This window comes from Oncorhynchus tshawytscha, linkage group LG17 (assembly GCF_018296145.1).
Source record: "Oncorhynchus tshawytscha isolate Ot180627B linkage group LG17, Otsh_v2.0, whole genome shotgun sequence".
Taxonomy (NCBI): domain Eukaryota; kingdom Metazoa; phylum Chordata; class Actinopteri; order Salmoniformes; family Salmonidae; genus Oncorhynchus; species Oncorhynchus tshawytscha.
Genome location: NC_056445.1, coordinates 3,895,105 through 4,017,775, shown reverse-complemented (window position 1 = coordinate 4,017,775; position 122,671 = coordinate 3,895,105). Strand labels below are relative to the sequence as shown.

At 44.8% G+C, this 122,671-nt stretch overlaps 3 protein-coding genes and 1 pseudogene across 6 annotated transcripts in view; 1 reads left to right on the top strand and 3 right to left on the bottom strand.

Moving 5' to 3' along the window:
• Positions 1-3,046: 3,046 nt before the first annotated feature.
• mntb (MAX network transcriptional repressor b) lies at positions 3,047-22,612 on the bottom strand. Of its 2 annotated transcripts, none has more exons than XM_042300032.1 (5): positions 22,281-22,612; positions 15,177-15,786; positions 12,390-12,543; positions 8,490-8,682; positions 3,047-3,892 (listed from the first exon to the last, which is right to left on the bottom strand). In XM_042300032.1, exons 1-5 carry the CDS (start codon positions 22,351-22,353, stop codon positions 3,138-3,140), a joined length of 1,785 nt encoding a protein of 594 aa, XP_042155966.1. In that variant the 5' UTR covers positions 22,354-22,612; the 3' UTR covers positions 3,047-3,137. The 2 variants fall into 2 exon arrangements, with proteins under 2 accessions (XP_042155966.1, XP_024233205.2); XM_024377437.2 differs by having other exon boundaries at positions 3,049-3,895; positions 22,281-22,610.
• A 641-nt stretch (positions 22,613-23,253) lies between these two features.
• On the bottom strand, positions 23,254-24,231 carry LOC112217239 (annotated as a pseudogene).
• A 3,478-nt stretch (positions 24,232-27,709) lies between these two features.
• On the bottom strand, positions 27,710-75,495 carry LOC112216723 (lissencephaly-1 homolog B). 3 transcript variants are annotated; one of them, XM_024376742.2, is made up of 11 exons: positions 75,301-75,495; positions 62,353-62,504; positions 58,978-59,062; positions 58,760-58,834; positions 54,090-54,296; positions 40,507-40,675; positions 32,381-32,483; positions 31,926-32,154; positions 29,574-29,675; positions 28,992-29,148; positions 27,710-28,817 (listed from the first exon to the last, which is right to left on the bottom strand). In XM_024376742.2, exons 2-11 carry the CDS (start codon positions 62,382-62,384, stop codon positions 28,744-28,746), a joined length of 1,233 nt encoding a protein of 410 aa, XP_024232510.1. In that variant the 5' UTR covers positions 62,385-62,504; positions 75,301-75,495; the 3' UTR covers positions 27,710-28,743. The 3 variants fall into 3 exon arrangements, with proteins under 3 accessions (XP_024232510.1, XP_024232512.1, XP_024232513.1); XM_024376744.2 differs by lacking the exon at positions 75,301-75,495 and adding an exon at positions 75,174-75,234; XM_024376745.2 differs by lacking the exon at positions 75,301-75,495 and adding an exon at positions 74,605-74,623.
• Positions 75,496-118,766: 43,271 nt separating this feature from the next.
• LOC112216722 (F-box only protein 40) overlaps positions 118,767-122,671 on the top strand; it is a 5,214-nt gene continuing 1,309 nt past the window's right edge. Inside the window, exons 1-8 of the mRNA XM_024376741.1 lie at positions 118,767-118,822; positions 118,966-119,007; positions 119,377-120,028; positions 120,140-120,678; positions 120,894-121,076; positions 121,458-121,699; positions 121,879-122,010; positions 122,167-122,515. Coding sequence (XP_024232509.1) covers positions 119,005-119,007; positions 119,377-120,028; positions 120,140-120,678; positions 120,894-121,076; positions 121,458-121,699; positions 121,879-122,010; positions 122,167-122,515 — 2,100 coding nt within the window. The 5' untranslated portion in view covers positions 118,767-118,822; positions 118,966-119,004. The remainder of the gene's footprint in view (positions 118,823-118,965; positions 119,008-119,376; positions 120,029-120,139; positions 120,679-120,893; positions 121,077-121,457; positions 121,700-121,878; positions 122,011-122,166; positions 122,516-122,671) is intronic.

The window sequence follows — 122,671 nt, the reverse complement described above, 5'->3', positions numbered from 1 at the left end:
GTACATGGTCCCAGAAAGAAACATACAAAAAAAAACTACATTGAAACGGAACCTAAATCGCAATCTACATGCAAGGTTAAAGAGTAAAATACACACATGTATATGCAAAACAACGTGCATACAATCACACATATACAAAAATACACCCATACGTACCTACACACATATATTAGAAAAGTCAAACATCAGTGTTCTAAAGAGAAAATATTTAGTTCCCCCCCCCCCACGTTTCAGTCGCTCTCCTACCAGACACACACACTTGAACACAAAAGGGACATCACACCCACTGCTTTTCTGCTTGCTCTCAGATCATCTCCGGGTGTAGATCAAGGTTGTCACAGTGCTATGGTTGAAGGAGAATGTTATGACTGATTACACACCGACAGGAGCGCGCTGCATGCACACACACACACACACGTCAAAATGCTACAACAGAAATAGAACCATGCACCAGGAACAGTAGATTTATCCACCATAGTGTAGAATAGAAAACCTACTGAATATAGGCATACGCGCACACACACCTGAAACAACCAGTAGGACCATATGAGATTGCTTACATACATATATGATGGTGACTCGAACGTAGTCAGACATGCATAGGCTGGCAAAGGGGCATATAAATACACTATCTCTCTCACACATACACAGCAGGTATGCTATGTGTCCAGCCCCCAGAGCTGTTCCCTTGTTCTAACACCAGGATAAGGTTTTCAGTGGCTATGATGGGAGACGGGCAGCAGGGGGGGCTATTGAGCAGGAGAAGAGCAGTCCTGGATGAGGCTGCAATGTTGTGGTACGGTTTTATGAATGAATGAGTAGGACCCCTGATGCCTGAGTGAATATTCATCTTACGTTAGTGCGTCTGAGGAGATGAGAGAGGGAATGAGAAAGACTGGCGGCGGGTAGACTGAACCTGTGTCTACAGGTGACTGCTACCCAAAGCAGGCTCTGGCTATAACAGGAGTCAGTGTCCTCGAGAACAATTCATGTATGAGGTCATCCATGGATCTGTCCCAAATGGCATCCTATTTCCTATTCACTTCCTATTTTGACTAGGGCCCATAGTAGTGCACTATATATGGAATCGGGTACAATTTGGGTGCTACCCATAAGTCTTGAGAGTTAATGTTCTGGGGAGGAATGTTCTGGTCACAAATCCTGTAGTCTGAATCAACCTGATCATGTACTCCTTGGTACCTGGGATCAATGAGCACCAACGGCTTCACTCGCTCTTTATCTTCCTGCCCTCTCCGTCAGATTGTGATTTGAGTCCAGGGTTGCATTCAGTACGACAGAACGGTGTGCAACGTTGAATTCAGCGGAAACTGTACTGAACGACCAGTTGATAAGCTTTGTGATTACAGAGGCAAAGAGGGCGATTAATATATGGTGTTGCTGCATGAGTTTTGCGATTTCAAATGGTCACACCCATATTGATCAGGCCACACCTCGCTATACTCACCAAACGTTGAATGGTACAAATGTCACACTGTGTAGCAAATGTTGAAGCGAACTGTCGCACCCTCCCTCTCTCTGTCGCACCCTCCCTCTCTCTCTGTCGCACCCTCCCTCCCTCTCTGTCGCACCCTCCCTCCCTCTCTGTCGCACCCTCTCTTTCTCTCTCCCTCGCTCTCTCTGTCGCACCCACCCTCTCTCTCTCTCTGTCGCACCCACCCTCTCTCTCTCTGTCGCACTCACCCTCTCTCTCTCTCTGTCGCACCCACCCTCTCTCTCTCTCTGTCGCACCCTCCCTCTCTCTGTCGCACCCTCCCTCTCTCTCTCTCTGTCGCACCCTCCCTCTCTCTCTCTCTGTCGCACCACCCTCTCTCTCTCTCTGTCGCACCCACCCTCTCTCTCTCTCTGTCGCACCCACCCTCTCTCTCTCTCTGTCGCACCCACCCTCTCTCTCTCTCTGTCGCACTCTCTCTCTCTCTGTCGCACTCTCTCTCTGTCGCACCCTCCCTCTCTCTGTCGCACCCTCCCTCTCTCTGTCGCACCCTCCCTCTCTCTCTGTCGCACCCACCCTCTCTCTCTCTCTGTCGCACCCTCCCTCTCTCTGTCGCACCCTCTCTCTCTGTCGCACCCACCCTCTCTCTCTCTCTGTCGCACCCTCCCTCTCTCTCTGTCGCACCCACCCTCTCTCTCTCTGTCGCACCCTCCCTCTCTCTGTCGCACCCTCTCTCTCTCTCTCACCCACCCTCCCTCTCTGTCGCACCCTCCCTCCCTCTCTGTCGCACCCTCCCTCCCTCTCTGTCGCACCCTCCCTCCCTCTCTGTCGCACCCTCCCTCTCTCTCTGTCGCACCCTCCCTCTCTCTCTGTCGCACCCTCCCTCTCTCTCTGTCGCACCCTCCCTCTCTCTCTGTCGCACCCTCCCTCTCTCTCTGTCGCACCCTCCCTCCCTCTCTGTCGCACCCTCCCTCTCTGTCGCACCCTCCCTCCCTCTCTGTCGCACCCTCTCTTTCTCTCTCCCTCGCTCTCTCTGTCGCACCCACCCTCTCTCTCTCTCTCTGTCGCACCCACCCTCTCTCTCTCTGTCGCACTCACCCTCTCTCTCTCTCTGTCGCACCTACCCTCTCTCTCTCTCTGCCGCACCCACCCTCTCTCTCTCTGTCGCACCCACCCTTTCTCTGTCGCACACTCTCTCTCTCTGCCGCACCCTCTCTCTCTCTGCCGCACCCTCTCTCTCTCTGCCGCACCCTCTCCCTCACCCTCTCTCTCGCTCCCTCTCACACCCTCTCTCTCTCTGCCGCACCCTCTCTCTCACTGTCGCACCCTCCCTCGCTCTCTGTCACGCCCTCCCTCGTTCTCTGTCGCACCCTCTCTCTTTCTCTCTCTCGCACCCTCTCTCTCCCTCGCTCTCTCTCTCTGTCGCACCCACCCTCTCTCGTGTTGCACCCTCTCTCGCACCCCCCTCTCTCTGTCGCACCCTCTCTCTCCCCTCTCGCACCGTTTCTTTCTGTCGTACCCCCCTTTCTCTGTCGCGCCCTCTCTCTCTGTCGCGCCCTCCCCTCTCTCTCTGTCGCGCCCTCCCCCTCTCTCTCTGTCGTGCCCTCTCTCTCTGTCGCGCCCTCTCTCTCCCTCCCTCCCGCTGTCTCTCGCGCCCTCTCACTCTCTCCCCTCCCTGTCCTGTCTCTCAGGCCAGTTTGAGTGTGCTAACAGGGAAGGGTGGTACAGTCACCATGGTGACTGGGTTGAGGACGGTGGTTTGTCCCACCAGCTGTGGGTGGTGATGGTGGTGGTGGTGGTGGTGGTGGGCCAGCATGGTTGTGGGCTTCCCCAGGGTCGAGCCACACTGGCCAGGCACAGCCGCCCCATTGACCTGGGGCACGTTAGCGGTAGCATGGCTAGCCTGGACGTGGGGAAGAGTGTGGTGGGTGAAGGTGTGGGTGATATGCCCCAACACCGTGGGCTGGGAGACCGTCAATCCCTGGGGGTACATGTGGGGGGGCAGGGGACCCCCCAGGTGGGCCACAGGGTGGACGGTGATGTGTCCGATGGGCTGGGCCGTGATTGTCTGGTGGGCAGCGGCGGCGGCTGCTGTGATTGGCTGCGAGATGGAGGAGGCAGGACTGGGAGAGGGAGCGATGTGCGTAAGGTGTTTGTGATTAGCCGGGAGGACGTGATTGACAGCCTGGATGACGGAAGGGTGGGTGATGACTTTGGGTGAGACTTGGACGGTCGGATGGGGGTGAGGTGGGGGGCGGGGGCGATAGCTTGGGGGTGAGGGGGGCAAGAGGGAGGGGCTGGTCAGAACCCCAGAGGAAAGGTTCTTGTGTGTGATGGAGAGGTGAGGAGTGAGGAATGATTTGGCCTGTATAATGGGGAGGGAGAAGGGTGGAGGAGGAGGGGAGAGGTCTTCATCAATGTCCTGGTCAAAGTTGTCTTCTCCTTCTGAAAGAGAGGGAGAGCGATTACTCATACAGCACATGTCACTATAAGAACACATCACACATATTGACATGTATGTCTTACACCAGGGTTTCTGTGGCGCTGGACAACGTGAACGGGAAGATTTTAATATACCGTCCATCTGACAAATTTACCGGACCCATATGCATTGGGTGCGAAACCCATTAGGGCATCCACTCACAGTGCTCAGAATGACAGAAATCACATATAGATTATGGTCATTCATTTTAGAAGCACATGCAACTCCTGTATTGAAGTAGCCAATAAAACACCATTTTCAAACCAAAATGTAATTTGAGGGAAAAGTCCATTCTAAACAGTGAAACTGAGAAGAGCAGTTTGTGATAGAGATGAAAACGTGTTAAAACCCTTTTGGCTTCTGGACAACGGAAGAAAGTTGATATGAAAACCAATAGAAGAGGAGAGAAATGGCACATGAAGTCTTTCATAGGCGGCGAGTCAAATAGGCTAGGAAGTAGACAAAATTATAAAATAATTCAAATTATAAATAATTACTCCTGTCAATAAATAAGAGATAAGAGAGGTGAATCAACCTGAATTGATCATGTTTTTTTATTTGTCGGTTTTATGTATTTCGACTTAGTTGACAATGGAAGTTCTAGGACTACCGCTGCATTGGCCTATAGGCTATGAGTTCCATGCGCTCGTTTCTTTAACTGCCAAAGGATCACGTGTATCACTGTGACGTGCTCTCGCATAAGTTACATTTTTTACTTTCACATTTTTACGATGAGCCACGTGACCATGACTATGAGAAACCAAAAACGGTATTATTAGATAGTAACTGTTCCAGGAAAATGTGCATGTGAAAATCATGACTGGCACACAGATCGATAGAAATGGGAGGAGAAATTATAAGGTACCCCCAAATTTGAAACTCACGCATCGCCTATGAGGTCTATAAAAGATTTGCCTCCATGTTTCCATGGTCAGATTTGCCTACAGGCTGCTATGAAGCAAGGTAAGATGTCCCTGGTCAGATTTGCCTACAGGCTCCTATGAAGCAAGGTAAGATGTCCCTGGTCAGATTTGCCTACAGGCTCCTATGAAGCAAGGTAAGTCGTCCCTGGTCAGATTTGCCTATAGGCTGCTCTGCTATGAAGCAAGGTAAGTCGTCCCTGGTCAGATTTGCCTACAGGCTGCTATGAAGCAAGGTAAGATGTCCCTGGTCAGATTTGCCTATAGGCTGCTCTGCTATGAAGCAAGGTAAGTCGTCCCTGGTCAGATTTGCCTACAGGCTGCTATGAAGCAAGGTAAGATGTCCCTGGTCAGATTTGCCTACAGGCTCCTACGAAGCAAGGTAAGACGTCCCTGGTCAGATTTGCCTATAGGCTGCTCTGCTATGACGCAAGGTAAGTCGTCCCTGGTCAGATTTGCCTATAGGCTGCTCTGCTATGAAGCAAGGTAAGTCGTCCCTGGTCAGATTTGCCTATAGGCTGCTCTGCTATGACGCAAGGTAAGTCGTCCCTGGTCAGATTTGCCTATAGGCTGCTCTGCTATGAAGCAAGGTAAGTCGTCGCTGGTCAGATTTGCCTATAGGCTGCTCTGCTATGAAGCAAGGTAAGTCGTCCCTGGTCAGATTTGCCTATAGGCTGCTCTGCTATGAAGCAAGGTAAGTCGTCCCTGGTCAGATTTGCCTATAGGCTGCTCTGCTATGAAGCAAGGTAAGTCGTCCCTGGTCAGATTTGCCTATAGGCTGCTCTGCTATGACGCAAGGTAAGTCGTCCCTGGTCAGATTTGCCTATAGGCTGCTCTGCTATGAAGCAAGGTAAGTCGTCCCTGGTCAGATTTGCCTATAGGCTGCTCTGCTATGAAGCAAGGTAAGTCGTCCCTGGTCAGATTTGCCTATAGGCTGCTCTGCTATGAAGCAAGGTAAATCGTCCCTGGTCAGATTTGCCTACAGGCTGCTATGAAGCAAGGTAAGACGTCCCTGGTCAGATTTGCCTATAGGCTGCTCTGCTATGAAGCAAGGTAAATCGTCCCTGGTCAGATTTGCCTACAGGCTGCTATGAAGCAAGGTAAGTCGTTTCTGGTCAGATTTGCCTATAGGCTGCTATGAAGCAAGGTAAGTCGTCCCTGGTCAGATTTGCCTACAGGCTGCTCTGCTATGAAGCAAGGTAAGTCGTCCCTGGTCAGATTTGCCTATAGGCTCCTATGAAGCAAGGTAAAACGTCCCTGGTCAGATTTGCCTATAGGCTGCTCTGCTATGAAGCAAGGTAAGACGTCCCTGGTCAGATTTGCCTATAGGCTGCTATGAAGCAAGGTAAGTTGTCCCTGGTCAGATTTGCCTATAGGCTGCTCTGCTATGAAGCAAGGTAAGTCGTCCCTGGTCAGATTTGCCTACAGGCTGCTATGAAGCAAGGTAAGATGTCCCTGGTCAGATTTGCCTACAGGCTCCTAAAGCAAGGTAAGACGTCCCTGGTCAGATTTGCCTATAGGCTGCTCTGCTATGACGCAAGGTAAGTCGTCCCTGGTCAGATTTGCCTATAGGCTGCTCTGCTATGAAGCAAGGTAAGTCGTCCCTGGTCAGATTTGCCTATAGGCTGCTCTGCTATGACGCAAGGTAAGTCGTCCCTGGTCAGATTTGCCTATAGGCTGCTCTGCTATGAAGCAAGGTAAGTCGTCCCTGGTCAGATTTGCCTATAGGCTGCTCTGCTATGAAGCAAGGTAAGTCGTCCCTGGTCAGATTTGCCTATAGGCTGCTCTGCTATGAAGCAAGGTAAGTCGTCCCTGGTCAGATTTGCCTATAGGCTGCTCTGCTATGAAGCAAGGTAAGTCGTCCCTGGTCAGATTTGCCTATAGGCTGCTCTGCTATGAAGCAAGGTAAGTCGTCCCTGGTCAGATTTGCCTATAGGCTGCTCTGCTATGACGCAAGGTAAGTCGTCCCTGGTCAGATTTGCCTATAGGCTGCTCTGCTATGAAGCAAGGTAAGTCGTCCCTGGTCAGATTTGCCTATAGGCTGCTCTGCTATGAAGCAAGGTAAATCGTCCCTGGTCAGATTTGCCTACAGGCTGCTATGAAGCAAGGTAAGACGTCCCTGGTCAGATTTGCCTATAGGCTGCTCTGCTATGAAGCAAGGTAAGTCGTCCCTGGTCAGATTTGCCTACAGGCTGCTATGAAGCAAGGTAAGATGTCCCTGGTCAGATTTGCCTATAGGCTGCTCTGCTATGAAGCAAGGTAAGTCGTCCCTGGTCAGATTTGCCTATAGGCTGCTCTGCTATGAAGCAAGGTAAGTCGTCCCTGGTCAGATTTGCCTATAGGCTGCTCTGCTATGAAGCAAGGTAAATCGTCCCTGGTCAGATTTGCCTACAGGCTGCTATGAAGCAAGGTAAGTCGTTTCTGGTCAGATTTGCCTATAGGCTGCTCTGCTATGAAGCAAGGTAAGTCGTCCCTGGTCAGATTTGCCTACAGGCTGCTATGAAGCAAGGTAAGATGTCCCTGGTCAGATTTGCCTATAGGCTGCTATGAAGCAAGGTAAGTTGTCCCTGGTCAGATTTGCCTATAGGCTGCTCTGCTATGAAGCAAGGTAAGTCGTCCCTGGTCAGATTTGCCTATAGGCTCCTATGAAGCAAGGTAAAACGTCCCTGGTCAGATTTGCCTATAGGCTCCTATGAAGCAAGGTAGGACGTCCCTGGTCAGATTTGCCTATAGGCTCCTATGAAGCAAGGTAAGACGTCCCTGGTCAGATTTGCCTATAGGCTCCTATGAAGCAAGGTATGACGTCCCTGGTCAGATTTGCCTATAGGCTGCTATGAAGCAAGGTAAAACGTCCCTGGTCAGATTTGCCTATAGGCTCCTATGAAGCAAGGTAAGACATGCCTTTTTAATATGAAGTAAAACAGTCAGGTTTCAAACTATTAAGTAGGCCTGTGTTTTCAGAATGCATACTGCCTCCAGCTCACATTGTAAAGTGGTGGTGACGCACTGATCGGCTGTTGCCTGCACCTTAATGGTGAATGGGAGGCGTGCTTCAATTAGGCTACCAGTTGAGAAATAAAAATAGTAGGCCTAGTTCTTTTTAATTGTTCACCAAAACTTAACACAAGTTTGCATTTCAAATTGTTGCACAATGAACGGGCTTTTACAAAAGCAAGCGTTGTACTTCAGCAGCACCAGCCGAGGAGCTGCAGGAGAAACATCCTGCTCAAAATAGGCTCTGTATGCTGTGTACGTGTGACAGTTGTGTTGGATAAAAAAGATAGTCATCATGTAGCCTAACGAAAATACACACACAGCAATTTAATTCCACTATATTATGCAAATTAACCTGTAGACCAGCATTTCCCAAACTCGGTCCTGGGGACCCCAAAGTGTCCCTGTTTTGGTTTTTGCCCTAACACTATATAGCTGATTTTGAAATAATCAAAGCTTGATGATTAGCTGATTGATTTGAATCAGCTGTGTAGTGCTAGGTGACCCTTTGGGGTCCCCAGGACCAGGTTTGGGAAATGCTGCTATAGACTGATAAGCATGACGGTCAAATGTGTTTCTGACGGAAACCCTGGTATGCACACAGCATGCTTTCTTCTGCAAATGTGTGTGTGTGTGTGTGTACCTGAGGCAGTAGAAGTAGAAGCCTGGTCGTCCTCTGGTTGTACGGTCTGTCTGAGAACCTTGTCTATCTCCATAACGTCCATACACTGACTCAGCTCATTCTTCAGCTCAGCCAGTCTCTGCTGCGTGGAGATCTTCTCTCTCGCCAGACGCTCCATCTCGTGTTCATACTCCTTCTCCTTTCGCTTCAGAGTCTGGGGGACAGGGAGACACACACACACACACATCAGCATATGTAATACCAACACACTTGTTACACATTACCGTAAATTAAACTCATTCTCAAAGTCTGAGAAAAGGACATTAACACACTCCTTGCTCATAACACACATGCAAACACACATTTCACGTAAACCAATAACAGCTGCCCAGAACTGACCCAACCGTGTGCGTGTGTGCACTCCAGACAACATGGAGATGAGAAGAGTAAACTTATGACAGGGAGCGAGGGGAAGACGTGATGGAGGAAAAGGGAGAGAGAGGCGTGCAGTAGTCATGCAGACAAATGGTTCTCGGACCAAGTTACTGAGTGGTCTGAGGGGCTCCTAAACACAGGCACACGCAACTCTGCTGAGAGGAAGAAAGGGGGAGTGAGAGAGGAAGAGAGAGCACAGGGTGGAAAGAAAGAGTTAGAGAACAGAAGATCACAAGATGGCGGCGATAATAGAGATAGGATAGAGGAGAAGACGGATAGCAAACAAACGAAAAAGGGAGAGAGAGGGACATCACATGATCCGACTACAGGGCACTGAGTTCAGTGAGCAAAGCGGTTTACTCTTAGCAGGCACGTGATGGAGTCCACACGCGAGGTCAGTTTCTCTCCCCACCCCTCCAAATACACTACATTCACTGCTAGCCAGGAACACGCCATTCCGGCTCAACATTCAAAGGGCTCCCATTTCTCTCTGCAGAGGTGTTACTGGAGCTTTGTAAGAGAGATATGTGTGTGTGTGTGTAGTCCAGTGATCATGATTAGCCTATACGCTTCTACAGTCTGTGTGGTTTGTTGTACCATTAATCATATTGATAATCCTATATCATGTGAGACATCATTCATTTTTACATTGCATATTCATTCATCAATATCAGCGAAGAAATGAAACAAGTCATTTTGATAGCTATATGTATGATAGCCTTTCCTTCTCTCAGTGCACCACTGACTATTCATTGACCAACTGGCTCGGTGTCTGGTTGCGAGTGTGTTTGTCTAACTGTGTGTATTGGTGTAATTGTGTGTGTTGGTGAACAGACCAGCTCAACACACACACCTTCCCGATGATGACACGCATGGTGGTGCAGGAGAGGAAAACGCAGGTTGGTGTGTGTGTGTGTGCTCATTAGGTCTACTTGCTTCTCCAACACCATGGCAACAGCTGCCACACATAGCCGTTTCCTTGGTAACAACATCCACAAGGGTTTCTGCGGTTGAGCAGGAGAGTGACAGTTTATAAGGAGGAATCTAATTGGAAGATATATAAAGGTGGAATTTCATCTAAAGAGTCATGTAATTGGTTGTTTTCCAGCTTACTGATCCAGCTGACTACTCCCCTCTCTTCCTTAATCTCCCCTTCAATCCCCCTCTCCTTTCCGCCATCCCCCACTTCCATATACACTATAAGGCCAAAAGTATGTGGACTGGTCGTTGAACATCTCATTCCAAAATCATGGACATTAATATGGAGTTGGTCTCCCTTTGCTGTTATAACAGCCTCCACTCTTCTAGGAAGGCTTTCCACTAGATGTAGGAACATTGCTGTCATAACAGCCTCCACTCTTCTGGGAAGGCTTTCCACTAGATGTAGGAACATTGCTGTTATAACAGCCTCCACTCTTCTGGGAAGGCTTTCCACTAGATGTAGGAACATTGCTGTTATAACAGCCTCCACTCTTCTGGGAAGGCTTTCCACTAGATGTAGAAACATTGGAATCAAGTCCCCGCAGCATTCAGGTATGAGCGTTACTGAGGTCAGGCATTGATGTTGGGCGTTTAGGCCTGACTTGCAGTCGGTGTTCCAATTCATCCCAAAGGTGTTTGATGGGGTTGAGGTCAGGGCTCTGTGCAGGCCAGTCAAGTTCTTCCACACCGATCTCAACAAACCCTTTCTGTATGGACCTCGCTTTGTGCATGGGGGCATTGTCATGCTGAAACAGGAAAGGACCTTCCCCAAACTGTTGCCACAAAGTTGGAAGCACAGAATCGTCTAGAATGTCTTTGTATGCTATAATGTTAAGATTTCCCTTCACTAGAACTAAGGGGCCTAGCCTGAACCATGAAAAACAGCCCCAGGCCATTATTCCTCTTCCACCAAACGTTAGTTGGCACTATGCATTTGGGCAGGTAGTGTTCTCCTGGCATCCGTCAAACCCAGATTCGTCCGTGGGACGGCCAGATGGTGAAGTGTGATTCATTACTCCAGAGAATGTGTTTCTATTGCTCCAGAGTCCAATGGTAGCGAGCTTTACACCACTCCAGTCGACACTTGGCATTGCGCATGGTGATCTTAGGCTTGTGTGTGGCTGCTCGGCCATGGAAACCCATTTCATAAAGCTCCCGACGAACAGTTTTTGTACTGACGTTGCTTCCTGAGGCAGGTTAGAACTCGGTAGTAAGTGTTGCAACCGAGGACAGACAATGTTTATGCGCTACACACTTCAGCGGTTCTGTGCTGTGAGGTTGTGTGGCCTACCACTTTGCAGCTGAGCCATTGTTGCTCCTAATAACAGCACGTACAGATGACCGGGGCAGCTCTAGCAGGGCAGATATTTTACAAACTGATCTGTTGGAAAGGTGGCGTCCTATGAAGGTACCACGTTGAAAGTCACTGAGCTCTTCAGTAAAGGCCATTCTACTGCCAATGTTTGTCTATGGAGATTGCATGTGTGTGCTCGATTTTATACACCTGTCCGCAACGAGTGTGGCTGAAATAGACATCCACTAATATGAAGTGGTGTCCACATACTTTTGGCCATGAAGTGTATCTCCTACCACCCTCTAAGGTTCCCTCATCTCTCTTTGCTCCCCCTCTCTCTCTCCATCACTAGGATGGAGATCTCCTGCCGATACCCTCCCAGATATCATTGTATCAGTGACCAGTGTGCTTCCGGAGATATCTTCCTCAAAACAACCACAGCACCTATTTTTGAAAAGCCTTCGTCATCATGATCCTCATCATCAATCAGCATAATATTTTTCATTTTGTGCTGGTGTGAGTACAAACCCTGCAGACTTAACACACAATTCCACAAACACATCCTTATATAAATACACCCGGAACACAAACACACACACACACACACTGAGTAAAGAATTGGACCTCCTGCAGTGTTCTGACCACCTGCCGCCTGTCTCTATGGTTACCAAGTGTTCTAAAGGGCAGAAATTGAGAGAGGGGGAGGAGAGAAAGAGAGAGAAAGGGATGTAATAACTGGAAAGAGAAAGCATGAGAAGGAAAGAGGGATGACAGTGCAAAAAAGAGAGAAACAGAGGTAGACAGAAAGAGAGAGAGGGAGGTAGAGACAAAGAGCTGAGCAGCAGCAGAACAGAGTGTGCTCAGTGTGTCTCTCTCACTCTGCCATGTGGGTGAGGGAGGGGCATAGCCAAGCGGGGCAGAGGGAGGGAGGGGGGGTTGACGTCACTGAGCTCGCTTTAGCCATGTGCTCTCAACTCACGTGGCCAAGGATCCAGGAAAAGAGAGGGAGGGAGGGAATGAGAGAAAAAGGAAATGGTAGCTTAATTAGAATACAGCTCTAATCGCTATGTTTTCTGTGAATTTTGGCTAATAAAGAAACAAACATTTATTTGAATTGGGAGCGAGAATGAGAACAAGAAAAGCAAGATAAAAGGCAGAGGGAAAGAGAAAAGGAGAATGCACCACCCTAACATCACACACATGTAGCCTACCTGTATGTATCGCAGGGCACTGCGTAGAACACTGAGGTTGGAGGTCTTCTTCTCATCTACGTTTGGAACATTCTTCTTCAGTGTATCAAAACAATCCTTCAAGTGAGCTCTTCTGTTCTTCTCCAGTTTGTTGTGCACCTCTCTGGTTCCAGCTCTGCAAAACGCAACATCTGTATAAAAACTGACTTCCACACCAATTGTTGGTGTTTGACTACACTGTTCGTGTTCGATTACATGTCATCATGTTTGACTACACTGTTCGATTACATGACATCATGTTTGACTACACTGTTCGTGTACGATTACATGTCATCATGTTTGACTACACTGTGCGTGTTCGATTACATACCATCATGTTTGACTACACTGTGCGTGTTCGATTACATACCATCATGTTTGACTACACTGTGCGTGTTCGATTACATGATATCATGTTTGACTACACTGTGCGTGTTCGATTACATACCATCATGTTTGACTACACTGTGCGTGTTCGATTACATACCATCATGTTTGACTACACTGTTTGTATTCGATTACATGATATCATGTTTGACTACACTGTGCGTGTTCGATTACATGATATCATGTTTGACTACACTGTGCGTGTTCGATTACATGATATCATGTTTGACTACACTGTGCGTGTTCGATTACATACCATCATGTTTGACTACACTGTTTGTATTCGATTACATACCATCATGTTTGACTACACTGTGCGTGTTCGATTACATGATATCATGTTTGACTACACTGTGCGTGTTCGATTACATGATATCATGTTTGACTACACTGTGCGTGTTCGATTACATGATATCATGTTTGACTACACTGTTTGTATTCGATTACATGACATCATGTTTGACTACACTGTGCGTGTTCGATTACATGATATCATGTTTGACTACACTGTGCGTGTTCGATTACATGATATCATGTTTGACTACACTGTGCGTGTTCGATTACATGACATGTTTGACTACACCGTGCGTGTTCGATTACATGACATCATGTTTGACTACACTGTGCGTGTTCGATTACATGACATCATGTTTGACTACACTGTGCGTGTTCGATTACATGACATCATGTTTGACTACACTGTGCGTGTTCGATTACTTGATATCATGTTTGACTACACTGTGCGTGTTCGATTACATACCATCATGTTTGACTACACTGTTTGTGTTCGATGACACGCCATCATGTTTGACTACACTGTTTGTATTCGATTACATGACATCATGTTTGTGTTCGATTACATGACATCATGTTTGACTACACTGTTTGTATTCGATGACATGCCATCATGTTTGTGTTCGATTACATGACATCATGTTTGACTACACTGTTTGTGTTCGATTACATGACATCATGTTTGACTACACTGTTTGTATTCGATTACATGACATCATGTTTGACTACACTGTTTGTGTTCGATTACATGACATCATGTTTGACTACACTGTGCGTGTTCGATTACTTGACATCATGTTTGACTACACTGTGCGTGTTCGATTACTTGATATCATGTTTGACTACACTGTGCGTGTTCGATTACATGATATCATGTTTGACTACACCGTGCGTGTTCGATTACATGACATCATGTTTGACTACACTGTGCGTGTTTGATTACATGATATCATGTTTGACTACACTGTGCGTGTTCGATTACATGACATCATGTTTGACTACACTGTTTGTGTTCGATTACATGACATCATGTTTGACTACACTGTTTGTATTCGATTACATGACATCATGTTTGACTACACTGTTTGTGTTCGATTACATGACATCATGTTTGACTACACTGTTTGTGTTCGATTACATGACATCATGTTTGACTACACTGTGCGTGTTCGATTACATGTCATCATGTTTGACTACACTGTGCGTGTTCGATTACTTGATATCATGTTTGACTACACTGTGCGTGTTCGATTACTTGACATCATGTTTGACTACACTGTGCGTGTTCGATTACATGATATCATGTTTGACTACACTGTGCGTGTTCGATTACATGACATGTTTGACTACACTGTTTGTGTTCGATGACACGCCATCATGTTTGTGTTCGATTACATGATATCATGTTTGACTACACTGTTTGTGTTCGATTACATGATATCATGTTTGACTACACTGTTTGTGTTCGATGACACGCCATCATGTTTGTGTTCGATTACATGATATCATGTTTGACTACACTGTTTGTATTCGATGACATGCCATCACGTTTGTGTTCGATTACATGACATCATGTTTGACTACACTGTTTGTGTTCGATTACATGACATCATGTTTGACTACACTGTTTGTGTTCGATTACATGACATCATGTTTGACTACACTGTTTGTGTTCGATTACATACCATCATGTTTGACTACACTGTTTGTGTTCGATTACATGACATCATGTTTGACTACACTGTGCGTGTTCGATTACATGTCATCATGTTTGACTACACTGTGCGTGTTCGATTACTTGATATCATGTTTGACTACACTGTGCGTGTTCGATTACATGATATCATGTTTGACTACACTGTGCATATTCGATGACACGCCATCATGTTTGACTACACTGTGCGTGTTCGATGACATTCTAATTTGTTCAACTACACTCGTGGTGTTCCACTGTTGACTGGCTGATCTACAAATCACCTTGCATCCTAAATAACTACTCTATAATAAATGTCGTTTTTATTATCCTTAGTCGGTGATCAGTGAAAATCCATGCAAAATGTATGCCCTCAAAAGCGAGGACTCTCTCACCCTCCAGGTCGTCTCTTCCCGTCCAACCCTCTCAGGTCATCCATGATGGTTCCGTTTGGGCGTGGCTGCGTGGGAATGGCTTGCTGTGGAAGTAGTGCATGTTGGGAAGCGGCTTTGGTGATGATGGAGGTCGGGTACGGAATCTGAATTGGAGGTTGGGATTGGCTAGGGCTTCCGCCCGTCTGTGGTGTCATCGAGTTAGGCTCCGCCTTCACCTGGGCTGCCAGCTGGCGCTGGATTGGCTGCTGCTGAGTAGGGGAGGAGCCTCCCTTCATCACCTGGGTGCCTCCGAGGTGGAGCGAGGTTGCCGCAGCAGCGATCGTCGTGATGACGGGAAGGGGCGGTACAGAGGGCGTAGCTGTGACAACGGGTACCATGGGGATGACAGCGATGGAGATGGGGGGAGGAGGGAGGGAGAGGGGAAGAGGGTGAGAGGAGGGAGAGAGGTGCTGGTGCTGACAATGTTGTGATGACTCAGGCCAATGCTGTGATGGCCCCCAGGTGACATGGTTGAATCTGATTGGCTGGTCCGCACAGGTCACAACCTCTGCTCGTCTGGACTCTGCCTCCCGGCTGTGAAGCTCCGCCTTCTCTCTGCAACGCTCCTCCTCTTTGGGCGAGGAGAAGAATAACATATAGGAGGAAAGAGAGAGGCGGATGATGGTTAGAAATTTAGGCACTTCAAGGCTTCATCTCGTATAGCAGTACAAAAATGTAGTAGAATTCATATCTCACAGACAAAACTGTCTTAGGTGAAGTGGTGAACACCCACCACCCCACACACACACACACATAATGATGTCATCCTAGAGGCAGACCGACCGATGGGACGTGAGGACAGGGTCTCTCTCTGACAGCCCTTGGTCCAGGCCTGTGATAGGCTGGTGGGTTGAATGGGTCTACTCAGCGGTGTCATTGGAGCCGGCAACATGCGCAATGCACACCAAACACGGTGTAGCTGACACGCATATACACATGCACACGTACACACACAGGTCAACACATATGCACATCAATAAACACAGCACACAGCAGACACACTAGACAAAAGGGGTATGTCTTAAATGAGCATGCTCAATGAAACGGCAGTAACAATAGATCCAAGGCAAACTTAGATGCACACGATACGAGGGATCCCACAGGCAAGAACACTAACTAAAAAAGGTGACACCACGGAGTTCACTCATGCTTAAATGTACTACATATCAAATATACACTGTACATACAGTTACAAAACCAACTGTGTGAACATTGCTAGAAGTTTGACAGACACACACACACACACACACACACACATTGAAAAAAGGCACAAGTTTCAGTTTGTTCCACCTGAGCGAGTCTGACCACAAGTCAGAGACCATATTGATGACACACCGAATGGGTTTGATGAATCGCGGGAAAGGGCTTTTGTAGGCTACAGTCCAATGGTGTGACTGCTGTCAGTATCCAAGGATTATCCAGTACATCCAACTGGAGATAAGGACGACAGCAGGGGTGTGGCCTACGGGCGATATGGATATCACTCATTATTGATATGTCTACATAGCCCAATGATGTGAATCACACTGCTGCTCTCTCATTTAGCTAATTGCACCTTACGGATTGTTTTTGTTCAACCTTAATTTAACGAGGCAAGTTAGTTAAGAACAAAATCCTTATTTACAATGAAGGCCTACCCTGGCCAAACCCGGGCCAATTGTGCAACGCCCTATGGGACACCCAATCACAGCCGGAAGTTATTCAGCCTGGATTCAAACCAGAGACTGTAGTGACGCCTCTTGCACCGAGATGCAGTGCCTTAGACCGCTGCGCCATTCAGGAGCACGTTGTTGTGGAAGGCTGTAAACAAATGTAGGCCTATGTCTGTATTTTAACCCAATAATATGGTTTAATTGTAGAAGTTTAAGCTGCCTTTCAAGCATTGTTTTTGCAACCAGTGGACAGCCAGTGAAAAATGTGCTCTTGCAACAGCTGCATCGTGAGTATCCAGTCTGTGTGGAATAAACGTTTGAGGGCGTTCCTCCTTTCTAAACTCCTCCGTGGTATTGTGCTTTACATACGGGCAAAAATGAGTTTCCTATAACACGACCATGACTGGGGCTTTTATTGCTCAATCTAATTTGTCCTGGGATTTTTTTTCATAGGCTAACATGCTAACATGCTCAAACTCACACACTTTTGATAGACTTTAAACAAGCTGCAAATGATCAAGGTATCAAAGTGTCACCAACAAAAACCGTGAACAATAGGCCTATGACAAATGTAGCATATTTCATTCATTTTCACATGCAAATAGGCCGTCATTGGAAATAAGAATTTGTTCTTAACTGACTTGCCTAGTTAAATAAAGGTACAACAAAAAAGTTGGGTAGTGCACAAAGCATGCCATTCCATGATAGCAGTATTTATATTGCAACTCGAAGCAATGAGCCCAATCAGCTCTTCATGACAACAAAATCCTAAACAACAGAGTAGGCTAATAAGTCCTTTGTTTTGGGGTTATGCTCAGGTAAAACTATTTGGCTAATCTATATATTTCTAAGTCCAATTCTTGAAGATCAAGTGGTATTAAATTCATTGGAATGACTTGAAATCTAACAGCCTAAAGATATAGCCTAATCAAATGAATATCTCTATTGAAGTAGAAAGCAATGAGTTAGAAGAATCCTACATAACCCATACATAATTAGGATAAAGGACATATACATATATGTATGTCATTCAATTGGCAATATTCATTTTGGTCTAAAAAGTTGTCTAAAAGTAACTGAAAGTAATTAGATTCCGCTAATTCAATTGGCAATATTCATTTTGGTCTAAAAAGTTGTCTAAAAGTAACTGAAAGTAATTAGATTCCGCTAATCCAAAATTGTTACTGATTACAATTTTGGACAGGTAACTAGTAACTAATGGATTACATTTAGAAAGTAACGGATAAGTAAATGAGAAAACAAGAGGTAGGTTGGGAGGGAGAGATGGATCTCTGCATTGCAACGGGGGGAGATAAGCACACTTTCCAGACTCCCTGACCTTTCTCTTCCGCTCTGAAAAAGTTCTCACACATACATACGTACGTACGTACATACGTACATACGTGGTCGCCTTTTCAAATGACTGGATTTGGCTATTAATTTTTTTTGTTTTTTGTTTTTTTACCCATTTTTCTCCCCAATTTTGTGGAATCCAATTGTTTAGTAGCTACTATCTTGTCTCATCGCTACAACTCCTGTACGGGCTCGGGAGAGACAAAGGTTGAAAGTCATGCGTCCTCCGATACACAGCCCAACCAAGCCGCACTGCTTCTTAACACAGCGCCATCCAACCCGGAAGCCAGCCGCACCAATGTGTCGGAGGAAACACCGTGCACCTGGCAACCTTCTGCTTCTTAACACAGCGCCATCCAACCCGGAAGTCAGCCGCACCAATGTGTCAGAGGAAACACCGTGCACCTGGCAACCTTGGTTAGCGCACACTGCGCCCAGCCCGCCACAGGAGTCACTGGTGCGCGATGAGACAAGGATTTCCCTACCGGCCAAACTCTCCCTAACCCGGACGACACTAGGCCAATTGTGCGTCGCCCCACAGACCTCCCGGTTACGGCCGGTTACGCCAGAGCCTGGGCGCGAACCCAGTGTCTCTTGTGACACAGCTGCCGTTGCAGTACAGCGCCCTTAACCACTGCGCCACCCGGGAGGCTAGGATTTGGCTATTTCAGCCACACCCGTTGCTGACAGGTGTATAAAATTGAACACACAGCCATGCAATCTCCATAGACAAACATTGGCAGTAGAATGGCCTTACTGAAGAGCTCAGTGGCTTTCAACGTAGCACCGTCATAGGATGCCACCTTTCCAACAAGTCAGTCTGTCAAATTTCTACCCTGCTAGAGCTGCCCCGGTCATCTGTAAGTGCTGTTATTGTGAAGTGGAAATGTCTAGGAGCAACAGCGTCTCAGCCACGAAGTGGTAAGCCACACAAGCTCACAGAACGGGACCGCCGAGTGCTGAAGTGCGTAGTGTGTACAAATCGTCTGTCCTCGGTTGCAACACTCACTACCGAGTTCCAAACTGCCTCTGGAAGCAACGTCAGTACAAGAACTGTTCGTCGGGAGCTTCATGATATGGGTTTCCATGCTCGAGCAGCCACTCACAAGCCTAAAGATCACCATGTGCAATGTCAAGCATTGGCTGGAGTGGTGTAAAGCTCGCTGCCATTGGACACTATAGAGCAGTGAAATCGCATTCTCTGGAGTGATGAATCGCGCTTCACCATCTGGCAGTCCAATGGACGAATCTGGGTTTGGCAGATGCCATGAGAACACTACCTGCCCCAATGCATAGTGCCAACTGTAAAGTTTGGTGGAGGAGGAATAATGGTCTGGGGCTGGTTTTTTGTTGTTCTTTTTTTTCCCCTTTTTGAATTGTACAACCGTTTTCTCCCCAATTTGTAGTTGTGATTTTGTCTCATCGCTGCAACTCCCCAACAGGCTCGGGAGAGGCAAAGGTCAAGTCATGCGTCCTCCGAAACATGACCCGCCAAACCACGCTGCATCTTAACACGCTGCTCGCTTAACCGGACGCCAGCCGCACCAATGTGTCGGAGGAAACACCGTTCAACTGACGACCGAAGTCAGCTGGCAGGCACCCGGCCCGTCATCGCTTGAGTGCGATGGGCAAGGAGGACCCCCCCCCAGTCAAACCCTCCCCTAACCCGGACGACGCTGGGCGAATTGTGAGCCGCCCTATAGGGCTCCGGCCGGTGGTGACACAGCCTGGGATCGAACCCCTGGGGCTGTCTTTCATGGTTCGGGCTAGGCCCCTTTAATTCCAGTGAAGGGAGATCTTAACGCTACAGCATACAATGACATTCTAGACAATTCTGTGCTTCCAACTTTTTGGCAACAGTTTGGGGAAGGCCCTTTCCTGTTTCAGCATCACAATACCCCTGTGCACAAAGCCAGGTCCATTCAGAAATGATTTGTTGAGGTTGGTGTGGAAGAACTTGACTTGCCTGCACAGAGCCCTGACCTCAACCCCATCGGACACCTTTGGGATGAATTGGAATGCCGACTGCGAGACAGGCTTAATCGCCCAACATCAGCGCCCGACCTCACTAATGCTCTTGTGGCTGAATGGAAGCAAGTCCCCACAGCAATGTTCCAACATCTAGTGGAAAGCCTTCCCAGAAGAGAGGAGACTGTTATAGCAGCAAAGGGGGGACCAAATCCATATTAATGTCTGTGATTTTGGAACGAGATGTTGGATGAGCAGGTGCCCACATACTTTTGGTCATGTAGTGTACATACATGCAACACACACACACACACACTGTTTCTTTTCAGCCCTGCTCCAGATTTAAAAACATGCTAACATTAATTACATAACTCTTTCATTGAGAGAGGGAGAAAGGTGTCCATATACTTTTAATTTGAAAAAAAAGGAAGAGATAGAGGGAGAGAAAAGGGGGGGTTGCCCTACTTCCCCCCCACTGTGACCTGTGCGCCAGTCATTCTGGCATGCACGTGGTGGTCGGGGGCAGGTCCTCTTAGGCACACGGTATGCATGTGCCACTAGGGGCGTGAGGATGAACTGACACGTCACCAGATGAGTGAAACAAAAAGCCTTCTTCCCAATATGTGGCGATAAATCACCAACCGTCGATGAAATATCCTGTGAATAACTGTGATTCAGTTCACAACCCCGTTAAACGGACACCCATGCTGTGTTTGACGTTTCACACACACAGCTGGACAGGGAGTAAGATTGTGTGTGTGTCCCGCCCCGGAGTGTCATAAGATATCTGAGCAATGTCAGAGCATTATGTAAAAGAGAGAGCCTGCTTGCAGGAGCCTCTCCGGTTGTTCTGCTGCCTGCCACCGCCCTATGCAACCTGGTATCAGATCATTTTGTATTATTCTGTACGTAGAGACACTCCATTTAGTATGATATGTTATGTTTTGTATGGTATGTACTAATTTGTGGATGTCCAGCACCTATTTTCGTACGATATGTTACAAATTACAATTCATAATATATGTTATGAATTTGATAAACGTATGATATGTTACAAATTCTAGTTAGGTGGCTAACGTTAGCTAGGCCAGGGGTTTGGGTACGTTTTTAAGTTAACTAACATGCTAAGTTGTTGCATAGTAGCTCAAATGTAGTAAGTAATTGAAAGTTGCTATTTATCAAAAATGATAAAGTTGTCTGATAAAATTTGAACTGACAACTTTTGGGTTGCTAGACTTCGCATTATACACCCACCCATGTCCACCTCAACCAACCACCCTTCTTTCGTTTTTGCCTTAATATATGTTATGTAACCATACCAAACATAACATATCATGTTAAATAGTGTCTCGGATTTATATAACGAATAATACGAAATGCTTTGAGACCAGATTGCAACATCGACCATCAATAGCCTTGCCAAAATTCTGCAATCATTAGTCTACTACTGCAAAACAAGCTACAAATATAACCCTACTCGACCCACCCTACTTGATCTTTTACGCCCAAAACATGTTAAGAATTTCCAAGAGTATAAAAGACTGAAGACTAATGACGACATAGTACATGTAATGTACTGTTGTAACATAGTAACACGCGTGTGTGTGTGATCCACAGTTGCAACATTGTAGCAAGCAACAACACATGCTTTGGAGCCAACCCGAAACAAATACAGAACGCGCGGCAATATGTCAGTAGATACAGCATAACTAGCCACGCATAGACAGAGTGCGCATATTAGTAGCAGCAAAGCTATATATAGCTGGGATTTAACCCGGAAACCGAGGTAGAAAAATACCTCCTGCTCCCGTATTGATAAATGAAAATAAATGCATTAGTCAAACTATAGAGGGTCAGTCAGGCTATGTTCATGAATGACCGATAAAGGGTCCATGAACAGGCTATTGAGTGAAAACGATGTTTCCCAGCAGGACCTAGGCTGATCGGTGGGAATGCATGACCGTTCGGGGTTAAAGTAGGTGTGGACCCCCCAATATACCGACCAAGCCTAATCCTGCTATTCCAAAGGTTTACCTAGACTGTGAACTCCCGCAGCCCCCCGCCGGTTCCCAACTGAGTACGCCTTTCTTACCATGTGTGATCTGTTGTTGCTGGGCTTGCCATTCCAGATATCTGGCCGCTTCCAGAAGAGTATCGATGCTCATCGTGCGCCCCTCACCGTAGGCTACCCGATCGCCCAGGACAGAAGAAAAAAGGCACAGCCGAGATCCGCCGGGGAGCACTGTCTGGAACGCAGCAGACACGAACGCGCACTTTGTTTATTCCTTTCTTCCTCTCACCGGAAAGAAAAGGAGTAAAAATATATTCCTTGGATAAATGCTTTCTCACACGTAAAAGAGGGATTGCAACAAGATGGCGATGCGATCACGGGAATACATTACAAGGCGAATGCAGTCAGGGCCCGCCCTCCACGTTTCTACCCCTCCCTGTTACTACAGCCTGGGGTAAAAGACGGCAGGGTGAGCGCTACTGTATGTAGAGGACATCAGAACCAAACAGAGGGGTTATACCGCCTGTGGCCTGCTGCCTGCACACACTACAGGCCAGACACCATCGCTCCAAAAGTCCAACGTTTATTGCGTCTATGAATATGAAAGCGTTTGGGTCGCTTTTTGACATTAAACTGCGTGGCATCAACGCCTGGCGGGACTCTGAAGTCCCTGAGAGATTCCGTCCGTGTGATCCACTCGGGACCGCTCTCCAGGGTTTAGCCCTTCCCCTGGCCCGCAGCGCATTAAAACATGTCGATGCGAATTGGCCAATGAGTGCACAGAACAACAAGGCATGGTGCCTGTCCACATGGGCACCCGCTCCGCCCGAGCGCGGCTCATTTACATGCGCTCCCTCGCGCCCGGACCTGTCAGTCACACAGAGGGGGGCGGGGCATCTGCTCGACAACATAAAGATGTCATTTTATATTTGCAATAATGCTAATCTGCTTTTAATGTCTATAGTGCTACTATGGGATAGGCAAAAATAGACGTGTTTTTGTTCGGGAACAAAACATTTCACCTGACAGTGTCCCAAAGTGTCATTTGTTTTTCTTATCTTTTGTGTTTCCCTTTTTGTGTGCGTTTCTTTTCGTTGCCCTTCCTGTCCTGCTTGGCTAGTTTATCCTTTTCATTATGTATCTTGTCTGTTTCTTTCCTCTTATGTAAGTCTTAGCCTGGTCCCTCTGCTGCTTCCTCCTGTTCAGAACCTCCTCCATGTTGGAGTTGTTTAACAGGGATTTATCACCACTGGGGGGGGGGGGCAGCTATTGGCATATTGAGCCAGGATTGCTTCTTTAGTTTATTTCCTCTTTCTGGACTTCTGGTTCACCACAATCTGAGCCTGCTAATCTATTAGACTGGCAATGGTCAATGCGTCAATATCATATTTGTTCTTGGTTGCAAGAGCTCTCTGCCCACATTCTGATGATCTCTCTGCAGACGCCTTCAAGTTTCTTGCCCTTCCGAAAAAAGCGCAGATAGCATTCCAAGCAGTGTGTCGTCCTTCTTTTCGTGACTCTCCTCCTAACCTAACATAGCAGGCGTACAAGAAAACGCTTGAGTGGAGTTCCCACATCCGGTTTTCAGCAAAAAAAAAAGGAAGCTAGGTTGAATTAGCTGTATCCCTGAAAACCCAGAATCATTTGCTTGTTAGCAACTCCGCTAAGACCACACTCCTACTTTTAAAATATAAGCTCCACACACCTCCTGGTCAACTTCTAAGGAGTCTAGTCATTCAGCTACTTCTCCAACTCCTCGGTATCTGCTATGGACCCGGCCATCTTGGCCGTTCCACATCCTACCAGACCACTATGACCAGCAGCAGAAAGCAGCACTAATGGATCTCACTGCCCATTGATTTACTTTGTAAAAAATCAGATGGTCATTGTCTTGATGTTAAGGCATTTTTGTAGTTGTTGCCACTTGCAATACTACCTCAATGGCCAGCCATTCTCTCTCTCTCTCACTCTCTCTCTCTCTCTCTCTCTCTCTCTCTCTCTACCATTTACTTTCTATTTCTCTACCATTTACTTTCTATTTCTCTACCATTTACTTTCTATTTCTCTACCATTTACTTTCTATTTCTCTCTCCCTAACTCTTTTACGTTATGCCGCTCCCAGCTACTCTCTTTCACTCCTTCTTCTACTTCTCTCACCTCCCACACGCTCACCCCTAATGTTGTCATTTTTGAGACTCGGGGGATGGCTCAGAGTTTCAACACAAGCGAGGGAACCAGTGTGTGTGTTGTTGGACTTGCATGTGTGTGTCAATATGAGTTGTTGACTATGCATGTACAGCGTGTGTGTGTGTGGATGTGCTGGTACAGTGTGTGTCCCTGCATGGTAACAGTCTGTGATTGGACAGAGCTCAGTGGAATACCCTCTGCTCTCATCACAGAGTCGGACTGTCTCGACCAATCATAACAACTGCTCAGAAGTGCGTAAGGGCTGCTCTAGCTTTACTGCACGCTCGTTCTCTCTTTCTCTCTCACACACACACATGCGTATGGATAAGCCATTTACCCTCCTCATTAACACTGTACCCAGACATTATCCCCTACCACCAATGTAGGTGTGAAAGAGTATGTGTTTGTGTGTAAGCGTTTGTGTGTGAGACTCAATGAGCACATTGGCCTCAGAAAAAGCCACAAAATGCACACATACCAAAGCCATGCATGATTCACTATGATCAGTTCAGGGAGAAATATTCCACCTCCATGTTGATTACAGACAGAAAAGGTGCTGATCAATCGATGAGTGCAGATATATTTAAGGTTCAGCCATTTACCCTCCTCATTAACACTGAACACCGACACTACTAAAGGGAGGGAAGAGAGCAATATAGATGAGAGCAAGCAAGAAAGAGAATATAGAGACAGAAGGAAAATGCTACAGATTCATGAAGAGACAGGGAAAGAGCACAAGCGAATGAACTGGGGATAGACACAGACAGACACGTACACGCCAAATCTGTTGTTCTCCGTTCGGACAAAATAACAATCAAATCAACTGATAAATACTGTACCAAATTAGCATGTGTATGACAACAAACCAGGACTATCTCTGGGATTAGTCTCACAATGTTGCGGGTGTGGAGAAAGAAGTAGGCTAGAGTTTCTGTTCCTGTGGTTCTCTGGAGAAACAGAGTTCAACTCAGGGCAACCTGGGTCTAGGTAGGTGTCTCTCCTCTAACCTCTTCACACTCCATCCTTCCTCTCATCCCCTTTCTATCTTCTCTCTATCCTTCATTTGAACTCCACCTCCTTTACTCCGTTCTCTCCTCCCATTTCCCCTTTTTGATACAAAATTGTAGGAAGAAAATAGTGTATTTGTATTTATTAAGGATCCCCATTAGCCAAGATGCCAAGGCAGCAGCTACTCTTCCATGTGTACGTGTTTGTAGAGTGTCTTATCATATGTATGCGTGTCAGTGCCTGTGAGTGTCTCTTCACAGTCCCCGCTGTTTCATAAGGTGTATTTTAATGTTTTTTTAAAATCTGATTCTACTGCTCGCATCAGTTACCTGATGTGGAATAGAATAGTACTGTGTGCCTCCCATAGTCTGTTGTTGACTTAGGGATTGACAATCCACCTCTCTCTCTCTTTACAAAGGCTGCAAAAGGTGCTCATGCATTCACCGTCGTGGCAACTGTTGCCAAGATACGGTCCTCCGTGATACAGTAATAGCTCTGTGGGTGAGGGAGGGAGGGAGTGAGCAGGTGTGTTTGAGCAGTGAACGGTGCATTATTAATAAGGTGACCTGACAATTTGGACACACCCACTCATTCAAGGGTTTTTCTTAATTTTTTACTATTTTCTACATTGCAGAATAGTGAAATCATCAAAACTATGAAATAACACATATGGAATCACGTAGTAACCAAAAAAAGTGTTCAACAAATCAAAATATATTTTATATTTGAGATTCTTCAAAGTAGCCACCCTTTGCCTTGATGCCAGCTTTGAACTATCTTGGCATTTTCACAAGCTTCATGAGGCATTTTAGGCCATCATTGTAAATAAGAATTTGTTCTTAACTAAATAAATAAATACAAATATTGAGGTAGTCACCTGGAAAGCATTAGAATTAACGTGTGCCTTGTTCAAAGTGAATTTGTGGAATTTCTTGCCTTCTTAATGCGTTTGAGCCCATCAGTTGTGTTGTGACAAGGTAGGGGTGGTATACAGAAGATAGCCCTATTTGGTAAAAGACCAAGTCCATATTATGGCAAGAAGAGCTCAAATAACAGAGAAATTACAGTTTCTTCAAAGTGCAAGTGCAGTCGCAAAAACCATCAAGCGCTATCATGAAACTGGCTCTCATGAGGACCGCCACCGGAAAGGAAGACCCAGAGTTACCTCTGCTGCAGAGGAGAAGTTCATTAGTTACCAGCCTCAGAAATCGACAATTAACTGCACCTCAGACTGGAGCCTAAATACAGTAAAGGCGTCACAGATTTTAAGTAACAGACACATCTCAACATCAACTGTTCAGAGGAGACTGCGTGAATCAGGCCTTCATGGTCAAATTGCTACAAAGTGGTGGTGTGATGGTGCTTTGCTAGTGACTCTTGTCAGTGATTTATTTAGAATTCAAGGCACACATAACCAGTATGGCTACGGTCATGGAAATTCACAGGAACACTCAAAGTCAATCTTAAATGAATCATCCTTTATTGGTCAGTGCGCTGGAGAGGTTCCAATCAAATCAATGCAGCATGGCACATGTCAATCAGGAGCTCACTTTGGGCAAACCCAGCAGTTGTCTTATATACGGCTATACACAGACAAGTTATATATATGCATGATTTAGCATAATTCCTTAATCATTACCGTTTTGTTTCATAACATGTGACAGACCAATACCGCACAACTTCTTCTCTCCAAGCCGAGAACCTTGAAACTGAGATATTTTTTGTTCTCGTTCTCAAACTAAGGTCTGGGTGTACTGCCAAATTCCAGATACTGATAAGTGAGGATTCGTTAAATCAGTCACTTGCATGAACACATCCATTGGTTATTAGAACACCGAAATGAGTTTTAAGAAAAGCACAAACATTGAAATTCCCATTACACTACCAAAGCATTCTGCAGCGATACGCCATCCCATCTGGTTTGCGCTGAGTGGGACTAAGGAAAAGCAGCCAATAAGTGCTCAGCATATGTGGGAACTCCTTCGAGACTGTTGGAAAAGCATTTCAGGTGAAGCTGGTTGAGAGAATGTCAAGAGTGTGCAAAGCTGTCATCAAGGCAAAGGGTGGCTACTTTGAAGAAACTAAAATATATTTTGATTTGTTTAACACGTTTTTGGTTACTACATGATTCCATGTGTTATTTCATAGTTTTGATGTCTTCAATATTATTCTACAATGTAGAAAATAGTACAAATAAAGAAAAACGCATAAATTAGTAGGTGTCCAAACTTGACCGGTACTGTAGTTTGGCGTCCTGAAGCTGTGCAAAACTTGTAGAACATTGATTTAAAAAAAAATTAAAAACAAGGCCAACGTTATATTTACAGATTTTTATTTTTTAATTATGGTGCAAACAATGACATCCAGATATATTGATACACAATTTTACTGTGCGTGTGTATGTGCATCTGTGTGAGTATGAGTGTATGTGTATATGAAAGAGAGAAATAGCGAGCGAGCGCACAGAACTTAGTGAGCATACTCCTATGAGTAGCTACTAGAAGCCAGTCGGTCAGTCAGAAAGAGAGGGAGTAAAAACAGAGGGAAAGAAGCCTTGCCTCCACACAATTCTCTACATCTGTATAAACAGACGACCACAGAGAGAGAGAGATAATGATAAGAGGTTATCCTATGTACACAGGTACAGTACGCATTGCACGCACGCAGATGAACAAACGCGCACACACTTTGTCACTTCAACTAAAGGACTAAATGTTCATTTCTATTTCCCCCCCCGCTCCCCCCCCACATATTTTATTCTACCCCTTCTCCTCCCCACTTCATCCTCTCTTCCTTCTTTCACACTCCTTCCCTCTCTCCCAGGTAGCGTCAGACTATAACAGCGGAGGCAAGATACTAAATAAAACCCTTAAAGGACATACGTGATTGGGTTGCGTGCACTGTGTCACAATTACCCAGCATCCACTGGGACAGAACACAAACCATTTACCCCCATCAGGACGTCATGACAACGGTATGCAAATTTACAGTATACAAGTTTTGGGTGAATTCACCATGCAAGGAATACTTTTCTCTTTTAGTGTGTGTGTGAGAGAGAATGTGTGTGTTAGTGTGTAACATTTATTAAGCGTACTCTATATCCAGAATAATTTACATAAAAGGACAATATTTATTTGAACAGGGCAGGGCGGAGAGCATGGGTAACCATGGTATGGAGTGCGAGAGGTGGGGCTTAGGTGAGTGTCAAAGAGACAGGGTAGGATAGGGGGAGGGGGGTTATAGGGCTGCTGTTTGGGGGGGATAAAGGAGGAGGCTGCGGTGAGTTTGTGGGAAAAGAGGTGGTTGTGGGGTAGAGTGGAGGATGAGGATAGGGAGGTTGCAGGCAGACTCAGCGACACTCCCACACTTTGACTGTCTGATCAACGCTGCCTGTTACCACGTATGGAGCAGTCCGGTGCATATCTGGAAGACAGAGATACAGATGTAAGAGACAATGGAAGATGGACTGGGTGGAGGCAGAACTGTGGAACTGGCAGAAGGGTGTTGGAGATTACACACAGAAACAGGTGGTTTTGACGAGACCTGCAACAATGTGAGGGAATGCCCACAAACACGTGGATACAAACACACTCTTACCCAGAGAGGTAACAAAGTGTTCGTGGGCACACAGGGTCTTCATGCAGCGCTTGTTCTTGTAGTCCCAGATCCTCAGAGTCTTATCATCAGCACAGCTCACTATGAACCTGCCTCCAGGGTGCACCAACACACCACGCACCCAGTTATCATGACCCACCTAGAGGGAGGATAGAACACGTTACACACACTAGACCAGTGTTTCCCCAACTCCAGTCGTCGTTACACACACTAGACCAGTGTTTCCCCAACTCCAGTCGTCGTTACACACACACTAGACCAGTGTTTCCCCAACTCCAGTCGTCGTTACACACACTAGACCAGTGTTTCCCCAACTCCAGTCGTCGAGTACCCCCAACAGTACATGTTTTATTGTATCCCCAGACAAGCACACCCGAATCAACTTAATCATCAAACCCTTGACTTGAATGAGGTGTGTTTGTCTGGGGCTACAATGAAAATGTGTGCGGTTGGGGGTACTTGAGGACCGGCGTTGGGAAACACTGTACTAGACCAACCTGTGAAAAAAAAAACACTGGAAACCAATCGGGTTACCTGAGGAGGAGGTAACACACACACACTCACCAGAGTCATAAGGCACATGCCAGTGCTGATGTCCCACATCTTGATGGTCTTATCTCTAGAGCCAGAGAGAAGGAACGGACCAGACTTCCCATTCTTCTTACTCTACAGAGAGAGAAAGAGGGGAGAGAGAGCGAGAGACAGGGGGAGAGAGAATATGCTCATAATTTAAAAGCAAGTGTGTATGCACCGTTACATTGTTAACCTACAAAAGTACCCACGGTTTTGAAATTAATATCTAGAAAATTACAGAGGGTTACAGAATGGTTTGACACTAGCTGCCCATTTTCATTTCTCCTGGTTAAAATCCTGCAATCTTGTGGCCTAGTGGTCTTAAACTACTGCCTCTGGATCACATTTACCGCTGTAGCATGGGTTTGAATCCAGCCCACTGCTATTGCACCAAAAATCCTCGTTCTACTGTCTCTTCTCTATCCAATAAAGCATAAAATGACAAAAATATGCCTTTAAAAAAAATCTGCTATCTTATTGGTTGAGCTCTGGTACTATGTTCACTGGTTTTCAAAGATACCACCAGAGAGTCTTTAAATTCCAGGTTTCACAGACATCCTGGTTGGAGGCTTACGGATTTCCTGCTTATTCCTGCCTGATTCTGGGAATCTTCCAACCAGGATTTCTGGTAAACCTGGGAATTTTGGTAGAGTTACCAAATCTTTGCAACCCTAACCAAATGTGACTCACCATCTGGATTTGGTCTTAGGTAGCAACATTTTAAATTGTGTTTTTTACATTGGATAGTAGAGACAAAATGGTACATCATACACTGAATTTTTGTGGAACAATGGGAAAGTAATTCTGCTTTGAAAGTTGATAAACTTGTAAACTCACTTTTGAGAAAATGGACCTTGAATATTTTGGTACCTACTTGAGAGCTCCTATTTGTCTAAAGCCATTCAGCATCGTTCACACCCTCTTAAGCTTTAGCCCCACCCATCTCCTTGCGTTCAGAGCGTACACTTGAGGCTCTGGTCAATGATTTGTTTACCTCTGGATAACATGAAAACAGCCTAACCAGCTCTGCTAGCAACAATTTCATTACACTTTTTTTGCCGACGTTTACTGACACCGGCCATATTCAACGCGTGTTGTATCCTTTAGCTTAAGACATGTAGCTAGCTAGCTAGGTAAACAATGAACCTAGCTAGGTAAACAACGTGTAAGATCACACACACACACACACGTCACATAACGTTAGCTAACGAGCCAGCCAGCAAACGTTAGCTAGTTAAACAACAATGAACATAGTGCCAAATCATGCCATTACTACCCTGCATGAATCTGCAGGGAGCTAACCAACCAGGTTTAATGTTAGCTAGCTAACATTAGCCTTTAACTAGCAAAGCAAACGGTTCTGGGATACGAATAGTCATACACATAATGTTAGCTATGGAGCCAGCCAGCTAACGTTAGCCAACTAGCTAATAGTACACTTTAGCTTGAAATTAAACCACTTTGTCAAAATTAGAAAATTAATATCTGAAAACGTAGCTAGATAGACTATCTTACCTGTATACATCATCGTGCATGGACGTGTCTCCCTGTCATGAAGACCATGCCACGGTTGCCCTTAGTTTGATGATGTAATCCAGAGACAGGTGTTTCCTCCATCTCTTTAACTATCATACTCTAATTCTACTGATTTCAAAACTTGATCCTCCAGGAAGTGGAGAGCAACAGTTATGCAGCTCCGCTACACAATACATTTTAAAAAAAGCTGCGTTCTACAGGATTACCAACACAGACTGACCAGCTCAAATAGACCAAAGCCTTCTATATGGCAGACCAATTCAAACTCCTCTCTCTGCATGTCCAGCCCACTCATTATCTTAGTCAATAATGGCTAGTGGGAAGGTTGCTGGATTTTTCTGTGTGCTTAATCAACAAGGCTTGTAATGTCACAATTGTATTCGTATTTAATGATGGCATACAAGTTTGTTATTAAGGCACATGAAAGTTTACATGTTCAAGATGGTATTTCTGCCGAAAAAAGCATTTTGATAAAAAATGAATAACATTCAAATGGCTCTCTTGTGAAGTCGATACTTGCGACATACGCCAAGTTTCCTGAAACGGGTCACAAATAGGGTTACTGCAGTGTTTCCCAAACTCGGTCCTGGGGACCACAAGGGCTGCATGCTTTGTTTTCTGCTCTAGCACTATACTGCTGATTCAAATAATGAAAGCATGATGATTAGTTGATTAGTTTGAATCAACTGTGTAGTGCTAGGTGAAAAACAAAATGTGCAACCCTTGGGGTCCCCAGGACAGAGTTGGGGAAACGCTGGGTTCCTGAGTCAGGATTAGGGTTAGTGTGTACATAGAGGTTCTCCTCACCTCCGAGCTGGTAGCCTCCAGGATGGTAGGGTGAGCGGTATCGGGGGCCCATGCGATACACTCCACCACGTGTTCGTGCTCTCGCAGCTCAGCCTTACACTCCTTGGAGGTGGCCACCCACACACGCACCGTCTGGTCGTTGGAACAGCTGGCGATAAGAGAACCATCCTGGTTGGGCCGGACCATCCTCACCCACTCCCTGTGGCCTGTAAATGTCTTTACACAATACCTAGAGAAAGAAAACACTGGAGAGTTATATATATATACACTACTGCAGCAACACTCATATACGAGACATTTTGCAACACCAGAATGTGTCTGCCACTGGATTAATAAAACATGAGATTAAGTATTTCAGCACCTGATAAGTGAGAAGTAAAATCAAATGTATTTCAATCAAATGTATTTATAAAGCCCTTTTTACATCAGCCGATAAGTGTGTTTGTGTGTCTCACCCAGTGGCCACCTCCCACATTTTGATGGTCTTGTCTCTGGAGGCGGAGACTATGTGGTCTCCGTTGGGCATGATGGCTACAGACGACACGTTATGGTCATGACCTGAAACAGACGGAGGAGAGAGGGAAAGAGATATCAGTAAACCTAATACAAAAGAAACAGTTCCACTTTACAGTAATTACATAGTAGTAACCAAATATATAGAATAATTCTATTTCTTTTTAGAAATATTTATTCAGGGTTTTCAGGTCATGTTTCATACATACACTACATGACCAAAGTATAAGGACAAATGCTCGAACATTTAATTCCAATATCATGGGCATTAATATGGAGTTGGTCCCCCCTTTGCTGCTATAACAGCCTCTACTCTTCTGGGAAGGCTTTCCACTAGATGTTGAAACTTTGCTGTGGGGACTTGCTTCCATTCAGCCACAAGAACCTTAGTGAGGTCCAGCAGTGATGTCGGATGATTAGGCCTGGCTCGCAGTCGACGTTCCAATTCATCCCAAAGGTGTTCGATGGGGTTGAGGTCAGGTCTCTGTGCAGACCAGTCAAGTTCTTCCACACCGATTTTCAACAAACCATTTCTCTTTGTGCACGGGGCATCATCATGCTGAACCAGAAAGTGCCTTCCCCAAACTGTTGCCACAAAGTTGGATGTCATTGTATGCTGTAGAATTCAAGGCACACTTCACCAGCATGATTACCACAGCATTCTGCAGCGATACGCCATCCCATCTGATTTGCGCTTAGTGGGACTATCATTTGTTTTTCAACAGGACAAATGACCCAAAACACACCGCCAGGCTGTGTAAGGGCTATTTCACCAATAAGGAGAGATTGATGGAGTGCTGCATCAGATGACCTGAGCTCCACAATCAACCAACCCAATTGAGATGGTTTGGGATGAGTTGGACCAAAGAGTGAAGGAAAGCAGAAAAGCAACATCTCAGAAGATGTGGGAACTCCTTCAAGACGGTTGGAAAAGCATTCCTCATGAAGCTGGTTGAGAGAGTGTGCAAAGCTGTCATCAAGGCAAAGGGTGGCTACTTTGAAGAATCTAAAATATATTTTGATTTGTTTAGCAATTTGTTTGACTCCATGTGTGCTATTTCATAATGTTGATGCCTTCACTATTATTCTATAATACAGAAAACAGTAAAGAAACCCTGGAATGAGTAGGTGTGTCCCAAACTTTTGACTGGTACTGTATGTGTATGTATACAGTGGGGAGAACAAGTATTTGATACACTGCCGATTTTGCAGGTTTTCCTACTTACAAAGCATGTAGAGGTCTGTAATTTGTATCATAGGTACACTTCAACTGTGAGAGACGAAATCTAAAACAAAAATCCAGAAAATCACATTGTATGATTTTTAGTAATTTTATTGCATGACATAAGTATTTGATCACCTACCAACCAGTAAGAGTTCCGGCTCTCACAGACCTGTTAGTTTTTCTTTAAGAAGCCCTCCTGTTCTCCACTCATTACCTGTATTAACTGCACCTGTTTGAACTCGTTACCTGTATAAAAGACACCTGTCCACACACTCAATCAAACAGACTCCAACCTCTCCACAATGGCCAAGACCAGAGAGCTGTGTAAGGACATCAGTGGTAAAATTGTAGACCTGCACAAGGCTGGGATGGGCTACAGGACAATAGGCAAGCAGCTTGGTGAGAAGGCAACAACTGTTGGCGCAATTATTAGAAAATGGAAGAAGTTCAAGATGACGGTCAATCACCCTCGGTCTGGGGTTCCATGCAAGATCTCACCTCGTGGGGCATCAATGATCATGAGGAAGGTGAGGAATCAGCCCAGAACTACACGGCAGGACCTGGTCAATGACCTGAAGAGAGCTGGGACCACAGTCTCAAAGAAAACCATTAGTAACACACTACGCCGTCATGGATTAAAATCCTGCAGCGCACGCAAGGTCCCCCTGCTCAAGCCAGCGCATGTCCAGGCACGTCTGAAGTTTGCCAATGACCATCTGGATGATCCAGAGGAGGAATGGGAGAAGGTCATGTGGTCTGATGAGACAAAAATATAACTTTTTGGTCTAAACTCCACTCGCAGTGTTTGGAGGAAGAAGAAGGATGAGTACAACCCCAAGACACCATCCCAACCGTGAAGCATGGAGGTGGAAACATCATTCTTTGGGGATGCTTTTCTGCAAAGGGGACAGGACGACTGCACCGTATTGAGGGGAGGATGGATGAGGCCATGTATCGCGAGATCTTGGCCAACAATCTCCTTCCCTCATTAAGAGCATTGAAGATGGGTCGTGGCTGGGTCTTCCAGCATGACAACGACCCGAAACACACAGCCAGGGCAACAAAGGAGTGGCTCCGTAAGAAGCATCTCAAGGTCCTGGAGTGGCCTAGCCAGTCTCCAGACCTGAACCCAATAGAAAATCTTTGGAGGGAGCTGAAAGGGATCTGAAATGGGTTAAATACGTTTTTCCTGAATCTCCACAATACCCCATAATGACAAAGCAAAAACATGTTTTTAAGAAACGTATTTAAAAAAAAATACCTTACGTAAATAAGTATTCAGACCCTTTGCTATGACGCTCAGGATGGTCTGGATACTTTCCTAATGCACTGTATCTTTAGATGGGTTATGTACATGTCAGGATTTGGACATTTTCACATTGTTAGAAGGCAGTGCTTCTGTCGTCCCAGGGACCGAAAGGGGTGCACCCCCCCCCTTTCATACATCGAACTCCAATGAAAGGTTTGATGGGTCCCGAGGGCAAGGACCAAAAAGCACAGCTCAAAGATGTATGGACAGGTATGGTAGCAGATTCTCAGCGGGACCAAGCCATCCACACATAATGGAGGCAAATGAAATATTTGAAAATAAATAAACTAAAGTCGAAAGGAGGGTTTGGTCTTTGTAGGTCTACTGTGGAATTAAATACAATTGTTTTCCCTTTTTATAAATAACATTTTTCCAGTTTTAAAAAGTCAATCAAATACTGCAGCCATTGACTGCAATGGAGGGTGGACCTTTTTCCACTCAAGAACTACAAGTATCTTATAGAAAAACCAGCTGCACTGGCCTGGACACCATTAAACCAGTAGGTGGTGGACCAAAAAAAGGCCAGCAGGGGGCACAATTATACACGGACACCAAAAATTACAGACAATGTTGAAAAAAACACTTGGCCAAAATAGGGATGGGCATTCAACAGTTTTTTTTGACCTGTTCAGTACATATATTCAAGTACTCGAATGAAAACAAATATAATATTTAGAACAGGCCCACATTGAAGAAAAAAAGTGTGCGTATTTAGACCTGTGCCAACAGTGCGCAACAAACACCTCATTTATCATAACCATTACAGATAACAAATCATGATTGCAACATTTCTCCATATATACTGAACAAAAATATAAATGCAACACGTAAAGTGTTGGTCCCATGTTTCATAAGTTGAAATAAAAGGTCCCATAAATGTTCCATATGCACAAAAAAAGCTGATTTTGTTCAAATTTACATCCCTGTTAGTGAGCATTTCTCCTCTGCCAAGATAATCCATCCACCTGACAGGTGTAGAATATCAAGAAGCTGATTTAACAGCATGAGCATTACACAGGTGCACCTTGTGCTATGGACAATAAAAGGCCGCAAAAATATGCACACAACACAATGCCACAGCTGTCTCAAGTTGAGGGAGCGTGCAATTGGCATGCTGACTGCAGGAATGGCCACCAGAGATGTTGCCAGATAATTATGTTAATTTCTCTGCCTCCAAAGTCGTTTCAGAGAATTTGGCAGCACGTCCAACCGGCCTTACAACCGCAGACCACATGTAACCACACCAACCCAGGACCTCCAATCAGGCTTCTTCACCTTCGGAAGCATCCGAGACCAGCCACCCGGACAGCTGATGAAACTGTGGGTTTGCATTTCTGGAGGCACATTGTCATGCCATTCATCTGCCGCCATCACATTATTCAGCATAATAATGCACGGCTCCGTGTCAAGCTGAAAATGTCCCAGTTCTTCCATGGCCTTCATACTCACCAGACATGTCACCCATTGAGCATGTTTGGGATGCTCTGGATCAACGTATCCAACAGCGCATTCCAGTTCCCGCCAATATTCAACAACTTGGCACAGCCATTGAAGAGAGGGACAACATTCCGCAATCAACAGCCTGAGATGCGAAGTAGATGTGTCACACTGTATGAGGCAAATGGTGGTCACATCAGATAATGACTGGTTTTCTGATCCACGCCCCTACTTGTTTATTTTTTTACAGTATCTGTGACCAGAGGTATATCTGTATACCGGTATATCAGTCAGACCCTAATCTATGGATTTCACATAAGTAATTTATTTCAATTGACTGATTTATGTACAGTGGCAAGAAAAAGTATGTGAACCCTGTAGAAATACCTGGATTTCTGCATAAATTGGTCATAAAATTTGATTGGATTATCATGTAGGTCACAACATTAGACAAACACAGTCTGCTTAAACTAATAACAAACAATTATATATGTTTGTCTTTATTGAACACACAGTGTAAACATTCACAGTGCAGGGTATGTGAACCCTTGGATTTAATAACTGGTAGACCCTCCCTTGGCAGCAATAACCTCAACCAAACGTTTTCTGCCGTTGCCGATCAGACCTGCACAGCGGTCAGAAGGAATTGTGGACCATTCCTCTTTACAAAACCGTTTCAGTTCAGCAATATTCTCGAGATGTCTGATGTGAACTGCTCTCGAGGTCATGCCACAGTATCTCAAATCGGGTTGAGGTCAGGACTGACTGGGCCACTCCAGAAGGCGTATTTTCTTCTATTGAAGACATTCTGTTGTTGATTTACTTTTGTGTTGTTGTCCTGTTGCATCACCCAACTTTTGTTGAGATTCAATTGGCGGACAGATAGCCTAACATTCTCTTGCAAAATGTCTTGATAAACTTGGAAATGCATTTCGATGATAGCAAGCTGTCCAGGCCCTGAAGCAGCAAAGCAGTCCCAAACCATGATGCTCCATCCACCATACTTTACAGTTGGGATGAGGTTGTTGTTGTTGGAGTGCTGTGCCATTTTTTCCTCCACACATAGTGGTGTGTGTTCCTTCCAAACAACTCAACTGTAGTTTCATCTGTCCACAGAATATTTTGCCAGTAGCACTGTGGAACATCCAGATGTTCTTTTGCGAACTTCAGACGTGCAGCAATGTTTTTTTTGGACAGCAGTGGCTTCTTCCGTGGTGTCCTCCAATGAACACCATTCTTGTTTAGTGTTTTACGTATCGTAGACTCGTTAACAGAGATGTTAGCATGTTCCAGAGATTTCTGTAAGTCTTTAGCTGACACTAGGATTCTTATTAACCTCATTTAGCATTCTGCTCTTGCAGTCATCTTTGCAGGACGGTCACTCCTAGGGAGAGTAGCAACAGTGTTGAACTTTCACCATTTTTAGGCAATTTGTCTTGCCGTGGACTGATGAACATCAAAGCTTTTAGAGATAATTTTGTAACCCTTTCCAGCTTTATGCAAGTCAACAATTCTTAATCTTAGGTCTTCTGAGATGGTTCACATCAGGCAACGCCTCGTGAATAGCAAACTCAAGTTTTGTTAGTGTTTTTTATAGGGCAAGGCAGCATCATACCCGCCTGTCCAACATCACTACTCTGGACGGCTCTGACTTAGAATACGTGGACAACTACAAATACTTAGGTGTCTGGTTAGACTGTAAACTCTCCTTCCAGACCCATATCAAACATCTCCAATCCAAAGTTAAATCTAGAATTGGCTTCCTATTTCGCAACAAAGCATCCTTCACTCATGCTGCCAAACATACCCTTGTAAAACTGACCATCCTACCAATCCTCGACTTTGGCGATGTCATTTACAAAATAGCCTCCAATACCCTACTCAACAAATTGGATGCAGTCTATCACAGTGCAATCCGTTTTGTCACCAAAGCCCCATATACTACCCACCATTGCGACCTGTACGCTTTCGTTGGCTGGCCCTCGCTTCATACTCGTCGCCAAACCCACTGGCTCCATGTCATCTACAAGACCCTGCTAGGTAAAGTCCCCCCTTATCTCAGCTCGCTGGTCACCATAGCATCTCCCACCTGTAGCACACGCTCCAGCAGGTATATCTCTCTAGTCACCCCCAAAACCAATTCTTTCTTTGGCCGCCTCTCCTTCCAGTTCTCTGCTGCCAATGACTGGAACGAACTACAAAAATCTCTGAAACTGGAAACACTTATCTCCCTCACTAGCTTTAAGCACCAACTGTCAGAGCAGCTCACAGATTACTGCACCTGTACATAGCCCACCTATAATTTAGCCCAAACAACTACCTCTTTCCCAACTGTATTTAATTTATTTATTTATTTTGCTCCTTTGCACCCCATTATTTTTATTTCTACTTTGCACATTCTTCCATTGCAAAACTACCATTCCAGTGTTTTACTTGCTATATTGTATTTACTTTGCCACCATGGCCTTTTTTGCCTTTACCTCCCTTCTCACCTCATTTGCTCACATTGTATATAGACTTGTTTATACTGTGTTATTGACTGTATGTTTGTTTTACTCCATGTGTAACTCTGTGTCGTTGTATCTGTCAAACTGCTTTGCTTTATCTTGGCCAGGTCGCAATTGTAAATGAGAACTTGTTCTCAACTTGCCTACCTGGTTAAATAAAGGTCAAATAAAATAAAATAAAATCTACATTCTCGTCTCATTGATTGGACTCCAGGTTAACTGACTCCTGACTCCAATTAGGTTTTGGAGAAGTCATTAGCCTAGGGGTTCACATACTTTTCCCAACCTACACTGTGAATGTTTAAATTACGTTTTCAATATAGTTAATAATGTGTGTGTTATTAGTTTAAGCACACTGTTTGTCTATTGTTGTGATCATTTGATGACCAATTTATGCAGAAATCCAGGTCAATCCAAAAGGGTCATACTTTTTCTTGCCACTGAATATGAACTGTTACTCAGTAAAATCTTTGAACTTGTTGCATGTGTATATTGTAAAATTAAAATAAAAAAGGAAAAAAAGAATGAAATCAGGGATAAACCTTTGTAAGACATTCATTTTCACAGTATTTATGCATCCAGATAAAAGGGAAGAAGCAACCAGCGCTCAAAGTCAAGTTCTAGTACCTTCTTAAAGTTTGCCTTTGGGTCTTTAAAATGGCAGGTAACAAACAACCAGTATTCAGACTCACTTTTTGTTACGTTACAGACTTATTATAAAAACGGCTAAAAAACATTTCCCCCCCGATTCAAACTACACACAATACCCCACAATGACAGCGCAAACAGGTTTTTAGATTGATTTTTGCAAATGTAATAAAAAAAATGTTTAAAAAACAGAAGGTATTTACATAAGTATTCAAACCCTTTGGTATGAGACTCGAAAAAATGAGCTCATCCTGTTTCCATTGATCATCCTTGAGCTGTTTCAACAACTTGGGAGCCTGCGGTAAATTCAAGTGATTGGACCTGATATGGAAAGGCTATAGTTTGTCGAGTTTGGCTGAGCGGACAGCTCTATGAAGAGTCTTGGTGGTTCCATACTTCTTCCATTTAAGAATGATGGAGGTCACTGTGTTCTTGGGGACCTTCAATGCTGCAGACATTTTTTGGTACCATTTCCCAGATCTGTGCCACGACACAATTCTGTCTCGGATCTCTATGGACAATTCCTTCGACCTTATGGCTTGGTTTTTGCTCTGACATGCACTGTCAACTGTGAGACCTTATATAGACAGGTGTGTGCCTTTCCAAATCATGTCCAATCAAATTGAATTTACCACAGATGGACACCAATCAAGTTCGCAGACAGTCATGTTTTGTTATTTATTAGGCCTAATTAAAAATGTTCATGCCTAGGCTCAATTGAAGAGGCCTAACGTTTTCAAAGAAATAGCCTATAGGACAAGTCGTTTGCAAATAATATTATATTTTGAAGTAGTGCTTTATTACTGTATATACATATGGATGTCCAGTTAATTCTAATCTTGCTGGTCACATTGTCTGGCGCCAAAACATAAATCCTGAGGTAGGTACACATTGGGAAATAGTGCACACACACACACACACACACACACCTCAGCCCCTCACCGTGCATGGTGCGGATGCACTCGAAGCCCTGGAAGTCCCACAGCTTGATGGTCATGTCTGCAGAACAGGAAGCCAGCAGCTTGCCCGTCTGGTCAAAGGAGATGTCCTGGACAGAGTCTGTATGGCCCTTCAGTGTCCGCTCAAAGTCCCCTGCCTCATAGTCCCAGACCTAGAGAGATACACACACATTACAAACACGCAGTCAGTTAATATCACTTTGAAACCTTTTCAACATGACAATAAATGTCCTCTGGATCAATGCAAATGAGCATACAATGTTTTGGAAATTGGAATCATACCCAATGCAAATGAGTGAGAGAGAGAAAGAAAGGAGAGAAGACAACAAAAATATAAAGAAAGAGTAGAGGGAAAGAGAGACAACGAAAGAAAGAGCAGGAGAAGATTTGCATGTATCCCAGGGTAGAGTACTCGGTGCTCTGCCAGCGTTGCCCCTGGTTACCAGAGCATCTCCCCATCTCAACGTAGATAAGCAGTGACACAGCAGAAAAGAGTGAGGGAGATTGAGAGGAAAAAGCAAGAGAACAGGCTGAATGAACAACAAAACACTGAATGCAATATGAAATATTTTTGGGAATGGCCTCGTCTCCGAGGGACGATGGCAGGTAGCCCTAAGAGATATTCTGTTGAATCTGACAATTAATCTTAATGGTTGTACAGTCGTCTCAAATAAAACTGTGAAGGACCTCGGCGTTACTCTGGACCCTGATCTCTCTTTTGACGAACATATCATGACTGTTTCAAGGACAGCTTTTTTCCATCTACGTAACATTACAAAAATCTGAAACTTTCTGTCCAAAAATGATGCAGAAAAATTAATCCATGCTTTTGTTACTTCTAGGTTAGACTACTGTAATGCTCTACTTTCCGGCTACCCGGATAAAGCACTAAATAAACTTCAGTTAGTGCTAAATACGGCTGCTAGAATCCTGACTAGAACCAAGAAAATGTGATCATATTACTCCAGTGCTAGCCTCCCTACACTGGCTTCCTGTCAAGGTAAGGGCTGATTTTAAGGTTTTACTGCTAACCTACAAAGCATTACATGCGCTTTCTCCTGCCTCTCTCTGATTTGGTCCTGCCGTACATGCCTACACGTACGCTACGGTCACAAGACGCAGGCCTCCTAATTGTCCCTAGAATTTCTAAGCAAACAGCTGGAGGCAGGGCTTTCTCCTATAGAGCTCAATTTTTATGGAATGGTCTGCCTACCCATGTGAGAGACGCAAACTCGGTCTCAACCTTTAAGTCTTTACTGAAGACTCATCTCTTCAGTGGGTCATATGATTGAGTGTAGTCTGGCCCAGGAGTGTGAAGGTGAACGGAAAGGCTCTGGAGCAACGAACTGCCCTTGCTGTCTCTGCCTGGCCGGTTCCCCTCTCTCCACTGGGATTCTCTGCCTCTAACCCTATTACAGGGGCTGAGTCACTGGCTTACTGGTGCTCTTTCATGCCGTCCCTAGGAGGGGTGCGTCACTTGAGTGGGTTGACTCACTGATGTGATCTTCCTGTCTGGGTTGTGCCGTGGCGGAGATCTTTGTGGGCTATACTCGGCCTTGTCTCAGGATGGTAAGTTGGTGGATGAAGATATCCCTCTAGTGGTGTGGGGGCTGTGCTTTGGCAAAGTGGGTGGGGTTATATCCTTCCTGTTTGGCCCTGTCCGGGGGTCTCATCGGATGGGGTCACAGTGTCTCCTGACCCCTCCTGCCTCAGCCTCCAGTATTTATGCTGCAGTAGTTTATGTGTTGGGGGTCTAGGGTCAGTTTGTTATATCTGGAGTACTTCTCCTGTCTTATCCGGTGTCCTGTGTGAATTTAAGTATGCTCGCTCTAATTCTCTCTTTCTCTCTCGGAGGAGGACCTGAGCCCTAGGACCATGCCTCAGGACTACCTGGCATGATGACTCCTTGCTGTCCCCAGTCCACCTGGCTGTGTTGTGCCTGTGATTATTATTATTATTATTTGACCATGCTGGTCATTTATGAACATTTGAACATCTTGGCCATGTTCTGTTATAATCTCCACCCGGCACAGCCAGAAGAGGACTGGCCACTCCACATAGCCTGGTTTCTTCCTAGGTTTTGGCCTTTCTATGGAGTTTTTCCTAGCCACCGTGCTTCTACACCTGCATTGCTTGCTGTTTGGGGTTTTAGGCTGGGTTTCTGTACAGCACTTTGAGATATCAGCTGATGTACAAAAGGCTATATAAATACATTTTATTTGATGTGGGGCTGCTGGCATCGAAACCCACCCCACTGGGGAAGAGGAGCTCCAATGATGTGCCTTAAGGTTATTATAGCTGGTGGTGGTGAGGGTGGTGGATGGTTGTCGAAAACTGTTGCTGAAAAACAGCAAGTGAGAGAACGAGGGTAAGTTGACATATACAGTTGAAGTCGGAAGTTTACATACACTTAGGTTGGAGTCATTAAAACTCGTTTTTCAACCACTTCACAAATTTCTTGTAAACAAAACTATAGTTTTGGCAAGTCGGTTAGGACATCTACTTTGTGAAAGACACAAATTATTTTTCCAACAATTGTTTACAGACAGATTATTTCACTGCATCACAATTCCAGTGGGTCAGAAGTTTACATACACTAAGTTGACTGTGCCTTTAAACAGCTTGGAAAATTATGTCATGGCTTTAAAAGCTTCTGATTAGCTTATGGCTAATTGACATCATTTGAGTCAATTGGAGGTGTACCTGTGGACGTATTTCAAGGCCTACCCTCAAACTCAGTGCCTCTTTGCTTGACATCATGGGAAAATCAAAAGAAATCAGCCAAGACCTCAGAAAAAAAAATTGTAGACCTCCACAAGTCTGGTTCATCCTTGGGAGCAATTTCCAAACACCACATTCATCTGTACAAACAATAGTACGCAAGTATAAACACCATGGGACCACGCAGCCGTCATACCGCTCAGGAAGGAGACGCGTTCTGTCTCCTAGCGATGAACGTACTTTGATGAGAAAAGTGAAAATCAATCCCAGAACAGCAGCAAAGGACCTTGTGAAGATGCTGGAGGAAACAGGTACAAATATATCTATATCCACAGTAAAACGAGTCCTATATCGACAGAACTGAAAGGCCGCTCAGCAAGGAAGAAGCCACTGCTCCAAAACTGCCATAAAAAAAGACAGACTACGGTTTGCAACTGCACATGGGGACAAAGACAGTACTTTTTAGAGAAATGTCCTCTGGTCTGATGAAACAAAAATAGATCTGTTTTGCCATAATGACCATCGTTATGTTAGGAGGCAAAAGGGGGAGGCTTGCAAGCCGAAGAACACCATCCCAACCGTGAAGCACGGGGTGGCAGCATCATGTTTTGGGGGTGCTTTGCTGCACGAGGGACTGATGCACTTCACAAAATAGATGGCTACATGAGGAAGGAAAATGATGTGGATATATTGAAGCAACATCTCAAGACATCAGTCAGGAAGTTAAAGCTTGGTCACAAATGGGTCTTCCAAAGGGACAATGACCCCAAGCATACTTCCAAGTTGTGTCAAAATGGCTTAAGGACAACGAAGTCAAGGTATTGAGTGGACATCAAAGTCCTGACCTCAATCCTATAAAACATTTGTGGGCAGAACTGAAAAAGCATGTGCGAGCAAGGAGGCCTACAAACCTGACTCAGTTACACCAGCTCTGTCAGGAGGAATGAGCCAAAATTCACCCAACATATTGTGGGAAGCTTGTGGAAGGCTACCCGAAATGTTTGACCCAAGATAAACAATTTAAAGGCAATGCAACAAAATACTAATTGAGTGTATGCAAACTTCTGACCAACTGGGAATGTGAGGAAATAAATAAAAGCTGAAAGAAATCATTCTCTCTACTATTATTCTGACATTTCACATTCTTAAAATAAAGTGGTGATCCTAACTGACCTAAAACAGGGAATTTTTACTTGGATTAAACATCAGGAATTGTGAAAAACTGAGTTTAAATGTATTTGGCTAAGGTGTATGTAAAACCTCCGACATCAACTGTAAATACATCCCAAGATTTACACCCATTGGTTGAGAGAGAAGGTGATAATTGCAAGAGTGAGCCCATAGGCTGAACAGCAAGCATGAGGAATGTGCATTTTTGTAAATAGGTGAATGATATTCTGCACATGGTTAATAGGAATGAGAAGAAACAAGACGCCGTTAGAATAGGAAAAAGTGAATTGTGTGATTACTGGATGAAATTAATCAATCATTCAGACCAGCCTTCCTGGTAGAATTCTCGTAAACTACAGTGCATTCGCAAAGTATTCAGACCCCTTGACTTCGTCCACATTATGTTACAACCTTATTCTCAAAGTGATTAAAAACATTTTTTTTTTTAAATTCTCCCATAATCAACCTACACACAATATCCCATAATTACAAAGCAAAAACAGGTTTACACATTTTTGCTAATGTATTAAATGTAAAAAACAGTCAGTACTTTAGTTGAAGCACCTTTGGCAGTGATTAGTCTTGGTTATGGCTCTACAAGCTTGGCACAACTGTATTTGGGGAGTTTATCCCATTCTTCTCTGCAGATCCTCTCAAGCTCTGTCAGGTTGGATAGGGAGCTTCGCTGCACAGCAATTTTCAGGTCTCTCCAGAGATGTTCGATTGGGTTCAAGTCCAAGCTCTGGCTGGGCCACTCGGATATGCAGAGACTTGTCAGAAAAGCCACTCCTGCATTCTCTTGGCTGTGTGCTTAGGATCGTTGTCCTGTTGGAATGTGAACTGTCGCCCCAGTCTGAGGTTGTGAGCACTCTGGAGCAGGTTGTCATTTTTCCCTTGATCCTGACTAGTCTCCAAGTCCCTGCCTCCAAAGCATGATGCTGCCACCGCCATGATTCACCGTAGAGATGGTGCCAGGCTTCCTCCAGACGTGAGGCTTGGCATTCAGGCCAAAGAGTTCAATCTTGGTTTCATCAGACCAGAGAATCTTGTTTCTCATGGTCTGAGTGCTTATAGGTGCCTGGCCACTCTACCATAAAGGCCTGATTGGTGGAGTGTTGCAGAGATGGTTGTCCTTCTGAAAGGTTCTCCCATCTCAACAGAGGAACTCTGGAGCTCAGTCAGAGTGACCATCAGGTTCTTGGTCACCTCCCAGACCAAGTCCATTCTCCCCCGATTGCTCAGTTCGGTCGGGCGGGCGGCCAGCTCTATGAAGAATCTTGGTGGTTCCAAACTTCTTCCATTTAAAAATGATGGAGGCCACTGTGTTCCTGAGGACCTTCAATGCTGCAGAAATGTTTTGGTACCCTTCGCTAGATCTGTTCCTTGACACAATCCTGTCTTGGAGCTCTACAGACAATTCCTTCAACCTCATGGCTTTGTTTTTGCTCTGACATGCACTGTCAACTAAGGTATTTTATAATGTATTTCATACATTTATAGAAACCTGTTTCCTTTTCTCATTATGGGGTATTGTGTGTAGATTGATTTAAAAAAAAAATGAATAATTTTTCAGAATAAGGCTGTAATGTAACAAAATGTGGAAAAGACAAGTGGTCTGAATACTTTCCGAATGAGGAATAAGGAAAATGAGAGCAACAGAGCAAGAGTAGGAGCGAGAGAGAGAGGATAGAGAGAAGATTAAGAGGACGAAAGCTAATGGACAGGGTGGGCTGCTTAGAGATAATATCTAATGGGACACAGTCACTGACATACAGTATGTGTTTTAAAAAAAAACGTTTGTGGACCAGGGAACCATAGGCCTACATAAGATACATAGGCCTATTGAAACAACCAGCTTGGATTGCAAACAATACTACCATATAAAAGTTCAAAGAAATACTTTGTTTCTAGGAGTGACCGAAGACAGGCAGACAAAATGAATAAAGTGAGCAAAAGAAGCATAGTGTCATATAAAAGTGAATGAATTCACAATCGTAATTCAATTAGACCCCAAATAAATTTCTGAATGTCCAAGTCCCAAACCCAACACAAAATTGTCCCCAAGTCAATCAAATCCAAAAATGAGCAATCCCCCTTCAAAATACAAAAATATAAGTAATCCAATACAGGCACAAACTAATACAGTCAACAGGATCAATCTCACCAAATGGTTGAGGAGGAAAATCCGGCCTGGTGGAGATTTCCTTATAACAGCTCAATGTTCATGGCATCCTCCAAAACAATCAATCAACATATGGAATTCTTTGTCGTTGGGGTTAACAATCCACAAGATTGAGCAACAATTATTACTTGGAATGGCTAATATAGGTTCTTAAAATATTTTTCCAAACAAATAAAACCTCAGCTAGGTACACAAATATTTCTCAAAACTCTCCTCCATTTCTAAATGAGACATTCAGTCTTAAAATGGGACAGCCAACTAAATTGACACGGACAGCCTTCTTAGATTTGACAGTGAAAATAACGCAGTCAGAAATGAAAAATACATAGTAAAACAGCATGAAAATAGAGAAAGGTTTAACCTTGAAAGGTCTTTTCAGACATATAATTATGTCAGATTTAAAGTTCATGTGCCCATCACCTCACACTTGTGGCAGCGTCACAGTTCGATGTATGAGCCTCTTCAGTGGCCCTTTGAGATGCCTGCCAATGTCAAGTTCTGCAGGGGTGCAGCCAGTGTACTCTTGTTTGGAGCTGTTGATGGTAAACCGGAATTCAGGCAACTACTTAACCCACTTCCTGTGATGCTCACCAACGAAACACGCCATCATGGTCTTTCGAGTCCTGTTGACCCTTCCAGGTTTATCTAAGGGTGGAAGCTGGTGGTCAGCTTTTGGATCACCCCTCACTTTTTTCAAAATGTCTGAGAGGACTTTGCTCGTGAACTGGGAACCACGATCAGAGACGATGAATTTAGATGAACTCTTCACAAGATGGGTGTCCCTTTTATAATTTGGCAGTCTGAGTTTTGCTGTCTCAGGAGGCAAAAAAGCTCCCCCCACTTTGTGAAATAGTCCACAATCACAAGTAGAAAGGCATTTCCCTTCTTGCTCTTGGGAAACGTCTTGGTGTACTTTCCATCCAATCCCGTCAGGCCGGTCATCATGTGTCGCCTCTTGCTTTCAATCCCCTCACGCAGTCATTTTGAGCACATACAACCTCTGCGAGGGATGTCGGCAGATCAGAGGCACAAGATGCTTGTTAGCGAGCCACATAAGGAGCCATCACTGGGTTGTCTGACGGTTCTGCAGCCCTTGTCTGGGCCGACATTCATGCAGCCTTTACAAGTAGTATACTTGAAAATTGCAGCCCATAAAACGGAACTCCTTCCAAATAATGGCACCATTCTCAACTGCCCACAACACACTACTTTCCCAAAGTAGAGTAGTTGTACTCTGCCCCTTTCAGACCTCTGGAGGAATATGCTATGGCCCTCTCATCCCCATTGATTTTCTGTGTCAGGACTGCTCCAAGACCCACGCCGCTGGCGTCAGTTTGTACCTGGAAAGGCAAGGTCAGATCAGGTTGTGAGAGCCGGAGGCTTTTCTAGGGCGATGCAGCTGGTCCACACACTGCTGGCATTTCTCAGTCTATTCCCACTTCACTCCTTTCTGCATGAGGTTGTTCAACGGAGAGGCAAGGTCAGCAAAGTGGGGTATACAGTGATTTCTGAAAGTATTCAGACCCATTTAATTTTTCCCCATTTTGTTACGTTACAGCCTTATTCTTAAAATAGATTAAATGTTTAAAAAATTAAATAAATCAATCCAAACACAATACCCCATAACGAAAAAGCGAAACCAGGTTAAGATTTTTTTGCAAATTTATAGAAATACCTTATCTACAGAAGTATTCAAACCTTATGCTAGGAGACTCGAAATTGAACTCAGGTGCATCTTGTTTTCATTGAACATCCTTGAGATGATGTTTCTACAACTTGATTGGAGTCAACCTGTGGTAAATTCAATTGATTGGACATGATTTGGAAAGGCACATACCTGTCTATATAAGGTCCCACAGTTGACAGTGCATAAAATAGCAAAAAACAAGCCATGAGGTTGAAGGACTTGTCAATAGAGCTCAGAGGCAGGATTGTGTCGAGGCACAGATCTGGGGAAGGGTACCAAAACATTTCTGCAATATTGAAGGTCCCAAAGAACACAGTGGCCATCATTCGTAAATGGAAGAAGTTTGGAACCACCAAGACTCTTCTCATTGCTGGCCGCCCAGCCAAACTGAGCAATCGAGGGAGAAGGGCCTTTGTCAGGGAGGTGACCAAGAACATGATGGTCACTCTGACAGAGCTCCAGAGTTCCTCTTGGAGATGGCAGAACCTTCCAGAAGGACAACAATCTCTGCAGCACTCCACCAATCAGGCCTTTATGGTTGAGTGGCCAGATGGAAGCCACTCTTCAGTAAAAGACACCACAGCCCGCTTGGAGTTTGCCAAAAGGGAGCCTGAAGAACTCTGACCATGAGAAACAAGATTTTCTGGTCTGATGAAACCTAGATTTAACTCTTTGGCCTGAATGCCAATCTAGAAGAAACCTGGCACCATCCCTACAGTTAAACACGGTGGTGGCAGTATCACGCTGTGTGATGTTTTTCAGCTGCAGGGACTTGGAGACTAGTTAGGACAGAGAAAAAGATGAACGGAGAGATCCTTGATGAAAACCTGCTCCAGAGCACTCACACCTCAGACTGGGGTGAATGATCACCTACCAAAAGTACTGACTAAAGGGTCTGAATACTTATAAATATAATTTCAGTTTATTTTTATTACATTTGCTAAACATTTCTAAAAACCTGTTTTCACTTTGTCATTATGGGGTATTGTGTGTCGATTAATGAGGAAAAAATGCATTTAATAACTTTTAGAAAAAGGCTGTAATGTAACAAAATATGGAGAAAGTGAAGGGGTCTGAATACTTTCGGAATGCACTGTAGGTTTCCAGGGTCCACACAGTACCATGCCACAAGTGAATTGGGTTTTTCAAATCAAATCCAACTTTATTTGCCACATGCGCCGAATACAACAAGTGTAGACTTTACCGTGAAATGCTTACTTACAAACCCTTAACAGTGCAGTTCAAGAAGAAGAAAATATTTACCAAGTAGGCTAAAATAAAAAGTAGTAATAAAAATTAGCACAATAAGAATAACAAGGCTATATACAGGGGGCACCGGTACTGAGTCAGTGTGCAGGGGTACAGGCTAGTTGAGGTAATCTGTACATGTAGGTGGGGGCGAAGTGACTATGCATAGGTAACAAACAAACAGCTAGTAGCAGCAGTGTACAAGAGGGACGACGGGGGGGATTTTAATGAATTGTTCAGCAGTCTTATAGCTTGGGGGGTAGATGCTGTTGAGGAGCATTTTTTTGTCCTAGACTTGGAGCTCCGGTAACACTTGCCGTGCGGTAGCAGAGAAGACAGTCTATAACTTTGGTTACTGGAGTCTGACAATTTTCTGGACTTTCCTTTGACACCGCCTATTATATAGGACCTGGATGGCAGGAAGCTTGGCCTCAGTGATATACTGGGCCGTTCGCACTACCCACTGTAGCGCCTTACGGTCAGCTTCCTTCAGCTGTGTCTGTGTGTGAGAGACTTTCCATCAGTGAGCACAAAGGCTCTGGAATCCCACGTGATGAGCTGCTCACATGGTTTGGGCAACTGCTACCATAGCTGCTTCTGTATCAAGCTTAAGGTGTATCCTGTATCTAACACAGCCTCCACTTGGGTGCCCCAAACTTCTATGGGGACTACCAGTAAGGCAGGAAACTCAGCGTGCTATGGCCATGTGTTTAGTAGGTCTACCATCTCTTATGATTGGTGGGTATTCACCTTGGCCCAGTAATCCTTATTTGAAGCCATGTCCTTTTCCACTATAGAGAAGACTTTGACAAACGTCTCAACAGTCATGACGGATCCTCTTAAACTGCTAGCAAGAGTTATTATTCAAGAGCTTTCTCACCATCGCAGTCTCTGACATGTCCGGCTTCCATTTCAGGCACAATGCCCTGTAATCATAAGAAAAGTCCCGAATCTATCGGTCTGGATCTTGAAAAATGTTTCTTCCCCTGTTCTTCAACTTCAGTCAGGTAATCAGATGGTAAGAAAGCAAACAGGAAAAAACTATTGAATTCTGCCCAATTGTTAACATATTTATTTTTTAGCGACCCACCAGGTCCCGTGAGGACTGTGGAAAAGCTTTGAGTACATGGAATGGGAACTTCATGATGCTCCTTTTTGGGATATTACTGAGATCAGGGATGTGACAGCAGAATATTATATTAGAGGATGGGGTGCTTGTGGATTTGACTTTAGAGATCTCCTTGTTCCATTTCTCCTCTCTTCTGAGCATACATTCCACCACTGCTTGCTCCAGGTGGGCTAGTGAGTTTTTCATTGTCCTCATTGTCATGGCCTCAAATCGTTGCTCCTCATACTCTGAGGCTGGTCTCTCTGTTCACAGCATTCTCCAGAGTGTTTACTTGATCTTGGAATCCTTTGACAGTGTTGTTGACTCCCTCCAAATCAACTGTAGTAGTAAGTGTGGCACTTTTACCACCACCATCATCATCTTCCTCCATACTGTCAACTCACACAACAGTGATGATATATTTGAGCCACAGGATTTCAAAAGGTAACGCCAGGCCCAGGGTTGAAGGGCGGTGTACCTTGGCCTGCTTCATCTTGCCCTGGGTCAATGTCTGTTTGTACCTCTAAATGGCTACGGTCAGACCCGACACCAGCCATATTAGCAACAACATAACTCTCGTAAAAATAAAATGAACAAGTCTCCCAGTACTGGCCACCAGTCGAAAAATCAGCTTGCATCGCAAACTATGCTATCATAAACGTTCCAAGAAACACGGTGTTCATATGAGTGACCGAAGCAAGACAGACAAAATGAATAACGTGAGCAAAAGAAGCATATTGCCATGTAAAGTGTATATATTCACAATCTCAATTCAATTAGACCCCAAATAAAGTTCTGAATGTCCAAGTCCCAAGCCCAACAAAAAATGGTCCCAAAGTCAATCAAATCAAAAAAGGAGCAATCCCCCTTCAAAATACAAAAATATAAGTAATCCAATACAGGCACAAACTAATCGAGTCAACAGGATCAATCTCACCGGATGGTTGAGGAAGAGGAAAATCCCGCCTGGTGGAGATTTCCTTATCAAATCAAACTTTATTTGTCACACGCGTCGAATACAACAAGTGTAGACTTTACAGTGAAATGCTTACTTACAAGCCCTTAACCAACAGTGCAGTTCACGAAGAGTTAAGAAAATATTTACCAATTAGACTTCATTAAAAAGTAATAATAAAAAGTAACAATAAGAATAAAAATAACGAGGCTATATACAGGGGAACCGGTACCCGAGTTAGTGTGCGGGATTACAGGCTAGTTGAGGTAATTTGTACATGTAGGTGGGGGTGAATGCATAGATAATAAACAGCAAGTAGCTGTGTGTACAAAAGGGAGGGGTCAATAAAATTGACCGGTGGCGATTTTATTAATTGTTCAGCAGTCTTATGGCTTGGGTGTAGAAGCTGTTGAGGAGCCTTCTGGTCCTAGACTTGGCGCTCCGGTACCGCTTGCCGTGTGGTAGCAGAGAGAACAGTCTATGACTTGGGTGACTGGAGTCTCTGACTATTTTATGGGCTTTCTTCTGACACCGCCTATTATATATAGTTGAAGTCTGAAGTTTACATACACTTAGGTTGGAATAATTCAAACTTGTTTTTCAACCACTCCACAAATTTCTTGTCAACAAACTATAGTTTTGGCAAGTCGGTTAGGACATCAACTGTGTGCATGACAAGTCATTTTCCCAACAATTGTTTACTGACAGATTATTTCACTGTATCACAATTCCAGTGGGTCAGAAGTTCAGAGACTTAAGTTGACTGTGCCTTTAAACAGCTTGGAAAATTCCAGAAAATGATGTCATGGCTTTAGAAGCGTCTGATAGGCTAATTGACATCTTTTGAGTAAATTGGAGGTGCACCTGTGGACGTATTTCAAGGTCTACCTTCAAACTCAGTGCCTCTTTGTTTGACATCATGGGAAAATCTAAATAAAATCAGCCCCCAAAAATTGTAGGACCTCCACAAGTATGGTTCATCTTTGGGAGCAATTTCCAAACGCCTGAAGGTACCATGTTCATCTGGGCAACCAATAGTACATAAGTATAAACACCATGGGACTACGCAGCCCTATTAATACTAGGTTTAAATGTCAGGAATTGTGAAAAACTGAGTTTAAATGTATTTGGCTAAGGTGTATGTAAACTTTTGACTTCAACTGTAGGTCCTGGATGGCAGGATGCTTGGCCCCAGGGATGTACTCGGCCGTTCACACTACGCTCTGTAGCGCCGAGCAGCTGCCATACCAGGCGGTGATGCAACCGGTCAGGATGCTCTCGGGCAGCGCAGCTGTAGAACCTTTTGAGGATCTGTGGACCCATGCCAAATCTTTTCAGTCTCCTGAGGGGGAAAAGGTTTTGTCGTGCCCTCTTCATGACTGTCTTGGTAAATTTGGACCATGATAGTTCGTTGGTGATGTGGACACCAAGGAACTTGAAAAACTCTCGACCTGCTCCACTACAGCCTGTTAATGTGAATGGACACAAACCCCCACCCCTCGTCTTACCAGTGGTAGCGTTTCTGTTCTGCCAGTGCATGGAAAATCCTGCTAGCTCTATATTGTCCGTATCGTCATTCAGCCACGTCTCGGTGAAACATAAGATGTTACAGTTTTTAATGTCCCGTTGGTAGGATAATCTTAATCGTAGGTCATGAATGGTATTTTCCAATGATTGCACATTAGCAAGAAAAACATATGGCAGTGGGTGTTTACTCGCTCACCTACGGATTCTCAGAAGGCTGCCCGATCTGCGGCCCCTTTTCTTCACGCAAATGCCGGGGATCTGGGCCTGTTCCAGTGAAAGCTGGATATCCTTCTCGTCGGACTCGTTAAAGGAAAAAGTTTATTCCAGTCCGCGGTGAGTAATCGCTGTTCTGGTGTCCAGAAGTTATTTTCAGTCATCAGAGACAGTAGCAGCAACATTATGTACACAATAAGTTTTAAAAAATAACAAAATAGCACAATTGGTTGGGAGAATGTAAAACGTCAGCCATGTTCTTCGGCGCCATCTTATAACAGCTCAATGTTCATGGCATCCTCCAAAACACCCAACATATAAATTATGTGAAGTTAACAATTCACAAATGATCAACAATTATTACATGGAACGACAAATATAGGTCCTTAAAAGATTTTTCCAAACAAATAGAACCTCAGCCAGGTACACACCAAACATTAGAAAATGGTCCTCCATTTCTAAAATAGACATGCTGTCTTAAAGGAAAAGCCCACCAAACTGACAATGGTAGATTTGACAGTGAAAATAATGCAGTCTAAACTGGAAGATACATAATACAATAGCATGAAAATATACATAAAGTTTCACCTTGCAAGGATTTTTAAAAATCTTTAAAACCTATCATAATTATATGTCCATGTTCCTATCACCTCATACTTGTGCCAGCATCCCAACTATGGCTCCCTGGTCCACATACACTTTTGCTGTACTTTTAAACCAAGAGCTTAGCAAATGATTGAAGCACACGCACACACCTTGATGGTGGCGTCCTCGGAGGAGGTGACCATGACGGAGAAGACAGGATGGAAGATGACCCGTGTGACGGGGGAGCGGTGGCCGCTCAGGGCGTATCTCTCTGGGGGACGGGGGATCCACTCCTTAGGGTCCCTCTTCTGGGCCACCGGACCCCCTAAAGTGATCTCCTCTTTGGCCTCATTCAGCTTCGACTCCAGCTCCATCACCTGGAGGAGAGAAGGGGTGGGATTGGGAAAGAGCGACGAGAGAGGTATAAAAATAAGGAATAGTTGGAAGATAAGGGGTAGAAAAGAAGACGAGAGGAATAAAGAGGTGATAGTTCAGTTGGTTGTTTATTATTCTCCAACAGTGTTGTTTCACGCATACTCCAGATATACACTGCATTCAAAGTATTCAGACCCTTTCACTTTTCCATATTTTGTTAGGTTACAGCCGTATTCAAAAATGTCTTAAATACAAAAAATGTGTCTACACACAATACCCCATAATGACAAATCAAAAACAGGCTTGTAGAAATGTTTCAAATGTATTAAAAACAAAAAACAGAAAAACCTTATTTACATAAGTATTCAGACCCTTCGCTATGGGACTTTAAATTGAGCTCAGGTGCATCCTGTTTCCATTGATCATCCTTGAGCTGTTTCTACAACCTGATTGGAGACCACCTGTTGTAAATTCAATTGATTGGACATTATTTGGAAAGGCACATACCTGTTTATATAAAGGTTGACAGTGCATGTCAGAGCAAAACCAAGCCATAAGGTAGAAGGAATAGAGCTCAGAGGCAGGATTGTATCTGGGGAAGGGTACTAAAAATGTATTGCAGCATTGAAGGTCCCCAAGAACACAGTGGCCTCCATCATTCTTAAATGGAAGAAGTTTGGAACCACAAAGACTCCTAGAGCTGGCTGCCCGAGGGAGAAGGGCCTTGGTCAGGGAGGTGACCAAGAGCCGGTGGTCACTGACAGAGCTCCAGAGGTCCTCTGTGGAAAACCTTCCAGAAGGACAACCATCTCTACAGCACTCCACCAATCAGGCCTTTATGGTAAAGTGGGCAGATGGAAGCCACCCTTCAGTAAAAGGCAGATGACAGCCTGCTTAGAGGCACCTAAAGGACTCTCAGACCATGAGAAACAAGATTATCTGATGAAACCAAGATTGAACTCTTTGCCCTGAATGCCAAGTGTCTGAATACTTATGTGAATGTGATTTAAGTTGTACATTTTTAATACATTTGCAAATATTTCTAAAAAACGTTTTTTTCTTTGTCATTATGGGGTATAGTGTGTAGATTGGTGAGGGGAAAATGTTATAATAAGGCTGTAACATAAAATGTGGAAAACGTCTAGGGGTCTGAATTAGGGATACACGATAAAACGGTAAGCATATAAGAATCGGCCGATATGAACTAAAAATGCCAACATCGGCATCGGCCCGATGTGTAGTTTAACGCCGATGTGCAAACCCGATGTCATTGCTGACGTGCGTACTTATATATATATACACACTACCGTCCAAAAGTTTGGGGTCACTTAGAAATGTTCTTGATATCCATGAAAACGTACATGAAATGGGTTGCAAAATGAATAGGAAATATAGTCAAGACATTGACAAGGTTATAAATAAAGATTTTTAACTTAAATAATTGTGTCCTTCAAACTTTGCTTTCGTCAATGAATCCTCCATTTGCAGCAATTACAGCCTTGCAGACCTTTGGCATTCTAGTTGTCAATTTGTTGAGGTAATCTGAAGAGATTTCACCCCATGCTTCCTGAAGCACCTCCCACAAGTTGGATTGGCTTGATAGGCTCTTCTTACGTACCATACGGTCAAGCTGCTCCCACAACAGCTCAATAGGGTTGAGATCCGGTGACTGTGCAGGCCACTCCATTATTGACAGAATACCAGCTGACTGCCTCTTCCCTAAATAGTTCTAGCATAGATTGGAGCTGTGCTTTGGGCCATTGTCCTGTTGTAAGAGGAAATTGGCTCCAATTAAGAGCCGTCCACAGGGTATGGCACGGTGTTGCAAAAGGGAGTGATAGCCTTCCTTCTTGTGTATAAGGTAGTTATTGTGAATATGTTAGATTACTTGTTAGATTATACTGCACTTTCGGAACTATGAGCACAAGCATTTCGCTACACTCACATTAACATCTGCTAACCATGTGTATGTGACCAATACAATTTAATTTGATACCCTGTACAAATCTTCCACTTTACCATCACCAAAGCACCCCCAAACCATTACATTGCCTCCACCATGCTTGACAGATGGCGTCAAGCACTCCTCCAGCATCTTTTCATTTTTTCTGCGTCTCACAAATGTAATTTTTTGTGATCTGAACACCTCCAACTTAGAAGGGTCTGTCCATAACACTTTTTTCCAATCTTCCTCTGTCCAGTGTCTGTGTTCTTTTGCCCATTTTAATCTTTTCTTTTTATTGGCCAGTCTGAGATATGGCTTTTTCTTTGCAATTCTGCCTAGAAGGCCAGCATCACGGAGTCACCTCTTCACTGTTGACGCTGAGACTGGTGTTTTGCGGGTACTATTTAATGAAGCTGCCAGTTCAGGACTTGTGAGGCGTCTGTTTCTCAAAGTAGACACTAATGTACTTGTCCTCTTGCTCAGTTGTGCACCGGGGCCTCCCACTCATCTTTCTATTCTGGTCAGAGCCAGTTTGAGCTGTTCTGTGAAGGGAGTAGTACACAGCGTTGTATGAGATCTTCAGTTTCTTGGCAATTTCTCGCATGGAATAGCCTTCATTTTTCAAAACAAGAATAGAGTGACGAGTTTCAGAAGAAAGTTCTTAGTTTCTGGACATTTTGAGCCTGTAATCGAACCCACAAATACTGATGCTCCAGATACTCAACTAGTCTGAAGGCAAGTTTTATTGCTTCTTTAATCAGAACAATAGTGTTCAGCTGTGCTAACATACTAGCAAAAGGGTTTTCTAGTGATCAATTAGCCTTTTAAAATGATAAACTTGGATTAGCTAACACAAAGTGCCATTGGAACACAGGAGTGATGGTTGCTGATAATGGGCCTCTGTACGCCTATGTAGATATTCCATTATCTACAATAGTCGTTTACAACATTAACAATGTCTACACTGCATTTCTGATCAATTTGATGTTATTTTTTAAAAAAGGACACAAGTGACCCCAAATTTTTGAACGGTAGTGTAGGTAGATGACATAATGACGTCACGAAAAATACAGCACTACACGTACAACACAGCATTCCTAACCTAGCCCACAATGTCTGCTGTGTGAATCTATTTTGAAGTTTCAAAGGAAGATAAAGGCCATTTGCAATGTTTGTGCTGCTATGCATCACCCCCAGACGTTCAGCGACTACTTAGAAAAGAAAAGCAGAAAAAAAACAAAGCTCATATTTCCAACAACTAAACAAGTTAAAGTCGAGCAGTCATTTGAAAGAGTAAGAACATTTCAGCGAGACAACTCAAAAAGGTGAAACACGTTAACGCCAAGATAATGAGATACATTGCCCTTGACAATCAACTGTTCTCTATCGTGGATGATGTTGGCTTTCGCCGACTGGTCGAGCACCTTGAGCCCCGGTACACAATACCAAGTAGGCGCTATTTTTCCAATGTTACCCTACCGGAGTTACACGTTCTTGTTGAAAAGCACATCCATGAGCTCCTTGCTGTGGGCGTCATTGCTATTAGCTTCATGACTAACGTCTTGAACAGCGATGTCAGCCCCATGGGCATGCGGAGTCTGAAAGCACAGTTAGTCGACGAGGATCGTGTAATATGGAAAACAGTATTGCATGCTCAAGAATGTGCTGGTTCTCCTACCACTGCTGCCATTTCAATGGAATTTGAGAACACGTTTGAAACTTGGAAACATGAACACACTCCAACCTCCATTCGAACAACTGACTCAAGAAATAAGCTCATCAACTGTGTCTGCAGCAGACGTGATACCCTCTGTCATGGCATGTAAACGCCTGCTCAATTACACTGCCGACACAGACCGTGGGGTTATAGCTTGCAAAAGTACTCTACTTGTGGCTGTGAAAAAACGATTCGGTGGCATTCTCTCTGAGCCTCTTTACTGTGTTGCCACCATGCTCGATGCTCGGTACAGGGACCGCTACTTCGATGCAGACAAGAAACAGGGTTTACGTGAAATGTTACAGACACAGCTGGACAAGATGGAAACTGACACAGTGACAATGCCCACCGAAGAAGAGGACCCACGACAGAAGTGGCGAAGGACAGACAGAGCTGAAACTTTACCGCTTGACATGTATGATCAAATCCTGGTTGAGAATGAAACGACTGAACAAATGAACAACAAAACAGTACAGCAAGTAAATTAAAGAAATAGGTTTTTACTATGTTTTACTGGTAATGGGGACATACGTAAATGCCAACAAAATAACTTTTTGGTGTGTGTGTTTTTCAACTATTTAACTTAACTAGAATGCTTAAAAAGGCAGCTAAACTGTTAAATATCAGTTATCGGTATCTGTTTTTTTGGCAAGGAAAATATCAGATATCGTATCAGCCAAAAATGTAATATCTGTGCATCCCTAGTCTGAATACTTTCCAAATGCACTGTTCACACATACAAATCAGTCAACTGACATACACATCAAATACCATAACACCACAAACGTGACGTCAACAATCACCTTCTTCTGTAATCTGATGACAGAGGTCCATTTCTTTTCCAAAAGACCAGCGTACTTCTTATCTAACTCCTCATTCTGTGGAAGAAAGGGAGGGGAGACAGAAATGGAAATATGAGAGAATGATCTCTAGGTTTAAAATTGTTGTGAGGAAATAAAATAATAGGTTAGTGTTGCAAATCGGGAATGTGTGGGGTTAGTTAGTGTGTGTGTACTCTTACCATATCTAATTCAGCCTCTTTCTTGAAGGTGGAGTAGGCTTCCTCATAGCCATTGGAGCGTAGGTAGTCTGCTATAGCTCGGTTTCTAACACACAGAGACAGAGAAAGAGAGAGAATTTGAACGCAGTGGCTGTACAGACACATACTACACATAACGTCAGGGCTCAGGTTCTCCGCTTCACAAGTTTTGACTGACAGCCATTATAAAGTTGAGCAACACGCGTGACAAAATGCCTCCATCCCCCTCGCTAATTGGGCTACTCTGAGTGAGGGAAACATTGAGTATTATAACACTGCTTTGATGTCACAGAAGAAAACCACACACCCTTGAGTCCAAATGTGCACTACACATTTTCATTATCAAATATTTATTACTGCCATGTTTGATCCACAGTTACAAGGATGACATGCGTGACACCCTGCGTTGTCCTGAAAGAATGAGCCTGTTTGTCATATTGTGAAGAACATCTGCTGTGGAACACGCACTTGAAAGCACTCATGATTGCATTCTATGCGCACCAGAATTACAATCCGTTTGTCTGAAGTGCCTTCTGAAAACCTAACACTAAGATCAGATTCTTTAACAATCCATGTTGGATTCGAGTTATGCACACCTGACCCAGATTGGGATTTATAAAGGAACTTTTGGGGATTGCATAAACAACCGTAATTGTGTTAGGGTGTGGACGCAGGGCTGTATTCCAAACCAAAAACTGCAAGTGTGCTTGCTTCAGTTCCTCAATGGCAAAGCTAGGAGAGCTAAAAGAAAGCACCTCTTTCCTTGAGTCAAAAGTGCATTGAAATGACTTAGGAACCGTGCACAGTTTGAAGGGGTGTGTGGCCACCTGGAGACACCAGTTAGACCTCTCACTCAAACCCTTGTAAAAGTGTTTTAATTGCTGCCATGGTCATGCATATGCTTTTTAAAGTTCTTCCATATTAGGACAATTTCCAAGAGTGGTTTTCAGAGTATCATAAAAAGGTATGTAACCTACAAAAACGATCTGTAACGTACATTGAGTTAGTGCACCATTCCAGTTTCAACCGAGCATGTTTTATTGAGTCAGTGTTTTCTGTGATGACTTATTGCTAAATGTATCCTTGAATGACAACAGTGATATCAGCAGTTCTAGCTTAAGAGAAATCTCAGTTCCACCTTAAGGCAGAAAGAGACCACACCCTGTCTGTCTGGCAGAAGCTGTGCTGCAGTGAAAGTGGGTGTGTGTGCTCGAGTGTGAAGTCCAGTGACATGTTTCCTCTAGGAAAACGACACTGAGAATTGAATCACAGATGGTGTGTTTATGGTTGTCATGGAAACATGGCGACACTCAGGAGAAGCAGATCGACCAACACGACCAAAACCACATGCGCGCACACAGAGTTGTATGTCTGAGTGGCAGCCTGGTTCCATTCTCTGATGAGGGCTACATTTTCTATGAGCAGCAACAAAACATCTCTGACATCATCAGCACTCCTCAAATGGCTTTTGGATAATTGTAATATGTGTGAGTGTCAGAGAGGGAGAGAATGTGAGTGTGTGTGCACAATTTTTTCAGAGAGAATGTGGTGTGTGTGTCACATTTACATAAGTAGTCAGACCCTTTACTCAGTGCTTGTTGAAGCACATTTGGCAGCGATTATAACCATGAGTCTTCTTGTTATGACGCTACAAGCTTGGCACACCTGTATTTGGAGAGTATCTCCCAGTCTTCTCTGCATATCCTCTCAAGCTCTGTCAGGTTGGATGGGGAGCGTTGCTGCACAGCTATTTTCAGGTCTCTCCAGAGATGTTCGATCGGGTTCAAGCCCGGGCTCTGGCTGGGCCACTCAAGGACATTCAGAGACTTGTCCCGAAGCCACTCCTGTGTTGTCTTGGCTGTGTGCTTAGGGTCTTTGTCTTGTTGGAAGGTGAACCTTGAACCCCAGTCTGAGGTCCTGAGAAGGTTTTCATCAAGGACTTTGCTCTGTTCATCTTTCCCTCGATCCTGATCAAGAATTTTTCACTGTGTGCCTAAATTTATTTGTCTGCGCCTACATTTTTTTAAAACTTCGAACACCTTGCAAAAAAGGGTCAGCGTAGAGCCCTGGGGATACAGAGTTCTGAAAACAGCCTGCAGTTCCCCGGTTCAATGAGAGGGGGCTGTCATTCTCCCCTGGTTTTACAAGAAAACACATTTTAATATCATAGCACATCTTGCCCTCCGGTCAGCCCTGACAACCATATGCTATTTTCCCCACTTCAAATTAGCCTACAGGCACGTACAAACCGAGGTTCCACAAGACCTGACACAGATCAAGGCAAAAAAACACTAAATAAATAAATAATAATCTGAAATCAGTTTTATGATGGCGAACAGCAGACTTTTCACTGTTTTTAGCATAGGCTACTGTTACCCCAAAACTCCCCGAATATTACCCAAAAAATAAGTGTGCATTGTTTGCTGTGGCCTTTTTTAAGCATAATTCTGATTGGTCAAGAGACTAGAGCAAATATTTTCAACTATCCGGATATCCCCCCAAAAATAATGATATTATTTAAATAGTGAAATAATTTCAAATGCCCATCTAAGGGTGTTTTCTCACATGTTCTCTTTCAGCAAATTTTTGTGAACTCAGTGCAGTTCCCTTAAAAAGGAACTCAAACCCCCTCAAAAGAGCCCCTGAAGCAAACCGAGACCACCTCCGGTTCCCTTTTTAGGACAATGTTAATGCAAAGCTCCCCAAGCTCGCATGTCATAATTCCAGCCACTAGAGTACTGCAACACCGGTTACTCTGCCATAAACCCTCACATTGGTGCCACAAAAGAGAGAACTCAAAAAACCTCTGTTCGTTTCACATCGGGGGCTCTTTTGAGGGGTCTGAGATCCTTTGGATTGTTCAAACTGCACTAAAAAAATTAAGCAAACCGCACTAAGTAAAAACATTGACTGAAAGGGACCAAGTGTGAAAACATCCTAACACACACCCCAAAAAATTGGGGACCTCACAAAATTGGGACCTCACAAAATGATGTGTATACGATATGTATTGCGATTTGATACTGAGATTTTATTGCAATCTGATGTTCCAAACATATTGCTCACTAAATTCCTGCTGCAGAGAGAAAAAAAAGTTTTGAGCAGTCAAGGAAATAGGTGCGGAAAAGATGTTGCCGCACTTTTTAAAAAGATTTAGAACAAACCATAGGATGAAAAATATCAGCGTTTTGGCAAATGTACAGCCAGCTATCGCTAGCTAATGCTACCTAGCATTACAAATCGATACTTTGAGTCAATGTAATATCGCCCAAAATAATATTGCGATATGTAACTATCAATCCCCTCCCACCCATATCACTAGTGTGTGTGTGTGTGTGTGGGCGTGCGTGTACTTACAATTCGTCTCGTTGTCTCTGTGACAGCACCATGTTGGCTGTAGTGGCTGCTCTCTCCCTCTGAGGGAGGCGGGTGAGACAGGGTGAGATGGTGTAGGGAGGTTCTCAGGTCCCTCGGTCAGTCGTTCAGACTTCAACCCTCAGAAACTATAACTGGTATTCCACAAAGACAGACAGGCAGAGAGAGAGAGACAAAGATACACAGAGAGAGAGAGAGAGAGAGGCAGCCAGAAAACACGGGGGAGAAAAGCAAAACAGAGGTAGAGGGAGAGTGGATGAGAAAGACAAAAATGTACTGTTGACGGAAAAACAATTACAGATAAGAAATGAACACGGTATACAAACAATGACTGATATCTGCCATTCTGCCTAATGGCAAGGCTCACTGCTCCTTTCAGTCTGGACTGACAGGTGTGGAACAGGTTTAGGCTGATAGAGCTATATAAACTCAACAAAAAAAGAAACGTCCCTTTTTCAGGACCCTGTCTTTCAAAGATAATTCATAAAAATCCAAATAACTTCACAGATCTTCATTGTAAAGGGTTTAAACACTGTTTCCCATTCTTCTTCAATGAACCATAAACAATTAATGAACATGCACCTGCGGAACGGTCGTTAAGACACTAACAGCTTACAGACGGTAGGCAATTAAGGTCACAGTTCTGAAAACTTAGGACACTAAAGAGGCCTTTCTACTGACTCTGGAAAACCCCAAAGAAAGATGCCCAGGGTCCCTGCTCATCTGTGTGAACGTGCCTTGGCTATGCTGCAAGGAGGGATGAGGACTGCAGATGTGGCTAGGTCAAGAAATTGCAAGAAATGTCAGGACTGTGAGACGCCGAATACAAGGCTAATTGGAGATGTGGTAGACCACGTGCATCAAAAACCTGCACAGGATCAGTACATCTGAACATCACACCTGTGGGACAGGTAAAGGATGGCAACAACTGCCCGAGTTACACCAGGAACGCACAATCCCTCCATCAGTGCTCAGACTGTCCGTAATAGGCTGAGAGAGGCTGGACTGAGGGCTTGTAGGCCTGTTGTAAGGCAGGTCCTCACCAGACATCACCGGCAACAACGTCACCTATGGGCACAAACCCACCGTCGCTGGACTGGCAGAAAGTGCTCTTTACTGAACGAGTCGCGGTTTTGTCTCACCAGGGGTGATGGTTGGATTCGCGTTTATCGTCAAAGGAATGAGCGTTACACCGAGGCCTGTACTCTGGAGCGGGATCGAATTGGAGGTGGAGGGTCCGTCATGGTCTGGGGCGTTGTGTCACAGCATCATCGGACTGAGCTTGTTGTCATTGCAGGCAATCTCAATGCTGTGCGTTACAGGGAAGACATCCTCCTCCCTCATGTGGTACCCTTCCTACAGGCTCATCCTGACATGACCCTCCAGCATGACCAGCATGACCCTCCAGCATGTTTATTGTTTTGCTGAGTTTACAGTTGAAGTCGGAAGTTTACATACACCTCAGCCAAATACAATTAAACTCAGTTTTTCTCAATTCCTGACATTTAATCGGATTAAAAATCGCCAGTCTGAGGTCAGTTAGGATCACCACTTTATTTTAAGAATGTGAAATGTCCGAATAATAGTAGAGAGAATTATTGATTTCAGTTGCTTTCACATCTTTCATCACATTCCCAGTGGTTCAGAAGTTTACATACACTCAATTCGTATTTGATAGCATTGCCTTTAAATTGTTTAACTTGAGTCAAACATTTTGGTTAGCCTTCCACAAGCTTCCCACAATAAGTTGGGTGAATTTTGGCCCATTCCTCCTGAAAGAACTAGTATAACTGAGACAGACTTGTAGGCCTCCTTGCTTGCACACGCTTTTTCAGTTCTGCCCACAATCTCTCTATAGGCTTGAGGTCAGGGCTTTGTGATGGCCACTCCAATACCTTGACTTTGTTGTCTTTAAGCCATTTTGTCACAACCTTGGAAGTATGCTTGGGGTCATTGTCCATTTGGAAGACGCATATGCAACCAAGCTTTTAACATCCCGACTGATGTCTTGAGATGTTACTTCAATATAGCCACATAATTTTCCTGCCTCATGATGCTTTCTATTTTGTGAAGTGCACCAGTCCTTCCTGTTTGGGTTGGTGTTCAGCAAAAAAACAGTTCCCCAGACCACAACATGATGCAAACCGTAGTCTAACCTTTATTTACCTCTGTCCCATCTTTGATGCACCTGTACTGACCTTGCCTTCTGGATGATAGCAGGATGAACAGGCAGTGTCTCGGGTAGTTGTTGTCCTTGATGATCTTTTTGGCCATCCTGTGACATTGGATGTTGTATGTTTCCTGGAGGGCAATGTGTAATGCGTCGTGCCGACCTCACTACCCGACCTCAGAGCCTTACGGTTGTGGGAGGAGTTGCCGTACCAGGTGGTGATACAGCCCGGCAGGATGCTCTCGATTGTGCATCTGTAAAAGTTTGTGAGTGTTTTAAGTGACAAGCCGAATTTCTTCAGCCTCCTGAGGTTGAAGCGACACTGTTGCGCCTTCTTCACCACGCTGTCTGTGTGGGTGGACCATTTCAGTTTGTCTGTGATGTGTACGCCGAGGAACTTAAAACTTTCCACCACTACTATGCCCTCGATGTGAATAGGGGGTTGCTCCCTCTCCTGTTTCCTAAAGTCCATGATCACCTCCTTTGTTTTGTTGACGTTGAGTGTGAGGTTATGTTCCTGACACCACACTCCGAGGGTCCTCACTTCCTCCTTGTAGGCCGTCTCGTCGTTGTTGGTAATCAAGCCTACCACTGTAGTGTGAACAGGGAGTACAGGAGAGGGCTGAGAACGCACCCTTGTGGGGCCCCAGTGTTGAGGATCAGCGGGGTGGAGATGTTGTTTCCTAGGGGTGGCCCATCAGACTATCCAGGACCCTGTTGGACAGGGCAGGGTCGAGACCCAGGGTCTCGAGCTTAATGACGAGTTTGGAGGGTACTATGGTGTTAAGTACTGAGCTGTTGTCAATGAACAGCATTTTTAATCATAGGTAAAGTTTGTATCGTTACGGATTCTGCAACACGGTGAGACTTTATGGCTGGAACTGCAAGTGTGTGTCCAGGATTCCTGTTAAGTAGCAGTTAGCTGCTAGCCATTGTGAAAACAGAGCAGTCTAACGCTAGCAGTGCTATCCCACCAGTGTTATCCACACCTGGGCACAAATGTAACAAAAAAAAGAAAGTGTGAGATGATTTAGTTATTATGCCTACAGCCTCTGGAATAGCCTGCAAGAGATCCTAAGGGGGGGCCGAAACTGTGGACATATTTAAAACATTTTTTTTTTTTTACATCGGAGTATTGTGTAGATCGCTGATTTTTTTAAAATACAATTAAATCCATTTTAATCCCACTTTGTAACAACTAAATTTGGAAATATCAAGGGTGGTGTGAATACTTTCTGAAGGAACTGTATTAGTGAACACGTGAATATCTAATGCAGTCCAGTCAAACGTTCAGTTTTGCGCCAAAATTTAATGTAGCATGCACCACAGATCTCAAGGTAGATCTTGGTCAGTTACTTGTCTCCTGTCCATCTCTCAATCTGTGAACTACATCATACTCAACAGCCAGACCGTATAGTAAGTAATACCACAGTAGACTTAGCTAGGAGACTAACTCTCCAAACCATCCAGAGAGTCACAGACACACAAGGCCCCTATAGACAACCGGGATCTTAGAGAGGAGCTAGGGCTAGTATTACTGGACAACATTTAGGCCACACACAAAGGGATGGGCATTTGACTGTTCGTGTACTGGCCTAGGCTGAGAAAATTTTAATGGCACTAGCAGTTCGCAAAGTAGCCTAAACGGAAAATAGACAAAGAAATTATTTCAAAACTGCAGCTCGTTGGAACACATTTTACTACTTCAAATCAACCATTGGATTTAGAATTTGTGATTAAACGATTGTCATTTGGCAAGGAATGTAGCTTGTGTCAGATACACATCTAATTCTAAAATCATGTGCCTTAATATGAGTTGGTCCCCTCTTTGCTGCTTTAACAGCCTCCACTCTTCTGGGAAGACTTTCCACTAGATGTTGGAACATTGCTGCGGGGACTTGCTTCCATTCAGCCACAAGAGCATTAGTAAAGTCGGGCACTGATGTTGGGAAATTAGGTCTGGCTTGCAGTCGGTGAGGTGTTCAATAGGGTTGAGGTCAGGGCTCTGTGCATGCTAGTCAAGTTCTTTCACACCGATCTTGACAAACCATTTTTGTATGGACCTTGCTTTGTGCATGGGGGCATTGTCATGCATAAACAGGAAAAGACCTTCTCCAAACTGTTGCCACAAAGTTGGAAGCACAGCGTTAAGATTTCCCTTCACTGGAGCTAAGGGGCCTAACCCAAACCATCAAAAACAGCCCCAGACCATTATTCCTCCTTCACAAAACTTCACAGTTGGGACTATGCATTGGGACTGGTATCCGGCATCCGCCAAACCCTGTGCTCACAATGTTGACATCAGTAAGCAGCTCACCCACATGACGCCAAACACGCTGTCTGCCAGCTCATACTTTTGTGTATGTAGTGTAGATAATATCCCCATAATCTAAAATAGACATAAAAGTGGCCTTGACAATTTATTTCCTGTTAAGAAAATTCAGACATGCTTGGTTTCTGTAAAAGAAACAAACCTTGAACTTCAACTTCTTCACCAGCTCAGTGACATGTTCTTTAAATTACAGTTTGGTATCAAGCCAAATACCAGGATATTTGTAGGAAGGAACTCGCTCAAATTGTGTACCGTTTAGGGATGTGGCGATCAGATGGTGATTGTCAAGCAAATAACTGGTCGGTCTCAAGGTAATTGACCGTTAATGAACATAAACACATTTAGCATCTCCTGGCTTCAACGTATAGCCTACAAGCCACTGATGCAGACATTTGGAACATTTTAAAAAGTCTAATAAATCCATCTAATATAGCCTACACCTTCACAACAAATCCATTAGTTATTTTAGACAGGTCTAAAGAAACATGATACGAAGAAAATGTAGTCTATTTCAGAAGAACAGAATAGCATAGTCTGAGTAAAAAAATAAATATACATTATTTAACTAGGCAAGTCAGTTAAGAACGACAGATTTTTACCTTGTCAGCTCGGGGATTTGATCTGTTACTGGTTTAACGCTCTAACCACTAGGCTACCTGCCGCCCCTTATGTTAGGTCCTGATCTGGCTATGCCAAATGGCTGTGGGCTACACATTTAGCAGATAAGATTTCCTTTGAATTCTGTGGCATTATTTTATAGTATGAAGAATACAATTGAACGAAGCTGAATAAAATATAACATTTTTCTCCAAACGATTTGAGGGAGTGCGCACATGCGGCTATTCTGTGTTGAGCGGTTAACAAAGAAATAGGTACTGCTATATGCTTAATTTAGAGTTATTAATGTAACTTTAGTTGTTCTACATGTTTTGAGTTTTAATACATTGTAAGGCTGCATGATGCAACTAATGATGATTTGAAAAAAGTAGCTTGAAAGGCATGAGCTCTGCTTTGTTTTTTTTGCGCAGGGCGTACACACTTTATCAGTCTCTCATTCACAATTTGACAAGCACTTGATAATGCCTCACATTTCATGGCGGCATCCCCTCTGTGTGGCAGTAATGCACCCTAAAAAAGAAATCCATGCCTTTTGCTTCCAGTGGAAATTGTGCCCTTGGCCCGGAGCGCTGCATTGCGCCCTTCTCCCTGAGCGCTGCGTTGCGCCCTTCTCCCTGAGCGCTGCGTTGCGCCCTTCTCCCTGAGCGCTGCGTTGCGCCCTTCTCCCTGAGCGCTGCGTTGCGCCCTTCTCCCTGAGCGCTGCGTTGCGCCCTTCTCCCTGAGCGCTGCGTTGCGCCCTTCTCACAGGCTACAAATGAAGACAGACACATCGGGGACGCAACCTTATCCAATTCCGAGATGCATATTGAAGATATTGGAAGAACTGTCCACATGTACTTTTCATCAGCAAACAACAACAACAAACATCAATTGTGCTAGCCTATGTCAATCTACTAAATTGAACTATTCTATGCTAAAAAATAATATTCCACACATAGTCTGGGACAGTTGTGGGATGCGATAGATGCCAAATGAATACAAATACTTGCATCAAAAAACGTTTTATGCAATGTGGCTGCCGCAGCAGATCAGAAAATCTAGCTTAAAATGTTGATAAACTATTAAGCTATTTCTTCACATTATAAGCACAGCAATGCGCACATGGTAGTAGGCTATACGCGTGAATGTTCCATTAGCAACAAAATACCATTATCAAAAGTGAATGCAATTATGCATGTAATGCTTTTATTATAAAGGTGCATTTTTATGATGAAAATGATCTTCCCCAAACATGAAACTCACGCGCTGCTTATGTATGCTAATTAAGCTCTTTTACAACCCTTGTAAAGCGGAATAATGGGCTTCATTTTAAAGAAGTTATTTGGCCACTTAAATTGCGATACAAACCTTATCAAAACATAAAGGCTAGGCTATGAGGTGCGCGACTATGAGTTGAAAAAGTCACAAAAAAAATAACTGTTTCTTATGCTGGGCATCATCCACAAGTGATAACATAGGCTAATATTGTCACCCATCAGACTATTCTTGATTTAATCTCGTCTTTGCATATACTAAATAATAATATATATGGGTGAAATTTGTTTTGATGCAGCCGTCTCCAAACAAGGGGCAGCGGGAAAAAATACATGTCATCTATGCACTTAAACAGCAAATGGAGGATGCTTTTCCCGTGGTTCATTTTCATGCCAACCAGGTAGGCTATACAACCTGCTAAGCACTTGTGGGAACTTCAAGACTTATCAAAATATAGTGTGGTATAAGCACAGCACGTATTACTGAATAAAGAGTTCCTATTTACTATTTTACCATTATCAGTTCTTAAATAACTTAAGTTTATTTATTTATTCAGGCAGCCATAGTCTTATGATTGTGTAATGATGCATAAGTAGGCTCAATCATTAAAATTGAATAACAAAATACCTTAAAAACATGTAACACATAGCCTACCGATTACAAGGTGCAGCCTGTGTCCAAAACATTGGAGTCTGGTCCAGTCATTCAACGCGACATGATTAAACTTCTCCCTTCATTTTGTTATACAGTGTTGGGATGGCGACTTTGGAGAAATATGTGCAAGATGGAATCTTGAATCTCCTGTCCAGCTTGTTTATCATATTCTTGAAGCTGTCTTTGCAACTGTAAATAGGAACCATGTATTTGGCTATGTGATAGGTGATGATGTGTCTGCGGGATGTTTTAGGTAGGGCATTATACTTGAAAACACATCGGCAATCAATGCCTGTTTGACGTAGGTGGCTGGTTGTGGCTGAGGGGCTTTGCTGCTGTTGGGCTTTTTTTCCCACCACCATTCTTCAAATGATTGAATCAATTTGTTGTGTTACCTCTTGTAGTCGCCACAAATCTGAGGTACTTTTAACAACTTGCATTTGGTTGTCATTGGTTTGCCTGGTGCCAAAATACTGCCATACCACTGAAGAGGCACCCTTCTTTGGCACCATATACGACACTGTCGTCAGTACTAACATCACTCATGTATCCAACACACACTCGGAGGTAAAGCCACAGAGTTTCTAAACCTCATACTGTACCGTCTTTGGTAAAGCACTTTCTCTCCTCACCCACCAGCACCTAACTGCGTGCTCTAAGCCGGGAAGCTCGTGATTGGCCTGCATGTGCATTCCAAGCGGAGTGAATGAACAGTCTAGATCGTCTCATTGGAGGAGGTACCGGAGTCTAGTTGTTGTTGTATTAACAGATCGTCAAATAAAGAAGAAAAATCACAGCCTCTTGCGATATGGATATTGCACATACCAATATCTCAATTTCGATCTGAATTGCATTAATCATGCAGCCCTAGTTTCAATGTTCCAAACATATTGCCCATCATGTCTTCTGAAGGGAAATGAGTAATGAGAAAACGAATTTTGATGAGTCATGGAAATATGTGCTGAAAACAAATTGGCTCCCTATTTAAAAAGACTGAGAACAAGCTACGATATAACAACACTGGAGCCTTTGGTGCAGGTACAGCCAACTAGCTCAACATTTTGAACGCGATATTGTCGCTACATCGCCAGAAATAATATCCCAAATATTAGGATGCACATTTCGGGCAATTTTGCTGCCGACTCACCGAACCCCATTCACCAGTCACAAATTGTTTTAAAAAAATGTCCAAACAAAATGACGTGACCAACAGAAAATACTATGCATGCTTGTACAAAGAACTGACATTTTTCATTAAGAGCTTAATGAAAACATGCAACAATAGCACATCAATTGTCTTATAGTAAAAAGTCTATAGCCCATTATTGAACATGCAACTGCCGTAATGAAGCAGCTAAATAAACATGTTCAAACATTTACCAAAATGCAATTTGTGGGAAAACACTGACATAGGGCTGGGCGGTATACCGTATAGGCACGGACGGGTTTGGGTTTTTACTTTACCTTCTATAACGGCATTTGAATGTTTGGTTTGTTACATGTGATACGCCGTGTGTAACGTCCATTTTTATAGTTTACTCCGCTACTTGAGTCCTCTCTCTCGCTCTCCCTAGTCCCTGTCACTCAACGAGCGCATTTGTTGTTGCTTGACCAAGAGACACTTTCGTTCAGTCTGCATGGTCAATGCAGCACATGCAACAATGTCGATGTTGTTTCCACTTTGATCTTAATATAAATCCACATGTGTTCCATAATTACAATATTAGTTTGTGTTTCTTATATCTGCAAACAACTAGTTTGTATTTTCTTAGCAAGTTACTCGAAATTGTGTTAGCCACTAATGCTAATCGCTAGTTAGCTGACTAGCTAACTAGATAAAGTACTGAGTCAGAGCAAAGGTATCTAGCTAAATCAGCATGTTTTTTGTGCAACAGTATCTTCTAAATCAAAGAGGAATAGGCGAAGCATGAATATGTTGGCTATATGAATGAAGATTTAATGTAGCCAAAAATTATAGGGTACCCTAGGAAACACTGAACATCATATTGGTTCCTACCCTGTCACTATAACACGTCAATGGCATTTTCATTCGTTGTCATGTCAAACAACACTGTATTCAAAGTGCACACTATTATTTATAATCTAACTATAGAATTATAATAAACATTCTATTTCCATGGTTCCAGAAGTTCACCCAAGTGTTTTGATCTAAATCGCAATTGCAACATTTGGTTAAAAATAAGGCCTAGTATTTTTGCCCACATCGTGGCAGTCTGGAAATGATCTAAAAAATGAGTGCAGGAAATGCAAAAATTGATGGAAATTGTTTTAGGTTGAAGTTGAACTGAAAAGTATAAAACAAATCAGAACTGAGAAAGACCCATTGAAATAATTTAGAATATGTGTTGCCACCCTAGGGTCACACACTGCTGATAAAGCAAATGTTGAACTTTTATTAATCAAAAACATAAAATACCGTCATACCATCAAAGATTTGAAAAATACCATACATGATATTTTGGCCATATCACCCAGCCCTAATCTGACAGAGACTAACATTTGTGTTAGAAACTTAGAGAGGGAATATAACAGCAACAAATAGTATGGGTTGCTAATATGACTAGGATTGTGCATTTGGGTTCTGGACAACGAAAAAAAGTTTTGAAAACCAATAGAATAAGTGAGAAATTCTGGTTAATGACATGAGGTAGTCTTTATAAAGAATTGCCTCCACCTTTCTATGGTTGGATTTTGGCTAGGCTATTTTGAAGCAAGGTAAGACATTCCTCATTATTTGAAGTACAATTATATTGCCTCAATCTCACATTGTAAAGCGGTGGGTGACACACTGATAGCCTGCCTACCGTTGACTATAGACGATGGAGTTGAATGGTGAAATAAAAATATTAGCTATTTCAAAATCGTGGCATCAAAACAGTTAGCACGCAATTTAATTTTGAATTATTTGTTTTGTATTTATATTTTGCCTCCACTGGTTAAGGTCAATGGCATCATGAACTTTACCCAGTACAAAGACACACACACACAAACATACACACACAAAAAAACGAATATATATATATATATATATATATAATACACACACGTTTGCCTCTGCCAGGTGGCTGAAACTTGGCCACAAGACAAGTGGATCTTCCAGCAAGACAACAACCTCAAGCACACCTCAAAATCCACAAAGAAATTGTTAATTAGCCACAAAAATCTATATTTTGCAAATGGCCATCTCAGTCTCCAGACATGAAGAGGCCAGTCCATAAGTGCAGATGAATGATATCAAGGATATGGAAGGATTCTGTATGGAGGAATGGTCTTAGCTCTCTCCCGATGTGTTCTCCAACTCTTAACACATTTTAGAAAAAGGTGAAATATATTGGAAGATGTTAAAACATGGTTGTCAATCACTTTGACCCCTACCTTTGAGAGAAGAAAAAAAAGTATTAGTTAAACAAAATCTCATTCTCTGAGCAATTGTATTAGTATAAAATAATATCTCAATATTTTAATTATAATGTTTGCTCATCTTTCTTAAGCGTGTCAATTTCAGACCCAACTGTACATGCACTAATAATAGCAGACTGACAAAAACAGTGAAGTTTAGCACAGGCTCATTAATTGTTGTTTTTAATGTCCTTTTTAATGTCGTGTTGCTCGCTGTTCATTCCACCCTCACTCAAATCATGGATGACAGCTGCCCACTTGCTTAAACGCAAATAATGACCTAGAATACAGATCAGGTGTACCTTGATGTTTGGTTAAAAAAAAACGTTGAATTGTTAGTGGGTTCAAAGGGAGATTATTTGCCAGGTAATGTCTGCCTACATCACAAACAGCTGTGTCAAGACAGCATTGGGAGAGTTCGTTTTGTATGGCACTGTGCTGCAAGTTTGCTGAGTTAATTAAGCAATAAGGCACGAGGGGGTGTGGTATATGGCCAATATACCACAGTTAAGTGCTGTTCTTAAGCACGACGCATAGTGGAGTGCCTGGACACAGCCCTTAGCCGTGGTATATAGGCCATATACCACAAACCCCTGAGGTACCTTATTGCTATTATAAACGGGTTACCAATGTAATTAGAGCAGTAAAAATACATTTTTGTCATACCCATGGTATACCACGGCAGTCACCTAATCAGCATCCAGGGCTCAAACTACCCAGTTAAGTGCATTTTAGACCATTCAATTGGTCCTCAAGGGTAATCTCCACCCACTGGGTGGGCCATGCAAAACAAACTCGGCTAATAGAGCTAGCCAGTTTGAAGTCCTAAAAAACGGAAATGAGTTACCTCTGGTTCATTCAGCCATTCATATGGGGGAAATTGGGTTTTGGGATAAACACCAAAAATATGGTCTAAGGTTAACACAGGCTTAGGAGACCGTATATTGTTTTTTTTCTTATGAAATAGAGTCTGTTAACATGAGCTTTATGAATTATGACGCCTTTATATGCGGCAGGTAAATTACTAAAACGTAATGTGCTTGTTTCCGATTACATAATTAAAATTTTCACAAAATGTGACATTAGCTGCATAAGAGCATCTCAGAACAATGTGTATAAGATCTAAGCATGCGTTTACCATAGACCTTATACGCCATTCATTTTCACATGGGCCTCTGCCAACGAACCATGGCGGATTTAGTGCTTACAGAAATACGCCATTAACGTTACTTTTTTTTTTTTTTCGACGAGTCCCCTCCAGTGACAGCTAACGTTAGCTAGCTCAAACTACGTTGTCTTTGCCATAAAGGCTCATGAAAATACCATTCTGGCATGCTAACTGTTGACCACACATCGTGAATCTAACGTTAGCCAGATATCTAGCTTAACGTTATACTATCTGAACCGAAATGTAGATATAAACCCAGCCAATGTTCGGTGTAGAGTAGCCACTAGACAACCAGAGACCACTATCTGTGTAACGTTATTCATGATGAACACCATAATGCCAAAACTCCACCCTGTTAGACTTACATTCTGGTGGCAAACAAGCCGTTTCATCACATGAACGATGTGATTTATTTTGGACATTCAGCCCATTTAAGCCTTGATCGACATGTGCATATATGCTCGAGGAATCAATACCAGAAATGTGATGTTACTAATTTAACTCAAATGGCACGCAAGATCGTTAACGTTACCTAGTTAACGCCCTAGTTAGCTAACGTCTAACATTAACGTTACTCTAGTTTTCCAAAAGTGCTTACACAAGTAGACAACTCCTTACCTTAGCTAGATTAAATATCGGCGCAGGTGGTAAAGCAAAGGTGATACTTAATAAGTGGTTTACTAGCCAACATACCGGTAGGTGGCTACATGATCTAGCATGGAGGGAATTGGCTATCCAAGGTTGCAGCAATGACCAACATACGCCCTTCCAGCCAGTTAGCTAGCTGACGAATGCAGCTTGTTACGTTAGCTAGTAAGACCGAAATTGAAGCGGTTCGTTAGCATTTTATCTTGCCCAAGTCCTCTCACCAAACATGACATTGTCACCTACCATAAGTAAGAAACCAATACTATATTCTATAGTTCTGTAATTTCAATCAAGCATTCCGCATTCGGACCATTTAAAGTCGAACCAACTGATCCGTGGCTAATTGCTATGCTGATTTGCTATGTTAGCTACTAAAGTTTAAAACCTTAGTAAGCTAACGTTCCACGTAAACAAACTCGATGTGAATGCCAGCCAAGTTTCCAAATGTCATGGATTAAAACCGCACGTCGAGACAACATTGGATACATGTATCAGAGTAAGATAGGTCATGATTTAGCTACAATAATCAATTTCCCAACCGTGTGTTGTTGCTGTAAATGCCTCTCCGCCATTTTGAGACAGACGGGAAGCGCAAAACAACTGCAGCCACATCGTCATCATTACCGCTTCGTTGTATATCAAGATAATAAAATCAACTCAACTCACCCCTCTATGTATGATCTGTCTCAAAGTCCGTGTTCTGTGATCTAAATAGGCGATAAAATGTTATGTTTTTGCTGGGATATGTCCTATCACCAGGCAGGATCAATCTTGTTTTCAGTACGCGCACGGGTTGGTGTTGCTTCGCAGGCGGTGACAGCGCAGTGCGCACGCCCGGTTCAGATGAACAATAATAATAATAATAATAATAATAATTCTTCTTCTATGATATCATAGCGGTCCGCAAACAATCGTTTAAGTGCACGTCACCACCTACTGTGCTGGAATGTACGATCAATCATGGTCTGCCCAACTCTGTAGTACCATGAACAAATTCTAAACCAAATAAATCCCTAACTTCTTCCACACCCTCCTCCAAACCCCCAACCCCATTTAACTTTATCTATATCATGCTGAAACACTCCACGCGTAGGTTTGTTCAGCATGTCAACAACCATTTCAACAGTAACATCTGTTACTCCCAATACCTATTTTGCCATCTCCACAATAACCTTCAACCTGGCATTTCTGCTTTCCACAACCCGAGTTGTATTGATAACCTTACCAATAAAAGCTACGAAGTCCACTTTATTCATTATCAAAGTTTCCTTTGCCGCAGCACATTCATGAGCACAGATTTCTGAACAGGCCTCGAAACCATGCCAGGACCATCAGAAGCGTAGGTGTAGTATGTAGTATGTCCTCAAATGAGACTTAATTTCAATCAGTAGAGAATGTGAACCAACACCAGTAGAGAATTTGAAAAGCTTTGATGAAAGAAGTTCATTATCCAAGTGTTATAAATACATAGTACATGCATTATACATATTATAATTGTAGTATGATATTATAAATACAAGTTCAAGCTGTACTTCAATGCACATCTGGTGTGCATAAAAAACACACAGGAAGAAAGAAGTTTGGGAGAGGGGTGTGAGAGTGTAAAAGACAAAGGGAAAGAGTTAAGAACTGAGGAGCAGGGAAGATAGCATATGATGAATGAATTATAGTGCTACTAAACTTCATATTCTCTCGGGTCAACACAATTACATAAGTGTCTAGCAGTGTTTCTTAACCAGCCTTGGGCACCCAGTAGGCCCGTCAGTTATCTTAGAGCAGGTGAGGTGGCAATTACGGGACTGGGAGTTGGTATCCCTCACATCAAAACATACAGTACCTGCAGATGAGAGAAAGAGCATGATTAAGCCTTATGTTATTTTAATCCCAACACTGTCAGTCATCATAATCATTAGGAGGTGAAGGCAAAACTGACCTTGGATCCTTAACTCTGGGACTACTACATCTCTATCTGTATTTCAATGTAAACATCTCTTTAATAATACTTCATGTTGACCTGACCAAGTGACCTTTCACCTCTGATCATGCTGTGCCCTCTGTGTCAGGCAGTTCACAAGCTGGAGGGGTTTACCGACACAGCTGATATAACCTAGAGGATTTAGGGAGAAGGAGAGAGATGAAGTGAAGGAGAGAGACTTATTGAAAAAACAAGGTAGTTAAAGAGACAGTGTTCAACAGGAATATTTGTGTGTGGCCTCACCTGGTGTCCCACACGGAGTGGCTGCAGAGTACTTCATACTGAAAAACAGACAAGGCACACTAGAACAAACAAATAGCATCGATGCATAATGTGGGTGGCTCTTAAAAGAGTTGTGCATAGTGTAGTCTTTGGTGTTGCCAGGGAACAGCACCCTCTTCGAAGAAGTAGGAGGTGAAGATCTCCCGCATACGGATTGTCTCCCGTGCTGTGTTGTTGGCCCCATCCTTGCAACATCCTGCAGAGCAGCAGACCTCTCCTATGGCAGTCGGCGGCAAGCTGCAGGTCCCCTCCTGGTCCTCATGTTCATCATGAAGTTATGCAGGACACAGATGGCTTTCACACATACTTGAATTCCCCCACGAGGCAGTGCCCTACATGGCAATTGTCAGCAATTGTTTTGAGGGAATTTCCAGTTGGAAGGTATCTACAGGAATTTGGAAGATAATGTCATTATTAGGCTTTTACATAACCAGGTCATTGTGAATTAGTAATGTATAATATTATAACAAATCATGATAACATTGGATAGATAGATAGATAGATGCATGTGAACACACATAGCAAGATCATACCAAAGATAACATCACAAATGCATACATGAATACCACTTGAAGCTTGATGAGTTGATCATTTGCATCAGCTGTGTAGTGCTAAGGCTAAAAACTAAAATGTGCACCCCTTTGAGTCCCCTTCACCAGGACTGAGAACCACTTCTCTTCATTGAGCCCTCTTCATCTGCAAACAGGCTTTCACAGCTCTCTGTATCTGAGGACAGAAAACATCAAAAGAAACAAACTTCATTATACTCAAATTAGACAGAACCAGTGGTGACCTGTCATTTTGCATGTTATTTTGGCATTAATACATTTGCTATCAATAAATGCATTTGTTTTCTTTCTTGAGTAAGGCAGCTCCAAAATGCAGGTGTTTCAGCCTAGATCAGTGCTTTTTGTGTTGGTGGGGCAGCCAGTGGACAATACAGCCAGTGGACAATAGGGGTTGGTATTGTTCTCTAGTTGCGCCGTGATTGGTTCAGTGTTCTGTCACTCCTGGGGACACTACACCACTGCAAAATCTACAGGTAGAGCTAGAAAATTCAAGCCCCTTGGGTGCTGCCATAGAGTAACATCAGAAGTGCCCATTAAAGAAGGCTCAAGGTCATTGGCCACAGATAAAATGACAGTAAATCACATGATATCTACAGAAGCTTTGATTGGACTTAACATTTTTAGCTAGCAGTGATCATGAATCAAGTCGACAATCTAATGGCAAATCCTTTTCAATCATTGTAATATAAAGATAAATAATGAAGAGAAATAGATAAAACGTATCTGGCTCACCAGCCATTGAACATAAACATTACACAACATGTTGGAAATCACAAATTTAACAGTGAGTGGTTTGGAAGGAATCAGTCGCTAACTGCAAGCATCACAAATCAATCACTAGCCTACTATTCAGCGGAGAGGTTGTGTGGTCCAAGTGTGGGTTTAGGGGTCTCTTTTCCAAGCTTAAAAGGACAAACATTAGGCATTCTGTCAATCCAACATTCTGCCGCACTCAAAACAACTGTAAACTCGGAACTGAGAAATATCAGACTTCAGTGAGTTCAAGACCACTGGGACCTCGGGAAAAAAACAAGCTCTGACTGGGAAAATACGTTTTGAACGGTCATCCAACTCAGAATTACAAGTCGGGAACTTCGTCCTCTTTCTAGAGCTCTGACCTGAAGATCACTGACGTCATGATTCAACTCTTGTTTTTTTTCCACAGTTCCCAGTTGTCATAAAAGCACCATAAATCCAGAGAATGCCAGACTTTGATGCCAAAGTTTGATGACATAATTTGCCCACCAAGGACTGCCGTGCCACCTTTCTGTTCAAGTGAGCACAGCACAACAAGGTGAGTCCAAAATGTCTTGTATGTTGCTACATAAATGATGTAATATGCCAGGGAGATACACTACCACTACCATTCAAACGTTTGGGGTTATTAAAGAAATGTCTCTTTTTTTTTTAAAGAAATTAAAATAACATAAAATTTATCAGAAATACAGTGTAGACATTGTTAATGTTGTAAATGACTATTGTAGCTGGAAACGGCTGATTTTTAATGGAATATCTACATAGGCGTACAGAGGCCCATTATCAGCAACCATCACTCCTGTGTTCCAATAGCACGTTGTGTTAGCTAATCCAAGTTTATCATATCAAGGCTAATTGATCACTAGAAAACCCTTTTGTTATTATGTTAGCACAGCTGAACACTGTTGTTCTGATTAAAGAAGCAATAACACTGGCCTTCTTTCGACTAGTTGAATATGTGGAGCATCAGTATTTGTGGGTTCGATTTTAGGCTCAAAATGTTTCTTCTGAAACTCGTCAGTCTATTCTTGCCCTGAGAAATGAAGGCTATTCCATGCGAGAAATTGCCAAGAAACTGAAGATCTCGTACAACGCTGTGTACTACTCCCTTCACAGAACAGCGCAAACTGGCTTTGACCAGAATAGAAAGAGGAGTTGGAGGCCCCGGTGCACAACTGTGCAAGAGGACAAGTACATTAGAGTGTCTACTTTGAGAAACAGACGCCTCACAAGTCCTGAACTGGCAGCTTCATTAAATAGTACCCGCAAAACACCAGCCTCAACACCAACAGTGAAGAGGTGACTCCGGGATGCTGGCCTTCTAGGCAGAGTTCCTCTGTCCAATGTCTGTGTTCTTTTGCCCATCTTAATCTTCTTTTTTTGGTCAGTCTGAGTGCTTTTTCTTTGCAACCTTGCCTGGAAGGCCAGCATCCCTGAGTCTCCTCTTCACTGTTGATGTTGAGACTGGTGTTTTGCGGGTACTATTTAACGAAGCTGCCCGTTGAGGACTTTTGAACGGTAGTGTATACAGTGGGGAGAACAAGTATTTGATACACTGCCAATTTTGCAGGTTTTCCCACTTACAAAGCATGTAGAGGTCTGTAAATTTTATTATAGGTACACTTCAACTGTGAGAGACGGAATCTTATGCAAATTAATTACTTAAAAATCATGCAATGTGATTTTCTAGATTTTTGTTTTAGATTCCGTCTCTCACAGTTAAAGTGTACCTATGATAAAAAATGACAGACCTCTACATGCTTTGTAAGTAGGAAAACCTGCAAAATCAGCAGTGTATCAAATACTTGTTCTCCCCACTGTATATACTGTAGCTAAGAAAGTAATACTAAGTGAATGTTGTGTAGTAAGCTCTTAGTAGCCCATGTGCCTCACCCTAATAATTTGGTCCCTTTCCCCCTCATAAATTAGCCTACTGTTCTGACTTGGTGGTGCACATGTAGCCTATAACCTGTTTTAGAGAAATGTAATCATCGAATATTGTTAGAGCTTTCATTGTCTGCTTATATGCGCCCTTTATTTGTCCTAAGGTTCAGATTAGGTGTACAGGGATGCCCATGTTCTGAATTCTGTACATTTCAAAAGTGTTAAAAAAAATAGTTGTATTGACTACATCCATCCTAGCTCGCTCATTATTGTCTTAATTAGGGATAGCCCCCTTTTTTTCAATTTTTGCCTAAAATGACATACCCAAATCTTACTGCCTGTAGCTCAGGCCCTGAAGCAAGGATATGCATATTCTCGGTACCATTTGATAGGAAACACTTTGAAGTTTGTGGAAATGTGAACTGGATGCAGGAGAATATAACACAATCGATCTGGCTGAAGAAAATACAAAGAAATAAACAACCGTTAAAAAAAAAATCTATTCTACCGCCGTCTTTGAAATACAACAGAAAGGTCCCAAATCTAGCCATCAATCTGGTTGTAATTCCGATGGTGTGATTGTGCAAAGTCAGACTGATAACTTGAATTATGAGCAAGCTACATGACATTTAGTGTGAAGTCACCCAGGTATATTTGGGCAAATCGTGAAGGACATATTTACATTTATATTACATTTTTATGCAAGAATATCATCAATCTGTATACTTGGACTTTGATTTAGCTTTTTCAATATTAGTAGCCATATTGTAAGTTCAACATTTTCAAATCACCCAGTTTTCATAATTCTCCATATTCTTGTAGTGTTTGTCCAAAAGGAAAAGGCTTGCTGTCGCACAAGGTTAGCAGCAAAAATGTGTGACAGAAACAGGGTTTCCATAAAGCCCAGCTCATTGGCTATCTAGCTAGCTTTGTTTGACCCCGATTAGTGCTTATTTGACAAAGTTACAGTCAATCAAGTGAAGACCGCTCGTGTTATCGGCGTGCCATGGAGCCGCGCTCTCTGACTAAATTTGGTGTCCTATAGGATATACTACACTCCTAATGATATAGTGAAGTCTGGTTACTTTCTAGGATCTCTGAGGAATAAATACGAACGCAATTTGACTGGTTGAAACAACATTTAGGGTTAGATTTTCACAGATTCCTTTCTTTGCAAATTGAACGAGTGGAAATACACAATCGATCGTGCATGCTATATGGACCTTTTTAGGATATGAAAAATGATTTTATCTAACAAAACGACACTTCATGTTATCTCTGGGACCCTTTGGACGATAAATCAGAGAAAGATTTCAGAATATAAAGACACATTTCACCTTCAGAGATGAATTTATCAAACCTATCGTGGTGAAAAGTATTTTGTTGTTAGGAGCTCTCCTCAAACAATAGCATGGCATTTTTTTTGCAGTAATAGCTACTGTAAATTGGACAGTGCAATTATGTTAACAAGAATTTAAGCCTTCAGCCGATACAAGACACTTATATGTACAGACATTTGTTGTTTCTCTAAAATGTGCAATCATGACACACGGCGCTACATGATTTACAACTGTCCCGTTGACGGAATGCCTTAATTGAAATTACGGATTGCCTCTTGTCAGCTCGTCGTCCCCTTATGCCATAGTTTGTACATCTCAATTGTCAGTAGAAACTACATTTGTTTAAGCAAGTCAGCCATATCAGCTATGTTTTTTTTTAAAGGCAGTAAGTGAGACTGAATTAACAGTTTTGCGGCCAGACAAGACTCCGCTGACAGCCAGGTGTAGCAGTGGTAAGGTTTTGGGACTGCTGTTGGGACTCTGCTTTTGGGACAGTTTATGGGCACCATTTGTCATCGTTATATAGCAATTCATGTATTGTTTTGTGTTGTGTGGTGTAGTGGCTTTGCTGGCATGCATCTAAAAACAATGTGTGGGAGTTTGCCTCACCACGACTGACATGCTAAAATCGCCACTGGAAAACACTGAATATTATGTTTCTATTATCTCTGTTCTCACATTCTTTCTGGGGACTGGAACTACACAAAAGTGCCTGACCTATCCAGAATAGCATACTCTCTCCCTTTTTAACAGTTGGAGCTGCTATCTGTTAGCCAATATAAAGTTAGGAAACTGGGGATATGTAGTTCCCTTAGCTAGCTACACAGTATGTAAAGTTGTCTGGATAGCTAGCTACATTAGCAGCTCAGTTGAGTTAACTAGCTACAGTGCAGGCTATCGTTTTTTTTTACATTTTCAAAATGTATTTACTTACTTGAATAGGTTCTCCCAGCCATGTGGACGATTGGAAAAGTTTGTTTGTCACCATAGCAGTTTAAATTATATTACTATTTACCTGTGAATAAATTCATGAAATGGACAATGGATTAAACTAATTGTTGATGCACAACCGAACTGCTGCCATATGCTCCTAGCACGCCCACAAGCGAGCCACTCTGGGCACTGAAGCAGCACGCAGCAATTGTGTACACAGGCCGAAGGTTACGTATGTAACCACGGTTATGTGAGCTATGTGGATCACTCCAATATATTGGTATCACTCCGCAGCAGAGGGATACATCCGAGGTGAGGATTTACAGATTTACTCCCGTGTACACCTGTGTCATGGCTGGGTCTACCCCTATCTATAGACACCATGGTCGCGACTACATCATTTTTGAGGCACCTCTAGCACCGTAGAGGATTGGAGTGATCCATATAGCTCATAATCGTGGTTACACACATAACCTTCGTTACGTTTGACTATACTGGATCACTCCAATATATTGGTATACCCGTACCAGATTAGTTGGCGCAAGAGGGACCTGGCCAGCCAGCGGCAAAGTCCCAGCGTGGGATTGTGACGCAGGGGCTGTCAATGTGGAAGGGGGGGTCCCGGCACAGTCCTTTGATAGCCCCGCCTCCAGGACTCTCTCACCATAGCAGACAAAGAGCTGGTCTATTGTTCTCACTGACCGTGTCCACTCCACATAGGCAGCCAGTGCCCTCACAGGGCACAGCATGCCGGAGGGAGGCCCAGACTCTCCCGTCACTGCAGTGGGGTCGTAAGCAGACAGGATAAAAGGGATGTTCACATGCCTTTCTGACAGAACCTTTGGGAGGAATGACAGGTTGGGGCAGAGAGATATACTCCTCCTCTCCCGGGGTCCATCCGGTAGCACTCAGAACTTACCGAAAGAGCATGGAGCTCACCCACCCTGTTCATGGAAGTAATTGCTACCAAGAAAACCACTTTCATAGAGAGGTGTTTCAGGGAGGCAGACTCCAACTGTTCGAAAGGGGGCTTTGCCAAAGCTGCAAAGACCACTTCAAGATCCCAGCTCACCATTGAGTGGGTCCTAGCTGGATGTAGGCAATGAACCCCCTTCATAAACCTGGAGACCAAGAGATGGCACCCCACTGACCTGTCCATCCACCCCGCACGGCAGGCAGATATAGCGGCCAAATACCCTCTCAGTGTAGAGGCTGCCAAGCCCTCATCCAAATGAGACTGAGGGTATTGGAGGACATATTGCACCTTGCATAACTTGGGCACAATCTCAATACCAGTGCACAGAGAACAGAACAACCGCCAGAGCAACTGGTGTGCCGCGGGTGTAGCAGGTGCCCTTGTTGTGTTCATTACACCCTCCTGTAGTCCTAACATGGACCATTGGTGCCAGCGGTGCTGCCTTGGATACCACAGAGTTGCCCCGGCCTGAGACAGCAGGTCTGGTCTCAGGGAACGTTGCCAAGGTGTCCCAGACAACAAGGACAGGAGAAGGCTGAACCAGAGTCGTCTGGGCTAGTATGGGGCCACCAGAAGCAGACAATGCTCTGCCATCCTGGTCCTGTCCAGCACAGCCTGGATCAGGAGAAAAGTTGGGAATGCGTAATGCTCCAGCCCTGGCCAATCGTGAGCCAGAGCATCCAAGCCCAGAGGCCCTGGTGGCTCCGACATGGAGTACCACAGGGGGCAGTGTGATTTGTCCAGGGAGGCAAACAGGTCCACCTGCACCCTCTCAAACTTATCCCACAGGTGCTTCACCACCTGGGGATGTAGGCTCCAGTCCCAAGGTGGCGGGCCCAGCCTCGAGAGCATATCCGCTGCCACATTCAGGATGCCAGGTATGTGTGCTGTGCGTAGAGACGCTAGATGTCCCTGAACCCAGAGAAGGAGCTCCCATGCCATAAGATAGAGGAAGTGGGACCCCAGTCCACCCTGATGGTTGATGTAATCCACCACTGTGGTATTGTCCATTCTCAGCAGGACATGTCTTCCTTACAGATGTGGAAGGAAAGACTGCAGGGCCAGCAGTACTGCTTGGAGCTCTAGTGTATTGATGTGTCTGCCGCTCCAAGGGGGTATCCAATAGCCGCTGGCAGACCTGCCCTTGGTCAATCTTGTATATCCATTTTCTTCATCAGTTGATCATAGCTTTTTTTTGTATTTCTCAGTTTTCCGTTAAGCTTTATCAAGTTTGACATTTGTCATGCAAAGATCTCTATGTTTTTGAGCGACCTCTTCCAACCTTTTTCCTTCCAGCAAGTATTAGACTTCTCATTCCTGTTGCAGATGATGAGCACGAGGTATCAGGGCGTGCATCAGGGCAGGTAAGTTAGGGGCAGGTATGTTGGCCTCATGTTCTGGCTGCAAGTCATCTGGTGACTGAGGTGGTGTGTTGCCTGATAGGTAGGTCTCCATTGCAACGGTTCTCTTTAAAGTCTGTCTTCTATTCCGTTGGTTACATTTCCATTGCCATCTCTTGCTTCTTTGTTCTCACTTTGTAAGCTCAGAGATAATGGATTTTTGTCATTTCCAGAACGTTCTGTCATTTCCATCACAGTTAAGTTTGTGATGGAAATGACGCTTCTGCTGTTTTTGGAGAAAAATGACAGACTGCTTAGCATGCTTTGGCCAGTATTACAGCTAGCATATGGTTTACACTAAATACATCAAATATATTTAAAAAATCTAAATTCTACCACAAATTCAAGAAGTTGTAGCCTGTTTGGAAATGACTGACAACAAAAATATTCTCTACACAAGCAATATTTACCTAGATTTTCCTTCAACTTCTGGACATCACACCCGAAACAACTGTCCTCTGCAGCCATGTGCTTCAGTGTCACAATACATTATCATGGTAACTAAGTTAACATTCTCTTGACAAAACTTTATTAATGAGGAATTTGTCCGCAGTGGTGGAAATGACAACACTCCCAAAGGACAGGTATATGAATATAAGATCAGCGTCAACTCACCATCAGTACGACCAAGAATATGTTTTTCGCGATGCGGATCCTGTGTTCTGCCTTACAACCAGTGCAACGGAGTGGATTACATGCAGCGACCCAAAAAAACGACTCAGAAAAAGAGGGAAACGAAGCGGTCTTCTGGTCAGACTCCGGAGACGGGCACACCGTGCACCACTCCCTAGCATTCTTCTTGCCAATGTCCAGTCTCTTGACAACAAGGTTGATGAAATCCGAGCAAGGGTAGCATTCCAGAGGGACATCAGAGACTGTAACGTTCTCTGCTTCACGGAAACATGGCTAACTGGAGAGACGCTATCCGAAGCGGTGCAGCCAGCGGGTTTCTCCACGCATCGCGCCGACAGAAACAAACATCTTTCTGGTAAGAAGAGGGGCGGGGGCGTATGCCTTATGGCCAACGTGACATGGTGTGATGAAAGAAACATACAGGAACTCAAATCCTTCTGTTCACCTGATTTAGAATTCCTCACAATCAAATGTAGACCGCATTATCTACCAAGAGAATTCTCTTCGATTATAATCACAGCCGTATATATCCCCCCAAGCAGACACATCGATGGCTCTGAACAACTTTATTTAACTCTCTGCAAACTGGAAACGATTTATCCGGAGGCTGCATTCATTGTAGCTGGGGATTTTAACAAGGCTAATCTGAAAACAAGACTCCCTAAATTTTACCAGCATATCGATTGCGCAACCAGGGGTGGAAAGACCCTGGATCATTGTTACTCTAACTTCCGCGACGCATATAAGGCCCTGCCCCGCCCCCTTTCGGAAAAGCTGACCACGACTCCATTTTGTTGATCCCTGCCTACAGACAGAAACTAAAACAAGAGGCTCCCACGCTGAGGTCTGTCCAACGCTGGTCCGACCAAGCTGACTCCACACTCCAAGACTGCTTCCATCACGTGGACTGGGAGATGTTCCGTATTGCGTCAGACAACAACATTGACGAATACGCTGATTCGGTGTGCGAGTTCATTAGAACGTGCGTTGAAGATGTCGTTCCCATAGCAACGATTAAAACATTCCCTAACCAGAAACTGTGGATTGATGGCAGCATTCGTGTGAAACTGAAGGCGCGAACCACTGCTTTTAATCAGGGCAAGGTGTCTGGTAACATGACTGAATACAAACAGTGCCGCTATTCCCTCCGCAAGGCTATCAAACAAGCTAAGCGCCAGTACAGAGACAAAGTAGAATCTCAATTCAACGGCTCAGACACAAGAGGCATGTGGCAGGGTCTACAGTCAATCACGGACTACAGGAAGAAAACCAGCCCAGTCACGGACCAGGATGTCTTGCTCCCAGGCAGACTAAATAACTTTTTTGCCCGCTTTGAGGACAATACAGTGCCACTGACACGGCCTGTAACGAAAACATGCGGTCTCTCCTTCACTGCAGCCGAAGTGAGTAAGACATTTAAACGTGTTAACCCTCGCAAGGCTGCAGGCCCAGACGGCATCCCCAGCCGCGCCCTCAGAGCATGCGCAGACCAGCTGGCCGGTGTGTTTACGGACATATTCAATCAATCCCTATACCAGTCTGCTGTTCCCACATGCTTCAAGAGGGCCACCATTGTTCCTGTTCCCAAGAAAGCTAAGGTAACTGAGCTAAACGACTACCGCCCCGTAGCACTCACATCCGTCATCATGAAGTGCTTTGAGAGACTAGTCAAGGACCATATCACCTCCACCCTACCTGACACCCTAGACCCACTCCAATTTGCTTACTGCCCAAATAGGTCCACAGACGATGCAATCTCAACCACACTGCACACTGCCCTAACCCATCTGGACAAGAGGAATACCTATGTGAGAATGCTGTTCATCGACTACAGCTCGGCATTCAACACCATAGTACCCTCCAAGCTCGTCATCAAGCTCGAGACCCTGGGTCTCGACCCAGCCCTGTGCAACTGGGTACTGGACTTCCTGACGGGCCGCCCCCAGGTGGTGAGGGTAGGCAACAACATCTCCTCCCCGCTGATCCTCAACACTGGGGCCCCACAAGGGTGCGTTCTGAGCCCTCTCCTGTACTCCCTGTTCACCCACGACTGCGTGGCCACGCACGCCTCCAACTCAATCATCAAGTTTGCGGACGACACAACAGTGGTAGGCTTGATTACCAACAACGACGAGACGGCCTACAGGGAGGAGGTGAGGGCCGAGGCGCAGGGCGATCCGGATGGAGGCGATGGAACTCTCTCAACATAGATGGATCCAGAATATCCCCCACCGGGACCCAACACCTCTCCTCCGGACCGTACCCCTCCCAGTCAATGAGGTACTGCAGGCCCCTCACCCGGCGTCTTGAGTCCAGAATAGCTCATATCGTGTACGCCGGGGACCCCTCGATGTCCAGAGGGGGCGGAGGGACCTCCGGAACCTCACCTTCCTGCATGGGACCAGCTACCACCGGCCTGAGGAGAGACACATGAACTGAGGGGTTAATGCGATAATACGAAGGAAGTAATAATCGATAACAAACCTTGTTTATTCTCCTCAGGACTTTAAATGGCCCTACACACTGCGGACCCAGCTTCCGGCAGGGCAAGCGGAGGGGCAGGTTTCGGGTCGAGAGCCAGACCCTGTCCCCCGGTGCAAACACGGGGGCCTCACTGCGGTGACGGTCAGCACTCTTCTTCTGCCGTCCACTCGCCTGGCATAATGACTCCTGGACGGCCCTCCAGGTCTCCTTAGAGTGCTGCACCCACTCCTCCACCTCAGGAGCCTCAGTCTGGCTCTGATGCCATGGTGCCAGGACCGGCTGGTACCCCAACACACACTCAAATGGTGACATGTTGGTAGAGGAGTGGCTTAGTGAGTTCTAGGCCATTTCTGCCCAGGGGATGTATCTCGCCCACTCCCCTGGCCGGTCCTGGCAATACGACCGCAGAAACCTACCTATGCGCAGTCTGGTTCACTCTCTCCACTTGCTCCTGGTTCACTCTCTCCACTTGCCCATTACTCTCCGGGTGATACCCTGAGGTCAGGTTGACCGAGACCCCCAGACCCACTGTGATGGAATTGAGACCTCGATAATCAATACACGGACGCAAACCACCATCCTTTTTCTTCACAAAAAAGAAACTCGAGGAGACGGGTGACATGGAGGGCCGAATGTACCCCTGTCCCAGAGCTTCCGTGACATATTTCTCCATAGCCAACGTCTCCTCCTAGGATAAAGGATACACATGACTCCTGGGGAGTGCAGCGTTTACCTGGAGGTTTATCACGCAATCCCCCTGTCGATGGGGTGGTAATTGGGTCGCTTTCTATTTACTGAAAACGATAGCCAAATCGGCATACTCAGCAGGAATGCGCACGGTGGAAACCTGGTCTGGACTCTCCACCGTTGTCGCACCGATGGAAACTCCTACACACCTGCCTGAACACTCATCAGACCACCCCTGGAGAGTTCCCTGTTTCCACGAAATCGTCGAGATCCAGTTTCGTGAAGAACTGCGCTCCGTGAAATGATTCCACTGCTGTAGCGATGAGAGGTAGTGGGTAACTAAAACCCACTGTGATGGAATTGAGACCTCGATAATCAATACACGGCTTGTAAATAGCCAGCCAGGGAATCCCCAGCACCACCGGAAATGCAGGTGATTCGATAAGGAACAGATTAATCCGCTCCTTATGATTCCCCTGTGTAATCATCTCCAAAGGAATTGTGGCCTCCCTGACCAGCCCTGACCCTAATGGTCGACTATCTAAAGAGTGCACGGGAAAAGGGGGGTCTACCTTAACTAACGTAATCCTCAACCTCTGAGCGAGTCCGCGATCTATAAAGTTCCCAGCTGCACCTGAATCGACTAGCGCCTTATGCTGGAGAGAGGGAAAACATTTAAGGAAACAAATTAATAAAAACATGTGACCAACAGGAAACTCTGGGAGAGTGTGGTGCTGACTCACCTGGGGTAACCGAGGAGTGTTCTGCCTGCCCTCTCGACTCCCAGATGAACTCCTCCAGCACCGACCTGAAGTGTGCCCTCTCCGGCCACAACTGGTACAGGAGGAGCCTCCTCCTCCGATCTCCCTAGATGCGGCCCCTCCTAGCTCCATCGGGATAGGAGCGGGAGGGTCAGGAGGTGGAAGTAACAGGACCCTTTCAGAACGTCCGCGAGCAGCTAGCAGATGGTCTAACCGGATCGACAGGTCTATCAGTTCATCCAGGCTGAGCGTAGTGTCCCGACAAGCCAGCTCCCTTCGGACGTCCTCTCTCAGGCTACACCTGTAATGGTCTATCAGGGCCCTGTCATTCCACCCTGCTCCAGCGGCCAAGGTCCAGAAATCCAGTGCGAAGTCCTGCGCACGCTCGGCCCTCCGGAGAGTGATCGAACACGGCCCGGGAAACGGCGGGTGAACTCAAGGGTAGTCGCCCCTCGCTGAGTCGGGCCCGTTCCAGACAGCATTGGCCCACTCCAGGGCTCTACCCGTAAGGCAAGAGACGAGGACACTCACACTCTCTTCATCCGAGGGAGCCGGCCGAACGGTGGCCAGATAGAGATCTAGTTGTAGCAGAAATCCCTGGCACCCCGCCGCCGCTCCTTCGTACTCCCTCGGATGCGTAATGCGCAGAGCGCTGGTACCGGATCCCGCTGGGGGAGATGGTAGAGTTGCTGGTGGGAGGGTAGGTGGGGTAGTAGGGAGACCACTCCTCTCCCAACGGTCCATCCTCTCCATCATTTGATCCATCGCTGATCCGATGCGATGGAGGATGGACGTGTGATGAAGGACTCTCTCCTCCATCGTGGGTAGAGGGGTGGTCGCTGCTCCTGCTGACTCCATAATATAGTGCAGGCTTCTGTAATGCTCAATGAGTGAATGGGTGTGGAGTCAGGCGCAGAGAGCAAAGGATGCGGGAAAAAACACGCTTTAATGTCCAAAAAATCACAGGAACAAAATAGTATACCCAACACAGGTGTAACTATAAAACAAAATAGTACCCTTATGTGAAATACTAGGACAGCGAGAAAACCCAACAAAACACTAACCACTCTCACAAATACAGAAGAACAAGCCCGCACAAACAGAAGCGGGCTAAACAAACTTAAATAACCCCACCCTAACAACCAAACAATGAACAGGTGAAACCAATTAGACAAAACCAAACGAACACAGAACAAAGGATCGGTGGCAGCTAGTAGACCGGCGACGACGACCGCCGAGCGCCACCCGAACAAGAAGGGGAGCCACCTTCGGTAATATTCGTGACAGACATATAACAAACAGCCAGGGAAACTAATTGTTCTCACTTTATGATATAACATTCAGATTGTTCTGCCTGACTTTAGCGCTTTTTAACTGATTTGTTTGGGTTTTCTTGTGATCCACTACTTATTTTGCTCAAATAGATATATAATTAAATGTGTTTTCTTTGACAAGTTGGGCCTGGCTGAGAATAGAACATTCAGTTTTCTGCCTGAGTGTGGCGCTGTTTACCGTAATTTTCTGCAATGTCTTGTGACCAGAACAAAGCTACTTCATTTAATCAACTATACATTGAAATAAATGGTGTTTCTTTAAAAAGACAGGCCTGACTGGCATGGACTGTGTCCTCATCTTATTCACCTCGTGGTTATCCATCTACCACTCAAAGATATTTGACTTATTAAGTTAAAGACAGAATTAACTGCAATACACTGATCTCAAATATATGAGCAAAACTAAGCTACACAGAACCACGGCGGACCAATAGTAAAACGAGAGGCTTTTCATCATGTTTGATTGCCTTACGGAGGGAATATCTACACTTTGTATTCGGCCATATTCCCAGTCACCTTGCCATGGTTAAATGCGGTGATTCGCGCTTTCAGTTTTGCAAGAATGCTGCCATCTTTCCACGGTTTCTGGTTAGGGTAGGTTTTAATAGTCACAGTGGTACAACATCTCCTATACACTTCCTGATAAACTCAGTCACCGTATCAGTGTATTCGTCAATGTTATTCTCAGAGGCTACCCGGGACATATCCCAGTCCACGTGATCAAAACAATATTGAAGCATGGATTCCGATTGGTAAGACCCCCGTTGAATAGTCCTTAGCACGGGTACTTCCTGTTTAAGTTTCTGCCTATAGGAAGGGAGGAGCAAAATGGAGTCGTGATCAGACTTGCCGAATGGAGGGAGGGGGAGGGAGGGCCTTGTAGGCATCCCGGAAGTTGGAATAGCAGTGGTCAGGTGTTTTTAACAGCGCGAGTACGACAGTCGATGTGTTACTTCGGTAGCGTTTTCCTCAAATTTGCTTTGTTAAAATCCCCAGCTACAATAAATGCGACCTCAGGATATGTGGTTTCCAGTTTGGATAAAGTCCAGTGAAGTTCTTTGAGGGCCGTCTTGGTATCGGCTTGAGGGGGAATATGCACGGCTCTGACTTTAACCGAAGAGAATTCTCTTGGGAGGTAATAAGGTCGCATTTGATTGTGATCTATTCTAGGTCGGGTGAACAAAAGGACTTGACTTCCTGTACGTTATCACAATCACACCATGAGTAGTTAACCATGAAACATACACCCACCCCCTTCTTCTTTTTTAAATTTTATTTCACCTTTATTTAACCAGGTAGGCTAGTTGAGAACAAGTTCTCATTTGCAACTGCGACCTGGCCAAGATAAAGCGTAGCAATTCGACACATACAACAACACAGAGTTACACATGGAATAAACAAAACATACAGTCAATAATACAGTAGAACAAAAGAAAACAAAAGTCTATATACAGTGAGTGCAAATGAGGTAAGTTAAGGAAATAAATAGGCCATGGTGGCGAAGAAATTACAATATAGCAAATAAACACTGGAATGGTAGATCGGCAGAAGATGAATGTGCAGGTAGATATACTTGGGTGCAAAAGAGCAAGATAAATAAATAAATACACTATGGGGATGAGGTAGGTAGATAGATGGGCTGTTTACAGATAGACTAAGTACAGGTGCAGTGATCTGTAAACTACTCTGACAGCTGGTGCTTAAAGCTAGTGAGTGAGATGTGAGTCTCCAGCTTCAGAGAATTTTGCAATTCATTCCAGTTATGGGCAGCAGAGAACTGGAAGGAAAGACGACCAAAGGAGGAATTGGCTTTGGGGGTGACCAGTGAGATATACCTGCTGGAGTTCATGCTACGAGTGGGTGCTGCTATGGTGACCAGTGAGCTGAGATAAGGCGGGGCTTTACCTAGCAGAGACTTGTAGATAACCTGTAGCCAGTGGGTTCTTCCCGGAGAGATATTTATTCCTGTCTGCGCGATGAACTGAGAACCCAACTGGCTGTACGGACTCAGACAGTATATCGCGAGAGAGCCATGTTTCTGTGAAACAGAGTATGTTACAATCCCTAATGTCTCTCTGGAAGGAAATCCTCGCACTATGTTCGTCAACTTTGTTATCCAGAGACTGGAAGAGGTGGGTACTCGGAAGCGGAGGGTGGTGTGCGAGCCTCCTGAGTCGGACTAGAAGACCACTCTGAGTACCTCTTTACCATCTATGTCCATAAAACCTCTTGCATGTGTGGTGGGCATTTTAGAATGGTGTTTTCCTGTAAACTGCATTTGGAACATTCACGCATAGGCCAACTGCCGTGTGAACATTGCTGTACCTAAAATGTGAATAAATAATAGTTAATCAACATTTTAAGCTAAATATTCCGATCTGCTTCATCAGCCCCTTTAATTGATACAGCATGTACCTCCACTACACTACTTTGATCAATGGGGATTAAGAAGTGAGTAGACACAATGCCCACTGAAAAATAAGTGGATATATGGCATACACCTGCGTATACCCTCCACTACACCACTGGGGTGGATTTAGTAGTGATTAGCAAAATATTCCCTAATCATAAACCATCTAAGAAACTGAAAGCGGTACTAAATAAGAAGAAGTTAGTACCAGCAGAGGGAAATCAAAATCAAATCAAATTTTATTAGTCACATGCGCCGAATAAAACAGGTGAAATGCTTACTTACGAGACCCTAACCAACAATGCAGTTTATAAAAATACGGACAAGAATAAGAAATAAAAGTAAGAAGTAATTAAAGAGCAGCAGAAAAATAACAATAGCGAGACTATATACAGGGGGGTACTGGTACAGAGTCAATGTGCGGGGTCACCGGTTAGTTGAGGTAATATGTACATGTAGGTAGAGTTATTAAAGTGACTATGCATAGATGATAACAACGGAGAGTAGCAGCGGTGTAAAAGAGGGGGGCAATGCAAATAGTCTGGGAAGCCATTTGATTAGGTGTTCAGGAGTCTTATGGCTTGGGGGTAGAAGCTGTTTAGAAGCCTCTTGGTCCCAGACTTGATGTTCCGGTACCACTTGCCATGCGGTAGCAGAGAGAACAGTCTATGACTAGGGTGGCTGGAGTCTTTGAAAATGTTTAGGGCCTTCCTCTGACACCGCCTGGTATAGAGGTCCTGGATGGCAGGAAGCTTGGCCCCAGTGATGTACTGGGCCGTTCGCACTACCCTCTGTAGTGCCTTGTGGTCGGAGGCCGGGCAGTTGCTTCCTGCCCTCCCGGACACCTACAGCACCAATGTCACAGGAAGGCCAAAAAGATCAACAACCACCGAGCCACAGCCTGTTCACCCCGCTATCATCCAGAAGGTGAGGTCAGTAAAGGTGCATCAAAGCTGGGACCGAGAGACTGAAAAACAGCTTCTGTCTCAAGGCCAACAGACTGTTAAATAGCCATCACTAGCCAGCTACCACCCAGTTACTCAACCCTGCACCTTAGAGGCTGCTGCCAAATATACAGTGGGGCAAAAAAGTATTTAGTCAGCCACCAATTGTGTAAGTTCTCCAACTTAAAAAGATGAGAGAGGCCTGTAATTTTCATCATAGGTACACTTCAACTATGACAGACAAATTGAGAAAAAAAATCCAGAATATCACATTGTAGGATTTTTAATGAATTTATTTGCAACTTATGGTGGAAAATAAGTATTTGGTCAATAACAAAAGTTTATCTCAATACTTTGTTATATACCCTTTGTTGGCAATGATAGAGGTCAAACGTTTTCTGTAAGTCTTCACAAGGTTTTTACACACTGTTGCTAGTATTTTGGCCCATTCCTCCATGCAGATCTCCTCTAGAGCAGTGATGTTTTGGGGCTGTTGCTGGGCAACACGGACTTTCAACTCCCTCCAAAGATTTTCTATGGGGTTGAGATCTGGAGACTGGCTAGGGCACTCCAGGCCCTTGAAATGCTTCTTACAAAGCCACTCCTTCGTTGCCTGGGCGGTGTGTTTGGGATCATTGTCATGCTGAAAGACCCAGCCACGTTTCATCTTCATTGCCCTTGCTGATGGAAGGAGATTCTCACTCAAAATCTCACGATACATGGCCCCATTCATTCTTTCCTTTACACGGATCAGTCGTCCTGGTCCCTTTGCAGAAATACAGCCCCAAAGCATGATGTTTCCACTCCCATGCTTCAGTATGTATGGTGTTCTTTGGATGCAACTCAGCATTCTTTGTCCTCCAAACACGACGAGTTGAGTTTTTACCAAAAAGTTCTATTTTGGTTTCATCTGACCATATGACATTCTCCCAATCTTCTTCTGGATCATCCAAATGCTCTCTAGCAAACTTCAGACGGGCCTGGACATGCTCGTTGCTCGTTTGATTTGATATTGTATAATTAGCTGGTACGGAAATGCTAAAGTCTCTCAGATAAATATTGTTAGCTCTGAGAGTAAAGTGCTAAGGGTCAAGCAGACAGGTCTGGATGTCATTTATGATATAAGATTCTTCCCAAAAGCCCACAAGGTACTGATGGACCACAGATATCTTCTTTATCAGGAGTTTGAGCTGCTCCTCTCAGGGTGATGTTACAGGGTTCCAGGGCACAAAAGAAATAGGGCCAAACGATCCTTTGTCCCAGCGGCAGTAAGGCTCCTGAATGTTTAAAACCAGAAGTAGGACGAACGAGCTGGCCTACAGCTAAGATTTTAGTTGACAGAGTTTTCTGTTGTGTATTATATCTATAGTGTACAGATTAATCATTGATCACTCATGAACTCAGGATAATGGCGCCCGAGGGGTTGGCTGATGTTTTACGGGCTAATTACCAACTGTGCTATTTTGTGTGTTATTTTTGCATTGTTTGTAACTTATTTTGTACATAATAGTGCTGCTACCATGTCTTATGACTAAAATGAGCTTATGGAACAGCGATTACTCACCTCGAACTGGAGATTTCTTATTTAATGAGTCCGATGCGAAGGATATCAAATCTAATTTTATTGGTCACATACACATGGTTAGCAGATGTTAATGCAAGTGTAGCAAAATGCTTGTGCTTCTAGTTCCGACGATGCAGTAATATCTAACAAGTCATCTAACAATTTCACAACAACTATCTTAAACTTGTGTGTATAACTTATTTCGGCTCATTGGGACGCTAGCGTCAAATTCAAATGACAAAAATAGTAATAATAAACATTCATGAAAATACAAGTGTTATACATCGGTTAAAAGATTAACTTCTTGTTAATCCAGCCGCTTTGTCAGATTTCAAAAAGGCTTTATGGCGAAAGCATACCATGCGATTATCTGAGGACAGTGCCCCGCTTAAAAAAGCATACAAACATTTTTCAACCAAGCAGAGGCGTCACGAAAGTCAGAAATAGCGATTAAATAAATTACTTACCTTTGAAGATCTTCCTCTGTTGGCTATTCAAAGGGTCCCAGCTACACAATAAATGGTTGATTTGTTCGATAAAGTCCCTCTTTATACCCCCAAAACTCAGTTTTGTTGGCGCGTTTTGTTCAGTAATCCACTGGCTTAAAGGCGTGAAGATGAATACATCCAAATAGTACCGGTAAAGTTCGTCGAAATATGTCAAACAATGTTTCAAATTAGTCCTCAGGTTGTCAATTATATAAATAATCAATAATATTTCAACCGGACAATAGCGTATTCAATAGAAAGGAAAAAGAACGAAGAGCGGGCACGCAGTCAAGCGCACACAGTCACGCGCGCAAACCAGTACTGCATGATTCCATAGACCACTTACCAAAAGGTCTTATTCTTCATCGTTTTTCAAAAACAAGCCTGAAATCATGTCTAAAGACTGTTGACATCTAGTGGAAGCCATAGGAACTGCAATCTGGGCACTAAACCCCTATACAGTCAATAGACTTTAAATGGAAAACCACCCACTCAAAAACAATCCTATTTCCTGGATGGATTTTCCTCTGGGTTTTGCCTCAGGTCTGTTATACTCACAGACATTATTTTAACAGTTTTTGAAACTTCAGAGTGTTTTCTATCCAATGCTTCCAATTATATGCATATACTAGCTTCTGGGCCTGAGTAACAGGCAGTTTACTTTGGGCACTTCAGTCATCCGAAATTCTGCCCCCTAGCCCAAGAAGATTAAAGGAATGATTATGTATATGTATATATAAATATCAGGATGAGCAATGGCCGAATGGCAAAAGGCAAGATGCAGTAGATCAGGGGTGTCAAACTCAAATACCCAGTGGGCCAAAATGTAAAACCTGAACAAAGTCACGGGCCAACATTGAACAAATTAACCTTTTAATATGGACCCAAACAAGTTTTGCTTTAACATTGAATATGGAACAAGCATCGCTTATTACCATACAATATATAATTTAATAGTGGAGACATGCAAAATCGAATTTCAAATGAAAAAACACATCAATGGCATTCATTTATTAAATAAATAACATTTAAATAAAAATTGTATGCCTCTTTTCTATTTGCAGCCTTCTGATTTAAATACCAAAATAAACTTTTTCCACTGGCTAATAATTTTACAAATAAAATGATAATAAATCAATCAACCATTCAAGCCCATGCCTTGTAGCAAGAAAAAGTGCATAAAGAAAACGTTAATTATTGCACACTGGTCTAATCTGATGTGCCCAAGCCAGATACCTGGCATCTCTTCTTGGATGCTAGTTCATCAATGTCTGGGCTCAAGCTCTGAGCTGAAGAAATCCTCAGTATCGAGCGAAGATGTTCATCAGTCAGACGTCTCCTGTGAGTTGTTTTGGTCATCTTCATCGAGGAGAAAAGTTGCTCGCATAGATAAGTGCTGCCGAACATGGAGAGCATCTGAGCAGCTTGGGTGCGGAGCTGAGGCATTGTGTCAGGGATGAACCGTGGAAACTGTGCGGCGCCCACAGCATCATACTTTGACTTCAGCGTGTCGTTGCACTGGAGTTCAATCAGCTCCATTTGGATGTTGGTTGGTGCATTTTCCACATCAACTGCGAAGGGATTACTAAGCAGTTCAAACTTGCATTTCTGGGCATCGAAGTCGGCAAATCGCCGGCTAAACTCAGCGGCGAGAACACTGAGTTTTTCAGCAAACTGTGCGCATGGGAACACGGCGGTAGAGATCTGCGCTTTTATGGATTGGCAGCAGGGAAAATGGCAAGGGTTTCCTTGCAGCATCTGATTCTCCCACAGGCACAGTTTAGTTTTGAAGGCCCTCACTGCAGCGTACATGTCTGTGATGATGCGCCCCCGCCCCTGAAGCTGCAGGTTCAGCGCATCGAGATGGCTCGAGATGTCACAGAGAAAGGCCAGCTCACACAGGAACTTTTGCTCCCGGAGCTCTGCTGTATCCTTCCCTTTGGTTTCCAGGAATTGACATATTTCCTCACGCAGCTCGAAACATCTGTTCAGTACTTTTCCTCTGCTTAGCCATCTCACCTCTGTGTGATACGGCACGTCTGCGTATTCCGAACCACACTCCTCCAGAAAAGATTTAAACTGGCGGTGATTTAGACCTTTGGCTCTTATAAAGTTAACTACCTGTGTTACTGTGGTCATAACATGTTCCATCTTTAGGGCTTTGGCACACAGTGCTTCCTGATGTATGATGCAGTGGTAAACAGTTAGCTCACCTGCACAGTTCTCTTCCCGCATCTTCTCCCGAACCATGCCCACCAGTCCACTCTTTTTACCGCACATCGCTGGCGCACCATCTGTCGTTAATCCAACGAGTTTATCCCACGGCAGCTTTATTTCAGTTACACATTTGGAAACCTCCTCAAAGATTTCCTTTCCTGTGGTTGTGCCATGCATTGATTTGAATCCTAATAGCTCCTCCGTAACACACAGATTTGAGTCCACTCCACGGATGAAGACTGACAGCTGAGCAGTATCAGATGCGTCGCAGCTCTCATCCACAGCGAGGAGAACGCAACAAAATCTTTTCCCTTTTCCATCAGCTGGTCATACAGATTGGTGGCAAGATCACATGTGCGATCAGCTACTGTGTTCCTGCTCAGGCTCACGTTTGAAAATGCTTGTTTTTTCTCTGGGCATACGAGGTCACAAACCTTCATCATGCACTTTTTCATGAACTCTCCCTCATTAAAGGGCCGGGCTGATTTTGCGATCTCTGCTGCCACTATATAACTAGCCTTTACAGCAGCCTCGCTTTGTGATGTGGCTTTTTTAAACATATTCTGTTGTGAAACCAAACTTCTTTTCATCTCCTCTACTTTCTGGCTCCTTTGAGTCATGTCCAGGTCCTTGTATTTGTCATGGTGTTTCGTTTCATAGTGTCGTCTAATGTTGTACTCCTTACTTACAGCCACGTTGACTCCACAAACAAGACAAACAGGTTTGTCTTTTACATATGTAAACAGATATTCTGCCTCCCACTTGTCCAGAAAGCTCCTGTTTTCTGCCTTTCTTTTCGCCATTTTTGGGAAGGGTTAGCTCGCTGACAGTTGTAGCGTCTATGTTGCTATGACTACTGTCACAGAGGAGAGAGCGTTTCTGGGTCCTGTCCTGATTGGCGCGCGAAAACAGCAGAGCATTATGGGATTCGTAGTATTAGTGGTGAATGCGCTGTATAATACCGGCGGGCCAGCTCTAGTAGTAATTTGGTATTGTCTCGCGGGCCAAATATAATTACCCCGCGGGCCAAATTTGGCCCACGGGCCAGAGTTTGACACCCATGCAGTAGATGGTATAGAGTACAGTATATACATATGAGATGAGTAATGTAGGGTATGTAAACATTATCTAAAGTGGCATTGTTTAGGTGACTAGTGATACATTTATTACATCCAAATTTGAATTATAAAAGTGGCTAGAGATTAAGTCTGAATGTTGGCAGAAGCCATTCAATGTTAGTGATGGCTGTTTAACAGTCTGATGGCCTTGAGATAGATTCTGTTTTTCAGTCTCTCGGTCCTAGCTTTGATGCACCTGTACTGACCTCTCCTTCTGGATGATAACGGGGTGAACAGGCAGTGGCTCGGGTGGTTGTTGTCCTTGATGATCTTGTTGGCCTTCCTGTGACATTGGGTGGTGTAGGTGTCCTGGAGGGCAGGTAGTTTGCCCCCGGTAATGCGTTGTATAGACCTCACTACCCTCTAAAGAGTCTTACGGTTGTGGGAGGAGGAGTTGCTATACCAGGCGGTGGTACAGCCCGACAGGATGCTCTCAATTGTGCATCTGTAGAAGTTTGTGAGTGGTTTTGGTGACAAGCTGAATTTCTTCACCCTCCTGAGGTTGAAGAGGCGCTGTTGTGCCTTCTTCACCACGCTGTCTGTGTGGGTGGACCATTTCAGTTTGTCCGTGATGTGTACGCCGAGGAACTTAAAACTTTCCACCTTTCCACCACTAAAGTCCCCTCGATGTGAATAGGGGGGGTGCTCCCTCTGCTGTTTCCTGAAGTCCACGATCATCTCCTTTGTTTTGTTGACTTTGAGTGTGAGGTTATTTTCCTGACAGCACACTCCGACGGCCCTCACCTCCTCGCTGTAGGCTGTTTCGTCGTTGTTGGTAATCAAACCTACCACTTAGTGTCGTCTGCAAACTTGATCATTGAATTGGAGGTGTGCATGGCCACGCAGTCATGGGTGAACAGGGAGTACAGGAGAGGGCTGAGAACACACCCTTGTGGGGCCCCAGTGTTGAGGATCAGCGAGGTGGAGATATAGTTTCCTACCCTCACCACCGGGTGGCGGCCCGTCAGAAAGTCCAGGACCCAGTTACACAGGGCGGCATCGAGACCCAGTTTGGAAGGCACTACCGAGTTTGGAAGTGGTGATAAATTCTGAGCTGTAATCGATGAACAGCATTCTTACATAGGTATTCCTCCTGTCCAGATGGGTTAGGGCAGTGTGCAGTGCGGTTGCATTTGCGTCGTCGGTGGACCTATTGGGGCAGTAAGCTCGTGTCTGTGCCGTTGAATTGCGACTCTACTTTATACTGACGCTTAGCCTGTTTGATTGCCTTGCGGAGGGAATAGCTACACTGTTTGTATTCGGTCATGTTTCCGGGCGCTTTGCCATGATTAAAAGCAGTGGTTTGTGCTTTCAGTTTTGCACGAATGCTGCCATCAATCCACACCGATGCACTTGCTAATAAATTCGCTCACCGAATCAGCGTATACACCAATGTTATTGTCCGATGCTATCCGGAACATTTCCCAGTCCACGTGAACGAAGCAATCTTGAAGCGTGGAATCAGATTGGTCGGACCAGCGTTGAACAGACCTGAGCATGGGCATTTCCTGTTTTAGTTTCTGTCTATAGGCTGGGGAGCAACAAAATGGAGTCGTGGTCAGATTTGCCGAAAGGAGGGAGAGGGAGGGCTTTGTATGCGTTGCCGAAATTAGAGTAGCAATGATCCAGAGTCTTGCCAGCCCGGGACGCGCATTCGATATGCTGATAAAATTTAGGGAGCCTTGTTTTCAGATTAGCATTGATACAATCCCCAGCTACAATAAATGCAACCTCAGGATATGTGGTTTCCAGTTGATATAGAGTCCAATGAAGTTCTTTCAGGGCCGTCGAGGTGTCTGCTTGGGTGGATATACACGGCTGTGATTATAATCAAAGTTAATTCTCTTGGTAGATAATGCGGTCGGCATTTGATCGTAAGGAATTCTAGGTCAGGTGAACAAAAGGACTCAAGTTTCTGTATGTTGTTATGATCACACCATGACTCGTTAATCAAAGGCATACACTCCAGCCCTTCTTCTTACCAGAGAGATGTTTGTTTCTGTCGGTGTGATGCGTGAAGAAACCGGGTGGCTGTACCGACTCTGGTAACCTATCTCGAGTAAGCCATGTTTAAGTGAAACAAAGAATGTTACAATCTCTGATGTCTCTCTGGAAGGCAACCCTTGCTCGAATTTTGTCTACCTTGTTGTCAGGAGACTGGACATTGGCAAGTAATATACTCGGGAGCGGTGTGCGGTGTACCCGTCTACTGAGCCTTACCAGAAGACCGCTCCATCTGCCCCTTCTGCGGCGCCGTTGTTTTGGGTCACCTACTGGGTTCCGATTTGGTGGTCCAAACAGAGGATCCTCTTCGCGAAAGTCGTATTCCTGGTCGTAATGTTGGTAAGTTGATGTTGCTATTACAGCCGGAAGGAACTATTGGATTTATGTGATAAGACTTAAGGTTTCCTGGTGTAACAGTGTAAGAAATAATATGTAAAAAAACAAAATACTGCATAGTTTCCTAAGAAGAACGCAAAGCGAGGTGTCCATCTTTGTCGGCGCCAAATACGGAAAACACCGCTTCACCGAGACCAGGCCCAAACATGGATATACTGCTTCACTGAGACCAGGCCCAAATCCCCAGAGCCGGAGTTCGGGGTTCCTTGTGAGAATTCATCGGTGAGTGGGTTACCCTGCTTCTACCATCCGTTCTATTGGCCAATGTGCAATGACTGGAGAATAAACTGAAGGATCTTTGTTTGAGACTATCCTACCAACGGGATGTTAAAAACTGTAATATCATATGCTTCACCGAGTCGTGGCTGAACGACGACACAGATAATATAAAGTTGGCTGGGTTCTCCGTACATCGGCAGAACAGAACAGCTACGTCTGGTAAGATCAGGTGCTGGGATGTGTGTCAATTTGTCAATAAATCAAATCAAATCAAATGTATTTATATAGCCCTTCGTACATCAGCTGATATCTCAAAGCGCTGTACAGAAACCCAGCCTAAAACCCCAAACAGCAAACAATGCAGGTGTAGAAGCACGGTGGCTAGGAAAAACTCCCTAGAAAGGCCAAAACCTAGGAAGAAACCTAGAGAGGAACCAGGCTATGTGGGGTGGACAGTCCTCTTCTGTCTGTGCTGGGTGGAGATTATAACAGAACATGGCCAAGATGTTCAAATGTTCATAAATGACCAGCATGGTCGAAATAATAATAAGGCAGAACAGTTGAAACTGGAGCAGCAGCACGGTCAGGTGGACTGGGGACAGCAAGGAGTCATCATGTCAGGTAGTCCTGGGGCATGGTCCTAGGGCTCAGGTCCTCCAAGAGAGAGAAAGAAAGAGAGAATTAGAGAGAGCATATGTGGGGTGGCCAGTCCTCTTCTGGCTGTGCCGGGTGGAGATTATAACAGAACATGGCCAAGATGTTCAAATGTTCATAAATGACCAGCATGGTTGAATAATAACAAGGCAGAACAGTTGAAACTGGAGCAGCAGCACGGCCAGGTGGACTGGGGACAGCAAGGAGTCATCATGTCAGGTAGTCCTGGGGCATGGTCCTAGGGCTCAGGTCCTCCGAGAGAGAGAAAGAAAGAGAGAATGAGAGAATTAGAGAACGCACACTTCGATTCACACAGGACACCGAATAGGACAGGAGAAGTACTCCGCATATAACAAACTGACCCTAGCCCCCGACACATAAACTACTGCAGCATAAATACTGGAGGCTGAGACAGGAGGGGTCAGGAGACATTGTGGCCCCATCCGAGGACACCCCCGGACAGGGCCAAACAGGAAGAATATAACCCCACCCACTTTGCCAAAGCACAGCCCCCACACCACTAGAGGGATATCTTCATCCACCAACTTACCATCCTGAGACAAGGCTGGGTATAGCCCACAAAGATCTCCGCCATGGCACAACCCAAGGGGGGGCGCCAACCCAGACAGGATGACCACATCAGTGAATCAACCCACTCAGGTGACGCACCCCTCCAGGGACGGCATGAGAGAGCCCCAGCAAGCCAGTGACTCAGCCCCTGTAATAGGGTTAGAGGCAGAGAATCCCAGTGGAAAGAGGGGAACCGGCCAGGCAGAGACAGCAAGGGCGGTTCGTTGCTCCAGAGCCTTTCCGTTCACCTTCCCACTCCTGGGCCAGACTACACTCAATCATATGACCCACTGAAGAGATAAGTCTTCAGTAAAGACTTAAAGGTTGAGACCGAGTTTGCGTCTCTGACATGGGTAGGCAGACCGTTCCATAAAAATGGAGCTCAATAACAGCTGGTGTTCGATGTCTAATATTAAGGACGTCTCGAGATATTGCTCGCCTGAAGTAGAGTACCTCAAACGCTGTAGACCACACAATATACCAAGATAGTTTCCATCTATATTTTTCGTAGCTGTCTATTTACCACCAAACACCGATGTTGGCACTAAGACTGCACTCAACGAGCTGTTTCAGGCCATAAGCAAACAAGAAATGCTCATCCAGAGGCGGGGCTCCTAGTGGCTGAGGACTTTAATGCAGGCAAACTTAAATCAGTTTTACCTCATTTCTACCAGCATGTCACATGTGCAACCAGAGGAAAAACATCTCTAGACCACCTTTACTGCACACACAGAGACACATACAAAACTCTCCATCGTCCTCCATTTGGCTAATCTGACCATAATTCTATCCTCCTGATTCCTGCTTACAAGCAAAAACTAAAGCAGTAAGTACCAGTGACTCGCTCAATACTGAAGTGGCCAGATGGCGCGGATGCTACGTTACAGGACTGTTTTGCTTGCACAGACTGGAATATGTTCCGGGATTCATCTAATGGCATTGAGGAGTATGCAACCTCAGTCACTGGCTTCATTAATAAGTGCATCGACGATGTCATCGCCACAGTGACCATACGTACATATCTAAACCAGAAGCTACAGCTGGTGCGCAATGTCTAATATTAAGAAAGTCTTGAGGTACTGCTCGCCTGAGGTAGAGTACCTCATGATAAGCTGTAGACCACAATATCTACTAAGAATTTTCATCTATATTTTTCGTAGCTGTCTATTTACCACTACAAACCGATGCTGGCACTAAGACTACAGGCAACATCCACACCGAGACTAGAGCTGCCGCATTCAAGGGGCGGGACACTAATCAGGATGCTTATAAGAAATCCTGCTATGCCCTCAGATGAACCATGAAACAAGCAAAGCATCAATACAAGACTAACATTTGAAACCCACTATTAAACTTCTTCAGGATTGGTTGATCCCCTGCAGGATGGTTGAGCTAACGTAGGCTAATGTGATTAGCATGAGGTTGTAAGCAACAATAACATTTCCAGGATATAGACATAAAGCTTAAATTCTTGTTCATCTAACTGCACTGTCTAATTTACAGTAGCTATTACAGTGAAATGAAATGCAATGGTTCATTGATCAGACTAAAACTTTGCACATACACTGCTGCCATCTAGTGGCCAATATCTAAATTGCACCTGGGCTGGAATAATACATTATGGCCTTTCTCTTGCATTTCAAAGATGATGGTACAAAAAAAATACCACACAAAAAACAGTTGGTTTTTCTTCGTATTATCTTTTACATACATGAAGGGAACATTTTGACATATCATTTTGACATTTACATACATGAAGGGAACATTTTGACATTTCAAATTTTGGTCAATTTTCCCTTGTCCCAGGAAATCCCACCAGAGGGCGAATGGAATCATATTGCAAATGTACAAAACATCACCAATCACGACGTGGCCTTTTCTCTTAAACGGAAAATACTTTGAAGACGAAACTTGGTGAGCATAGGTTTGGCATAATGGGCAGTTGGCCCCGAACAAGATGGCGTCGAGGCCTCAATGCTTTTTGAGTTATGGCCATTTTTCTGGGATTAAATAGAGCGCTAATTTGACCGCTTCACGTCAAAGTACATGAGCCTACGGTGTCAGGAAAAAAAGAACCAGACATTTATCTATCGTGTTTTTGTGTCTAATGTGTTTTTTTCCCCAAAAAAGTTACAGATCCAGTTGCAGCGTGTTCAGACAAATCTTTTTTAAGTGAGTTTCGGAGCTCTGCGAGATTTCTGTGATTTTCTGTGATTTTCTGAAATAGCACACACTGATTCAACCCTATGTAAATAAGTCAGTTCTTAACATAAAGCCTTAAAACTCAGAAACCTTCTGTCCAAAAATGATGGAGAAAAATTAATCCATGCTTTTGTTACTTCTAGGTTAGACTACTGCAATTCTCTACTTTCCAGCTACCCGGATAAAGCATTAAATAAACTTCAGTTCGTGCAAAATAGGTCTGCTAGAATCCTGACTAGAACCAAAATATTTGATCATATTACTCCAGTGCTAGCCTCCCTACACTGGCTTCGTGTCAAGGCAAGGGCTGACTTCAAGGTTTTACTGCTAACCTACAAAGCATTACATGGGCTTGCTCCTACCTATCTCTGATTTGGTCCTGCCGTACATGCCTACATGTACGTTACGGTCACAAGACGCAGGCCTCCTACTTGTCCCTAGAATTTCTAAGCAAACAGCTGGAGGCAGGGCTTTCTCTTAGAGCTCCATTTTTATGGAATGGTCTGCCTACCCATGTGAGAGACGCAAACTCGGTCTCAACCTTTAAGTTTTTACTGAAGACTCATCTCTTCAGTGAGTCATATGATTGAGTGTAGTCTGGCCCAGGAGTGTGAAGGTGAATGGAAAAGCTCTGGAGCAAAAAAACGCCCTTGCTGTCTCTGCCTGGCCGCTTCCCCTCTCTCCACTGGGATTCTCTGCCTCTAACCCTATTACAGGGGCTGAGTCACTGGCTGACTGGTGCTATTTCATGCCGTCCCTAGGAGGGGTGCGTCACTTGAGTGGGTTGCGTCACTGATGTGATCTTCCTGTCTGGGTTGGCACGCCCCCTTGGGTTGTGCCGGTGCGGAGATCTTTGTGGGCTATACTCGGCCTTGTCTCAGGATGGTAAGTTGGTGGTTGAAGATATCCCTCTAGTGGTGTGGGGGCTGTGCTTTGGCAAAGTGGGTGGGGTTATATCCTTCCTGTTTGGCCCTGTCCGGGGGTATCATCGGATGGGGCCACAGTGTCTCCTGACCCCTCCTGTCTCAGCCTCCAGTATTTATGCTGCAGTAGTTTGTGTCGGGGGGCTAGGTTCAGTTTGTTATATCTGGAGTACTTCTCCTATCTTATCCGGTGTTCTGTGTGAATTTAAGTATGCTCTCTCTAATTCTCCCTTTCTCTCTTTCTTTCTCTCTCTCTGAGGACCTGAGCCCTAGGACCATGCCTCAGGACTACCTGGCATGATGACTCCTTGCTGTCCCCAGTCCAGCTGGCCGTGCTTCTGCTCCAGTTTCAACTGTTCTGCCTGCGGCTATGGAATCCTGACCTGTTCACCGGACGTGATACCTGCCCCAGACCTATTATTTGACCATGCTGGTCATTTATGAACATTTGAACATCTTGGCCATGTTCTGTTATAATCTCCACCCGGCACAGACAGAAGAGGACTGGCCACCCCTCATAGTCTGGTTCCTCTCTAGGTTTCTTCCTAGGTTTTGGCCTTTCTAGGGAGTTTTTCCTAGCCAACGTGCTTTAACACCTGCATTGCTTGCTGTTTGGGGTTTTAGGCTGGGTTTCTGTACAGCACTTTGAGATATCAGCTGATGTACGAAGGGCTATATAAATACATTTTCTCTGGTACCCCAGAGAACAACACTGTAGCCTAACCACATCCTTATTTTTGAGAGTGTATCGATATATGTTCTTGGTAATAAGTATGTACCTGGTGGATCTGCAGAAATACTCATGCACTTCACACCAAGAGGTTGCAAGTTCAAAGCCCCAGATCATTCATGCACACTTTATGTTGAGTGTCATTAAGTACTGCTTTTTTTACGTTGGTGTTGTCAGATAGTAGATTGAATGATTGATTTGATATTGTGCAATTTTTATCAAAGTGCAGAAATGTATTCTTGCTAATAAATCAGTGGCTAATCTCTATCACACCCACAGATATGGGACATTTCAGGTTGCTGGCATCCAAGAGGTTGTTAGTTCAAGTCCCAATAGAGGTTGAGTCCCAAGTGTGTTTACAGTACATCATTTTATAAGATAAAATTACAATATCTTTAACGGCTACTGAGTTGCAGTAAAAATACAGTCAATATAAGTGTACTGTAATTAGAATACAGCAGCATACTGTCATTTTACAGCAATAACACCTTCAAGTTGTTGCATATATATTTTCTCTTTTATTGTCTCTGACCTGGTGTCGCAGCAGGGACTTCATGTCATTACCAACGAATAGGTTATGAGTTCAAGTCCTAAGTGAGATATAGTTCCAATTAATTAGCACTCAGCAGCATACAGCAAAAACACCTTATTTTAGCACTAGAAACACAGTGGGCGTGTCTGAATACCCATAGTAGCATACTACATACTTAAACTGCATAGTCGCATACTGTTTATGATCAAGTTTTTAGTAAAACATTGTAGCATACTCCGTAAAGGATCATTTGTAGCCCCACCCAATGACCTTTCACTAACACTGCAAGTGTTATTGTTTTGGGCTTACATTTTGTGAAGTGCAACAGACCCTCCTGCAGCAAAGCACCCCCACAACATGATGTTAACACCCTCGTGATTCACGGTTGGGATGGTGTTCTTCGGCTTACAAGCATCCCCTTTTTCCTCCAAACATAACGATGGTCATTATGGCCAAACAGTTCTATTTTTGTTTCATCAGGCCAGGGGACATTTCACCAAAAAGTACGATCTTTGTCCCCATGTGCAGTTGCAAACCGTAGTCTGGCTTTTTTATGTGTAAGGATCTGGGTGTAGCTGGTGCAGAGGAGTCAGGCACAGGACAGCAGAGATGAGTAACAAAAGGAAATTTACTAAACAATTCAAAATACATGAAGTAACACCAAGCCCACAAACATCGGACCAAACTTGCAATAAACAAACAGGCACAAAAACCATGGGGAAAACTGAGGGTTAAATAATAAACATGCAATTGGGAAATTGAAACCATGTGTGTAAAACAAAGACAAAACAAATGGAAAATTAAAAGTGGATCAGCGATGGCTAGAAGGCCGGTGACGTTGACCGCCGAATGCCGCCCGAACAAGGAGAGGGACCGACTTCGGTGGAAGTTGTGACAGTACCCCCCCTTGACACGCGGTTCCAGCTGTACGTCGACACCGACCTCGGGGACGACCCAGAGGACGAGGTGCATGGCAATCCGGATGGAGACGGTGGAAATCCTGCAGCAACGAAGGGTCCAAATTGTCCTCCACCGGCACCCAGCAGGTCTCCTCTGGACCTTACACCTCCCACTCCACGAGATACTGAAGGCCCCTCGCCCGACGCCTCGAGTCCAGTATGGCTCGAACAGCATATGCCGGGCCCCCTCGATGTCCAGGGGGGGCGGAGGAACCTCCCGCACCTCAGACTCCTGGAGTGGACCAGCCACCACCAGCCTGAGGAGAGACACATGGAACGAGGGGTTAATACGGTAATCTGGGGTAAGCTGTAACCTATAACATACCTCATTCAGTCTCCTCAGGACTTTGAATGGCCCCACAAACCGTGGGCCCAGCTTCAGGCAGGGCAAGCGGAGGGGCAGGTTTCAGGTCAAGAGCCAGACCCGGTCCGCCGGTGTGAACACCGGGGCCTCACTGCAGTGGAGATCGGCGCTCACCTTTGACGCCTCACAGCCCGTTGCAGGTGCACATGAGCAGCATCCCAGGTCTCCTCCGAGCGCTTAAACCATTCGTCCATCGCAAGGTCCTCTATCTGGTTCTGATGCCATGGTGCCAGAACTGGCTGATACCCCAGTACGCACTGGAAGGGGGAGAGGTTAGTGGAGGCGTGGCGGAGCTAGTTTTGGGCCATCTCTGCCCAGGGTATGAACGCCGCCAACTCCCCCGGCAGGTCCTGGCAATAAGACCGCAGAAACATACCCACATCCTGGTTTACTCTCTCCACCTGTCCATTACTCTCGGGGTGAAAGCCCATGAACGCCCTCCAGACCCTTGACGTGAACTGGGGACCTCGATCAGACACTATATCCTCAGGCACCCCGTAGATGTGTGTAAACAGGGCCTCCGCTGTCTGTAGGGCCATAGGGAGACCGGGCAAAGGAAGGAGACGGCAGGACTTAGAGAACGGATCCACAACGACCAGGATCGTGGTGTTACCCTGTGAGGGAGGAAGATCCGTGAGGAAATCCACCGATAGGTGCGACCACGGCTGTTGTAGAACGGGTAAGGGCTGTAACTTCCCTCTGGGCAGGTCCCTAGGAGCCTTGCACTGGGCGCACACCAAGTAGGAGGAAACATACACCCTCACGTCCTTGGCCAAGGTGGACCACCAGTACTTCCCACTAAGACAACGCACCGTCCGCCCTATGCCAGGATGACCAGAGGAGGGTGACGTGTGGGCCCAATAGAGCAAACGGTTGCGGACAGCAGATGGAACGTACAGACGCCCAGCTGGACAATGGGGGAAGTGGGCTCTGTACGTAACGCCTGCTCAATGTCCGCGTCCAGCTCCCACACAACCGGTGCCACCAGGCAAGAGGCCGGAAGTATTGGAGTGTGATCCATGGACCACTTCTCTGTGTCATACATCCGGGACAGTGCGTCTGCCTTAGCGTTCTGGGAACCTGGTCTGTAAGACAGGGTGAAAACAAAACGAGTAAAGAACATGGCCCACCTTGCCTGGCGAGGGATCAGTCTCCTCGCCACCCGGATGTACTCCAGATTGTGGTGGTCAGTCCAGATGAGAAAAGGTTGTTTAGCCCCCTCAAGCCAATGTCTCCACGCCTTCAGAGCCTTGACAACCTCCAACAGCTCCCGGTCCCCCACGTCATAGTTTCGCTCCGCCGGACTGAGCTTCTTCGAAAAGAAAGCACAGGGGCGGAGGATTGGTGGCGTACCCGAACGCTGAGTGAGCACGGCTCTGATCCCAGTCTCGGACGCGTCCACCTCCACTATGAATGCCAAAGAGGGATCCGGATGAGCCAGCACCGGAGCCGAGGTAAATAGAGCCTTCAGGTGACCAAAAGCCCTGTCCTTCTCAGCCGACCATTGCAGTCGCACCGGTCCCCCCTTCAGCAGTGAGGTAATGGGAGCCACTACCTGATCAAAACCCCGGATAAACCTCTGGTTTACTCAGCAATTCAAAATACATGAAGTAATACTTACAATAAACAAACACGCACAAAAACCTTTGGGAAAACATAGGGTTAAATTGTGGGAGCAAGTCCGTAGGTTTCCAACTAGGCAGTCGACCACGACGGTAACCTCCCAGCCCCTCTGTAACCTGGCTGGTAGCAGCGCCATCACCCCGGTTTCCTGGGAACCCCGCTTACCTCCCCCGGAGCGCTGTGATGGAGATTCCAGAACCTGTTGTGCCTTTCTCTCCCAGTGCTCCCTCGTTTTCGAGCTGCAGCCTTCTTCGTTCCCCTCGGACTCCTCAAAGATAGCATATATTATTATGCTGATGTCCGGGAGGGCACTCGCCTGGGCCACGGCAGTGTGGGAGCAACAATCCGCCATCTGTTTCAGTATGGAGGTATTCGTGGCGGAGGTGAGTAAGGTGTTCGAGGCTCCGATGTCCGGGAGAGAGACTGCCCAGAAGTTACTCCAGCTTTGGCAGGACACCCTCAGTGTGGCAGACTATGCGGTGGATTTCCGCACGCTAGCAGGGAGGGTACCTGGAACCCGTGAGCGCTGGTCGACATGTTCCTGGATTATCGGAAGAGGTAAAGGATGAACTGGCAGCCTGAGAACTACCACCAGATCTCGACTCACTCATCACTTTAACCATCCAGATTGATGGTCGGCTACGGGAACGTGGATAAGAGAAGAGGTTTGATTATGGTTCCAATCGCTCACTCAAGGATCCCACCTTGCAGCTGATAAACTCCGGAAGTTCCCGGTGTCTACAACCCCGAAAAGATCTGTGCTTACCCAAGTCCCTCCAAGAGTCTCCGGAGATTGCTGCTTCACCTCTTTCCGAGCTGATGCAGCTCGGCAGGACCTTTGCTCCACCTCTGGATTACTGAACCCTGCCTTTCCCTGACCCTGAGTCCGCCTGCCGTCCTGTACCTTTGTCTTACCCTGGACTTTTGACCCCTGCCTGCCTTGACCTGTCTTTGCCTGTCCCTGTTGCTACAATACACAGTGTTACTTCAACTGTCTGCATCTGGGTCTTACATTGATTCCTGATACGTTCTTTATTGTCAACAAGCTGGAGAGGTCATAGTCAAATTCAGATGCATAAAGTGCCGGTCTGAAGTGAGCTCTAACGGGGCAGTCCCATTAGTTCCCTTAAAAATTGTCAAATTATATTTGCATGATTTAGCTTATTCATCATTCATAATTAATGTGTGCTTCATTCATGTGATGACCAATACTGGGTCATGCATGTGACAGACCAATACCTCACCAATTTCTGTGTTCTATGTTTGTGCTTTTCTAATAACCAATTTCTGTGTTCATGCAAGTGACTGATTGAACAAATCCTCATTATCAGTATCTGCAATTTTACAGTACGCCCAGAACCTTGTTTTGAGAATGAAAGGATATCTCAGTTTCAAGATCTTAAGCTGTTCCCTAGGTGTAGGCATGACCATAAGCAAATAGGTAAACTGGGATTTTTCAACAAATAGAAAGGCATTTACCCTTCCATGGTAGCAAAATCGTATCTATTTTTGGTAACTTTCTATAAAAATGTATTGGGGTGAGATCATTTATTTATTTCGGGATATGTATACCGAGTATATCCACATCACCATCAGACCATTTTATTGGTAAACTACACGGTAATGTAAAAGTTGTATTTTTTATTGATCCAATACGTAATATAGTACACTTATCGTAATCTGGTTGTTATCCAGAGGTTTGAAAAATTATTTAGATCCTCTATGAGGCTGTGGAGGTTTCCAAGTTATGGATTTAAAGTAAAACATGAATCATCAGTGTACAATGGCACCTTTGTTTTTAAGCTCTGTATTTCTAATCCTCTGATATTATTGTTGGATCTCTGATTTTAATAGATGACATTTCGATGACCATAATAAATAGATATGCTGATGGTGAACAACCTTGTTTTACTCCTCTAGACAAGTTTAAAACTTCCTGAGAAGTAGCCATTATTTACTATTTTACACCTATTGTCACTATACATTATTTTAACCCATTTTATAAGAGATTCTCCAAAATTGAATTGTTGAGAGAGCGGAGACTTACAGTTTGATGTTTGCATCACACTTCCTGTGATTGGTAGATTGTTCCTCACCACTGCCAACACTTGGTCTGGAATGTAATTACATGCTAGCATGGCTAGTGGGTAACGTCTACTACTTGGTACCTCTGTTTTGTTCTGTTCGTATTCATTCGCATTCGCAATCTTGGAGATGGGGAAAGGGTCGATAAAATGCAGGGGACAGTTTGCGGGACTCTACCCGGAGGGTCAGATCCCAAGTGGACAGGCATACCCTCTGCTCGAAACAATAACAGGGAGCCGGGGTCCGGTGGTGGTCCGCCTGTCGTCAATACCTGGAGGTGGTCTTGAGCAGAGCCGACCAGGCTCTCTTCCAAGCACGGCGACAGTGGCGGACGAACATCTGGGCTGAGGATATGCTGACCTCGTCCTCTTGCTCCGGGAAGAGCGGGGGCTGATATCCCAGGGAGCACTCAAAAGGCGAGAGACCAGTGGCTGAGCAAGGGAGGTTGTTGCGGGCGTACTCTACCCATACGAGCTGCTGGCCCCAAGTGGTGTAATTAGCAGAGACCAGGCAGCGAAGAGTCATCTCCAGGTCCTGATTGGCTCGCTCCAGCTGGCTGTTAGACTGGGGGTGTAACCGGAAGTCCATGGATCTGGAAGACATGCTGCACCATGAGCTGGGCTGAGGGTAGCTTTGGAAGAAGAATGAAATGGGTGACCTTGGAAAACCGGTCCACCACGGTAAGGATAACCATGTTGCCATCAGACGGGGGGAGAACAGTGACAAAGTCCAGGGATGTACGTGACCAGGGACAGTGAGTGATGGGAAGTGGTCGAAGAAGGCCAGCCGGTGCTTGCTATGGAGTCTTATTCTGGGCACACACGGTGTAGGCAGCAACGAACATAGAGACGTCAGGAACCAAGGTGGGCCCACCTAAAACGTTGTCGTACAACAGAGTCTATGAGCACCTGGAGAGATTTGGAACGGTCACCCCACAACAGGGCAGCATGGAAAGGGGTATGAGAAATGGAAGATGGAGAATTCCCCGTACGGTTCATCAGCGCACTAGTACCTACTTGATGAGCCTGGTTATTTAATGGGCAGGTAGATAACAAAATGTCCCGTAGCTCCACAATGCAGACAGCTCTAGGTGTTAAGTCTGCGTAACCTCTCAGCAGGAGACAATCTAGCCCTGCCCAGTTGCATGGGCTGCGGAGGAGACGACTTGACAGCCCTTTGTGACCTCCAAGAGAACTCCGGGATTATCCGGGATTCCTCCAAGGTGAGGTGGAAATCGAGGGCAAGCGTTAGCAACAGGGAACAGACTCCCTCTCCCTCCTACATTCCCATAGCCGCTTATCGATCCGGATGGTCAAGGCTATAAGGGAGTCGAGGTCCAGGAGGCGGATAGTACAGTTTTCAGATAATTTATTATAAACACGGTGCAGGCAAAGGGCAGGTCGAGGACAGGCAGAGGTTTGTGATCAGAGTCAGGCAGGTACAGGATGGCAGGCAGGCTAGGCTACTACTGAATAACTAGGCTACTCCATTTAGTTTGTAGTATTTTGGTAAGACAGTTGTGTGTATGGCTGCATTCAAATAGGCTGTTTGTAACAGGTTAATTACCTTATCTATCTTGTAGCCCATATTTATTAGCAAAACAGCCTTGCTTTAGTGTGAAAGGCGCTGTCCATTGTGCTCTTACAGCAGAGTGGAGATAGGCTACATATTTCGCGTCAACCTACCGGTCACTTCAAAAGCACTCAAAGATCTCTGAGTCTCTGCATTTTAATTAACATTGTGTTTGTGGTATAGGTGATGTAAGCAGAATTCAATATCATTCCAATGCAAGAACCCCCCAAAATGTTGACCCATTACCAATTTCACTGCCCCCTTAGTCACTTTATCCTGGCGCCGGGTGTGACTTCCACTCCATGGAGCAGCACACCCACGCTGGCGGGACAGACCTGCAGGTAGACCGCCTGCCAGGCACAGGGCATACTGATTGAACAGCCGAAGCCGGCATTGAGGCATGGCACCTTTTCATTGGGGGAGAGCAGCGCATGCTCCTCCTCTTTGCACAGGTGGAAGAGGGCACCACACAGCAGGTGTCAGGGGATGAGCACACAGGACACAGAGATATCCACAGGGCCTTTCAGGGCCAGCTGAAACAGCTGTCACAGTCGCGTGACGGCGGGGCGGGAAGGACGAACCTTTGGGGAGGGTGAGACACAGGGAGAGAGGGAGGGAATGAGAGATAGAGAGAGGGAAAAAGGTAAGAGAGTAACTTCCTCTTTTATGATTGTCTTTATTTGGTTTCAATAGCTATTGATTTGAGTTAATTTTGAGTTTAAATTAATTTCATGTGAATATCCTGGAAAATACACTCTGGCTGGGAGCCCTGACAATCCTGTGACTACACTGAATGGTTCTAATAAACACCTCTAATACAGAACCTAGAGTAAATCAACCCTGGTCCTGGAGAGCCGTGGTGTGTGCAGGTTTTGTCCCAAACCAACACTACACACCTGATTCAAATAATCAACTAATCATCCATACCTTGCTTAGCTTAATCTGGTGTGTTAGTGCTAGGCTAGGACAGAACCCTGGACATGCTGCAACCAGGGTTGGGGCACAGGGTTGGGGCATTGTCTTGCGTCAGATAGTGTGTCGAACCGAGTGATGAACGTCGCATAGGAGTGAACACCATCTGAACTTAAGACAACGGGGTTGGGGTCAATTCCATTTAGATTCAGTCACTTCAGGAAGTAAACTGAAATTCCAATTCCATTGTGTTTCAGTGCTTTTCTCAGACAAAAAATGAATTGGAACTTCCGTTTACTTCCTAAATTGGCGGATTTGAAATGCAATTGACTGCAATCCTCTGACAGTGTTGTCTTACCAGGATATTAATGCTAAAGAGTCTTACCTCTTGTCTCTCTGTCTCCTCTGAGGCTGAGTTGCAGTTAGTCACCTAGTCAGTCACAAAGTCAGTCAAACAGACAGTCGGTTAGTCAGTCTGTCAGCCTTGCATGGGTTACAGTCCTGAATTTTGTTACGACATTTACCAGGGCAGTGATAAATATAGCTAGGTTGCATTCTGGTCTGCAGGGTGAAGGGGGTCTCTCTCCGGAGCAGTGGAGTCAGGTTACACAGTGAGACAGACAGAATGAAAGCACAAAACACTGCAGAGATTTCATTGGTGTTTTAATTATGGCATTATAGATCCAACATGGATGTCATGTTGTCAATCAGTTCATTGTGTCTGTAATGGTCAGGTGAAAACTGTCATGGTGGAAGGCAGGCAAGCCTTCGTGGGTTGGGCAGTTGTCTGACATATTGCTTGCACCCATCTAGTTGCTTTCAGCTCTACAAGCACCATCAAGACTTGTCTGATGGGTAGGGCTAGACTATACTCAGAGGCAGTGGCGGCTGGTGGGAGGAGCTATAGGAGGATGGGCTCATTGTAATGGCAATATATTGAAAGGAGTCAAACATGTGGCTTCCATATGTTTGATGTGTTTGATACCCTTCTATTTATTCCATTCCAGCCATTACAATGAGCCCGTCCTCCTATAGCTCCTCCCACCAGCCTCCGCTGCTCAGAGGATATGTCTCAGAGTGGGAGGTAAGAGTTGGTATCCAATTGGCTTTTGCACAAGTTTTACTTTTGCACACATTTTTTTGTAAACAGCCACTAGAGGATACTGTGTTGTATATGGAGGAGTGTTACTCACATAGACTTAAATATACTCACTGGCTGTTTGCAGCCTGGAGCAGCTGGACCACATGGCCAGCCCCTCTTCTTGAGTGCTCCACTCGCTGCGTGTGGTTCATCTGTATCTTCTGCCTGTGGTTTGTCTTGCTTGTGTTTCGTTAGTGTTACACTACGACTCCGTGTGCATCCTTTAATATATTGGTGGCTCTTGCTGCCACAAACTGTATTTACCTGACACAACTTTGCCGACTGGCTTGTTCTGTGTGTGTTGTGAATTGCTTAACATGCTGTCACGTTAAAGCAATTCACATGAATCAAATCCATAACAAATCCATTACCTGTTTGCTGTTTTTTGTCTGCCTGTTTTTCAGAATTATTGGGTAAGTTATCCATCACGAGTTCCTATTCCTCCAAGCGGGTCATACGACATAAGCTTTCCCAGGGCATTGGACCCCTGCTAAGTGGCCTTGCTGGCTGGGCTGAGTTTATGGCTTCCCTTTGTGACAGGTGTGATGGTGACATCCCCTTGGAGATCCGCATACCTCAGTGTATGCACTGCCTGGGTTTGAGCAAATTCAGAGAGGGCGGTGGAGCGCCCTACTGTGGATGCCTGTTTTGTGTGGTGTTCTCAGAACGCCTGCACCTGGCGAGATTGGAGGCCATGCGCGAGTGGGTCGGCCAGGCACAGGCTGTTAGTCCCTCTACTGTGCCCAGTACCCCTCCCAGGAAGTGTGGCCGGAGTCACCGCAGGCAGAGCCCATCTGCTGCCAGTCCTGGACGAGGGCAGGAGTCGGACCGCTGGGACCACCTTGAATGGACGGCGCATGCCCTGCGTCAGGAGGTTGATAGCTTCGATGGCGACGACAGCTGTTACCTGTTGGGCAGTGATAGGCTGTTCCTGATGGACAATGCTGGCACTGTTCACCACCATGAGCGGAGCTACCAGGCCATAAGAAGCCCGAGGGGTGGCTTCATCAGCCCCCAGCAGCTCGATAGGCTATGAGGGGCCTACTCACTCGGGTAGCCACTACACGGGACATCAAACTGGTGGACAGCGATGACTCTTCTCTGCTGAATTCTGCCAGGCCTTGCAGGAGAGCTGAGCCTCTGCCAGGGGGTGCTTCAGACTCACAGACTGGACCATGGAGTAATGTGGCGGGCGCAGAGTCACTCAGCCTCTGGGAGTACCCAACCATGGACACCATGATAGCTGCCATGGTCCTCTTGGCCGCCTTTCCAATGCGGCCATGCTGCTGCAGGCCTATGTGTAGACTCTGTTGCCCCGGCTGCAGGGGGGTACAGAGGAGCTCTTCTGGGAAACGACGGAGGTGTCTCGCCTGCTTTTCCTGCTCCAGAGGGATGTGGCCCACTCCAATGGACGGGCCACGGCGCAGGTGGTTACTTCCCTGCGCCATCTCGGGCTGGACCAATCCCGTCTGCCAGCTGCTCTCCAGAGCACATTTGCCACTCTCCCCATCACCCCAGGGCTGACCTTTGGCACCTTTGGTTAATGACATTCTGGAGCAGACTGATAAGGTTCTTAGGGACCGGGAGACCCTGAGACGGTTCATGCCTCCTCCTCAGGCCCCGGGTCCAAGACAGGCGGACTGTTGCCACCCTCATCACCTCGTGCTGAGGAAAGACAGTGGGGAGTGGCACAGCGTGCGGTGGAACAACAACCTGTCAACTGTCACCGCCATAGGGACGTGCCTGGGGGACCCAGGCGGTCGGGCACCAGAGGAACGGCCCCGGCAGATTAATGACTTAAAAATCATACAATGTGATTTTCTGGATTTTTGTCTCTCACAGTTGAAGTGTACCTATGATAAAAATTACAGACCTCTACATGCTTTGTAAGTAGGAAAACCTGCAAAATCGGCAGTGTATCAAATACTTGTTCTCCCCACTGTATATGGATCACTCCAATCCTCTACGGTGCTAGAGGCACCTAAAAAATGATGTAGAGAACGTATGTCGCGACCATAGGATCTTTATATAGGGGCGGACCCCAGCTGTGACACAGGTGTACACGGGAGTAAATCCTCACCTCGGATGTATCCCTCCGCCACAGACTGATACCAATATATTGGAGTGATCCAAATAGCTCACATAACCATGGTTACATACGTAACCTTCGATCCTTCCTTAAGCCTTATTCCCCACCCAGTTGACTACTTTAAAATGGTGGACATCCTCAATGGCAATGTCCATGCATAAACAGGTTATCTCCAAGTAATGTCCATGCATAAACAGGTTATCTCCAAGGATCTCTATTGCTATGGTTCCTCACAAGTTTCTCCCTATCACTCAGTCACACTGGTTGGTTGAATAACTGAGTTCTCAACTGACCCAGGGTCAGCCCTTGTCTGGTAACCAGAGCATGTTTTTGAACAGGCTGTGTAGCATTTCTCAGTCAGCATGTTGGCCTATTTATAGCACTAACACATGATCTTCAGAAGGGACAGATACCATGCAGTAGTACTGTAGCGGCACAAGGGAAATGGTTTACTTCAGGTAATGTTGAGACTATGGACTATAAGACAGTTGTGTAACAATTGTTTGTATGGTTTGAAAGCTTTAAACTTTTTAGGTTTACATTATAATATAAGGTTAAGTATAAAGTAAAGGTTGCATTCAACATGTCTTTCTGTTTAAAGGGATTTCAGTTGAACAATGTTGAACTGAAGAATAAGAACATGGTATGTTTCATTTTATTTAAATTGAAGCTCACTTTATGGCACGTTAAAGTAAAAACCACAATACAACCAAATTGAACAGCATTTCTCAATGTTTTCTTTGAATTGATTTAGTCATTATGTTTTTATGGGGAATGTGTACTATAGAGCTTCTGTGAAAGGGTTGATGCTGTTTCCCTGTAAAAAAAAAATTGTTAACCATGTCTAGCCCACAAGACTTTAGATGCGTGTTTACAATTCATGTTTAGTGTACAAGTGGAGACTATGCCATCCCATGACATTAATATGTGAGAGGTGGAGTAGTTTTGACTGTGTTCTCTTCCTCTCACACTTTCTATCATTCTCTCTCTCTTTCCATCCCTCTTCCATCAGAGACGTCATTCCCTTTTCTCTCGTCCCCCCCGTCCTGCCGGTCATCGCCACTGTGACAGCTGCTACAGCCGGCGGTGTAAGGCCCCCGTGGAGATCTCCGTGTCTTGTGTGCTCATCCCCTGCCGCCTTTTGTGTGGAGCCCTGTTCCACATGTGCAAAGAGGAGGAGCATGCGCTCCTCTGCCCCAATGAGAAGGTGCCATGCCTCAACGCCGCCTTCGGCTGTCCAATCATCATGCCCCGTTCCTGGCAGGCGGGCCACCTGCAGGTCTGTCCCGCCAGTGTGGTGTGCTGCTCAATGGAGTGGATCCGCTGGCCAGCCGATGAAGCCTACGCAAACACACACCCCGACATCCACGCACACACACACACCCTGCATGAGAACCTGCTGAAGGAGCAGAAGGCAGGAGAACAGTTGGACCTGGCCATGGCCCTGGATGATCAGAGACACCTGTACGCCCGTATGAAGATGAAGACTCTCTACCCAGAGATGATAGTGAAGGTGGAGGGAGAGGAAGAGGAGAAGAAAGAAGATAAGAAAAAGGAGAAGACAGAAGACTGGGCCACAGTGCGTCTATGTAATGGGGCTTCTACCCTCTGTACGGCTGCTGATGATGGGTGGAGTGAAGATAGGCCATATCATATCCTATCTGGTAAATGGATTTTCTGGACAAATCCAAAATGTTATTTTTACTTTATTTGAACTTTGTTATAAATTACAATAACTTGTTTTTCCTCATTATTACCCTCTCTCTCCACGCCAGGCGTTCCAGAAACAGCCGTGACAGACCTTTCAGACTTTTCTTTGGAGAAGGAGGAGGGAGATGTGGGTGTGGAGGAACCTGGGGGAGACATCAGCTCTGACAGATACAACAGGTATGAGAGGATGTTCAATATGGATAAAGGAGGCTGTAAAGTGGACACCAAAAACAGCCTGGGCAGAGAAGGGAAGGAGTGGAACCATTGGATGGAGTTGGAGCAGCAGTCGTGCAGAGAGAAGAAGGAGAGAAGAGATGCAGAAGAGTTGATGGGCGCTCTGCAAGCTCCAGGAGCTCCAGAGGGACCAAGGGGGACCGAGGCCAACCGTAATGCCACAGGGATTACAGGTATGGCCCCGTGGCAGGACGGGGTCCTGCAGCGCATGGCCAAGGAGGTCACCCCCCAGGAATTCAACATGTACCTGGTGCACCACGGACGCATGCTGCTCACCTTTGGCCAGATGGATGCCTGCACGCCACGGGAAAAAGACTTTGTCTACGGAAACATAGAGCCCATCCCTGTTCAGACACTGTACTCCTTCAAGGTAAGGGTGGACGGTAGAAGTGAGCCCTGCATTGACTTCACACACGATGTAAAAAATAAGGGCAAGCAGAAACTCGATGCAGTTCTGTTGATTTTTTTCTCTCTCAAAGGCATATGCATGTTCACGTACACACAGATACAACCACTTACATACACAAATCTCTGTAAAGTAATGACATGTTACTGTATGTGTTATCAATCATTGTTCCCCTGCAGGTTCCTGTCAGCTACCGTGAGAAGCAGCGTAGTGTCCACTACTATGACGCATCAGCCCGTGCTGAGAGTACCTGGGCCTGTGTGGATACGTCTGACCTGGGGGCATTACAGGAGTCCTGGTGGACGGACGAGGCTGAGAGCACACTACTGGGATATGCAGAGAGAGAGGTCATGGGGCATCAGGTAAGTTATGCCTATCAGAAGAGCTCAGCAGGTTAAAATAAGTGGCGGAAACGCAATAGGTGCAATAAAATGCTGAACAAAAATACAGCATACGTTTCACAGCTATCAGAACAGAAATACAATACGTACATCCACAACACATAAAGATATTATAGCGATGTTAACCCAACACTTGGCTACTTTATCAAGTGGTTTGGATCTGTTGGTGTAACAGCTAAGGTGTTGAGTTGACAAACCAATGTCCCGGGTTCCATCCTCAGTTGCGAGTATCCCCTAATAAACAATTGGTGGAGATTTCTCGCTATATCTGCCCGGATAAGGTTCTTAGAGCTGTTCTTGAGTGAGCTGAGATGTCTTTCTCTCTGTCTTCCTGGTTCTAAGATCAGTGAGGAGCGTGGACAGGATGGGCTTTATGTGGACATGGGGATGCAGACCCACTCCTTCAAGACGGCACCGTTCAGAAGAGACACGACGTTAGCAGACCTGACAAGGGACAGGCCTCTGAAGCTCCGCCTCCAGCTGCATGCGGACAGCACCTCCAGCCGACACAACAAGGCTAGCTCTGCCTTCACCTTCCTCTGTGGACACTCCTTCCAACGAAGGGAATTCCCCAAACACTTCAGGTATCCCAAAATCTTCAGGTACCCCAAACACTTCCAATGCAAAGAGTTCCCCAAACACTTCAGGTACCTGGGCCCCTGTGATGTCATGTCGCCTTGAGTAGTTGCCCTGGTATGGCTGTATAGCCTCCATTGTAATGTTTTCCACACATCTAAAATGAAACATTTTTATCATTATTCAGGAACGTGCACACAGACATTCAGACGTGTGCTAGTGGCTGGTTTGAGCAGAGGTGTCCCCTGGCCTACCTGGGCTGCACCTACAGCCAGAGAAGGTTAGAGCCTTTCAAACAACCTGCCACGGTCACCTACAAGTAAGAACCATTCAACTAACTACTCACAACTCATGCTCTGATTGTGGAAGTACCAGTGTTTGTATATATTTCAGTATTTGTATTCACAGTCCTTCAGTACATCTGAATGTTTTCATTACCATACCCTAATCCTGAACTCTGACCCTTTACCTACAGCCAGGAACTGAGCATCTTCAACCTCCGACCCACCGTCCCAGCTTCTCAATGGGAGGGACCAGAGCCCCTTAAATCCTCCAAGTCGCAGTCTGCTCCAGAACCTGTCAGAACCCCCAGGAAGAGGCGGTCGAGGGGAGAAGGGGACTGCGATTCTCTGAGTGCTTTGCCATCCGAGGTGCTGTGCCACATGGCCAGCTTCCTGGACAGCCTGTCCCTGTCCCAACTGGCCCTTGTGTCCCGCCTCATGAGAGAGGTATGTTCCTCTCTGCTGCAGGACAGGGGGATGGTGTCCCTCCTCTGGGAAAAGAAGACCTACAAGTCTGGTGTGGCCAAATGGAAGGCCAAAACGGTAAGAGCACCGGAGTTTACAATGACAACAGTCTGTCGAGTAAGTTAAATACAGTGAAATGGAATCGTAACCCCCTTCTGTGACTTGTCACATTTCCCATGTTCTCCTCTCTCTCCCTGCCTACCCTCTCCTCTCTTTTCTTTTCTTTCCTCTCCT

Excerpts from the sequence above, each read along its gene's own strand:
- mntb (XM_024377437.2), bottom strand. The coding sequence starts at position 22,353 with ATGAGCATCGATACTCTTCTGGAAGCGGCCAGATATCTGGAATGGCAA. Across the intron at positions 12,544-15,176 it reads GGGAAGAGACGACCTGGAGG|AGCTGGAACCAGAGAGGTGC; the intron begins GTGAGAGAGTCC and ends TGCGTTTTGCAG. Across the intron at positions 8,683-12,389 it reads GTGCCCTGCGATACATACAG|ACTCTGAAGCGAAAGGAGAA; the intron begins GTAGGCTACATG and ends CCTGTCCCCCAG.
- LOC112216723 (XM_024376742.2), bottom strand. The coding sequence starts at position 62,384 with ATGGTGCTGTCACAGAGACAACGAGACGAATT. Across the intron at positions 54,297-58,759 it reads TCATCAGATTACAGAAGAAG|GTGATGGAGCTGGAGTCGAA; the intron begins GTGATTGTTGAC and ends TCTCTCCTCCAG. Across the intron at positions 32,484-40,506 it reads GTGCATCCGCACCATGCACG|GTCATGACCATAACGTGTCG; the intron begins GTGAGGGGCTGA and ends CGTCTGTTTCAG.